A 144,179-nucleotide genomic window follows, 5' to 3' on the forward strand; every position below is an offset into this window, starting at 1 on the left:
TTGTTAGTTCCTGGTTCAGACAATCCAGTGTTTCTGGGCAAATGCCTAAAATACCCATCCCACACATTAATAATTGTACCCAAGAATCAATTGATTCCATTCTTGCAGATTTCATACCTGTATTTTCAAAACATGTGGGTAGGATTCAAGGTTTTGAGCACAAGATTAGATTAGTCCCCAGTGCACAACCTGTCGCATACAAGGTTTGCCCTGTCCCTTTGAGCGCCAGAGAAGAGTTGGAAAACAATCTTGATGAGTTGGTCAACCAAGGAATTATACAAACCAATGATTCCTCTCAGTGGGTGGCTCCCATAGTCCTTGTACGCAAAAGGACTGGCAATATCAGATTATGTGCCGACTTGCGCGCACTCAACAAAAATATTATAGGGGATTGCCACCCATTGCCTTACATACAAGAGTTACTGGCCAGCATATTGACGGTCTGTTTGTTTTCCACCATTGACCTGAGGTTGACATATCACCAAGTTGCACTATACCCTGAGTCGCAAGAGCTAACTACTTTTGTTATCCTTTACGGAGTATACAAATATCTCAGACTTCCCTTTGGCTTGGCATCTGCTGCCAGCGTGTTCCAAAAGCGAATGGACATCGTGTTTGGGAACATAGCTGGTGAGCAGGCGTATTAAGACGATATTTTAGCTTTGCCCAAAGATCTCGATGAACACAAAAAAATCCACAGACAGGTATTGGTCACTTTATTTGATAAAGGAATGACTGTAAAATTAGAAAAGTGCAAGTTTGCCAACAACGAATTGGAGTACTTAGGACACACCATTTCTAGTGAAAGAAAGAAAACTATGCATGTTTTGTTTCTGGTTATGCACAATCAGTTGAGCCACTTCGACTATTAATAAGGAAAGGACAAAAATGTGTTTGGACGGAAGTCCAAGATACAGCATTTGAATTCGTTAAAAAACGTATTGTTACAGTGAAGATCATACATCAATCATTACTTTGGATGCCAGTGCGCATGGCTTAGGCGCTGTGCTCAGTCAGAAAATTAATGGTACTGAAAAAAAGTGGCATTTGCATCCAGGTCACTCAAATTGTATGACTGTACCATAGAAAGGGAGGCTCTTGCCTGTGTTTGGGCTGATCTTAAATTCAAGACATACATTTGGGGTACAAAATTTGAATTGCTTACTGATCATAAACCGTTGATGCATATTTTCTTGAGGGATGGAAATGGTAATATGTCAGTCAGGCTGACCAGGTTAGTCTCAAAATTGCAAGAATATAATCTCACCATTAGTCACATCCCAGGTGGGAAGAATGTTTGCGTAGATTGCTTGTCACGCATGCTGCTTGAGTGTAAGGAGGAGGATGTATCTTTGTTAGATGAGGTGGAATGTGTGGCTTTGGTTGATGCCATTTCTGACTACAATTCAGTAGTAAGCGAGCAAGACTGGGTCAAGGCTTTTGAGGAAGACACTATTTTGATTAAAGTTATAGAATACACAGTCAAGGGATGGCCTGAGATTAGGAATCTTCAAGGGGAGTTGAAAACATTTGCTCAGGTCGCTGATGAACTGTCCCTGGAAAACACATTTTACTTAAAGGAGATCTTTTTGTACCACCTTCAAAGCTACATACCATCATTTTGGCTCAAGCTCATGATGGCCATTTAGGATGTATCAAGAAAAGCACGAAAAACAAACAACATTATTGGTGGCCATCTTTGGATGCCCATGTTTAGTCTTTGATTGACCGCTGCCCTGAATGTTTGTCGCCTGAGAAGCACTGGAAAAACATGCGTGTTCTATTGTTTCCCACTCCATTTTTAGATCAAGCTTGGGAAAAAGTAGGACTCCATTTTTCAGGTCCTTTTTTAGCCTGGCTGAAGAGGGGTGTTACCCTGAAACCGGTCATAGGATGCTTGTTTCCGGTTCAGGGAAGACCTGGCTTGGCAGTTCGGGCTGGACTGTTCCCATGAGGCACAGGGCCAAGACTGATTTGCATATAGCTGGGTCTAAACTGAGGTGGCGAAGTGAGTTAAAGAACGATGATGGATTTAACCCAGATCTGTGACTGGGAGTGAGTGTTTGAAAAGTTACAGCACTCCGTCCATCATCTCTATGTGTTTGCCTTTTTCCTCATTACCAGAATCCATACGATAGTACTTACTTTATCACTCTAAATGGATTAATCATGGTTTTGTTTCAACAATAAATACACAAACAGTATGACATTTTCTTGAATGGGTTTTTGTATTGAAGGGAGTTCCCAAATTTTTAGTAACTGACAACGGTACCCATTTTAATTCTGAATGCATGAAAACTTTTTTTTACTGAGCATGGATATGAAACACCTCAAAGTGGCATTGTATGCACCATCTTCAAATGGTTTAGTTGAACGAGCAAACAGAATAATTAAGGAAGGGGTGCAGACAGCACTCTGAAATAAGTACAATGGATGGCAGGTAAGATACAGAAGAGACGTAGTTTATTATACGGTTCCACCCACAGCATGAAGCGGCCTCCTGGCCCGGTGATCGGACGGCAACTGACACAAAGCCATTCGAACCCTGGCCAGTGACCCCTCAATGCGCAAGACACATTCAAAGCATAAGATGAATAAACAGGTCTCGCACACAGCTGTGCGTGAGACATACATTCTATACCAACACTACAATACCTTCCCCCTTATAAAACGAACAGAAATATGGAAACTTACACATTTTTTTTTTATATCTAACAAAGTCATCAAATCTTTTAGGTGCCCTTATGACACGACCACTACTCAAACCCCTTGAACAACAGACGATGGGTTTGCGACTAGGCTCAGCCTCTGATACTCCCCCCAACTGTAACCAATCTCCCCAATCACGATCATCCACGTACCTCTTATTTTGCCGCATTATATCAGCTTGCTCAGTAGACACTCTCAGTTGCTTTGGCACCCGGCACGCTGCACTTTTTCTAAACTGGATTTGATACAACCTGACATCTCACTCAACCAAGACAGGAACAGTGGAGTATGTACCTACCTGCCCCTTAACATTGCAAAAGAGATCACCACCGTAGTGCAGTGAGGGGAAGTATTATAGTTCCAAACTTTCTGTCCAACAAACACTCATGTCCAAACCTTGCACATTTTCTCCGACACGAAATGTGTGCCGTTGTCTGTTACTACAACCTTGAGTGCACCTTTCAATTCAATTTCAACTTTATTCGATCATTCTTAGGCATGATCATAAAAATACAGAAACAACAATAAATTAAAAAGGTAAAACAACTCTCATAGATAAAATATGGTAGCCATTTCACCAGGATTCTTATAGGAAGAATTTAAAAATCTTACAAAGATTCAGTTTATAAGTACTAAAATCTGCCATATCAAATATAAGTTAAAATGCAGAATATAAATAGTTAAATAAATTTACCTAAAAAGTTTTATAATCCCAAGATCTTCCGCCTTTTCCTACAAGCCCATAGAAATGGGGCTAGGGAGAAGCACACTAGATGGTCTGGTAATGATTTTAAAAAGAATAGTACAACCCTACATTGGACAAAATGATGGCTCTTTAAAATCGGTATAATATACTTTTCCTTTCTTTAAGATAGCGACCACAGAAAAACAGTATATGAAGATCTGTTTGGGCGGAGGACTTGTCACCCCCGTAGTGCAGTGAGGGGAAGTATTATAGTTCCAAACGTTCTGTCCAACAAACTCTCACGTCCAAACCAGACGCCAAGGCGGTCTGGATCCCCTCTTTCACAACTTTATTCCCCCTCTCCACTAAACCATTAGACGCTGGGGAGTACAATGCTACTCTAAGATGTTTTATGTCCTTGCAGTTTAAGAACTTGCACATTTTCTCCAACACGAAATGTGTGCCGTTGTCTGTTACTACAACCTTGAGTGCACCCTTCAAAAATAATATTTTGCTGAGAAATGCAATAATTCACTCAGTATGTAGTGCTTCTACAAAACTGAAATACATCAATTTCGAAAAATAATCGACAGCCAAAATTACGTACCTCATTTCATGAAAAAATACCAAATATGGCCCCGAAAAGTTCAGACCAAGCTTTTCCCATGCTGCATTGGGGAACTGCGTTGGATGCAATGGGGCTTGCATCGTTCACCAATGCTTATCAGAAAGGAGACACTCTGGACATATGTAAATCAGTTTGTTACCCTGGCTATCCATAGAAGGCCACCAATAGTTTTTGTTTTATTTTCATCCCAGTATTTGTGGAACCGAGATGACCAAGGTGAGTTTTGTTTATAATCACCTTCCGTAACTCAGCAGCTGGAACAAACCTGTCCCCCCGCCGTAGTATGCCATTTTCCACCCATAAATCTTCAGCTACCTGTGCGAAAATCTTCAAATCCCCATTAAGACATCTTGGCTCAGGCCAGCTATGAGTGACATATTCAACCACCTTGCTCAAAATTTGATGTCTTGCAAGCCATCTTCCAGCCATCCTCTGTTATAACCGATTCGTACTCAGACACTGTGTCCACAACAACCACACACTGAATGTCATCCACTATTGAATCGTCCTCGTCATCCTTTTCCATAAGCATCCTGGACAGACAATCCGCACGGAAATTCCTACCACCTGAAATGTGCTTAACAATAAAATTGTATTCTTGTAACTTTGATACAAGTCTCATGAGTCTGGCAAACATTCTATTGTTAACTTTGTTGAAAATGTAGACTAAAGGTTTATGATCAGTATACAATTCAAAATTGTGGCCCCAAATATACATTTCAAACTTTTGGACCGCCCACATACACACCAGAGCCTCCCGTTCGATCGTGCTGTATTGACGTTCAAATTGTTTGAGTAACCTTGACGCAAACGCTACAGTCTGTTCGCATTTGTCTACCCTTTGGCTAAGTATGGCGCAGTTATGAGAGAAGTACAATCATTGCGAAATACATGTAGCGCTTGAGCTGTGACAATCAACTCTTTCACTTTACCGAACACTTTATCTAATTCCTCTGACCATTTGAAACCTTGGCCCGTCCCAAGCAACATCCTCAAAGGTTCCACCGTTTGTGCATAACTAGGCACAAACATGGCGTAATATTCAGCCAGCCTGAGGAAAGAACGTAAAGAATCTTTGTCCGTGGGTGCTCTGGCTTTCTCAATTACGTTTACCACTGAAAATGTTGGTTTTATCCCAGTACTCGACAAGATGTGGCCCAGATACTCTAACTCCTGCACAGCAAATTTACACTTGTCATCTCTGACCGTCATCTCTTTAGACTTAAAAATAGACAACACGCTCCTTAAAATTGCATTATGTTCCTCCAAAGTATTTGCTTATATCAGGATATCATTCAAGTATGCTTGTACCCTTTTTGTGCCCTGGAATAATGTGTCTATAAGTTTCTGAAACACGCTACCTGCCGATGCTAAACCAAAAGGTAGCCTTAAAACCTTATAGGCACCAAAAGGGGTCACGAATGTAGTCAACTCCTGAGACTCGTTAGACAAAGCCGCTTGGTGATACACTGATCTTAGGTTGATAAGAGAAAATGATTTGGCTCCCCCTAGATTCACCAGTAATACCTGGATTCTAGGCAGCGGGTGACAGTCAACGATAATGATTTTATTAGGTGCGTGTATGTCCGCGCAAAACCTGATCTCCCCTGACTTTTTGCATGCAATCACTATGGACGCCACCCACTGTGAAGAATCCGTAGGCTGTATGATTTCTTGAGAACATAAGTTTTGCAAAGTACTTTTCAGTTCCTCCCTGACACTCATTGGAACGGAACGCACTTTATGAGCTACGGGTTGGGCGTTAGGCATTAATCTTATGCGAAGTTCCATACCCTTTACCAACCCAACACGGTCATTAAATACAGATTGGAAATCAGATAGCATACCTTTCAAAAATCTCCCGTGGCCTCTCCTCCTGGGCACTCTACATGACACACCGGCAACTGCCCCACTTTAATCGAGTTCTCATCTCCTGAAACCAGGTACAGATCCATCTGTGCTGTCTTTCCACCCAATAATATTTTTCCCTTTTTTCTGCCATGTAAATCTGTGTTTCTATCTTTCTGCTTAAACATTGCACAATGCCCATAAAGTACCCAATCATTTTGATGTATTTTTCACCAAATGCTTGAGGATTCACATCTGACTGTAACAGAGAAACCTTTTTCCGGCAATGTTCATCAAATATGGTGTCTCAGAATGGTTATTGGAGAACCAGAGTCCGCCATGACCTGCAAAGAAATGTCGTTAATAGATGCTATACACAAAGGGCCCTTGATCATCACTGGATCTTCCTTGAAATCTAGTGTCAATAAAAGATTACTGTGAGGTTGGGTACTGGCCCGTGATTGGACCAAAGAGGGACAGAGTCCGTATCGAGGGGTATGGTCTATCTTTAATGGTCAAGTACAGTACACAATACAGGTTGGAATAGGTCCCGGTCTCCTTCCCCTGGTCCGGCGTTCTTCTTTCTCTCCTTCCCCTGGGGTTCTGGGTCCGGCGTTGGGGCTCCGAGGGGCATGAAAGGAAGAGAGACCACACTTTAGACCTACTGCTCTCTTTGTCTCATAGAAAGTGTAGGGGAAAGGGAGTGAGGAGTCACCGGGGTCCGCCACCAAAAAGTACGCTTGGCCGTGAATCAGGGAGACTGTGGTTGGACGTAACCCCCCCCCCACAACAAAAAAATATACCTGATTCGTACCCCGTGACCTCCCCAACAATAACCAAAAGAAAGCTACCTCCCTCCCCGTGTAGAAACAAAGCCCAGGACCCGGTCCCGTACCTTTCCCAGCCACGCTCCTCCTGGCGCGTGGCGGGGCGTGAAGCCGTGTAGTTGGCCTCCTGGCCCTCCGACTCTCCCGTCGCTGATTCTTCCTTCTCCTCCTCTTCGGGTCTCCACAATTCGTTCTCCGTCTACTTCGCTCTCCGTCTCCGTCCTCGATCCCTCCCTGACTCCTTCTCCTCCGTGGGCTTTCGCTCTTCCCTCGCCGCTGGCGTCCTCTTTACGTGGGATCTCCGCAGCCGATTGGTGCTCTGATGGTGACGTCAGAGCAGGACTCCCAGCCTCCGAGGCGAGCCAGGCCACATTAAAGGGGCCGCCTGCGTCCTGTAGATGGGCGGAAAGGTATAATCAACGAGGGTCCTTTCCTGTTCCTCCTCCTCTCCTGAGCCTATGCGACAATTACTAAAAGAATTTGTGCATGGATCAACTTCAACCTCCAAACTTTCCACACTTACTAGTTTCCTATTGCTTCTGCACAAATTCTGAAAATGACCTACTTTTTAGCATTATATACTACGTTTGCTAATAGCTGGACACCCCACAAAATTACTAATGTGGCTTTTAGAGCCGCATCTGAAACAAAAAACTGTATGTTTCTTTTGGGTGAATTTTTGCAATTTCCCTTTCACATTAACTGAACATAAAGAGTTCTCCAGGTCTCGCTCAGGAGAAGATACCACATTGACGCTAGAGCTGGAGTCTCCGTGCATGAATTTACTTGAGATAGCTTAACGTTTGATGCTCAGGGCTAAGTCAATCACTTCGGTCAAAGGTCGGTTTTTGCAGCCCAAATTCTTTCTTTAATTTTGCAAGAGGCGCAGCTGAAGACAAACTGATCCCTAATGTAATTGTCTGCTATGGGGCCAAAACCACACATGGTTACCAACACTCTTTGAGTGCTGAAATGTACTCTCCCACTTTCTCCTTCTCCATTTTAAGTATACGTTCTTTTGGCTACCACCAGATCAAGCTTGTTGGCGGTGGGATTGGTGCGATACTATCAAAAAGTATCTGAGCCACTTGACCCAAGCTCCCGAATAAACAATGCAAACTTCCGTGCGGGACTGTAACCCACAGCGTCAATTGCCACAAGATGATTTTGAATGACCTGAACCATTATGACCATATTATGACAGTCTCCCAGGTTTACGAAGGAAAGGCGGTGGTTGGGTGATACGGTGTGAGTTAGCCATGTCCAGAAATAGATTCTCTAACCACTACTCCTGAAGTGCGCACCAAAATATGAAGAGCTCAACTAACTGTGGACTAACTTTGTCAGTTCAGAGAGGAGACCCAAAGTATGTGTATAGATAATCTGAGTCACAGCGGAGGTGAAGGTGTAAAACCAATTAAATGTGTAAGTCTTAAATGTCTACACACAAAACATAAATGCAGCAACCGCCCAATGAAAAAAATCCTCCCAACTAGATCGGATTGATACTCCTCACCTCCAAGCTTGAACTAACGGGTCTTTAGGATTAACTGTGGGCTGCAGGAATCAAGCCGATACTTTTACTCTGGACAGCCGATGTGTTATGATGTGGCTGTCACACACACCACGCCGACATGTTACGTAAAACGTCACACAGCGTGTGATCAGAAACAAGCCCTTCGCGTCGTACTCTGGTTGTTGCTAGGTAACAAGAACGCTCGCGAGAGGAAACTCGACGTGGCACTCGAGGGCTCTCAAGGAAGAATGGTCGCGCTGCTCAATTCCGCCTCTGCTCCTCAGGGAATTTAAGAAAATGAGCTTTTGAGGATAGGGTGCCCCCGGTAGAAATGATCCTCCACCGCAGTACCAGTTGGTACTTCCGCTCACAAGCTGGAAAATCTCCACCAGCATACACCAGGAGTCTGCCGCTGGCTCTTGTTCCACGTGGGTGAAGACAGTGGGTGGAAACCAGTTTCCTGGTCGACGCCAGATGAAAGAAATACAACGGATGGCAGGTAAGATGCAGAAGAGACGTGGTTTATTATACGATTCCACCCACAGCATTAAGCGACCTCCTCGCCCGGTGATCGGACGGCAACTGACACGAAGCCATTCGAACCCTGGCCAGTGACCACTCCATGCGTGGGACACATTCAAAGCATAACATGAATAAACAGTTCTCACACACAGCCGTGCACCAGACATACATTCTATACAAACACTAAAACACTCACGTCAGGATTGGATGTGTTGAAATTTGTTGAACAAAACGTCAGGGCTTATAATACGTCTCCCCATTGCACCACTGGTGTTACCCTGTTTTCTTTACTAAGAGGTCGCAATGTTCACCCTACATTATATCTCAGATGGTTGAGTGAGAAAAAACATAATGTTGTTGACATGATGCCCAGTAAGAGGAGTGTATCTGATAGGGTTGTTGCACAACAAACTCGGATGAAGAACAGATTTGATAGTAAATACATACATTTTCATGCAGATCTACACACCGGTGATTGGGTGTTGATTAAAAATACAATCAGAACGAAAAAAGATTCTAAATATTCGGCTCCCATCCAAGTGGATAGGGTGAGCAAAGGTTCTGCACTCATCTTGGGTAAGGGCTGGTGGGATATGAGACAGCTGGTTAGACTTACTCCTGATCAAGTAGGCATTATATTTAAGACAAGCATTGAAAATGCAATAGTCTCGCCTTTGAGTAAGTTAAAGCCATTTACTTTGCTAATGGTATTGAATTGTAGCTTTGCATTATTTAGTGTATATTTGTGATATGTGCATATATTTGCTCTTCCTTCGCCCCTTTTGTGTGCCTTTTGCTATTGTAATCCTCACTATACGAAATTAACACACATACTATTCTTCTATTCATTCACCTCCCAAATCTGAAACACTGCTCTTTTCCTACTAACGCTATGCTTTAAACTACTACACAGCTAATTAAACAATTTAAACTACATACAACTACATCATATCCCAAATATACACTAAATAATGCAAAGCTAGAATACAATACCATTAGCAAAGCAAATGGCTTTAAACTTAATCAAAAGCGAGACCTATTGCATTTTCAATGCTTGTTTATTAAGGTAGCTGCCCCCAACCAGTTCTCTGCTGCTTCACCTTTACCGCCCAACTAGAATGTTAAGATCCACTGATCTCAACCTAGCTGCTATTCTACGCTTCAAGCTGGCTAGACAGGGAGGTAGGTAATGCCGCATCTTGGCTCCCAGACTCTGGAGTAATGTTCCCATATACCTAAGCAACGTCTCTAATCATCTTAGTTTCAGAAAACAGTTAAAGTCTTGGCTGCTCTAGGCGGGAGAACCTGTTTTAGTGACTGATGCTTCTGATGAGCTGGGAAGCACTTGCCTGGGCAGACATGAGCAGTGTAAATTATTATAGCATAACATAATTGTCTGTCTGCAACTGTGCTGGCAAGCCACACCATAAAAACACCCCAATGTCATGGCAGAAATTCAATAAAATATGTTATGGAAAGAAAAAAACACCCCAATACTAATACCCATTCAAGTCTGTTTTTGCATTTGATTGCTACTTTTGCTGGAAACAATTAGGAGTAAAGTCGGCAAAGGTTTTTTGGGTATTTTTGGACACAGGCACAGCTCTACTCTTCATGATTGCATGTCAGCATGTCACTGAGGGGAAAATTGTCTGACATTATATCCTAAATATGGTGTACAGAAATATTGTCCCACTGGGTGTAGATTTTCTATTAATTCAAATGGGGTGAGATTTTGGTAAATTATATTTGGAACCCAATATTAATGACAAATAATATTCTGACAATATTGTTTGACCAGACCCCCTTCACACAGATTACCATGCTGTATCCCGTAGGTGGGTCTTGCAGCAATGGCCTTCACAGAAATTGTGAGAGAGTGACAATCAAACCAGATGCGTAGCTGGGGGGAGGAGGGGCAGACCACCAAGAGCGGCACTTTTTGGGGGGGCGGCGGCGGGTTCAAGGTAAGTTTTCTTTTTTTTGATATTTTATTCTGTCTCGTCGTCTGTCGCCTCCCCCCGCTCATCGTCCTCTGTCAACCCTCCCCCACTCTCTTACCTGCACAGCCGTCATAAGCAGCCAACTGAGAGATCGACCCGGCGGCGAAAGCTCTAGCTACCCCACCAAATCGAACTGTGCTCAAAGTGCAAAACTGGGCACAAAAATATTTACGCTCATCAATTCTCTATGCATCAATTTCACAATGAGGCAATAAGCCCACAAAATAGGCAATAAACCCACAAAATAAGTGAAAATCCCTGCAAAATTCTAGGCCTGGAAATTTAAAATGTCTTCTCTCAAAAAGACAATTGAAGTTCTTCAAAGATTAAGCAAATGTGAATACAAACAAGAGACAACAGAAAGAGAGAAGAAGGCGAACAAAAGAGAGAGCAAGGCAGAAAGGACAAAATACGCAGCAATAAGGAGAGGGATCGGAATGTTATAAAGAGATCCAGAGAGACGGCGAGAAACCTGCAAAGCGTGAGGTGGGGAGGCGAGTAGCTGCAGAGACAGCGAATGTTTATTTATAGGCAGCACTTTTACCCAGAGGTCTCAAGGGATGTGAACCTGGAGAATAAATACAGCTGCATCTACACAGTAGGAGACACCGCGGGAGCAGAGGCTAACCAAGGTGCGGAAAATACCGCAATTGTTAACTGCGAAAGGAAGCCAAGGAAGGGATAGAGAGGGCAGGGAGGGCCGGGTGAGGGAGGGTGGACGGATGGAGAAAGAGGGGGAAGGAGAGGAAGAGTTGGAGCGAGAGGTTGGCAGATAAAAAGGAGGTGGCATGGGGAGACAGGAATTTGGTTTGAGGGATAAATGTAGGGAAAACGAATGAAGAGGTAGGGAGAAAGATTGGCAGATGATGACATATGAACAAATGGGAAGAGAGCGGGAGAGTCATGGATAGATGTAACGAGGTAGACATGGAGAGAGATGCGTGAGACAAGGAAAGCGAGAGAAAGACGAGGGAAAGGGTAGAAAGAAAACAAGATATACAGTTTTCTTAAAGTGGCACGAAAATCTGCTTTGGAATTAACACAACACTCCACCACACACTTCATTGGGAGGGAGGAGCGGGGGGGGGGGAAGCAGACCACGGACCCAGGATTGTGTGAAAAAGGCCGCTTTTAATGGAACATGTGCACATTACAAATTAACAACCTTGGCAAAAGCCTTCCAAAACTAAACCTCACTAAATAAACAGTACACCTAACCCCGCCACCCCGCCCCCTCCCCTAAATTTCTTCGAACCCGCCCGTACATTACAGCATTTAAAACAATACCAAACATTACATTACCATATACCCCACAAAACCTATAAATACAAACCTTCCGTTAAACAAACTCCCCTGCCTGCCCCTTTACAGCTATCACTCCCCCAACCTGTGTAACCGAACTAAAATAACCAACCTATCCTTTCCCTGTCGATAACCCAACTTCACAATTAATCAACCAACCTCAGCCAAAAACTGTCCAAATACAACTAACCCCCGCACTGCACCTGCTCCAAGCGACAAATACAGCCAAAAACCCCTGAGCACCTGTCCCACAAAAAACGCCAAACGAAAGAAAAAGACCAAACAAAAGATAAAAAAGGATATTAACTTGAAAATTGCAAAAAATTGCAAAAATTTTGGGGGAGGGGACAAAATTTTTCCAGCTAAGCTCCCAGCCACCAGGTGACCAAAAAACCTATAATGGTGGCTGGGAGCAGGAGCCCAAAGCATAAATACTTGGGCTCCTTTTGGGCTACAAACTAAAGAAGCCCAAAATACAAAACGTCCGGCGCGAGGCCAGCCTCCCCCTCGCAAGCCCCTCCCAAACCGCCCGGGGGGGACCTCCCAGCGGTCGGCTGCCCCCCCCCAAGCCCCCCTTGGGAGGGAGGAGCGGGGGGAAGCAGACCACGGACCCAGGATTGTGTGAAAAAGGCCGCTTTTATTGGAACAGGTGCACATTACAAATTAACAACCTTGGCAAAAGCCTTCCAAAACTAAACCTCACTAAATAAACAGTACACCTAACCCCGCCACCCCGCCCCCTCCCCTAAATTTCTTCGAACCCGCCCCCGCCCGTACATTACAGCATTTAAAACAATACCAAACATTACATTACCATATACCCCACAAAACCTATAAATACAAACCTTCCGTTAAACAAACTCCCCTGCCTGCCCCTTTACAGCTATCACTCCCCCAACCTGTGTAACCGAACTAAAATAACCAACCTATCCTTTCCCTGTCGATAACCCAACTTCACAATTAATCAACCAACCTCAGCCAAAAACTGTCCAAATACAACTAACCCCCGCCACCCAGAAAGGAGGGGGGGGGCTGAGAACTACCCACCCCCCTTTCTGCCTCCCTCATAAACATTAAACTCCCTGACCATGCTCTTGAACGTTCACGCATCTGGACAAAACTTCCCTCATTTCAAGCAGATATAAATCCATCCCCAGCTTAGATAAATGCACTCCATCTCCTCGAAAAAATTCAACTGCCTCAAAACGGATGTCTTTGTGCGTCACTCTCCCAAACCTCAAACTTCGGCAAAACCTAGAAATCTCCGCATTCACCTTCTTCCGTGGCCTATCAATAGCTCTGGGATTCACAGCCCCTCTCCAGACTCTCCGCGGGACCAACTCAGTCCACAAAACATGGCATCCCGACCAGCGCTCCTTTAATAAGGCTAAATCCCTCTTCATTGCCCGTAGTAAGACCACACCTTTAACTCCACAGAGATCATTTTCCCCCAAATGTATCAACAAAATATCCAGGCACTGTCCCCTCACCATGGCATTATTCAAACACGGAATAAGGTCCTTCCACACCATACCCCCTTTCCCCTTCCACAAAATTTTGAAAAAATGCTCATTAAACCCCAACATTTTCACGAAATAACTTTGGGACGCCTGAACCTGGGCCCATTTGATGAACGAATGCCCTACAATCCACACTGTCAACTCCTTCGAATGGGGCCCAGCCACAGAACCTGAAAAGAGAAAAACAGAATGAGACTCATAAAAGGGGGGTTGACGCGTGCGCCTGCCCCGCATTAACTCTCACATATTTTTGAAAACAGTCTGACGACCAGCGCCCCAGTCGCATAATGTCTCCTTGAGACCAACCCCTATTATGCGCCTCAGTCGCTGCCCATATCCTAAAAGAATGAGTCCCAAACTGAGCCCCGTCCAACCCAATCCTCTGCAACCCCTTACGCAAAACCATACGCAGCTGGTAATCAGTTACCCGGGAGCCATTGATATGTCTGAAAACCAAGTTGCTCCCAGACCCTCCTGACAATGTCTTCCACTGCCTTGCCAAACGCAACGGACACGTAACACTGGGAGATTCTGCCTCCAACCACACCCCTTTACCTATGCCCCTCTGATCGGTTTTCGAGTTGGCCAGCCAGATGTTCAGGCCCTTGTCTGCAAAAAACACATCTTGCCAGCAAATGCCCCGCCTACACTTGGTCCCTAAGAGCTCCGAAACTCGAAAAGCCCCAAAAAACATGAATGCCACAAGGGTGGCAAACAAAGAAGACTCAAAATCATCCCTGCAAACCACAGGTAAAACATCCAACAAACGGGCCAACGTCTGCCAAGAAAGAGGTGAGCGAGCCAATGTAACCCCTCCCCGCTCCCTAGCCCAACCCTCAAGCATCCTCCTACCCACTTCACCAGCAGAAGGGGAATAACCCCAAAGGAGTTTCCCCATGAAAGAAATTCCTGCCAATTTCCCAGCAATCGTGACCTTGGACAAGCCTCTCTCAATGAGGTCCAATATAAACTAAATAACATCTTCAGATCGGCGCCAAGACTCCTTCCTCCTGAAAGCTCCAGATGCCAAAAATTCCTTCCAGGCCAGTGCATATGCCGCCCGCGTGGACGCAGACAAGGAACCTACCACCAATTGAAATACCCTACGTTGCCTACATACCAGAGGTGCTCCGGCATCGGGGTCGGTGTCCTGTCCGCCCCCTTGGCCAGCCCATGGAATCTCCCCCACTGTGAACGAGACAAAGCATCCGCTATGTCATTGTCCACACCCGGAACATGCAAGGCCCTGAATGAAATATCATAACGCAGACAGCCCAGCACAAACACCCTCAACAACTTCAAGATCTGTTCCTCCCTGGCTGACTGCCTGTTGACAATTTTCACCACTGCCATGTTATCCACCCGGAAGAGCACCTTTTTATGCTCCAAGTCCTTCCCCCAGATGGTCAAAGCCACGAGTAACGGGAATAGTTCCAAGAAAGTAATGCTCCTCCCTCCATTCCTCCAGTCCTGCGGCCACTTCTCTGCGCACCACTTACCCTGCCAGTAAATGCCAAAACCATCACTGCCTGCCGCATCCGAAAACATTTGATCATCCCACTGTACATCCTCCCCTCTAGCCAGGGGCACACCGTTAAAGGAGTGCAAGAAAACCGACCACATGCGCAAGTCCTCCTTCACCCCTGCTGACAAGCGCACATGATGGTGTGGTAAATGCTGACCTGCCAATGCGCGGCCTAGCCGCCTACAAAACATCCTGCCCGCCCTGACCACTCTGCAAGCAAAATTGAGGTGCCCCAGTAACACTTGAATGTCCCTCACCTTCACCTTCGTTTTAGACAACATTCTGTCCAACAAATCCAGCATTTTGAGTTTTTCGTCATCAGGCAGTCGAGCTTGCATTGCAATGGAATCCATTTCAATACCCAAAAATGATAAGGATGTAGCAGGCCTACTGTCTTTTCAGGCGCCAACGGCACCCCCAGTTCCTCCATGAGCTCATGGAAAGTGTCCAGAGCAATCTGCCACTCCGCGGAGCCCGGGAAACCAACAAAAAAGAAATCATCCCAATAATGTGTGACCAAAACATGCCCGGTGCGCTGCGTAAAATACCATTGAAGGAAGGTGCTGAAACATTCAAATAGAGCACATGACACAGAGCAACCCATCGGTAATGCCTTATCCACGTACCACTTGCCCTCAAACTGGATCCCCAAAAGAGGCCAATCGTCAGGATGGACTGGAAGCAACCGAAAGGCCGACTTGATGTCACACTTTGCCATTTCTGCAGTTGCGCCCGCGGTCACCACTAGGGACATAGCCACGTCAACTGAGGAATAGGACACTGAAGCTGTATCTTCGTCAATAAAATCATTTACTGACGACCCCTCTGGCCATGACAAATGCTGAATCAGCCTGAACTGCCCCTCTTCCTTTTTAGGCACCACCCCAATAGGGGATATGATCAAATTCTGGACCGGCCAATCATCAAAAGGGCCTGCCATCCTCCCTTCACGCACTTCTTTAATCAGTTTCTCCTGCACCACTGTGCTATGTTCTGCCACAGATTTCAAATTATCTGCCCATCTTTTGAGCCGCGGCCCTTGGTAACCCAAATGGAATCCCCACTGAAACCCTTCCAACAGTGTCTGTTTCGCCCCCACATCCTCGTACCCCCGCAAAGCCTCCCCTAGCTGAGCCAACTTAATTGGCGTAGGAGCCCTTTGGCCCAGTACCTTGTGCACCCCTGCCCCCCCCCTTCCCCCCTGGTGTTGCTGCAGTGTGCCCGATGTACCTGCAGCTGACTGCTGCCCTTGCTGCCCGCCTGGCGGCCTAATGCCCCAACAGTTAACAAGGGGATGTTTCTTTCCGCACTTAGAGCACTCATGGCGGTACTTGCAATACTCCCGTGTGCATAAGCCTTTATTGAAGTCCCAACATGCTCCGATACCAGTTTGTGTCACAGCCGCGCTTCCCACCCCACCACGGGTGGGCTTCCCCTGAAAGGGCCGGTAGACTAAAGGCAAGCCGATGGCTGTAAAAATGGTCTTGCCCCCAGGAGCAGCCCCCATTGTATGCTGCCACAAATCATTGTCTAACTCCCCCCATTTTGCTTCAGAATCCCATGCCATTCGCGCCCGAAACTCTTCGTCATACTGAAACCCTTCCAACAGTGTCTGTTTCGCCCCCACATCCTCGTACCCCCGCAAAGCCTCCCCTAGCTGAGCCAACTTAATTGGCGTAGGAGCCCTTTGGCCCAGTACCTTGTGCACCCCTGCCCCCCCCCCCTTCCCCCCTGGTGTTGCTGCAGTGTGCCCGATGTACCTGCAGCTGACTGCTGCCCTTGCTGCCCGCCTGGCGGCCTAATGCCTAATGCCTACACACCGGTGATTGGGTGTTGATTAAAAATACAATCAGAACGAAAAAAGATTCTAAATATTCGGCTCCCATCCAAGTGGATAGGGTGAGCAAAGGTTCTGCACTCATCTTGGGTAAGGGCTGGAGGGATATGAGACAGCTGGTTAGACTTACTCCTGATCAAGTAGGCATCATATTTAAGACAAGCATTGAAAATGCAATAGTCTCGCCTTTGAGTAAGTTAAAGCCATTTACTTTGCTAATGGTATTGAATTGTAGCTTTGCATTATTTCGTGTATATTTGTGATATGTGCATATATTTGCTCTTCCTTCGCCCCTTTTGTGTGCCTTTTGCTATTGTAATCCTCACTATACGAAATTAACACACATACTATTCTTCTATTCATTCACCTCCCAAATCTGAAACACTGCTCTTTTCCTACTAACGCTATGCTTTAAACTACTACACAGCTAATTAAACAATTTAAACTACATACAACTACATCATATCATAAATATACACTAAATAATGCAAAGCTAGAATACAATACCATTAGCAAAGCAAATGGCTTTAAACTTAATCAAAAGCGAGACCTATTGCATTTTTAATGCTTGTTTATTAAGGTAGCTGCCCCAACCAGTTCTCTGCTGCTTCACCTTTACCGCCCAACTAGAATGATAAGATCTGCTGATCTCAACCTAGCTGCTATTCTACGCTTCAAGCTGGCTAGACAGGGAGGTAGGTAATGCCGCGTCTTGGCTCCCAGACTCTGGAATAAAGTTCCCATATACCTAAGCAACGTTTCTCATATCATCTTAGTTTCAGAAAACAGTTAAAGTCTTGGCTGCTCTAGGCGGGAGAACCTGTTTTAGTGACTGATGCTTCTGATGCGCTGGGAAGCACTTGCCTGGGCAGACATGAGCAGTGTAAATTATTATAGCATAACATAATTGTCTGTCTGCAACTGTGCTGGCAAGCCACACCATAAAAACACCCCAATGTCATGGCAGAAATTCAATAAAATATGTTATGGAAAGAAACAAACACCCCAATACTAATACCCGTTCAAGTCTGTTTTTGCATTTGATTGCTACTTTTGCTGGAAACAATTAGGAGTAAAGTCGGCAAAGGTTTTTTGGGCATTTTTGGACACAGGCACAGCTCTACTCTTCATGATTGCATGTCAGCATGTCACTGAGGGGAAAATTGTCTGACATTATATCCTAAATATGGTGTACAGAATTATTGTCCCACTGGGTGTAGATTTTCTATTAATTCAAATGGGGTGAGATTTTGGTAAATTATATTTGGAACCCAATATTAATGACAGATAATATTCTGACAATATTGTTTGACCAGACCCCTTTCACACAGATTAGCATGCTGTATCCCGTAGGTGGGTCTTGCAGCAATGGCCTTCACAGAAATTGTGAGAGAGTGACAATCAAACCAGACGCGTAGCTGGGGGGAGGAGGGGCAGACCACCAAGAGCGGCACTTTTGGGGGGGCGGCGGCGGGTTCAAGGTAAGTTTTCTTTTTTTTGATATTTTATTCTGTCTCGTCGTCTGTCGCCTCCCCCCGCTCATCGTCCTCTGTCAACCCTCCCCCACTCTCTTACCTGCACAGCCGTCATAAGCAGCCAACTGAGAGATCGACCCGACGGCAAAAGCTCTAGCTACCCCACCAAATCGAACTGTGCTCAAAGTGCAAAACTGGGCACAAAAATATTTACGCTCATCAATTCTCTATGCATCAATTTCACAATGAGGCAATAAGCCCACAAACTAGGCAATAAACCCACAAAATAAGTGAAAATCCTTGCAAAATTCTAGGCCTGGAAATTTAAAATGTCTTCTCTCAAAAAGACAATTGAAGTTCTTCAAAGATTAAGCAAATGTGAATACAAACAAGAGACAACAGAAAGAGAGAAGAAGGCGAACAAAAGAGAGAGCAAGGCAGAAAGGACAAAATACGCAGCAATAAGGAGAGGGATCGGAATGTTATAAAGAGATCTAGAGAGATGGCGAGAAACCTGCAAAGCGTGAGGCGGGGAGGCGAGGGGCTGCAGAGACAGCGAATGTTTATTTATAGGCAGCACTTTTACCCAGAGGTCTCAAGGGATGTGAACCTGGAGAATAAATACAGCTGCATCTACACAGTAGGAGACACCGCGGGAGCAGAGGCTAACCAAGGTGCGGAAAATACCGCAATTGTTAACTGCGAAAGGAAGCCAAGGAAGGGATAGAGAGGGCAGGGAGGGCCGGGTGAGGGAGGGTGGACGGATGGAGAAAGAGGGGGAAGGAGAGGAAGAGTTGGGGCGAGAGGTTGGCAGATAAAAAGGAGGTGGCATGGGGAGACAGGAATTTGGTTTGAGGGATAAATGTAGGGAAAACGAATGAAGAGGTAGGGAGAAAGATTGGCAGATGATGACATATGAACAAATGGGAAGAGAGCGGGAGAGTCATGGATAGATGTAACGAGGTAGACATGGAGAGAGATGCGTGAGACAAGGAAAGCGAGAGAAAGACGAGGGAAAGGGGAGAAAGAAAACAAGATATACAGTTTTCTTAAAGTGGCACGAAAATCTGCTTTGGAATTAACACAACACTCCACCACACACTTCATTGGGAGGGAGGAGCGGGGGGGGGGAAGCAGACCACGGACCCAGGATTGTGTGAAAAAGGCCGCTTTTACTGGAACATGTGCACATTACAAATTAACAACCTTGGCAAAAGCCTTCCAAAACTAAACCTCACTAAATAAACAGTACACCTAACCCCGCCACCCCGCCCCTCCCCTAAATTTCTTCGAACCCGCCCGTACATTACAGCATTTAAAACAATACCAAACATTACATTACCATATACCCCACAAAACCTATAAATACAAACCTTCCGTTAAACAAACTCCCCTGCCTGCCCCTTTACAGCTATCACTCCCCCAACCTGTGTAACCGAACTAAAATAACCAACCTATCCTTTCCCTGTCGATAACCCAACTTCACAATTAATCAACCAACCTCAGCCAAAAACTGTCCAAATACAACTAACCCCCGCACTGCACCTGCTCCAAGCGACAAATACAGCCAAAAACCCCTGAGCACCTGTCCCACAAAAAACGCCAAACGAAAGAAAAAGACCAAACAAAAGATAAAAAAGGATATTAACTTGAAAATTGCAAAAAATGTCAAACATATTGGGGGGTTGGGGGGGGACAAAAATTTACCAGCTAAGCTCCCAGCCACCAGGTCACCAAAAAACCTAAAATGGTGGCTGGGAGCAGGAGCCCAAAGCATAAATACTTGGGCTCCTTTTGGGCTACAAACTAAAGAAGCCCAAAATACAAAATGGCCGGCGCGAGGCCAGCCTCCCCCCCACAAGCCCCTCCCAAACCGCCCGGGGGGGGACCTCCCTGCGGTCGGCTGCCTCCCCCAAGCCCCCATTGGGAGGGAGGAGTGGGGGGGGGAAGCAGACCACGGACCCAGGATTGTGTGAAAAAGGCCGCTTTTAGTGGAACAGGTGCACATTACAAATTAACAACCTTGGCAAAAGCCTTCCAAAACTAAACCTTACTAAATAAACAGTACACCTAACCCCGCCCCCTCCCCTAAATTTCTTCGAACCCGCCCCCGCCCGTACATTACAGCATTTAAAACAATACCAAACATTACATTACCATATACCCCACAAAACCTATAAATACAAACCTTCCGTTAAACAAACTCCCCTGCCTGCCCCTTTACAGCTATCACTTCCCCAACCTGTGTAACCGAACTAAAATAACCAACCTATCCTTTCCCTGTCGATAACCCAACTTCACAATTAATCAACCAACCTCAGCCAAAATACAACTAACCCCCGCCACCCAGAAAGGAGGGGGGGGTGAGAACTACCCACCCCCCTTTCTGCCCCCTCATAAACATTAAACTCCCTGACCATGCTCTTGAACGTTCACGCATCTGGACAAAACTTCCCTCATTTCAAGCAGATATAAATCCATCCCCAGCTTAGATAAATGCACTCCATCTCCTCGAAAAAATTCAACTGCCTCAAAACGGATGTCTTTGTGCGTCACTCTCCCAAACCTCAAACTTCGGCAAAACCTAGAAATCTCCGCATTTACCTTCCTCCGTGCCCTATCAATAGCTCTGGGATTCACAGCCTCTCTCCAGACTCTCCGCGGGACCAACTCAGTCCACAAAAGATGGTATCCCGACCAGCGCTCCTTTAATAAGGCAAAATCCCTCTTCATTGCCCGTAGTAAGACCACACCTTTAACTCCACAGAGATAATTTTCCACCAAATGTATCAACAAAATATCCGGGCACTGTCCCGTCACCATGGCATCATTCAAACACGGAATAAGGTCCTTCCACAACATACCCCCTTTCCTCTTCCACAAAATTTTGAAAAAATGCCCATTAAACCCCAACATTTTCCCGAAATAACTTTGGGACGCCTGAACCTGGGCCCATTTGATGAACGAATGCCCTACAATCCACACCGTCAACTCCTTCGAATGGGGCACAGCCACAGAACCTGAAAAGAGAAAAACAGAATGAGACTCATAAAAGGGGGGTTGACGCGTGCGCCTCCCCCGCATTAACTCTCACATATTTTTGAAAACAGTCTGACAACCAGCTCCCCAGTCGCATAATGTCCCCTTGAGACCAACCCCTATTATGCGCCTCAGTCGCTGCCCCTATCCTAAAAGAATGAGTCCCAAATTGAGCACCGTCCAACCCAATCCTCTGCAACCCCTTACGCAAAACCATACGCAGCTGCTAATCAGTTACCCGAGAGCCATTGATATGTCTGAAAACCAAGTCGCTCCCAGACCCTCCTGACAATGTCTTCCACTGCCTTGCCAAACGCAACGGACACGTAACACTGGGAGATTCTGCCTCCAACCACACCCCTTTACCTATGCGCCTCTGATCGGTTTTCGAGTTGGCCAGCCAGATGTTCAGGCCCTTGTCTGCAAAAAACACATCTTGCCAGCAGATGCCCTGCCTACACTTGGTCCCTAAGAGCTCCGAAACTCGAAAAGCCCCAAAAAACATGAATGCCATAAGGGTGGCAAACAAAGAAGACTCAAAATCATCCCTGCAAACCACAGGTAAACATCTAACAAACGGGCCAACGTCTGCCAAGAAAGAGGTGAGCGAGCCAATGTAACCCCTCCCCGCTCCCTAGCCCAACCCTCAAGCATCCTCCTACCCACTTCACTAGCAGAAGGGGAATAACCCCAAAGAAGTTTCCCCATGAAAGAAATTCCTGCCAATTTCCCAGCAATCGTGACCTTGGACAAGCCTCTCTCAATGAGGTCCAATATAAACTGAATAACATCTTCAGATCGGCGCCAAGACTCCTTCCTCCTGAAAGCTCCAGATGCCAAAAATTCCTTCCAGGCCAGTGCATATGCCGTCCGCGTGGACGCAGACAAGGAACCTACCACCAATTGAAATACCCTACGTTGCCTACATACCAGAGGTGCTCCGGCATCGGGGTCGGTGTCCTGTCCGCCTCCTTGGCCAGCCCATGGAATCTCCCCCACTGCGAACGAGACAAAGTATCCGCTTTGTCTTTGTCCACACCCGGAACATGCAAGGCCCTGAATGAAATATCATAACGCAGACAGCCCAGCACAAACACCCTCAACAACTTCAAGATCTGTTCCTCCCTGGCTGACTGCCTGTTGACAATTTCCACCACTGCCATGTTATCCACCCGGAAGAGCACCTTTTTATGCTCCAAGTCCTTCCCCCAGATGGTCAAAGCCACGAGTAACGGGAATAGTTCCAAGAAAGTAATGCTCCTCCCTCCATTCCTCCAGTCCTGCGGCCACTTCTCTGCGCACCACTTACCCTGCCAGTAAATGCCAAAACCATCACTGCCTGCCGCATCCGAAAACATTTGAACATCCCACTGTACATCCTCCCCTCTAGCCAGGGGCACACCATTAAAGGAGTGCAAGAAAACCGACCACATGCGCAAGTCCTCCTTCACCCCTGCTGACAAGCGCACATGATGGTGCGGTAAATGCTGACCTGCCAATGCGCGGCCTAGCTGCCTACAAAACGTCCTGCCCGCCCTGACCACTCTGCAAGCAAAATTGAGGTGCCCCAGTAACAATTGAATGTCCCTCACCTTCACCTTCGTTTTAGACAACATTCTGTCCAACAAATCCAGCATTTTGAGTTTTTTGTCATCAGGCAAGCGAGCTTGCATTGCAATGGAATCAATTTCAATACCCAAAAAGGATAAGGATGTAGCAGGCCCTACAGTCTTTTCAGGCGCCAACGGCACCCCAGTTACTCCATGAGCTCATGGAAAGTGTCCAGAGCAATCTGACACTCCGCGGAGCCCGGGGAACCAACAAAAAAGAAATCATCCCAATAATGTGTGACCAAAACATGCCCGGTGCGCTGCGTAAAATACCATTGAAGGAAGGTGTTGAAACGTTCAAATAGAGCACATGACACAGAGCAACCCATCGGTAATGCCTTATCCACGTACCACTTGCCCTCAAACTGGATCCCCAAAAGAGGCCAATCGTCAGGATGGACTGGAAGCAACCGAAAGGCCGACTTGATGTCCCACTTTGCCATTTCTGCAGTTGCGCCCGCGGTCAGCACTAGGGACATAGCCACGTCAACTGAGGAATAGGACACTGAAGCTGTATCTTCGTCAATATAATATTTTACTGACGACCCCTCTGGCCATGACAAATGCTGAATCAGCCTGAACTGCCCCTCTTCCTTTTTAGGCACCACCCCAATAGGGGATATGATCAAATTCTGGACCGGCCAATCATCAAAAGGGCCTGCCATCCTCCCTTCACGCACTTCTTTAATCAGTTTCTCCTGCACCACTGTGCTATGTTCTGCCGCTGATTTCAAATTATCTGCCCATCTTCTGAGCCGCGGCCCTTGGTAACCCAAATGGAATCCCCACTGAAACCCTTCCAACAGTGTCTGGTTCGCCCCCACATCCTCGTACCCCCGCAAAGCCTCCCCTAGCTGAGCCAACTTAATTGGCGTAGGAGCCCTTTGGCCCAGTACCTTGTGCACCCCTGCCCCCCCTTCACCCCTGGTGTTGCTGCAATGTGCCCGATGTACCTGCAGCTGACTGCTGCTCTTGCTGCCCGCCTGGCGGCCTAATGCCCCAACAGTTAAAAAGGGGATGTTTCTTTCCGCACTTAGAGCACTCATGGCGGTACTTGCAATACTCCCGTGTGCATAAGCCTTTATTGAAGTCCCAACATGCTCCGATACCAGTTTGTGTCGCAGCCGTGCTTCCCACCCCACCACGGGTGGGCTTCCCCTGAAAGGGCCGGTAGACTAAAGGCAAGCCGCTGGCTGTAAAAATGGTCTTGCCCCCAGGAGCAGTCCCCATTGTATGCTGCCACAAATCATTGTCTAACTCCCCCCATTTTGCTTCAGAATCCCATGGCATTCGCGCCTGAAACTCTTCGTCATACTGTGCCCACGCATAACCACTACCCGTAATTTGGGCTTTCCGTATGACGTCCATATACTTAAATATAGCCACGCAGCGCTCAGGGTATTTCTCGCAATAAAGGCTGGCGTAAATCAAAAATGCCGCCGTCCAATTCTCAATTGTCAACGGCACCTTAGGACGTTTTGCTAATTCATACTCTTCCTCTTTAGAGCCCTCCTTAGACCGCACCTCCCTATGAAGGAGCTTCAAAATCTCCACATATTCCCCTTTCCATATGCGCTCCTTCGTGGCCAGCATTAGATGCGCACCCAAAGGCTTTGTCACACCCATGTAAGGGACTTTTTTAATTTTCAATTCCTTACTTAACACAGGCTCTTTCCCACCTGCCGTGTCCGTATTAGTCCCACTCTCCATCTTGGCGCCCAGCACTAATCCCCCATCCTCCGTGCCTACCCCTGTATCTGTAACATATTTTCCTTTGTACAATCTCCCTTCCGTCACCTCCCCACTCCCACCCCCCCCGTCCCCACAGACACCATTTTAGGTTTGGCCTGTGTTGCAGCGGATTCACCTGGCTCTAAAGAGGATGCTCGGGCGGACTCCGACCGCCGCGTCAACCTCTCATATAAATCACCCGTCCCATGCGCCCACACCGATGGGCCGCGCTCTCTTTTGGGTCTGACCACCACTGGCTGTTTCCGGGGTACACATGAGAGGGCCCCCCCTCACCATCCCGCAATTCCCCTTCCTCGGGGCTGTCCTCATCATAATCCAGCAGAAGTGGCTCCTCCACTTGCAAAACATCTTTATCAAATTCCACAGTACGGGCCTTACCGGACCCTGCATGACAACTGGCCCCAACGGCCCCTGATGGACTACCTATCGGGGGGGCGACTGTACACGCCGGTGATCCCCCCTCCGTTGACTCTCCTGAAAATCCATTTCTCGTGTGAAAGCTGACCACCGTGACCTGCCTGACGTTGGGGCCAACGAAGTCGCGCCGGACCTTCGTGTGTTGGCCGCGACGAGATCGCCATGCGTAGAAGCTGACCAACGTAACCTGCCTGATGTTGGGGCCAACGAAGTCGCGCTGGACCTTCGTGCGTTGGCCGCGACGGGATCCCCCGCCGGTACGGGATGTGCCGCGCAAGGCCTCACCCTCCCTTCTCCTCGGCGCCACCGGGCCGCACCACACCCTAACGAGTCTGCTGCGCTGGAACTTCTCCTAACCTGTGAAGAAACATTTTGGACTGGTGTGCTGGGTCCCTGCAAACCGGCCGCTGCCCGCTGAACCATACCGACTCGAGGCGTAGAAACCACCCCTTCCTCATCCTCACTCCAATCCAACATTGTCTGAACCACCGCCGACGCAGAACCCGAAGTCTGACCCCCCCATGGACCAATTGACCTTCAAAACCCACACTCTAGCATCCTCCAGACCCAACTTCTGCAAATGACCTCTGACCAAAACCCTCCTCACGCCTCCTGACCTGAAACGCCTCCCATGCCTCCCCTTCCCCGAGACCCCGAACCCCCTCCGCCCATTAAGGAAAAATATCCAAACCCTCCCAGTCCTGCCCCCACCCGCAGGCTCTAACACACTAACATCCCCACTTTCCTCTCCAAAACCAGCCCCTCCAGCCGCTACAAATACAGTACCTTCCCTACCCCTTACAGGGGAAACATAACCCCTTGAACGCGACAAAACTGGAGTCCCAAAAGTCTCAAAGTCACCATAATAAACCCCCTTTTGCTGAGAACTCCATCCCCCACCTGAGCCCACTCACCCTCTCCCAACGAACTTCCCCCCACAGACTCTGGCTCAACTCCCCCCGAAGGGGGGGGGGGGGAGAAAACAATAAGGTGCTATCCAGCCCCACATCCTCCTGACACCCTACCCCCTTTCCAACTAGCTCAACCCCCATGCCCTGCTTCGAGCCCACAAACTCCAGGGGGAGCCTCCCCAATTCAAAACTTCCTGCCACACGAGAAACACCCCCATGCCCTGTGCTTCCCATACTCTTATTTGTAGGAAGAGCGAGCTCCGCGCGTGATGAAACTTCCTCACTCGCGCTCAATATGCCCCCAGAGGCCACACGACTTGCCCCTGCCGCTCCCCGCCTGCTCCGCTTCGCATTCCCCTCCCGAGGGAAGCGAGGCAGCACGCCTCTTAATGGCTCGCCCTCCCCCGCGCTTGCCTCTCGCAGCGGGGGAGGAATAAGAGCGCCCTCCAAAACCTGGCGAAAAGGCTCCCGCCCCATCGCGCCACACATCGCCCTCAACAGCTGCCTCCCCCGGCGCTCCCAAAGCACAAGGCCGTAATAAACGAGCCGGGGCTGCCTTTTTAAAGCGCGGGCGGCCCCGCTCACTCACCAGAACCGGTCGTGAACGCTTCGGGAAAGTACAAGCAGCCACCGCTGCCGCCACACCCGCGGAAGCCTGCCGGGTAGGTCGCGACGGCCCCGCGAGCTCCCCTATGACAAGGTCCATCCGGTCCGCCTCACTCAGGAGCCGGAGGGCCTCTAAGACACGATAGTCTTCCGCCGCCATAGTCGTCCTGCAGATTTACCACAAAAACGACTTATAACTCTAACAAATTCCTCCAAACAAAAATTTACCAGCTAAGCTCCCAGCCACCTGGTCACCAAAAAACCTAAAATGGTGGCTGGGAGCAGGAGCCCAAAGCATAAATACTTGGGCTCCTTTTGGGCTACAAACTAAAGAAGCCCAAAATACAAAATGGCCGGCGCGAGGCCAGCCTCCCCCCCACAAGCCCCTCCCAAACCGCCCGGGGGGGGACCTCCCTGCGGTCGGCTGCCCCCCCCAAACCCTCCTTTTCATGCACATACATTCGGGCCCCTCCCCGGTATAGAAACTCACTGCACAAACACCGGGGGCCATTATGTATACGAAACATTAGACATCATCCTACTGGAACTTAAACCATGGTGCGTTCACTGTTGGTAGGACACGCAACGTGGAACAGTTAAAACATCTCACCTGCTGCTTTTCTGAACTTTTTCCCTGCTAAAAGTTGTTGACTTTCACGTTGGCAGCTCAACCTTGCATGCCTCGAAGATCAGCGCTCGGGCTCAAGCTACGCGCAGTACTATGCTGAAACCAGTTCTGAGCACCGCAAGACCCCCATTGTCCTGAACAGCCACATGAGTGCCGCAGCTATTCGACCTACGCAACAGACTGGAGTTAGAGCGAACACAGGAACGAACACGAGGATGGAAGAGATTAACGCGCGCACCGTGGCCCCACCGAGTGCAAGTACACCAGGCGGGAGTTCAAGGAAATGGAACAAGCATTTGCAATGCAATAGGTCTCGCATTTGTGAGAGTTTGAGCTATTGGCATTGTAAATGACAATGCCTCATATTTATGCGTTTGAAAACCTGCAAGCTGTGTGTAAACAAGCACTTTGTACTTATAGCCCTTGCTTATGAGAAGCAAAGCTGGCAGTATCTTTTACTGACAGCCTTGCTTCTCGTAAGGACTATACGTACAAAGTACGTGTTTATGCACCGCTTGCAGGTTTTCAAAATAAATTAATAAAAGGCACTCTCATTTACAATGCCAATAGCTCCAACTCTTGCAAATACGAGACCTATTGCACTGCAAATGCTTGTTTTATTTACTGAACCAAGTTGCACTGGTAAATAAAGAAAAATAAAGCAGTGCCAACGTTTTTTTTTTTTTAAGGCGGGTGGAGGGAAATAACGAAAGCAGGGCTCAGAAGCAACACGGAGAGTACTGGTGCGGGAAAGATCACAGAGGATGGGGTCAGAAGCAACACGGATGGTGGCTGGACAAGAAGGGCGAGAGAGAGCAACGTGGAGCACGTGAGAACAGAAGCACACAGGAGAAAGAGAGCAACGTGGAACGGGTAGAAGCACACATGGAAAAAAGCAATACATGGGAGGTGAAACACACAAGGGCAAGCACAACACTGAGGGAGCGGGGGAGTAACATGGAGCGCGATGGAGTGGCGATGGATAAAGAGGAACCCCCCCATTAAAAAAAAATAAGATGCTATTATGCAGTCACAGCAGTGGTGTCATTTTGTAGGTAAAAGCACACCACATGAAAGCACCTACAGCGTGCGTGTGAAGTTTTTAAATTTTTTTTACTTACTGATCCAAGTTGTACTGGTAAATAAAGCAGTGCCAAAGCTTTTTTTTTTTTTTAAAGGCAGGTGGAGGGAAATAACGAAAGCAGGGCTCAGAAGCAATAAGGAGAGTACTGGTGCGGGAAAGATCACAGAGGATGGGGTCAGAAGCAACACAGATGGCGGCTGGACAAGAAAGGCGAGAGAGAGCAATGTGAAGCATGTGAGAACAGACGCACACGGGATAAAGAGAGTAACGTGGAACGGGTAGAAGCACACAGGAAAAAACTATAGTACAGTACTACAACAGTAGTGCTAGGCCCTGAACTGGCATGCCAAGCAGAACGAACATGCAGGACTTACTCACGAACATATTGTGACTATTCACAGCAGTGTTTCGGTACTCCACGAGACAGCAGTGAAGGTGTTCAGATTAGATTAAAACGTAGATGTCTTGTAACTTTGCATGCTGAAGCAGCACAAGGCGTGAAAGTCACCGCATTCCAGCCATTAGAGGTGGCAGCATAGCACTGAGAAGTATGTTAATACCGGCATGAAGAGAGGATAAAGACAAAGAAGGACATTGATGGTTACTTAAAGCAGCTAATAAATGGGCAGGAGTGCTTTAACTGATCAGATAAGTACCAGTGGCAGAAGAGTAATAGACAGAGGTAAGATTGTTCAAAGTGGAAAGACTACAGTAGTGCTAGGCCCTGAACTGGCATGCCAAGCAGAGGAACATGCAAGACTTACTCATGAACATATTGTGACTATTCACAGCAGTGTTTTGGTACTCTTTTTTTTTATTTATTTTTTATTGAGCAGAGCAGAGCAACGACATAGCATCCATATACAGAATACAATTTATGATGACAAGATGTGATAAATACAAAAATACAATAATTGAAACCTCTAAAAAGTGTTATATAGTCTTCCCAACTAAGTTCTTTCCTTTATGTTACTAAAAGTTATAATCAGAGATCTCATCCATATTAAGGAAGTGACATAATATACTAAACAGCAAACAATAAAGTGCTATAGGGAGAGATATAATATCCGTAATTCGTGAGCAGCAATTGTATATAGAAAAGTGCTAGTGCTTCTCAAGTATAGTCATTTGGAGACAAAAAAAGTGTGAGTGCATCCATTTATAAAATATAGGATAGCCTTCCCAAGCAAGTTCCTTCATTCCTTCCCTTATATTACTAAAAAATAATGATCTAAGATCTCGACCATGTTTGGGAAGGAACTCACTATACCAAACAACAGCAGTAAGGTGCTATAGGAAAAGACGTGATATCTATCATTGTAGCAGCAATTGCATAAAGGAAAGTGCAAGTGCTTTTCAAGTATAGATTGTATCAATCTACAGGGGCTACTATACTTTATAACAAAATACAATTCAATTTCCTAAACTTTGCCCCTAAAAAAAACAAAACACAGAAATATTAATAGATTCGATTGAGGAAGTGCAAAAAATCGCAAAGAAAAACATTTGATTGTAGAAACTGCTACAATTATTTCCAACATGACCCAGACATTGTTCAGTTTCCTTTATCTTTTTCCAGATCACTAAAATACTTCCAGTTTTTCTCAAATTTCTTAATGGCACCCACCCGGATTGCATATGCTCTTTCAAAATTACAGGTTCTTCTCATTTTCATCCACCATTTCAAGTGAGAGGGAGCATCGGTGGACTTCCAATTCTGTAGAATTAAGGAACGGGCAACCATGCAAGAAATAAATATAAAGGTCTCCTCAGCCCTACTAGTTATCGTTCTATTTTTAACGATGCCGAACAATGCCAATTCGGCCTCTGGCTGAATACTTTTCCCAATTGCCCTTCCAAGATCAACAAAAATTGTATTCCAGAATACTTCTAATTTCGGGCAAGAGAAGAAAATATGATGCCAGCCACCCTGACCATTGGCAAGACATCTAAAACACTTATTTTCGACTTCCGGGTATCTTTTCCCCAAGGCCTCCGGTGTCAAATAGGCTAACCAACGTGATAGAAAGGCCATCCTTTTAAAGTTAGCCGCTCTTAATGCATTATTGCCTAAACGACAAATCGTCTCCCAGTCCTTACATTGAAGAGTGCATTGTGTCACGTGGTCTATTTTTCTTAGGTGGCTTTCAACCAGTGGCGTTTGATTCTGTTGAAGTTGCAGCCTATACCAATTCCCTATACCCATTATTTTGGCCCCGTATAGGGCTACCGCTAGTAAGGATGGAGAATTAATAATGCCATGTATTTTCCTTATAAAATATACAATCTGTATATATTCGAAAAAAATAGGTCTATTCGGGCTGTTAGCTCTAGTCATTACCTCTTGCCACGAAATCATTCGATTGAGGATAAAAAAGTGTTTTAATTCTTTTAGCCCACACTTTTCCCATTTAATTAAATGATTTTTGTTCAATTGGAGCCCGAGATCTAAACATTCCCTCAAACTCAAGAACTGCATGCCGGAGGAGTCTTTTTTTTTTTAAAAACACTGAAGTCTAAAATAATATTCCCTTAAGGTCTTATAGCGGGTTTTTTTGGGATATTTGGAAGTTTTTAGTAACACTTGTAGGTTGGAGCTATTTTCCTGTAGCATTTTATCCAAAAAGAAGCTATCTTGCTTGGATGTCGATCCCATCAGTCCCGCCACTATATCTAAAAAGGCGGCCTCATAATATGTTTTCATAACTGGTAGGGCTAGACCGCCCTGTGAGGTAGATAGTTGTACTATTGGCAATTTAACCCTAGAAATATTTTTCCCCCATATGAAACTTCTGAACATAGTCTCTATTTCTTTAAAAAAGGAGCACTTAATTTTTATAGGGATATTGCTAAATAAAAATATGAGCAACGAAAGTATTGACATTTTGATAAGAGATACCCTGCCCACAATTGAGAGTGGTAATAAAAGCCACTGGTCAAAAAGCTTCTTGATTTTATCGTTCATCCTGATGTAATTTAATTCATAGAGCTGGTGGTAATAAGAGTTAATATAAATTCCTAAATACCTAATCGGATCTTTATTGGCTGCTTGGGTTCTTAAGTCCGATGGAAGATAATTAGGATCAGTATTTAAAGGTAGTATTTCTGTTTTATTGGAATTTATTTTATAACCACCAATTAGTTCAAATTCTCTAAATTCTGTTAACACACTCTCAATATTTTCTTTATCGGGCCTCAGATATAAAATAATGTCGTCGGCAAATAATTTTATTTTGGGCATTCGGAAAACCGGAGATCGAATAGCCGCATTATTTCTAATCTTGATTGCTAAGGGTTCAATGAAAAAGGTAAATAGCAACGGTGAAAGAGGGCATCCCTGCCTGGTCCCTCTATTAATTTTTATCGAGCCGGCTGTTTTCATGTTAATAAAAATCTGGGCCGAGGCATCTTGATAAATGTTACGTAACATATTAACAATCTGGGCTGAAAATCCAAATTGTCTTAGGGTAAAAAACAGGGTGCTCCAATTGACTAAGTCGAAAGCTTTTTCCGCGTCTACCATGACGATACATGCCGGAGTCAAGTTGGTATTAAAATAGTCTAAAGCTTGAATTAGGAATTCGGTGTTGGCTGCCATGGATCTACCGGCTATGAATCCGGTCTGGTCACTACTAATCACCTCTTGAGCCGCAAATGTGAAACGTTTAGCCCATATTTTCATTAAAATTTTGTAGTCAGAATTTAAAAGACTTATGGGCCGGTAGGAATTAATATTTTCGGGGTTTTTGTCTTTCTCACGAATGACACAATTGTCGCCTCCTTGAATGTTGCCGGTATGCGACCTCCCTCTTTAATGTTACTAAATAATTGTTTCAGAGGGGTCAGCAGTTCTTTTAAGAATAGTTTATAAAATTCGATGGGAAATCCATCTGGCCCACATGCTTTTCCCCCGGCTGTTTCTTTTATAGAGGTTGATATTTCTAGTGTTTTGGTACTCCACGAGACAGCAGTGAAGGTGTTCAGATTAGGCAAGACCACAGTGCAGCTTAGCCTACAGCATTCGTGAAGAGCTGACATACTGTAGTAAATCCCAACAAGACCGGCGGCCGCAAGACACTTATAAGGTCCCAAAGGCAAGACCTATTGGCAATGCCAATGCTTGTTTTTAAATTCTTTTGTTCTGATAAATCCCTTATGTCTAGTGGACTTCCTTCACACCTGAGAGGCAAATAGGGGGTAAACACCACCTATCTTTCCCCAGAGAGGACAGAAAGACTGTTGTTCCCAGTGGGGATCACTTGCCCATGCCCAGGGGGGCAGCTCTCCCTCCCCAGCAAAGAATTTTCCATGGTGACTAGTTGGTTAATCCCTGCTTGGCGATTGCAGTCCCAAAGTAATCCCAAAGCAAGGATCTGCTCGGTAGAGACACCACTGGTAAGGGACATTATTCTCTTTCCAGCTGAACCTCTCCATTCTCGCTAGTACTTGCTATGTGCAAATCACAGAGTCAGGATGGATAGTGCAAACTAGACAAACATGCAACATACCAGTAGAGAAAAGTCTGGACAGAAAACCAAGAGCACATTCTATAAGCAAGCAAGCATTGGCAAAGGCAGCAGGACTTGCCTTTTAGCTACCAACGAAGACCTGTCTGTTTCGATGAGGCTGCCAATGTGTGTTAATGCCTGAGTGTTTATCTGGATATTTTTCTTCTGTATTTGTATGCCCTCTTTATGTGTCTGTTTGTCTGTCCGATTATTTATATGGTGTGGTTGTGCATCTGTATTGGTTTCTTTTTTTACTATGTCTGTGTGTGCCTGTATGTGCTTGAATCAGTCTGTGTTTGTGTAGCCATTGTTATAAGTGTCTGCGTTGGTCTGTGTATGCCTCTGAGTGCCTCCATGTGTCTCTGTTAGTAATTGGGTGTGTGTGTTTGTATCCGGGTTGTACTGGTGTCTATGTCCGCATGCATCTGGGTGTCTGCCCTTTTCCTGGTCTGTCTGTCTGTCTGTGTGTTTATGTGTCTGAGTGTAAGGGTCTTTGTATGGTGAGTCTGTTCGTGGGCTTGTACATGGGTTTGTGTACTTGTCTGTATTTGTATGGGTGTGCTGAACTTTATTCTAGCTTTGTGTAGTGGTTTCCTCTTAGTATGCCTATGTGTGTCAGAGTGCATTGATGTTACAGTATGTATGTATGTGTGTATGTTGCTGCGTGCATCTGCATTTCTGTGTAGGAGTCTTTGTGTTTATGTGTGTATCTGTTAGGTGTTTATCTGTATGTGTGGCAAGCCCAAAAGCCAAGAAAGAGCTGACCAGTTCTTGCAATAAAGGATGGTTGTCTTGGCAGGCTGTAAAAGAGCGACAACCTCTTGAAGGGTGTGTGTGGTCTTTAACCCACACGTATAGCTCGAATTGGATGGTTGATAAGAGCAGTGACTTACTCCTTGATGCACGTTCCTTGCCCTAACATTCTGCAGCAATCACACTTTTTGAAAAAAAGGGTGTGGCTGCCTTTCATTAATATGCGCAAAGAAGTAATATCAAACATTGACTCAGCCAATAGGTCTTGCCTTTGGGACCTATTGGCTTTGGGAATTGCTTTTGGGGGACCATACAGCATCAGGACACACACTTGGCAGCAGCTTTGACAAAGCCTACAGCTGTCACGTAGGCAAGACCTATTGGCTTTGCCAATGTTTGTTGTGCACAGCAAGCCCGGTCCTCAGAGTATTGCTCTAGAAGGGTGAAAATACCTTCCAGACCTGCCAGATTCACAGCCATTTCCTGTAGGCTGAATGCAGATTTCAGCAACAGATGCATTCACCCACTGAGCTATCCCACAGTCACACTACCTGTAGAGAATAAAGAAAAGTGTGCCTGCTCATTCAGTTATGTCGAGTGATCCAGGTGTAACTCTTTTACAAAGCTTACACAGCGAAAGGTAAATAAAAAGCATGTGACCGTCGCTGCTGCCAGCGGCTGTACATTGGCAATAATAAACACGACCCTCTTTAAGAACATGAGCACACATTGGAGAAGCCTGCAAGCTTTGAAGTACTTGGCTCCGGGCACCCTGCTGCTATGCACTAAAGAGGCGACTGCCCGGTGTGTGCAGCAACAAGCCATAGCATATCTTGATGTAGCGCCTTCATGTAGTACAGTACCCGTGACGGAGACATATGGCGGCTGCGCGCGTTCACGCGCACATGCACGCAGGCTTTAGGCCAGCGGCTGCAGCACTTTGAAAATCCCCTTACAAAAATTCGAGCAACAGCGCATGCGCTTTCTAGGCTCGACCTAAAAATTCGAGCAACAGCGCATGCGCTGTTCTAGGCTCGACCTAATAAAAAACCTGAACTGGAGCAGTATATCATGCATAGACCGGGGAAACTTGATGGCTATGTGGAAGTCAAATTCAGAGCATTGTCGTTCTAGAGTTTTTTGGCAGTAGTACTAGGCCTGAGACTGAGGACAGGAACTGAACAACAAAAAAGTGATATTTGCTACTGAAAAAGAGGCAGTGGTGAGTGACGTTAAGCTTTCAGTCGTTGAGGGCTGGTACCTAAGGCTCCTGGGGGAGTCATTGTTCAAATACATGTCAGTTGCTCATTGAGTTATGAGCTGGGCCACTGGAATTATGAAATTGTGCAGGCCACCTACTCTGCAGATTTTTTAAAAAAATTGTTTCTAGCTCGAACGGTTCAAAAGTTACTAAAAATGCAGTGACACGTGTTGCGGCAGCATGGCTGGCCATTTGCAAAGCTGGACTGGTCAACTTTCTGTTGCTTATTGATATATTTGGGTGTTAAACAGGTACTAATGAGGTGCAATGAATACTCAGACAGTATTAACAAGTTTAAAAATGATGAAAAAATGAAGTAATACTGTTACACATTATGCGGCATAATTTGCCTTTTCTTGCTGCATAATTTACTCAACCCTGCCACATAATTATGCTTTCTCATGCCGCATAATTCCAGTGGCCCTGGTTATGAGCGAGACACATTCCAGATGTGGTGAACAAAGTGGAAGATTCATTGTCTGGTTTTCAGTGATGGAGATTCCACAGAATGAGGACCGACGAGGAGAGACAGCCTCGGAGGAATGTGGAACTCTGGACAGGGAAGGCTCTGAAGTTAATGAAGGGACGCCTGCTCTGTCCTACTGGCAACAATTAGTTATTGGCGGGTGTGGGCGACCTTGCTACAAGTGGGCAGATATGGGGAAACAGTGTTGGAGAAGCATCAATGTTAAGGAGATGGGAATCCATACATTTTGTGATGTCAATAACAGAAAAATAAATGAGTCTCCGTTAACTATTACATAAAACAGCTTCTTATGGAAAAAATTGGGGATATGAAGTGAACGGGTGAATATGTAAAACAAGTGGCAGAAGAATGGGCTGGAAAAAGGGGAATAACAGGAAGACGCAAAGAATGAAGGTGGAGATACTGGACTGTGAAACGAGGCAGGTGAGGACTGTTCTTGGCATATCTTGATGTAGTGCCTTCATGAAGTACAGTACCCGTGACGGAGACATATGGCGGCTGCGCGCGTTCACGCGCACATGCATGCAGGCTTTAGGCCAGCGGCTGCAGCACTTTGAAAATCCCCTTACAAAAATTCGAGCAACAGCGCATGCGCTGTTCTAGGCTCGACCTAAAAAGGATGTGCCAGATGTTTGATGGTCTGTTACTGCGGGGACTTCAAGGCACTGAAGGCCACCTTTGCTTCCCTGTCGTCTACGAGGTTACAGTCCTGCTCTTGCGTTCACGACAACAAACCATCACTGACTCCAGCGCGGATTCCAGTGACGGACTGCTGAGGTAGTGACAAGCTACACGTCTTGCAAAAACAGGGATCCGAATGTGAAGAAAAAAGTGCGTACCACCTAATGAGGGAGAAAGTGTCACACCGCCGGTAAAAGAAGAAATCCTGGTGGGCGTGGCCAAAAAGAGACAAGGCGGCAACAAGGAGGGACTAAGAAGCCTCCTTTACAATCACAAGCCAGCGTTTTGCATTAAAGATGACGCTGGCCAATTAAAAAGATGGGCGGGGATTCAACTCCGCCTCCGAGAGCTTCGGAATCTGTATTAATTCCAAGAAGCTCTTGAATGGCAAGAGCAGCGCATGCGCTGCTTTCGACAGCCGAGACCTAAAAACCTCATGCTGCACCCTTTATAAGGCCCAGATCGTAGGGATGCGTAGAATCCGCATTTTATCCAGAAGTGAATATCGTTTACTGCTAAGGCAATGGAGAGTGTAGAGCGCGCTGTACACAATTATTAATACTTTGACATGCCCTAATCTCCCGAGCTCTTAACGGCTCATGTTTTGTTGTGACCCTAGCTGCTCCCTTCACCCTAATGGAGATGCTTGATTAAGTCAGATGCCTTTGCAGGTACGCAGACTGTCGAAGAGGCCTAGTCAGCTTTCCATCCTCCTGAGGTCGGTAAAATGAGTACCATTAAATTGGTGAACATTAACACCCGCAATTAAGAGGGGCAAAATTTTACATCGAAATCCAACATGTTTACAGTGAAAACAAGGCAGGCCCATCCGGGCACCAATGCCCCTGCCGGCTTTTATTACGAACACTCCTCCCTCGTTAAATTAGGCTGCGCAACAAATTAACAGTCGAGCCACATAATTTAATTAGGAACGGGCAGATTAAGTGCTTTGCCCAGAATCACAGGATGTTGAGCGTCCCTGCCGAGACTCGAACCTGGTTCCCCAGCTTCGAGATCAACCGCTTTGGCCGTTATGCCACATCCTCTCCCTTTAAATTATTACTTCAGGTGCACCTGTCCAGTCGTTTAATGCGGCGCAAACCGTGCCCATAGCTCCTGGGGTGCCGTGTGCGGGCTGGACAAACTGGCTCCTGTCGACATATAAGCCTGGCATCCCGAGCTGGCAGTGTTTAATGCCACTCTCGCACTGACCGCCCCAGAGTCTCGTGCACCTACTTAATGTGCTGCTGACCTGTGCGCTCGTCCTCCAGGCGCTGTGCAAGCTCCTATTACATGCCCAGTCTGTTAATGCTGGAAGGGGGTTGGTGAAGCTGCGCCATAGAGGGGTGCCTGACACTCATGAGTGTGGCGTGACCCGAGGTTTGGTATTTGGGAACCCATGTGAGTCGAGAGAGGTAATTAGAATGAGTTAATGCCCAAGGCAGGCCCGTCCGGGCACCAATGCCCCTGCCGGCTTTTATTACGAACACTCCTCCCTCGTTAAATTAGGCTGCGCAACAAAATAACAGTCGAGCCACATAATTTTATTAGAAACGGGGAGATTAAGTGCTTTGCCCAGAATCACAGGATGTTGAGCCTCCCTGCCGAGACTAGAACCTGGTTCCCCAGCTTCGAGCTCGACCACTCTGGCCGTTATGCCACATCATCTCCCTGTAAATTATTACTTCAGGTGCACCTGTCCAGTCGTTTAATTTGGAGCAAACTGTGCCCATAGCTCCTGGGGTGCCGTGTGCTGGCTGGACAAACTGGCTCATGTCGACATACAACCCTGGCATCCCGAGCTGGCAGTGTTTAATGCCACTCTCATACTTACCGCCCCAGAGTCTTGTGCACCTACTTAATGTGCTGCTGACCTGTGCGCTCGTCCTCCAGGCGCTGTGCAAGCTCCTATTACATTCCCAGTCTGTTAATGCTGGAAGGGGGTTGGTGAAGCTGCGCCATAGAGGGGTGCCCGTCACACATGAGTGTGGCGTGACCCGAGGTTTGGTATTTGGGAACCCATGCGAGTCGAGAGAGGTAATTAGAATGAGTTAATGACCAAGGCAGGCCCGTCCGGGCACCAATGCCCCTGCCGGCTTTTATTACGAACACTCGTCCCTCGTTAAATTAGGCTGCGCAACAAATTAACAGTCGAGCCACATAATATTATTAGGAACGGGAAGATTAAGTGCTTTGCCCAGAATCACAGGATGTTAAGCGTCCCTGTCGAGACTCGAACCTGGTACCCCAGCTTCGAGCTCGACCGCTCTGGCCGTTATGCCACATCCTCTCCCTGTAAATAATTACTTCAGGTGCACCTGTCCAGTCGTTTAATTCGGAGCAAACAATGTCCATAGCTCCTGGGGTGCTGTGTGCGGGCTGGACAAACCGGCTCCTGTCGACATACAAGCCTGGCATCCCGAGCTGACAGTGTTTAATGCCACTCTCGCACTGACCGCCCCAGAGTCTTGTGCGCCTACTTATTGTGCTGCTGAACTGTGCGCTCGTCCTCCAGGCGCTGTGCAAGCTCCTATTACATGCCCAGTCTGTTAATGCTGGTAGGGGGTTGGTGAAGCTGCGCCATAGAGGGGTGCCCGTCACTCATGAGTGTGGCGTGACCCGAGGTCTGGTATTTGGGAACCCATGCGAGTCGAGAGACCCCACCCAACCCTGGCCTGATCTCCCTCTGAGACTGTGTCCCCTGTCCCAAAAGACCCTTTGCTGCTGCAAAAGTGCCCCTTCCGCATTGTCGCCTAGCCCTGAGAGAGACTGTAAAGGGTCCTCGGCATGTCTCATGCGGCCAGCTAGCGAGCTCGGCCACAAGCTCAGGCACTCCAACATACAAGTCAGAAGATATGGCGCGGGGCATAGTCAATAATTATTGGAAACTCTCAGCATTACTTACTCTGGTTTATGGCCCTCTTTTCTTGTAGTCTGAGTGGCACTGACATCTGCACCTCAGATTTCACTTCACTGTACTCGGCCGTTCCGCCCGGGGTAGGTTCTTCCCTGTTATGCGCAGCAGGTCAGCTGCGAAAGGGTCGTTGGGCAAGGGTTCGTTTGGGATTCCAGGTAATCGCGGCAGCAGCCGTGGGAGGTAGCATCGGAGTCGGGCCCTGGGGGCAGAGGGAACAGCTGCGAGACCATGAGGAGACGTGGAAGTCCATGGGAGAGGAGTGCCACGGAGATGAGAGGAAGATATTTTCTGCGCAGCCTAAACGGGAGGATTCTATTCAGCCCCAGCTCTTAGAAGAGGTGGGGAAACTCTACAAACCTATGATCCACGAAAAAAGTAGTAGAGGACCCCCCCAGGAAGGAACAGAGTATACAAACGCCTAGGAACTCAAACGCATTAGGAACAAGCTACACGTCTTGCAAAAACAGGGTTCCGAATGTGAAGAAAAAAGTGCGTACCACCTAATGAGGGAGAGAGTGTCACGCGCCGGTAAAAGATCAAATCCCGGTGGGCGTGGCCAAAAGGAGACAAGGCGGCAACAAGGAGGGACTAAGAAGCCTCCTTTACAATCACAAGCCAGCGTTTTGCATTAAAGATGACGCTGGCCAATTAAAAAGATGGGCGGGGCTTCAACTCCGCCTCCGAGAGCTTTGGAATCTGTATTGATTCCAAGAAGCTCTCGAATGCCGAGAGCAGCGCATGCGCTGCTTTCGACAGCCGTGACCTAAAAAGGAGACAGGCACTCATTGGGTGTACTGGCTTGCTATAATTCCCAATCAAGTGACACTCAGTTATGGTCACAAGCGGAGCTTACTAGTAATATGCCTACACTTTTGAATGACACAGTTCAGGATAGCACATGCATGAAATCGCTGGGTACTCGTATCAGAAGAGCTCCCAAAATTTCTGATGATTACGTATGTCACTAAAAGCTTGTTTTTATGTATAATCTTCTTTGGTTTCATTTGTATCCTGTTTCTTGGATAACAAGCATTGGCATAGCCAATAGGTCTCGCCTTTGGGACCTTATAAGTGTTTAACCATGCAACAGTTATTGTTGGTGTACCAAGCATATTGTGCTGCATAACTAAATACTTATAAGGTCCCAAAAGGGAGATCTATTGGCTATGCCAATGCTTGTTTGTCATGTTGTACTGCGGTGTGGCTACTGTGCAACATGGCTGATAGTAAAAAAAAAAAAAGATGCTACACTGTTGTACAAAATGGCAAAAAAACAACAACAAAGCCAAATAGCTCAACTGTTTGACTTTGCCAATGTTTTTTAGGCCTGCTTCTGCTTTGTTGCTTGTCCTGTTTCATCCCACCAGGAATGCACTGCAAAGCCAATAGATCTTGTCTATGAGGGATCTACTTGCTTTGTCATGTTTTTTAGCCATGTTGTACAGCAGAGTGAATGGTGTGCAGCATGGCTGAAAGTAAAAAAAACTATGACACATCCAAAGTTGGCCACGACATCGTACTTTAAAAAAAACTTTCAACCCTGCTGCACAACAGCCACACTGCACTGCAACATGACCAAAAAATTGACAAAGCTGCGGCTGCTGTGCAGCATGGATAAAAAACTTGCTAACAAAGCCAATAGATCGTGTACAGGTGAGACCTATTGGCTTTTCAATGCTTGTTTTTTCTGGTGGGAGGAGACAAGCAACAAAAAGAGGTGGGGAGGGCAATCAAGAATGCGGGAGGGGGCTAGTTGGGTGGCAAGCAAGAACGCAGGAGGAGGGGGATGGGCTAACAAGGAGGTGGCAAGCAATGAGGGGGCAACAGCAAACGGGCAACATTGACAGGGTAAGCAGCCACAGTGCAACAACAACAAAGGGGTAAGAAAGACAGGGCAAGCAACAAGAATGGGGCAAAAAACAACAGGGCAGGGAACGACAGGGCAACAATAATAGAGCAAGTAATAACTAACGAGCAACAACAAGATGGAGTGGGTGCGGGGAGACAGCCTGCAAACACATGCATTACGGAACCCTACCACTAAAAATTTGTAAAAGTACCACGCTTAAGCGCACGAGCAGTGGAAACACACTTGACACTGAAAGGAAGTAGTACTTGGGTCATGCTCTACGGAAGGAACAAACACATGAAGAGGAAGTGAAGCCGGCATGCGCTGAGCAAAGAGAATCAAGGAAATGAAAGTGTCAATGAAGCCAACCAAAATATGAAATAGGCGGCCTCTAAGCCCCTTGTATATAAATAAAATAGCTTGCAAATTACAGCACATATGCCGCCTTAGGAAACACCTAAAAATGAGTTTAGCTATCAGAGATTCAACCACATTCATTGGTGTCTACCAAAAGTGGAAAGTACGAGTGTACATGTCATATAAGTGGGCTCTATAACATCTACATCTCACATCATAGCCCTAAATTAACAGTACTTAATTTGAGCCGCTGGTTGAATGTGGGGCTGCAGGTGGTTTCCACCGGCATTCATTTTTGGGGACCAGAACCACTAATTTTCCCCAATAGGCCTTTAACAAGAGCAAAAGGGAGAAAAACACAAAAGGGAGAAATAAGGAAGAACAGAAAAGATGGAAAAACAGTGGCAAAGAAAGAAAGCATGGGTGAAAGAGAATGTGAAAGGGTAAGATAAAGGGGCAGGGAGTGTTCAGGCTTCTGAACAAAACTGTGGTCCTCGGCGCTTAATCGTTCACAAATTAAGCAATGCTAATGAATAACCTTGGCCCTGAGCATGGTACGAGATGTATCGTATGTACATATCTCAGACCATTGCCCCTTGCCTTGCATCGATTATAGAATTGATACACATCCTTAAGGTCTTAGGTTCGAATTCTGACAGAACACTCAGTCTTTTATCCTTCCGAGATTGATAAAATGAGTGCCAATGATTTGGGTAGTAAATAACAGTGGTGATCAAATTCAAAAGTATTTACTAAGTTTAATAAAATTTCGCAATAATGTGAACAAACGAATCACATAAAGCGGTTCAATGTAATACAAATATGACTCAAAGTAAGTAACCAATATGAAATGGTTTATTTATTAGGAGCAAGACTGTAAAGATATAAAACTTTTTTATAAACTGAGACATTCTCAAAATAATTTTTACAGCTGCACACTTTCTCCCAAAATTCCGTACCCAAGAGGAGCAAATCCTAAACTGTGCTGTGTAAATGTAGCAATTTCAATCACTCTCTGACCATAATCCAAAGTAGGACTGTCTCAGTTGTCTGTGGAGTTTCTGCCGCTTGGAGGTTTTAAAGAAAAGTCCTCCTTACTTGCTAGAAACAGCACATTATTCTAATGCAGGCCTGATGAGCTCTCACCTGGATTATGCAAATTGCCTTTTTCTTGTTTTCCCTTCTTGTGCTCTACATCGCTTACATTTGGATCAGAATTGTGCAGCTCACGCTCTCCTTGGCCTACCATGTAAAGTCATCTTTTATGTACTTTTAGGTTCTTTATAGTGGATGTTGGTAGAAAAAGGTTATTATCTTTAAAGGCCTTTGTATTTTGGGTCAGGGCGTTAGGACGTGACCATACACTCATCTCTGGTCTATCTTCTTGAATCCTAAAATAAAGAAGGCCCTCCAAGGGGCTGTTCCTTTGCATACCAAGAAGCAACTAAATTGAATCCTCTTCTTCTGACCATGAAAAGCAGGACTTCTTAAAACGTTGTTATTTTCACAGGAAAATTGACTTGCATTTTAATTTTGTCCTTCTGGCAATCTTCCACTTTAGAAATACAAATGCAAATGTAAGAGTCGAAAGTCCAGCATCTTGATGTTCTGCTATAATTCCAATCTGTACAAGGATGGTCCATTATCAGCCTGCAGAATAGTTGCAAACTGATAGTATTAAAAATATCATCTAGCCTTTGGAGCACCTGCTAGAAGGCTGTTAATTGCACTATCTCGACAACAAAGAATATTGTGCATTAGTACATCAGGACCAGTAAGTTTCTCCTGTCTCGGAGTAGACTGACGTCCGTCCATGTTTTAGTGCATGCTTCCTCCATTTTTACTGGAGTGGGCCGTTCTGTACTCCCTGATGCTAGGCTCCACTGTCATTCCTTCACCCTCTGGTCTACTAGGGTGAGTATGCCAGGGAACCATACACCTTCCCTAAATTTAGCCTTGGTTTTAGCAACCCACTGGTTGACCATGTGGTGTGTTAGTGAATGTGGAATGATGCTCTTGTTCTTGGAGGTGCTGATTTCACTGTACACTCTCTATATCGCCTGAAGGTAGAGTCCACTCTCATCATCTCTTCCATTGGTGTGGGATAGAAATGTTTCCACTTTACTGCCTCTTCTCCCTTCTGGAGACATTCATTCGGAGATATTTTCAGTTCAGTGTCTTTGAGCAATAGAGGTTTAGAGCAAGCCACATGAACAACATGGCTTACTTGTTTCTATGAATTGTCTCTTGGGAGGTGGTGGGTTGCCATTCCTTTCCGCGGATGTCTTAAGCGGTAGTCAGAATGTTGCAGCCAGACTTGTATGACATGCTGAAGCTCTAATAACTGAAGGGATTCTTGATTCAGTGAGGAGGATGGAGTAGATGCTGTGCCTTACCTGCAGAGATGGACAGGAGGGACTTGTGACCAGCGACCACAAATCATGCAGGAGTGAGTCCTTGATGGCCTGGGGTGCTTTCTGTTGAGAAATGCCCCATTGCTATCGGGTTCTTTTTTTGGTCAGACTCCTCAAGGGCTCGTATATCATAGCGGGGGCTCGACGGCCTTTACGGAGCTGATGGGCCTCTATTACCTCCCTTTTACGAAAGGGACGGAGGTGTTATTCCCAGTCTCCATCTGGGCAGGCCCATTAATGAATGTAGATTGAGACGGAGCAGGTGGTCTGAGAAGAAGGGGCCTCACCTATAATCAGGTGTGGTTCACCATTGTAATCTAATCCTTACACAATTAGTCCTGGCAACATTTGCATTTATTATCTCAGTGAAGTTAAGAAAACATGCGTCTTTAAAGAGCTCCTCCCCCTCACCTTCTTTTCATTATAACTAAAACACTGAAGCAGTGTATTGCGGAAAGGTGTAATCCGCAAATGTGGGCCTCTTTTTCAAAGGTATTTTTGATCCAAATCCAACCCTGAGACACACCCTCAGAGCTCCCATAATGCACCTCTATCCTGACTCACAGTACACACTAGTGTGGTATTAGACACCCCCTCAGGGCTCCCATAATGCACCTCTAACCTGACTCACAGTACACACTAGTGTGGTATTAGACACACCCTCAGGGCTCCCAGAATGCAACTCTACCCTGACTCACAGTACACACTAGTGTGGTATTAGACACACACTCAGAGCTCCCATAATGCACCTCTATCCTGACTCACAGTACACACTAGTGTGGTATTAGACACACCCTCAGGGCTTCCATAATGCACCTCTATCCTGACTCACAGTACACACTAGTGTGGTATTAGACACCCTCAGAGCTCCCATAATGCACCTCTATCCTGACTCACAGTACACACTAGTGTGGTATTAGACACACCCTCAGCGCTCTCATAATGCACCTCTATCCTAACTCACAGTACACACTAGTGTGGTATTAGACACACCCTCAGCGCTCTCATAATGCACCTCCATCCTGACTCACAGTACACACTAGTGTGGTATTAGAGACACCCTCAGAGCTCTCATAATGCACCTCTATCCTGACTCACAGTACGCACTAGTGTGGTATTAGACACACCCTCAGGGCTCCCATAATACACCTCTATCTTGATTTTCAGTGTGCACTGGAATCTCAATACTGAAACAGTCACAGAATTCTCAGAACGTACCCCTATATCGACTTGTACTTTGCAAGTGAACCTCTGTGCCAAGGCGATATTAAAAATTGTATTTGTCTCCAAGCATTTCACCATGGTACTGGAAGAAGTCCCTCTTTCCGGTATAGCAGTCCATGGGGTCAATGCACCTGCATAACCCACGGGTTCAAATTCAAAGCCAGAACCAAAGAACTAAGCAAGAAGAACAAGTCATGGACAGCCTGGGGATGGTTTGCGTCAGTGTGTGATTCGAGTCTTCCCTCCGGGGTCTTTGCACACGGCCAAGAGATGTTGTTAAATACCTGGAGCGAATGGATAGAACTAGAGACGCCATTCAACCCTATGACAGCAGGAGGAGCCAGCAAACCAGGGGTCCAGGATGTAGACGCAGCGCACCGTGGCGGCTCCCTAGATTAGATTCTGCTTCAGTGATGCACGTGTGTGTATAAACCTTCACATAATGGCAACTCGTGCCAATAAAATGTCTCGATTGGATGATGCACCTGCTACAGAGCAACTGAGGTTAAGTGACGTTCACCGTTTTCGATCCCAGCAAGTTCTCTTAGGGGTTAAAATCTCACCTACTGGTCACAACATCCTTTACCCATAACAGTGCTCTGTGCGCTCATGTACTGGCTGCATGTACACATGTGTGTAAACACCATAAAACACATACACACAATAAGAATGTTCAGAGTACTAACGCAGACATATGTGTATCATGTTATGTTATGTTATGTTAAAAGATATTTATTCAGAGCACTTTCACCAGACGGTTTCTTGGCACAGACATATGTGTATCATGCATAACGCAAACATGCATTCCCAGTTAGAGCTTAGGGAGTTGATATACGACTTGCAGGGGTGTTCTCTACCACGCATGATACAGGTTCCAGGTACCACCCCTGTAGGGTAACTACCCTGGTTTGTGTACCTGATGCGGAGATCTGTGTAAACTTTCGGTCACAAGTTCCAATAGCCCAGTGCCTTTAAAATACTTGTTACAGTCATCTGTTTGTAACCTGCACACTACTAATCTGAACGCCAGTATGACCACAGCAGCCATTTTAACCTCAGAAAATAAACAAGGAGAGTTCATTTGGATTGAGTAACCGCATTAGCTAATATAAATTGCTTGGTTGAGCTTTTATTATTGAATAAACAAAAGCAAATTTGTAACACCATTTTGTACCCACAATTGCCTATTTTTCGAATTGTGATGTAACATACCATGCATATTTAACCTCTTCCTCAGCCCATCACTACGTGCCCCACCAAACTCAAACTCTCAAATACGTATTTAAGAGTTAAATATAACAAGCGCTCGCCATCGTCGTACACTTTTCTCTTTTAGAGCCGTCCCAGTTGGACTGGCTCGCCTGACTTCCTTTTGTGCTAAAAGGTTTCTTATCTTTATGGGGCCATGTGTTTGGCCCCATAAAGATAAGAAACCTTTTACCACAAACGTAAACTAAGCGAGCCAGTCCAACTGGGATGGCTCTAAAAGAGAAAACTGTACGTCACTGGAAGCTCTTTTCCAATGGCTGGCCACCGTTTAGCATAAACAGTGACGCCAGTCAATGGAAAAGAGGGGCGGGGCTTAAACGCCGCACTAGTGAAATCTACCCTAACTCATTCAATCTCGCCAGCGAGACTGCGCATGTCTGTGCAGCCTACGCTAGCCGAGACCTAAAAAGGGGGAAATGCTATACTGATTAAAATGGGGGAAATGTTTTAATATAGGCATTGCATGTTAAATGCCACGTGAAGTATGCTCGGGCTGAGCAGGCTCGCTCGGCACGCCTGTTGATGTATATACATGTTAGTATTTGATTATACACCATATTCGTGGCACGTGTTCTTATGGATTCCCGTTTAAGCAGTTGCCTGGTTGGGATCCAGTTGAACAGGACGTGCCGGGTCGTGGGTCAGTTGATTCTTCAATAAATCATTTTTCAATCCTCATAAGGCTCTGGAGATCTTCTATCAACCTGAAATGGAGCCTCTACTACTTGCTGCACATGTACAGAAACACACCACACTGCACTAATCAGTGTGCTATCATCCCTGTGATGCTGGGAAGGCTGCTCAGGGATAGCATTCCGATAGGGTCTGGCAATTTCAACCGCATTGGCACTTAAGGGCGTAGGAAGAAAACCAATGAATCAGCTAGGCTAGGAGGGCCAAAGGTTTTGACATAGCAGTTGGGGACCAAGGGCCAGATGTACGTTCATTGGCAATTGCGACTCGCAAATTGCGCCAAATTACGAGTCGCAATTGCCAATGTGCAACAGTGTCTGGGACAGTGTTTGCGATTAGTAAAGGGGTCGCAAATTGCATGCCTCATGCATATTAATGAGGCTGTCACAATTTGCGACCCCATTGGGAATGGCTGGTACTCCCAGAGATGGTGGCCTGCTGGGCTCAGAAGACCTCCATGTCTGGGACTGCTTTTAAATAAAGCAGGTTTTCTTTTTTTAAATGCAGGCCGTTTTTCTTAAAAGAAAACGAAATGCATTTTTTTTTAAAAAATGAAACGCTTTTGTTTCATTAGGTCTCGCCTAGCGAACGCAACGCATGCGCCGCTTCGCCTTGGCGAGACTATTGTTGTCGGTTTGGTGCGCGAAGGGAGACAAACCATGTGCGCGCATGGACAGGCGATGTGCATGCGCATGGCGTCTCCTCTCTGGCATCTCCTCTGAAGGGGGACAGGAGATGGCACGCGTACGGACAGGAGATGTGCACTCCGTACGCGTGCACATCTCCTGTCCCCGCGTGAACACAGCGTGTGCATTCTTCCTGCTCAATGATGTGCGAAGCTTGGCAACGCCATGGCGGCTCACGGCTTTGTGTCGTTAAGTAACCCTGTCAGTACTGCTGACGAGCCGGGCTGCCCCATTGTAAGCCGCCATTCTTCTCGTGAGGTGGGAGACTTCATGCATTATTGAGGCGCCGTGTAAACAGCTCTCACTGTCTGTTTCTACAAAGCGCACTACAATGGCGCTGAACACTGTGTATTATCTTTCACCTACACCGGTTCAAGAACAGCTTTAAAGCACCTGTTTTATGACTAATCCACTTTACAGTACGCCATTGTACTGTTGGGAAATGCTGCACGATAGATGGTCGCATAGCCTGCCAATTACAGGCTCAGCTTTCGTAGTGTCAGCAGCTATCTGCTACACGAGACGCAGTTTAACAAGACCTCGGAGAATCGCCCTCTGCGGGATTCCGTAATCACCTTAAAAGGCGATTGCACTGTTTGGACGCATTCACAACCATCAAGTTTAAAAGAAACCACGAGCAGGGAGGGAAAACACGGGGATGAAAAAACTTATATTGAGGCTTCATTTTAGCAAACGCAATGAGAACTGGATCTGCAGAAGAGAGACGGCCAAAGACCAAAGGGTGCGTGACTTGAGGAAGGCATAACACACAAACACACACACACTCTCTCTTGTATGCTGAATCAGATTTAAGACATGAAAAGTCATCGTACGTACAAGGCCACAAGAACTATGAGATTTTGCGGCTGCAGCTTTTTGCTCATACTCATGGATTTGCCGCATTTTCCACATAATCCATCATCTGTTGCTTAATCTGCGGCTTTGTGTTTGTGAGCAGTGGAAGGCCCTCGCACAGGTTAACTGGTCATCTTCCATTTGCTTATTAGGTCTCGCCTGACCCAGCGCATGCTCTGGTCTGGCATGACTTTTTGAGAGGGCTCCAAAAAGTGCTACCAGGCCAGCCTAGAGCTACAGTGCATGTGCGCGGGCGCCGCGCTTGACCGCAATTACTTTCACTTTCGTGGCCGCACGTCCGCTTTGATGTTTGATCGCGATTGCGATCACTTTCGCGGCCGCCCGGCCGCTTGGCATAGCCAATAGGTCTCTCTTTTGGGACCTTATAAGTATTTAGTTATGCAACTGTTGCATGGCTAAACACTTATAAGGTCCCAAAGGGGAGACCTATTGGCTATGCCAATGCTTTTTTATTTAATTATAATGTTGGTATGCGCTGTACTTAACTGCACTGTACTTAGCTGCTAGCGGCCCGCTGTAGTTTTAAATGTTGGTATGCGCTGTAATTAACTGCACTGTACTTAGCTGCTGGTGGCCCGCTGTAGTTTTTATTATAATTTGTCTTCTGTTTGTATGCGCTGTACTTTCGGGCAGTGTTGGCAAAAACTTCCAGCACCACACACCACGCATAAAGGCTCCTCTGGTGCGCGTTTCACAAGAGAGACGTTTCTTTTCAGTGAGAGGCACTTTGCCTTCCATTTCAGCAGAGGGCTTATTTTGAAGACTCTACCTTTTCTCGGTGACTACCCGCCTCAGGCAATGATATGGCGCTGTCCGGCATAATAAGGAGCTTGAAACCGCTTGCCGTGCACGGGAACAGATGGTAAATGCCACATTGCTGGACACCGGATTGTTTTTACAACTGCGGATCAAGTCCGAAGATTATCTGCCCTCGGGTCAGCATTTGCGCATCAGTCAGAACTGGCTTTATAATTTGGAAGAGGCGACTGTGGCACTGTGCTGTTTACACATGTAATTGATTTTATCCGTTTTACAGTACCCTCCGGCAGAACCCCATTAGCTCTGGTGCACTAAAAACACAGTTTGCCAACAGTTACAAAACTGTCCAGCTTGTCTCCGGTTGCAAAATTATATTTGTATATTCCGCGGCTTTAAAAAAACTAAAGGCAGTGAGTGCTTTGTTTGCATAAATAATGTGTTTTTCACATCAGAAATCCCCCATTGTTTCAAAGCTTACTCCCATCCCTACCGTCCCCGCATGTTTAAAACATGGACTCTATTATGTTTTTCAATACATTGTCATGGCATCCTGCTGAAATGTGTGTCATTTCCCTCACCACCCTCTCCCCCATGCACACTTTCTTGTCCTACTTCATCAAAAAGCCTTAACTGACAAAATGTAGGAGAGTCAATTGATGGAGGCCGGAAACCCTTTCTACTTTACTAAATGGGAAGGTTAATCAGTCCGGCCTGTATACTTCTGCACGCTAGCTCCATTAATATTAGACAAGCAGGCCTTGCTAATGCACTCCCTGGTTTCTCTCTAGAACGGCCCTTTAAACCTGAAAAGGTTGCTCACCACTACGACCTCTTTCTTATCTGCTAAGGTGCCTCGTCTTAAAACCCCAAAAGAAAGAACACTAGCTTCAGGAAGCTGAACATGGATCCGTTGTGAAAACACTAGATGCTGCTCTTATCTGATGTCCTTCCCATTGTAAATATCCGCTCGCAATCCGAAGATTACAATTTTGCATTTTGGGTGGGAAAATCAGCTTTTCACCCTTTTAAGGTCGATACAATCATTTGAGTTGGGGGGACATTAATACCTGTTTTCAGAGAGCAGGGCACATTGTAGTGTATGTTATACACATGTAGTACTTGTACATGTCACCACTCTCCATGAATGATGGTCGAAGATGGGGTAAGTGGCTATTTTTTTGTCACCATGTCACTACATAGCACACTAGTTTTCTTTGCGCTGGTGTTTTCTGATATGAACCAAGTTGCACTCAGCAGACCTTTATTGTATGATTATTTAAAATCTTTTACAAAAGAAACAACAAAAGTGCAAGTTAAAAGCATAAGCTCTGATTAAAACGACATGTATAAAAAGCAGAAATACTATACACTGACTAAAAACAGTCCATTTAGTGGCAGCATATGCAGAATTTGAAATGTGGAGTGAGCAAAGTACAAATATCGGGGGTGCTGGGACATGGATTATTCAGCTGACTCTTCTCTGGCTGTTCGTATGAGCATTTCAGCTGCCGCGTAAAACTTCCCGATTAGTGCCAGTTCCATCGGGGCAATGGTGGTGTAAATATGCCTTAAGGCCTCCTTACATGATCTCACGCTGTGATGTATGAACATGGTTCTTAGATACAAGCGCCTTGGAGAAAGCAAGACTGGGCAACAACAAATGACATGCTCTGCGGATTCTGTGTGATATTGACACAGGCAGCAGCCGGAGCCACTTGATGACCAGTTTTTCCAGTGGGCTCTGTAGTCTTGTATTGGCAGGGTTAAGAGCCTCACTCTCATAACATTTTGTAGGGCTTTTCTTCCAAGGCCGGCTTTTAAATAAAGCTGGCATGTGGTGCTTTCATGTGAGTTGGTGAGGCCTTCTGCACCATGGACCAATCTGATCCGTTCAAGGTCCTGTTGCCTCGAGATATTCTTTCCACACTTTTTTGGCAGGATCTTTACTCTACTCTTTGTTAATGATATATTTGTAGAAGGTTCGATTGATGGACCCAGTGTTTGTTTGGCACTCAAGAGATACCTCGCCCAACGACTGTTGTTGTCTGTGAAGACCACCTGTAGCGCTGCCCTGATAGAGCCCAGACATGCATTGGTCACGTTGTGTTGGAGTTTGACTATATCTTTTTTACATTCAATGTCCATTGCTGTGAACCAAGTTGTTCTCAAATATAAAGCTCTAGATTACTGTTTGCCACAAAAGCACGGTGTAAAATTACCATATGTAAAGTATGATATATTGTTATGTGTGCTCAACGCGGTTAATCATTAGACTAGAATTAGCTTTAATGGGAGCAGGCACAGCTGCTCTCTAGGATGATTTCGGTATGTTATGCATGCTGCTGGTCCACCTCTTGGGCTATTGGCCTTTGCTGAACGGACAAACCTGATGGGACAATATCTGTCAATATGGTTATCTTGGCACATAGCCAGTGACGAATAATGCAAACCTGATGGGGCAGTATGATGCTTGCATTTTCAAAATTATGTACATCGAAGCCATCACTGTTGCATATTTATCTTATGCAACTAACAACCATTGACAAAGCCAATAGTCCTGGCTTGTAGTAGATGTAATGTTACTTGTTGTATATGGATGGAATGACGAAACAGTAAAATACCAGTGGGGCGACGCACTATGCCGAGCAAGGATTTTCAGTTTTGGTTTTTAAGTCACGTCCTTCATTTCATCGACCACGCCCCTCTGGGAGCCCCCACAAGTTTTTTCATTCCCCTTGATGCACTTCCTCCGGTATAGTGACTTCCTGCTGAACAGGGATAACAAGTTCACTCAGGCCATCATACCTGCCAACTTGAACAACCTGCATTGGCAAAAGTAATAGCTTTCGCCATAATGAAATCTATTGGGTTTGGCTATTTTTTTTGCATATTGCATAGCCGTTGAATTCCTGTAAACAATGACGATTAATGCAAACCGGATGGGGCAGCATGATGCTTGCATTTTCAAAATTATGTACATTGAAGCCATAGTTGTTGCTTATTTATCTTATGCAACTAACAACCATTGACAAAGCCAGTAGTCCTGGCTTGTTTTAGGTGTAATGTTACTTGTTGAATATGGATGTAATGACGAAGCAGCAAAATACCCGTGGGGTGACACACTATGCTAAGCATGGATTTTTAGTTTGTGTTTTTAAGCCACTCCCTTCATTACATCGACCACGCCCCTTTGAGAGCAACCCCCAAGTTTTTTCATTCCACTTAAAGCCCTTGCTCCGGTATAGTGGCTTCCTGCTGAACAGGGAGAACAAGTTCACTCACACCATCATACCTGCCAACTTGCTAATAGGTTTCACCAAAATGAAATCTATTGGGTTTAGCAATTTTTTTATTTTTACATATTGCATAGCAGTTGGGTTTCTGTGAAACATGGCCTAATGTAAAACAAAAAAAGTGCTATGAAGGCTTAACCTGCTGGCTTTGCCAGTGCTTGTTGTCGGTGTTTGGAAGGGGGCAAGAGTGAGCAGCCTGGTCAGGACGCAGCTGCAGCTCATTTAAAATAAGCATTTGCTTTGCAATAGGTCTTCCATTACTGAAAGTTTGAGTTATTGGTGTTGCAGCATTATTTGCAACGCCAATAGCTCAATAGCTCAAACCTTCATTAATGCGAGACCTATTGCAGTGCAAATGCTTGTTTTTGTATCTGGTTGTTCAACTAGTACTAATGAGGTAAAATATTTGCCCAGACAATATTAACATGTGTAAAAGTTACAAAATGAAGAAGTAATACTATAGGAAATTGTACCACATTTTGCAACATAATTTGCCTTTTCTTGTTGCATAATTTATCAACCCTGCTGCAAAATTTGCTGCTCCCTTGATGCATAATTCCAGGGGGTCTGCGTGCAAGGCAATTAATGGTGTTAAAATATAAAATGAATAGACACTCAACAAAGTGACATGATGTAGTGGACAGGAACTGCGGGTTCTCTTTTAGGTCTTGATGAAAGACATCTGTACCTGTTTTTGATTGACTAACCAACATGTACCTGTTTTCACTTGCAAAACCTATTGTATCTAATAATTTGACTTACAGTTAGATTTGGCTTTGGGCCAGCCAGTTCAAACCATTTGCTTTGTCTATAGTTTCTCTTTCAGCCATTAGCTTGAGACATTTACAATTACATCCTAGGTCAGCCCACAGGCAACTGGCTTTTTTACATCATTCTATCAGCTGTTTCTGTGTCCTTCCCCCTCTTATGTGTCTTCGCATTCCGACACAAGAGTGACTATTTTCTCTCTTTCCATTCCCTCTCTCTGGTGCCAGATGCTCTTTCTGACACCTCTGAACTCTCTCGCTATACTTGCTTCACCCTGTCTCCCTGCCACCCCTTCACTATCTCTTCCCGTTTTACTACCCCTTGCTCATGTGGTGTCCTTTATTCATTCTCCCCAAATGATACCACTCCACGCCTGCCTAAACCCGCTTTGCCAATGCTTGTTTACTTACATTGGTAAAGCCAATATCAGCAGGTGGCCATCTTTGATTTGGATTTTTTTCATGAAAACCATTCATAGATGGCCGTTGTTGCGGTTGTATGACTTTACAACGCATTCCGTAGTAACGCATGCCTTTACCACGCATGCGTTACAACGCGAATGCCTTCACCACACATATCCTTTACCACGAAAATGCCTTTTACATGCATAATTTTACAGCGATTTTCGTTGTTAAATTATGCATGTTCATGGCATTTTCATGTTAAAGGATATCACACTAATTACATACCCTTTAAATTTACCCCTGTGCGACACCACCCCCTCATTCCCCCTTACCTCTCCTCTCCTCGATCTTCCTTCGTGACATTGCACGTCGTTAAGAGGAAGCGGAAGTGTCCTTCCGTTTCCCCTATCGACGCTTATTGCCTCCACATCTCTTTCTTTAAATGATGTAAACATGTGCGTGTTTTTTATATTTTATTTAGGGGGGTGCCTCCCAAGCCCGCTTTTTTAATCCCACGCTTTTTTGGGGGGGAGATCCCCCCAACCCCTCCCTATTTTTTCTTTTAACTTTAGCACACATGCCTTTACTACAAATCTCGTAGTAAAGGTATGCGTGATGAAGGCTTTTCGTTTTTAACCACGCATGCGTTGTAATGCATGCATGGTTATGGTCATGCATGGAAACTGCTGCGTTGTAGTGGCCGTTTCCCCGTTGTTGCGTGCACATGGGTGGTCATATTTGTAAGCTTTATGCTAAGTCCTTTCAATACTTTCATCATATTAAGTGTGTACTGGTTTTGTTTATGATTTTAGACCTGTGTACCCACTGGCGTAATTAAACTTCAGGGGAACCCCGTGCAAGGTATGTGGAGGGCCACCCTCCAGACTCAATCGGGAGCTCTCCATCCAGAGTACTGTGCTGATAGGGCCCCCTGGAGCTTGGTGCGGGGGGGGGGGGGGAGCACACATCGGGGGCTGTGGGGGCCTATGTTATGCCACTGTGTGTACCCTGGAATCCAATATTGCTGGTTTCTCATTTGAGCCGTAGAATTGGAAGGTTATGGCCCTTTTAGCTTGCCAATTGTCATTTACAATACCTATAGCTTCAACTCACGTAAATGCGAGACCTGTTGCATTGCAAATGCTTGTTTTTTAAAGGCAGGCAACGGTCCCTGGGACAACTGCCTACTCTGAAAAAATATTTGCGCACCCATTCGCAATAGAGGTCGCAAAACATTCTTACATAGGGTTCAGACTTGCTATTAGGAAGGGACGCCCCTTCCTATTAGCGATTTCTAACCATATTTTGCGAGTCACTATTTAATTACCGACTCGCACAATAAGGTTAGTACAAGGGCCACAGGTTTTTTTCAAGCGCAAACGGGTCTAAAACCCATTTTCGCATGCAAAAATCCGTCTGACATCTGGCCCCAAGTCCTAATCAGGGACAGATATCCTGGATGGAAATTCCCAACACCATATGCGAGGGGGGAAATGGTCAGTGAGTGAGGTCCGTTTAGGAACTCTGGAATCTGCCCACCGAGGAGAAGAGACAGTCACTCGAAATATCTTGTGGTTCAGAAAAGTGGCCGCCTGACAGCCCAGTCAGTGGTGGAGGAAAGGGAGACGCTCATGCCAGGGAACCCAAAGGGAAGAGGGGGGTATTCCTGACGCCGATCCCCGGGATCGGCCTAATCCTAGTCCCGGATCATCATTGCTAAAAGCCAGGGCACTGACCTGAGACTCTCCTAAAATGAACGAACCCTTGGGGGCCGCCTAGAGTTAGCACTAACCTGAGGCGCAATCGGCCTCCCCAATGAAAGACTTTGGGATAATGCATATTCGGTACGACGTACGAGCAGCTCATTTTCTATAAGTGGGAAGGGATGTTGTGAGCCACTCGGTCTCTACTATATGCGTAGTGACACGGCCTGGCGCGTCCAGGGGATAGGATAAATAACCGAAAGCTGATCCGCTCTAAGCCAGTCCCAGTAGTGATGTTGATTGTGTTTAAGGTGTGCACCTGCAGAAGCAAGCAGTTAGGGTAGCTCGCTCACCATCACAGTAGCAGCTCCCTATACATGCCTAAAGACCAGATTCAGGCGGAAGATTCCAGAATTTTTAGCTCACAAATGACTTTAAAAAAAAAAAAAAAAAATCCTCTATTTCAAGAAATGTCTATTCCCAGTTTTTGGTTTCAAAACCTCCTACTTTTAAAATGAATTGTGAGCATGCATGGTCCCTATTTCCACACTCGACTTCGACTGTTCGTGCAAAATGTAACTTTTGTGGTAAAATCGCTTTTTTGATTACTTTTACCTTGCCTTTGAAGCGGTACAATTGCATCAAAAGACGGAAGCTATAAATTAATCAGTTCGAAACACTGCCCTCGAAGTTCCCGTCTTAAATTATGCTAAAGAGTGGTAATTTCATTATTTGAAGCTCTTTACACCAGACCCAAGATGGCTGCGACGTTTGTCATAACAGTTGCTAAACGCACCATCCCTTTAAGAGTTAAAGGGGCGGCCTATGTTTGGGGGGATGGGCGGCTGAATATGGCTGCCCCTATGTAGAGGATCTGCACTGAGTTATCTCAAAGTTGTCAGGAGACTAGCCGCGTGGATCCGGGAGGAGACACCGGGGCGGACCCGGTGTTGCACCAAGACCGGTGAGGCAGGGAGCGATGGCCCGAAGGTGCGGGGGGGGAGGCAGATACCGCATGCATGTCATTGAAGAATCATGACAAAGGCGAAGGCGCTTTTCCTACAATTAGAATGATGTTAAGTGGCGTTTTGCGCTAAGATCCCCTTCAGGGCATGCCGTGGTAATAATCAAATGGGAACTCCTTTTAATTTTTGGAATGACCTCGTTACAAATGTAACTGGTGAAATGCAACGTGCATGGAGCGGATTGCGGTATACTAGATATGTCTGAATGGCTCTCTGTGCAGGGTGTAGGGGAAAGAGTGTACGCTGGGCGTTTGTGTGTGTGTTGAGGGAAACGTGTCTGGATTTGGTGAACTGGTGGGTTGCGTGTAGGTTTGAAATGTAGCGTAGATAAGGACGGTGTTCTGGTAAAGTGTTGGGGAGGGGCTAGGGATTGTCAGATGTGAGAGGGAGAAGCGGGTATTGCCTTTGGAGCAGATTATCTCGAGTGAAGCAGTTTACAACGAAACAACCGGAAAACGTTTATAAAACCTCTTCTTTTCATATTGTAGAAAATGTCAAGACAACGAAGATAAGTGATGCAGCTAAACCCCTCCTCTGTTGATTCTTCCCTTCCACGGTTTGAGGCAAATTGCTGATTACCATCGTTATTTTTCTAGATCCGGAGCTTTTGGATATACCTATTCACCGCTCTTAAAAATACGTTAATAGGGTTCAAAGTTATATATGTCAGTTTACTTTTCGGAAGGGTTGGAGTTATACAAGTCACGGCCGCGAACCTGGAATCGCCAGTATTACGTTCAAGCAAGAACAAGTTACATATTGACTGTTTATAGACTTTACTTGTACAGGCAATATCAAGTAGGCCTCATGGAAATCCATGTACTATTTTAGGTTTTGAAAGACGACTAAGCGTAGAGCCTTTTGCTTTTGCGTTAAAACTGGCCAAGTAGAATGTTATCTAATGGCTGACATGTAGTCAACTAAATTGTGTGATCCTAATCAAATCCGTTTTCTTCATTTTACTTGACTTCCAAATTTCGGAATACATAGTAATAATTCATATCTGTGTGTGACCTATGCAAAAACAAAATATTTGCCCCATTTGACATCTGTGGGATAAAGTACTCTCTGTTGTAAATTATAAAGATGTTACAAGTCAACAAAGAGCCTCATGACCGTATGGAGAAAGGAGCCCAAAGGCAGACTTACTTTCTAAGTTTACGGAACGCTGAGATGGCTTTCAGTATCCTTGCAAACGGCGGGGGTACTTTATTCCTTATAATATGTGATCACTGAATCACCTTTCCCACAAACCTCTTAAATCCTTTGTGCGTAGGAGCTCTTTCATATGAATGAGAGAGCATGTTTGCAAACATAAAAATGAAATCTCTAGTGCAAAATTACACACATCAAAAAAGCAGTTAGATATTTGTTGCAAAAAAATATTATAATCCAGGCTCCCTGTAGTCCGTTTACTGATTTTTACAGATAAATACAGACAGAAAACAATCTGTTTTCTGTCTGCATTTATTTTTAAAAATGGATAAATACAGAAAATTGTGCTGTTTTCAAGTGACTCTCCATACTATCTTTCATAATTTGTAGCCCAACAGCTGAGCAGATGGACAGCATGAGAAATAAAAAAACAGGATGAAATTTCTTTAAATAATGGCATGTACATACATTTGTTGTAATATTTGGCAGCTTAAATAGCTACATCACGACAGATTAAAGGATGAGTACGCGTCTATCAGTCAAATGTGCAGTTTTACAACTTCATTCATACACAAAATAAATATGGCTAAGTACAGATAAAATGGCCCAAAAATAAATATGGATAAATTCAGACGGAAATGTTAAAAAAATAAATACCATAAAACAGGGAGCCCTAATTATAATCCGTTTCATGCAAGTAATTTTAAAAAAAAGGCGCGTTTGAAAGATGACTATTCCATAATTACCTAAGGAGTGCAAAAAATAACATGTTGCCATAAATATCTCCTTTCTGCTTATCACTACCGCCAGAAACGATTAAAGCCATGCTTCCTTTTTAGGTCTCGCGCCTAGCGTTGCAGTGCGCAGCAGTGCTTGCGCAGCGAGAGACCTCTTGTACGGGGTTTCAAAATCGCCTTGGAATCGCACATGCGTGTGCTTTTCCATTTGGGCCACGCTATTGGCCTTTGTGTGCGTCTTTTAATTAAAGACCGCACGTAATTGGCCAAAGGTGGGCGCATTGCTCCGCCCATGGCCTATTGGTGGCTATTACGCACACCGCCGACCATGTGGTTTCAATTATCGTGCCCAGACACGGACAGGTTAATTGAAACCACATGGCTCGCTGTGGCGCGTGCGCACCACTCGCGGGCGTGTTGGTTTTCCCATAGCGATCGCTTTCACTTTCGCAATCGCTCCCCCTGTTGTTTGTTATTATTGCGGCTCTTAGTTAATTGCTTGTTTGTGTATGCCAGTGTAGTTAATGGATGCCAACAATGGAATTCTTGAACAAGGGTGGGGTGTGGCTTAATGGCCAGAGCGGCCGACTTTGACGCACGGAACCAGGTTCGAGTCTGGCAGGAGGCTCAAGCATCTGGGCAAATCACTTAATCTCCCCATGCCTAAAAAAAGAATGTGTCCGTCTCTAATGCATCTGGTGCACACGTAAAGCGCTCTGATACCCTCGGGTCGAGTTCATGCTATATAAAACTGTTAACTGCATCTTTCAAAATTTACGAGCGGATTTAAAACTGCTGCAAAGGTGTTTCTTCGGCTGTAAACAAGCTTCAGGGTGCAATTTATGTACACAGGACACTGCTGTTATCGGCATCGTATTACAGAAAATGGAATTTGCTCGCCAGCACATGTTGAGATGATACTTGTTCAGTCCAAAAACAACTTGTTTTGAATCATTCTGAATAGCGTACCAGTTCTAAAGTTTACAATCTTTTGGACAGAATCTATACAAAATATCCCGATTTAACTGTTATTTTTTTCTATTTTTTGTGTATACCAGTGTAGTTAATGAATGCCAACAATGGAAATCTTGAACGAGGGGGGAGGTGTGGCTTAATGGCCAGAGCGGCAGACTTTGACGCATGGAACCAGGTTCGAGTCTGGAGGCAGGCTCAAGCATCTGGGCAAATCACTTAATCTCCCCATGCCTAAAAAAAAAATGTGTCCGTCTAATGCATCCGGTGCACACGTAAAGCGCTATGATACCCTCGGGTCGAGTTCGTGCTATATGAAACTGCTAAACAAAACAAAAAATTGATAAGGCCTCAACAGAGACAATTCAAGTAATTGCAGGAATGTCTTAATGTATAATTTACGTGCTGTCTGGATTCTACACATTCTGTTTTTTGTTTAAATACATAGTACAGTAAGTGATAGTTAATGTAGATTTTCCTAATAATTTATGACGGAAAGTCTTAATTTTATTAAAGACACGGAGGCGAGTATTATGCTTTCTTTTCTTGCTTTATTCCAATAGCAGCAAGATAAAACTACTGTACCCAGAAGGCTTGGAGAAACAACTACCAGCCAATGGGAAACAAAGAAGCAAATACTGACCAATCACATCATGGATAATAGTATAAGGTGTATCGTGACTGCAAACAGCCCTCTTTTCTTATGCGAGCAATCATGGAGTATGGAAAAATAAAGGAGAAACAGAGAACAAAATGCAAAAAGTCAAAGTCCACGTAAAAAGTTATTTTCCGAAGACCACCGGAGGAGAGTCGGAGAGAAGATCCAGTCCAAGGACAGAAGGTGCCGTATCAGAAGGAATGATCTTGATAGAATCCCTGAGGACCTCAGGATGATGCCGGTGGCAGCGCTGGAGTTCCTGTGGGGAGGGAGAACACCAGTTAGAAGTGTTGTGGCGGGATAATACTCGCCTCCGTGTCTTTAATAAAATTAAGACTTTCCGTCATAAATTATTAGGAAAATCTACATTTTATGGCAAGACCGGAGGCTCCTATTATGCTTGTTTAAAGCATATCAACCACCATAGAAGAAGCAGTAAGAACAGGTTTGCAATAAAAAGTACGGAACACTGAATCATTAGACCAATCTGCTGACTTCAGGATATCCTCCAGACGGGAGCCAGCCCAAAAGGCTTTAGAAGCCATGGCTCCTCTAGTGGAATGAGCTCCGAAAACGGAGACGTCAATACCGGCCAGGGACATGACCCAACGAACCCAACGGGCCAAGGTAGCAGCAGAAACAGGATGAAAGGGTTTACGAAAAGAAATAAGGAGTTGGGAGCTGGAGGAAGTCCTGAGAGCAGAGGTCTTACTTTCATAAACTTTTAAACATTGACCTACACACAATTTGGGATTGGAGGGAAAATAGGGATAGAACACAGACTGTAAATTGGTCTTGGTACGTTTATGAATATGAAACATTACACCAGTAGGAGTAAACTGTCTAGAAGAAACCTCTAAGGCTTTCACATCAGATACGCGTTTAATGGAAATTAAACATAATAACATAGTAAGTTTAGCTGAAATCATTTTTAATGAAAGAGCCGAGTTATCAGGCCATGTAGAAAACAACTGTAAAACCAAATTGACATCCCATAAACTAGAATACTTAGCCAAAGGCGGTTTTGAAAAACGAATTCCTCTTAATAGTCTGCATACCAAGGGATGCGCCCCCGCAGGTTTTCCATCAATGTGGGTATGATTGAGTGAAATGGCAGATCTATATAGGTTGATGGTACGATAGGATTTACCCGAGCTAGCCTCAGAGGCTAAGAAGTTAACCATAAAATTTAAAGAGGCTGAAACGGGATCGACAGATTTCTGCAGACACCAGCTTGACCAAAGAGACCAGGCGGACTTGTAAGCCTTGGAGGTGCCAGGGGCCCATGCTCGACTAATAAAGACTGAAGCTTCCTGTGAAATGACGAAATCAGAAGGGGAAGGCTGGAAATTTTCCAGGCGGACAACGTCAGAGACTGGTTGACCATTAAAGGATGGGGATTGCCCTGAGGATCCGAGAGAAGATTGGGGAAAGGAGAGAGAAGGACGGGAAAGTCTACCGCCAATTCCAGGAGAGACGGGAACCAAATCTGGGACTGCCAAAAGGGAGCTACTATTACCAGAGATGTCATCTGGCGACGTACCTGCGATAAGACCCTGTTGATCAACAGAAAAGGAGGAAAGGCATAATTGAGGTGAAGGGACCAATCTTGGAGGAAAGGCATCGGTCGCCAGAGCCAAAGGATCCGGACGCCAACTGAAAAAATGAGGCAACTGGGAATTGAGACGGGAAGCAAAGAGGTCTATTGAGAAAGGACCCCACAACTGAGAGAGGGAGAGAAACACGGAGGGAAGAAGCTTCCAGTCGCTGGAATCCCGGAGGAAGCGAGAATGCCAATCGGCCACAGCGTTGAGATCTCCTGGGAGGTATTCCGCGGAGAGCGATAGTCTGTTAGAAAGGCAAAATTCCCAAAGGCTTTTTGCTAGATCTGCCAGAGCCTTTGATTTTGTGCCACCGAGATGGTTTATATAACGAACCGCAGAAACATTGTCCATGCGTAGAAGGATGGTACAACTTACTCTGTCTTTTGCTAGACTCTGGATTGCAAAGGAACCTGCAAGCATCTCTAAACAGTTGATGTGCAATTTGGACTCCTCTTTTGACCATGTACCGCCAGTCGATATTGGTCCACAACGGGCGCCCCAACCCGTCAGACTTGCATCGGATTCTAATACAAGATCTGGGGCGGAAGCGAAGATGGTTCGGCCGTTCCAGGCCTCCAAATGGTTTAACCACCATTGCAGTTCCAGGTGAGATTCGAGATCTAATTCTATTTGATCGGAATAAGCGAGACCTTGCCGAAGATCTTTAGGCGCTGAAGAGCGCGATAATGGAGGGGACCTGGGAAGATAGCCTGAATGGAGGCCGATAAAAGGCCGACTATTCTCGCCAGAGTTCTGAGAGAAATGAGTGGACGGCGCAGAGCCTGGGAAATATCCGTTTGAATCGTGGAGATCTTGGATTGAGGAAGAAACAGGGAAGCCAGGGGGGAGTCTACACGGAAGCCCAGAAACTCCATGCTCTGAGTCGGGATGAGAGAAGACTTTTCTAGATTGAGGAGAAAACCTAATTCGAGAAGAAAACCTAATTCGAGAAGAAGAGGACGTGTAGTGTTGAGATCGTTCAATAATGCCGATTTGTCTAGATTCATGAGGAGAATGTCGTCGAGATAAATGATGAGTCTGATCCCCAGAGATCGTAGATAAGCTACGACAGGTCTCATTACCTTTGTGAAGCACCAGGGTGCTGAAGAAAGTCCGAAGGGCAGAGATTGAAAACGATAAGTGACGTTTTGCCATTGAAATTGGAGGAACTTTGTGTGCGATTCGTGAATAGGAATAGATAGATAAGCATCTTGGAGATCTATGCGGACCATCCAATCGTTTAGACGCAAAGTGTCTCGTAAGTGAAGGATCGTCTCCATTTTGAAGTGACGATAAACCACGAACTGATTGAAGAATCTGAGATTGATCACCGGTCTCATCTTCTTGTTCTTCTTTTGAACGAGAAAAAGCGTGCTGAGGAAGCCTGAGGGATCGAAGGGGGAAACTAGAATAGCTCTTTTGGAGAGAAGTGCCTGTATTTCCGAGGTGACTAGCAGGGACATTTCGGTTGAGAACACTAGAGGAGAAGGAAGAACATGTTGAAAAGGAGGAGCGTAAAGCTCGATACGATAACCTTGGACGGTGTCGAGAACCCATGGATCTGCAGTGAGAGACTGCCATCTGTGCAGGAAAAGGGCTAGACGACCCCCCACAGGAATAACTGCACTCACCTTGTTGGGAATTGTTGTTGTTGTGGCGGAAGCCACGTTGGCCCCTGCCTCTGTAACCTCGACCTCTTTGGGGGTAAAATTGGGGCTTGAAATCCTGCTGGTTGGAGTTGAAGGCACCACGGGAGCCTTGGGACTGGAAACCACGGCCGGTAGAGCGGCTCCTGCCTCTTCCGGCCCTGCCAAAAACCCGAGAAGGAAAGACCTTCTTGATGGATTGCTGCGCCTTGTCCAAGGAGGCAAAGGTGGTGACGAACCGATTTAAGTCTTTTACTAACGAGTCTCCAAAGAGAAGACCATCAGCCTTGACACCAGGATCAAGGGGGGCAAGGTTGGCAAGCTTGGGATCTAACTTTATTAAGAGACCTTTGCGGCGCTCATGAGTCAAGGCCGCATTAGTATTGCCCAGGAGACAAAAGGCGTGTTGGACCCACAGCGAAATCTCCTCTGGATTAAGGTCCGTGCCATCCAGGCGAGCTGTTTCAGCTAAATCAAATATGCGGGCCAGTGGGCCCACCAAATCAAGCAGTTTGTCTTGGCAGGAAGACCAAGCTTTGTCCACGCCTTTGCGCGGATCCTTGCCAAACTTCGAGAAGAAAGTGAGGAGGGGTTGATCAATGGCAGGGGTAGAAGTTATGTGAGAAGGGAGAGAGGGCTTGGGACACTCGGACTTTAATTTAGCCCGGACAGTTTTGTCCAAAGGGAGACGAAGTCTGGAGGTTATATACTCTCCGACATGGTCAATAGGGAACCATTCGGTAGAATTAGGATGCCTGATAGAAGCAGGGTCAAAAAGAGGGGTACCCTCAGGATCCAGCACCGGCTCCGATGCAAAAGCGTCCAGTTTTAATTTCTTAGGAGGGGAAGAAGGATTTACAATATCAAAAATATCATCAAGGTCAGTGGCGTCACCCATATCATCATCTGTGTCGTAAATTGTTGAAATGACCAATTTCTGTGGTACCTCCGGGTTGTTGGACTTAGCCTTACGTTTACCAGCTACACTTTTTAACCCCTCCTGAATAGGAGGCCTGGGAGGAACCACGTCCTCTGTCATATGTGAGGAAGACTCACCAACCACTTTTGACGCCAAAGAAGAAACCTTGGAGTGTACCACTGTAAGTTTTCTGCTATCCCCCGCAGATTGGGCCATTGCTTTGGTCATGACACTTAAGAGAGAGTTCTCCATAGTCTTAGAAAACCGCTTCATAGAAGCTTCGACAGCAGTCTCCACTGAGGAATTAATAAAAGAGCTCAAATCCTCTTTGAACTCGTCCCCTTCATTGTCATGAGGCTCATTAGAAACCTGCATTGTGAGCAAAAACTGGGAACCTGCTCAAAACCTGACAAGAAAGGGTTAATGTGAGGAAAAAAGGAGTGGGCGTATGAAAAAGAAGAAACCCCTCCCCTTAGGGGGCGTGTGAAATATGCCTGAGGGAATGAAGAACAAAGCGTGAAGAGGAGCCGGTAACAGCGCGTCGAGCTGAGGAGCCGGTCTGGAGTGCTGCGCCACAGTTGAGGCAGGGACCGGTGAGAGAGGCGCGCGAGGGGCAGGCAAAGCGTGCAGGGCGCGGGGGGAGCGAAAACTGAAAGATTTATACGCGTGTGAGAGCGCGAAGAAACGGGAGCAACGAAGTTGCGCTACACAGGCCAGTAATACAGTTTAAACCGAACAATACCAAAAGTACTTCAAATTAATGCATATAACAGAAAAAGGTACTTATCTTGACTGCGAGCAGCAAGAAAAGAGGGCTGTTTGCAGTCACGATACACCTTATACTATTATCCATGATGTGATTGGTCAGTATTTGCTTCTTTGTTTCCCATTGGCTGGTAGTTGTTTCTCCAAGCCTTCTGGGTACAGTAGTTTTATCTTGCTGCTATTGGAATAAAGCAAGAAAAGAAAGCATAATAGGAGCCTCCGGTCTTGCCATAAAATTTAGGTTTTGCCTGCTACAGAGGCCCTAATTAATCAGAGTTTAAGGTCCCATTCATAAAAACTGATTGCATGGTTGCATTGATTCTTCCACGTAATAAAGCACAGCATTTACTAATGGCCAGTGGCCACAGAACAGGTCACTTTCACCAATGCTGGCAAGACCGCAGAGAAAACATCCTGTTTGCACTTTAACAAAGGCGGCCGCGCTTCAGACATCTGCAAACTGTTCTGACGTGATCTCCTCTGCCAGCGTGCTGCTCATTAGGCTGATTTTCGCTTAAAAGTTTCTAGTATCAGCCGTCTCTAATGGAATTAGTAATGCGTGGATCCGTGTACCAAACAATTGTTTTTAAAATCAGCGCGACGCGATTCCCGTTTAACAATGGCAGCAGCGTTGGCTCCTTCATATGTGACAAAGTGAGCAGGGCTCTCTCCCCTCCCCACATCCAGCATCTTTATAAGTTTTGTCTTCTAAAGACACTCTCTACCCGCTTTACCGTCGCGCAGCGAGCTGTGCTTTCTGGGACCTGATCATAAGGTTTGATTTTTCTTTTTTTTGTTTTGTTTCTATTTACAGTCTGCACTTTGCGTAATTTCTTCCTCGTGTTTTAGTCCCTTTGAAATGGCTCCCGTAGAAAAAGAGCGTGTATAGCATTAAATCGGGTGATGTTTCCTGAGCGTGCAAGTCTTTTCAGCATTCCAGGTATTTAAAGATGTAGACTCGCGTAAACATAGGTTCTACTCGCACTGACCCACATGTTAATGCACTGCACATAGAGTATACAGCCTAGTGCTCACCCTGAAAAAGGTAACTGTCGCCAATAGCTCTGCATTTAACTAATGCAAGACCTATTGCATTGCAAATGCTTGTTTCTTTTAACAGCTGCTTTAATTCTGTTCCAACACCTGACCTGACCTTCCTTCTTAGCTGCTGGTTCTGGCAGCAGGTATTGTGATGTCAGAACTCAACTGATAATGTTATTACAGTTGAGCGGTTATGTTCTTTCTTGATAATAAGTGATTGGGTGTGTCACAAGTCACCTATTATAAAAGGAATTGGAGACAGGTTTTTATACAAGATTGCAGAATCCATATATTAAAATGAAAATAATGTAACTACATAGATATTAATAATAGTAAACGTTTATACAGTGTGTTTTGTTAACTGAATGGATCATCCGTGGTCTTCTGGGCATGTTCTTTCTGAATTTCTGTAAGTGAACAATTATTTTTCATAAATGCTTGTGTCATGCCAGACCCCTGCTTGCTTTGGCTCGGCTGTACCCATTTATTTGCTGACAAGCCCACTTCTCATGGCCCCCTACCTAATGACAAATCCATAATCCAATCAGTGCTATGTGGCTTAGGTTGGGGAGGAAGAAACATACCTATTTTAAATCCATTCTGCATTCTCAGTCACATTATTTCTGTCTTTTGAGGAGTATCATATTGTATGCAGCTCAGAGTTGGAGGAGTCTTAAAGTGGATTGGCATCCTTCACTGAGGCTATTAACTTTGACGTTTGCTCCTATGCCTGTATTCTAACATTGCTTATGTCTCTGAACTGCAGCTGTTGATTTTGCAGCTGGAAGATTTGTTTATTGTAACAGCCTTTGTTCCTCCTTTCAAGATCTTGCTAGGTTATGGAAGGATGACCACTAAGGTCAATAATCATGAGTCTGCACTTCGTTTTTTCAAGAAGGGCATGTGTAAGTGGGCTTGGGACAATGCCCTTAGCCCAGGATGCCCACAAAAGTTGGAAACAATTGTTTTGTTCCTGATATTGAAGCTGCCTCTAACCTAACATTACGTTTTAGTGCTGGTCTCCTCATACCCTACTCTTCTATGATTTTTAAAGGTACTGTCGACTGCGGTAAAGAGAGTAGAGGAACTATGAAGGCTTTGGTTTGTTGACCATGAGTTGCAGGTTTTTGCAATGTTGGCTTTGACCACAGAAAGAGGTACTCTTGGATTGTTTTTATTGTTGCCACTACGTTTAGACAGTCCTTACAAAATCTTCCTTATATAGATCAATGCCTTAATTAAAAATTTGTAAAATAACAAAAGACCAACATCTAACAAAGGTCTCTCGACTCTTCCAACGGACAAACGCGTCTTACTGAGGATGGTGTACATAACCTATAAAACCCGACACTATAACGGCCCAACCTAACTAGTACAGAAACAGAACATCCTAGTACAAAACTGAAATCTCAGGGACAAACAACTTGTGCTGGAAATCCCAAAATACAAGAAAGGAATTAAATAATTCTTTATGCAACTGATAGAATTTCACTATAAACTCGCACTGCAGTGCTGATTTGCCACTGCTGAGATCTTTAAATCCATAGGCCTTGCTCAAAAATTACCCAATCTTTTCCTAGTAAATTACCATATGCTAATGAGTTTAATTCATCCAACCCCTTCACCAGGGAAGCCCATCATTGTCTCTATGAAAACACTTGTATCTGATTCACATAGTTATTTTTTGTCAGTGTTTATACCAACTTGACTAGATAAATGTGTTTTTAAATTGCATCTATGGGTTTCTCACAAAAGTTCATAATTGTCAATCAAATGTAAAGTGCGTTGATGGCAACTTGAATGTGTCCGCTGTATATAACATTTCAAATGAATAAATAAATATTCACTGTAAGGAAATCTGGATTTTTATAGCGTTGCTAATCACCCGATAGGGTATATAGCACTTGCAGGTCCCGAAAGCTTTATTCGAACAGCCAGGTCTTGAGGGCTTCTTGGAATTCCAGAATTGGAAGTGATGGTCCAGAGCTGCTTGGGGAGGCTATTCCAGAAATTTGATGTGATGTAGGAGAAGGAGCATCTTCCACTTCTGCATCGGCTGAATGCCGGGCGTGTGGGCAAGTGATAGGGAGGCGGAAGGTAAGCTTCTTGATGGTTGGTTGAAGTTCAGGCAGTGGTTAATGTAGGCGGGTCTTGGTTGTGTAGAGTCGTGTGTGCATGGGCCAGCAGCTTGAATTGACCTCTCCTTTACATGGAGCCAGTGGAGTTGCCTGAGGTGGGGTGTGATGTGGGTTCATCGGGGGAGGTAGAGGATGAGACTGGCTGCGGCGTTCTGTATAGTTTGAAGTCTCTGTAAGAGGTGTGCAGTGATTCCTACATAGTGGACGTTGCCATAGTCCAGTCAGGAGGTGTTGAGGGCCCGTGTCACGGTCTTGTGTGCAGGAGTAGTCCTTTTAAGATCTTCCTAAGCATGCGCAGAGTGAGGAAGCGGGCAGAGGAGACTGTGTTGAACAGTGATTTCATGATCAGCTTATCAGTGATGATTCTGAAGTTTCTGGGTGCAGGTACCAGATCTGGGTGCCTCCAGGAGTTGTTCCTTGGGTTGCTGTTGTTGCCGAAGATCAGTTTTCCGTCTTGTCTGTGTTCAGCTTCAAGCAGTTGTTCTTCACCCAGTCGGCGACACTTGTCATGCATCTGTGGAAGTTGATCCTGGTGATGATAGGATCATCGGTGAGTGAGAGGATGAGTTGGGGTTGTCTGGGTAGGATTTTATGTTGAGACCATTGGATCTGACGATGTTGGCCAGTGGGGCCATTTTTGCGTTGAAGAGCTTAGGATTGAGGGAAGAGCCCCGGGGGACACCACAGACTATATCCTTGGGTTCGAAGGTGGTAGGTGACCCTCTGCCTCCTTCCATTGAGGAAGGAGATGATCCATCTGAGTGCATTATCTTGGATGCAGATGTGGTGGAGTCTTTTGATCAGCGTGTGGTGGGATACGGTGTCAAAGGCTGCGGAGAGGTCAAGGGGGATCATAGCTACTGTGTCTCCTTGGTCGAGGAGGGTTCGGATGTCATCAGTGGCTGTGATCAGGGCAGTCTTGGTTCTGTGATTGCTAAGGAAACCGGTTTTGGAGGCGTCAAGTAGCTGTTTTTGTTCCACGTGTGTCGTGAGTTGGTGTGTGGGAGCTCCTGAATGGATGGATTTCTTGATGGAAGCGGTGTCCTGGGTGGAGAGCTGGTTCCAAGTGGTCAGTCTGTGGTTCGTGTCTGTTGCAGTGAGGACGTGACAGTCAAGGAAGTTCATGGGTGTAGGTTGGGGTTCAAAGTTTCTGTATATGGTTGTGATCTTGTCATCGAAGAAGTCAGCGAGGTTGTCGCAGAGCTCTTGTGAGTGTGTGATGTTGTTTATGCTGCCAGCTGGGTTAGACAACTCCTTCACAATGTTGAAAAGTTCCTTCCTGTTCTTGGTGCTGGTTTCGAAGCATGCGGCTAGGGCTGTCTTCTTGATTTCCCTCAGCAAGTGGTGGTAGATGTTGAAGGAGGCCTTTAAGACTGCCTTGTCAGGGGTGTTCTTGCTGGTGCGTCATCTCTCCAGCTGTTTGCTGTCATGTTTTGCTGTTCTGAGTTCTTGGGTGTGCCAGCTGGCCATTTTAAAGGATCTTCTGTTTTTTATTGCACTTGATGGGGGCAAAGCTGTCTGCGCAGTTGGTGATCCAGGCATTGAAGTTATTAATTTCCTGTTCTAGGCTGGTGGCGATGGCTGGGTTGGAGGTGTTGAAGGTATCCGTCCAGCGGGTCTCATAAACTTTGCTCCAGCTGCGGTGGGGGAGCGCCGGCCATCTTTTTGCTGATTGTGCAAAGGCTGGAGATGTTAAAGTGGATGATGGATTGGTCGGTCCATGTGAGTTTTGTGACATGTTTGTATTTGATACAAGTACTGGAGGTGAATATGGGGTCCAGCAGGTGTCCTCGTGCGTAGGGTCGAGTACAATTTTGGTCAGTCCTAGGCTGCTGTTAATGTCGAGGAGGTAGGTGATAGTGTTGTCGTCCGGCTGGAAGTTGAGGTCGCTGAGAAAGATGTAGTCCTTGGAGTCCAGGGCGAGGGGTGCAATGAAGTCTGCGATGGTGTTGCAGAAGCTAGAGCGTGGGCCCGGGGGTTGATGTGCGAGGGTGCCTCTGATGGTTGTCATGTTGCCTGTATGGAGCTTGAAGTTGAGGTGTTCCATGGGGGTGGTGGTGCACTTTATGGTCTCTTTGTGGATAATAGGTATTCCTCCTCCCGACTTGGTGGTGCAGTCCTGGTGAGTGATTTTATATCTGTCAGGTATCGCTGTAGCGATGTCTGGGGTGGATGCAGAGCTGAGCCAGGTCTCGGTGAGGAAGATGATGTCTGTGCAAGGATAGGGATGAGGACCCATAACTCAGTGGTGTGCTTGCAAATATAGTGTGTATTGAGGAGTAGGCAATGTAGTCAGTGGGTCGCTTCTGGTGTTGTGTGGTAAGAGGTTGGTGTGGTGCTCTGCGACATGACAATGGTCTTGCTGGTGCAGGAGAACGTGCATCTGGTACAGGAAAATGCTCCATCCATAGAGTGCAGTGCGGCATGACAGCAGTGTTTGCTGGGGCGCCCGGTGTTCAGGGTGCGGAGAACAGAGTTGTCTTATCTGAGGGTGGGCCAGGGGTTCTGGTACTGGGCGGGTTCCAGGCGCTGATGGGCTTGCCTTTGGCGCACCTGTGGGGTAGCCGCGCTGTGGCCTCCTTTAAGTACCTCCTGGGAGGAGGGAGGGGTGGTGAGTGGGGCTTGGTAGGAAGCAGGAGAAATGGGCCGTAACGATCGGGAGAAGATCAGGAGGGAAAAACAATAGCAACAAGCGAAATAAAAAAATAGCAAAGAGAAAACAGGAGAAATGGGGGTCAGCAGGAGAGAAGCACAATCAAAGTGATGAACAAATGAGGGGAACAAGTAGAGAGGAGAAAAGCACAAACCAAGCACAAAGAGATGAAGCAGCGTCCGGGCTGGCAGCACAAATGAGAGTTGTGTGGGTAAGCCATGTGTGATGAGATGTCCCAGGTGTTTTTCCCATGCTTACATCTGCTGTTGTCACAGGCATCCATAGATGATGGACCACCATGCAGAGTTCTTGCACTGAGAAAAAAGGGTAAACAACTAAGAAGTGTTTGATTACTTGGTCCTCTTGAGGCACCATCCCTCCAATCCCCTTCAACCATAATATGCAAATAGTCAGGAAAGCTGATGCATGTTCACCTGAAGAATAAATTGACGTTAATTTCGGTAGTGGAGGTTTTAGTTGTAATTCAAGGTGGAGTTGAATGTTTATTTTAAAGGCTGCTGTAACTGAGATCATAGTTGATGTTTTTGAGAAATGGCTGGGAGAAGAGGAATCCTTTAAAACGAAGAAATCTAAACCAGACGGAAGGTTTCACTAGGAACCTCTGGGTTCTAAGAGGGATTCCCCTCACCAATGACTATTGAATGTTTCATGTATGAAAGTGGAATGCTTGGGCTAGATTTTAATATTACGTTTTGTGGTCTAGAAGTCTTGAATCGGTCATTATGGAATCACGTTTGGTACAATAAAAAGAATCATGCAATACAAGTCCCCTGTGCTGTAGATAAGAGTAAAGTAGGATACTATATTATTTTGTAAGCTGCATGTTTATTAAACACCTTTTTCTATTCTCTTTCTGTTGAAACCAGATGTAGCAGAGAACAGATTGTCACTCTGTAAGGCGCTCTAGAGGCTGGAGTGGACGCAGAGTGATTGCATCAACTCGGTTTGCTATGTTCGCCCACAGTACCGTGGAAGAAAAGGAGACTAAGTTAGAGCTTTGTCCTGTTAGCCTCCCTAAGCACGTGCTGCGTCTGCCAAGACACGAAAAATATGGGATGCACCAAGGGCTAAGTTTACAATATGAAAATAAAGCATCAACTAATTTCCATGAAAAAGTGGAAGCGCATGATATCAAGATGGTGAAGGTCAAAGAGGAGTTAGAAGAATCTGTTGTCCAACCAGTGTCTCCTGTATTGGATGGTGATCTCCAGTGCCCTGTCTGCTTGGAGACATTTCAGTATGTTTCTGAACTGATGTTCCATGAGCACATGCATGGAACCAAGAGCCGCTTCCAGTGCCAGATTTGCAGCCGTCAGTTTCAATGTACATCTAATCTAAAGGACCATTACAATGTCCATACTGGGGAACGGCCGTACAGGTGTGACTACTGTGACAAGTCTTTTACTCAGTCATCCTCCCTAGTCACTCACAAACGCACTCACACGGGTGAAACACCGTACAAATGTGACATATGTGATATATCCTTCAATGATGCTTCCATCTTCCTCAAGCATAGGCAGCTTCACGGACGGAAGGAGCATAGTGGTGATGTAACAGACTGCAAAATGGAAATCAAGACTGAGGATGAGGACCAGTGTGGGTCTGACAAGCCATACACATGTTCTTTCTGTGCAAAATGTTTCAAACGCGGCTCTGATCTGCGGGACCATGAGCGGATCCACACCGGTGTGCGTCCCTATGTGTGTGGGATTTGTGGGAAGAGCTTCACTCAGTCCTCTGTGCTGACAGGCCACATGCGCATCCATACCGGCGAACGCCCCTTCCGCTGCGAAACATGTGGCAAGAGCTTTAACAACTCTTCCAACTTCAAGAAGCACCAGCGTATCCACGTGTTTAAAAACGTTTTGGAAAACACGTTTGTGGAGGCAAGGGTACCAGTTCCACAGACGCAACCTCTGAGGTATATAAACGGAATTGAACTGCCCACAGAACAGACTACACGTTTAGGAGGCCAGGAGGGTGCGCAGAACAGTGTTGACCTACTGCTAAAAAGTGAGAGAGTTGAAGAAGTAGGGGACTTGGTGGTAGGAAAAAAGGCCACCCTTGATGCATCTAATGTAGACCATGCCTCCTTCATGGACCACACAAACACAACCCACCTAATGAATGCTGTTGAAGAACAACTTGATGCTTTAGGATCAGAAGGGAAGCCACTGGTGTTCTTAAGAAAACCTATTGAATCTCAAAGAGATGCTGGATACCATCAACCTCAAGTGGATTACAAACTAGTACCTTATGGTGCAAAGGAACACAGCCTAAGCCTTGTTATCCCTAACACAAGTAAAGAGATTTTGTTAAAGCAAAAACCTATTGATTCTCTTGGACTGAAAAACATAGATGGTATTAATGCAAGACAACTAAGAAAGAAGAATTTGAGTACTTGGGATGGCCCAAAAATGCAAAACAGAAGCTGCAAACCTACAAATCAGCCAGCAGTGAACAGAACAATGCATTCAACAGTTGACAATAGGCAGTCATTGAAATGCCCTTCCTTACGTCAGGAAAATGTACCAGCCACAGATGATGGCAGAGCTGCAGAGTTGTCAGACATGAGAGATTGCAGTTTACAAGGGGTGCTCATAGGACTTTATGGAGAAGTTGTAGCAAGTGCTTGCAGAGGAAACTACCAGGCAGATACTACCTGTACTCTGAAAAATATTCAAGAGTCTTTAGTTACTAAAGAAAGTAGCTCTGTACCCAAAAGGACAGTGGCTGTTTCTGGGCAGGAAAGAATAGCCAACCAAACATTTGAATGTTTGAAACAGAATGAAATGCCTCCAAATAAATTGTGCCTTGTTGTTCCCCCAAAAGCCACTGCAGAATGTAAACCGTACATTTGCTTTGTCTGCCCAAAGCGTTTCAAGAGGGCAACTGACTTGAAAGAACACTTGCGGGTCCACACAGGGGAGCGGCCCTTTGTCTGCAGGGTGTGTGGCAAGGCTTTCACTCAGTCTTCAGCCCTGTCCACCCACCAGCGTATCCACACTGGTGAGAAGCCCTTCCAATGTGAAGTATGCCAGAAACGATTCAATAACTCCTCCAACTTCTCCAAACACAAACGTGTTCACTTCAGAGAGCGGCCTCACAAATGTACCCTATGTGGGAAGACCTTTCTGGAAAAACGCAGGGTGGGCCGGCACATGAAGGCTGTTCATCAACTTCTCGGATAAAGAAGGTCCCTTAATCCGTAACAGGGGTAGGTTGGTCAGCTACTAAAACTTATCAACCTGTTAGTTGCATCTTTTTGTGAGTGGACGTAAGGTGGTTTTATTACATGATTGTACCCGTTGAGAGCAGCTGCCCTCTTCTGGTTAATTTCTACATATGATATGGTCTGGCAGTGACCAGCTGTAGTGATCAGACGAGCTGAATGTAGAGTTATGCATGTTTGTAGTGGAGCATTTGTGTATCCATTTAATTTTAGAATCCCTTTCTAACTTTTGTTTACATTCTACTCTTGGCCTTGTTCTGGGAACAGCTATATCGATGTTTAGTGCAGAAGTGCGAAAGTTGATCCAATCTCACTATGGTTTTGAACAAGAAATTAAGTTCAAGTCATTTATGACAAAGACTTGGTAACTGGGATCATTCTGACAAATTAAATGTTTTTCAGAGAATGTATTTACAGAGGTGAACATATTACAGTAGCCTGAAACTTTATACGTCATTGAAACCACTGAATATCTCTCTGCTAGTTGAATGAAATGAAAGTAGCATTTATAAAGCGCGTGCTCACCCGTAGGCATCCCAGCGCTAGCGGCAGCAACTTATCACTTGGGCAGTCATCAAGGGAAAAGATAGGTTTTTACTTTCTTTCGAAAGGTCAGATAATCAGCCTCTAGTTGTATATGAACAGGCAAAAGGTTCCAAAGCTTTGCCACATTATAGGAGAAGAGTCGGCCCCCACTTCGAACTCTTCTAATTTTCGGGACTGTGACCAATTGCTTATTTTCAGATCTCAGCGCTCTATATGGGTAGTAGGACTGGATGAGAGAATGCATCAAAGCTTTACCAGTAAGTGCTTTATGAGCGATGCATAAAGCCTTAAACTGAACTCGTGAGTTAACGGGGAGCCAGTGGAGGGAGGCAAGAGCAGGTTTGGCTGACATATGCCTAGGAGTATTCATCAACAGGCAGGCTGCGCAATTCTGCACAGTATGCAGTCTTCTAATCGTGGAGAGCGGGGCTCCAAGATATAAAGCGTTGGAGTAATCTAACCGCGAAAGAATTAATGCCTGGACCAGCAGCCTATTAGCACCAAAAGGTAGTAGAGGAGAGATCTTTCTGATCAGCCTCAGCATTCCATAGCAGCTAGCCGCAGCCTTTCGAACTTGTTCTTTAAGGTCTAGGTTATGGTCCAGCCACACACCAAGGCTCTTAATGTGTTCTTTGGGGTTAGGGGCTGGACCCAGACAAATGGGCCAGAGATGATCTATGTTCAGGGGAGCTGAGTTGCCCAGTAGCATAAGCTCTGTCTTGGCCCCATTAAGCTTTAGGTATGATTCATCCATCCACTTGGAGACGGCTCCAAGACATGAGGCTAAGCCTGGTGAGAAACTATCTTGCTGGTAGATAGAAACCACCAGCTGGGTGTAGTCAGCATAGGTAATTATTTGTACCCCAAATGGCAATACTATTTCAGCCAAAGGGCCCAAATAAATATTAAATAAGGTGGGGCTTAGGGAGGACCCCTGATAACCTGATAAATTATAAACAAATGTACTTCAGAAGCTACAATCCCATATTAGATGTTGTGTATCCAGACAATGCTGTTCCCTATAGGAACTCTTTGTCAATCGGGAACTTCTTCAATAGGATACTTTAACACAGCACATCTAAAACTACACAGACCGTGCCGAACACCATCAAGGTTGTTATAAATATATGCTAACGATGCTAATAATGTGATTTGTTCGGACGGCAGGTTGCAAACCTTGAATATGTTTCCTGCACCAGACCTTTAGGTAATTGCCTTACCCAACTTACTGTATGTCTTTTATGACTTAATTACGCTGCCTACCAGCAGTGGATAAAGGCATACTCATGTAACTTATAACACAGGTTCCATTAAATTGTGAATTCCTCTTTGCTTATGCTTCGACATTCAAATAGATATTCTGTGTGATGGCAAATGCATCACAACCACAGTGTTCAAGTTCAATGTGCAGGTACTCTGAACTTCTAGTAGTCTACCGCTTTGATCTCACATAATACGGTAAAACGGGTATTTTCATTATTTGTGAATATCTGTTAAAGGAAATAGCAAATCCATAAGTTTCAGAAGATTTGAAGATGGGAAGGTGTTTGCCTTTTCTGAAGGTGATGAACTTAGGTTTGAGTGACAAACGTCTACCAATAGATGCCAACAACCAGATATGTGGTGGTTTAGATATCTAAAAAGGGCAGAGCTCTGCTTAGAAGAGCCGGGAGGTGTTGGCATATGATTACACCCTAACAATAGTAGTAGATTGCTCTGTAACTGTGTCTCTGTGTCCTTTGCCTTCCCTTTTTCCCATTTTCTACTCCTTCAAAACACATGCCTTGGAGTCAGAAGGTAAGGCGTTGTGACTACCAGTAATGCATAACTTCTTCCAACAAGACAGTTTTTCAGGGGAAGAGCACTCCAAACATATTGCTATCATGTCTATTCCTTTCCCCTCTGGTTCCTCTCTGTACCACCATACATTTGACTTTGTGTTGAGGGTATTAGAAGAGATGGCAAAGTACTATTGTTTAGGTAATACAACTGCCTCTTTGCAACATCCAGTCATGCGTGATGCCTTCCGCCAGAGAGACAAGTAATATTTGTTTTAAAAGAAGAGTCTCGTTTAAAACAGTATTACATATACTGTTTCTTTATGCACCTAAGTGAAAACATTTTAGACTCTTAATCCATAAATGGCTTCTGTGTAGCATCAATATTCTAGTATTTAGAACAGTTCCCTTTCTTGCTATTGTTAGACCGCTTCCAAGTTAGACATCGTCCAATTGTTATACAATGACCGGCGCAGGGTTCCCTTGAAAATATGAGTGGTCCAGTGTAAGTCAATTCATGTTTTATTATATTTTGGTTACAGTGCCCTATGCCCTGCCCACCTGTCTGACACTTAGGGGCACAACTTTGCCGTTCTTGCAGGGGATAGTGTATATGCTTAGAAAATGTAACAAAGAGGTGGATGGTATCCTTTGTCCTGTGGGATAATAATAGGTATTTGTGTCATAAATAATTATTCAACATTTACAAGAAGTACTTTGTACACTGCACTATGATATCAAGACAAACATCCCAGTTTTGTTAAATTTGCACAACCTCTAAATGATTCCTGAGGTGTGTGCTTATATACTGATCACAAAGCTTATTCCATTATGAGTTGCATCCATTGTCTGATCTTGACCTCTTATGTTTCACAACTCGCCCAGATCCAAACACTATTACTGTATCTTATAATCCAACCACCCATCTTAAATAGATAATTTATACAACAGACAAGAAAAAAATGATCAAAAAAGGGGCCTCAAAATACATTGCATCAATTTAGGTAATCAAGTTTTGAAATTTTTTATTCAAAAAGGTGTTTCGACCATTAAGTATAATTGTGCGTTGGCCTTCATGAGGACGTTAGTAAGTCCCATAGTTCCAAAAGCATTTGTAACAAAAATGCCAACCTTCATATAACAACACAATCAGGCCAAAAATACAGCAGTTATGATAACAGTTACTCTAGCTCGTTTGTGAGTGGTTACTATTGCTGTGTGGGCAAGGTTTGTGAACACTTTTAAAAATCCCATCGAAATTGCATGTGGGAAATTAAACGTCATCAAACGTTATTTGAATGCGGCTGGAGTCACTCAGTCTTCTTCCAATGGTATAATCCTTAAAATATTTCTGTATTGGAGTTAACAGTTCTAATGATGTGGCATCCAGTTCCACTGCAGTTACTAGCCCTAAACCGACCAACTCTATCTAAATAATGTATTCTCTGTAAAGATTCCAAACTCATTCCCAATGTGGAGACCAAAAACCATTATGCTGTCTTTATAATATATATTCTAAAGCAATCCCATCAGGTTTGAGGTAGCACCTCTTGTTACGGCGTGTCAAAGTAACTTTAAACCAGGTCAGACATTTGCTGTGATGAGTTTAGATGTAAGGGGTTGGGAACCTGTAAAACTATACCATTGGCATTCGTAGAAGTGCTGTCTTACTTCCAATGGAATTTTCTATCTTTAATGAGAAAGTTTTAAGGATGTTCATCTCATAGAATGTAAAAGAGGTTCCATTGCTACAAATCATAACCATAGTTGGAAATGCACTTCCAATGACCTGGTGGGAGCATAAGATTTTGGTTTCCTGATAAACAGTTACTGCAAAAAGTTCTACCACTCCCCCAGCATGATCACACTGCCTTTATTCAGAGGAAACGGCCAGTCCATTGTCTTCCGAAGCATGCTGCGGAACAATGCTACACTTGTTTCTCTTGATTCTCTTGATGGTCACTGATTCTGGATCTTTGGTTGGAGTGTATTTTAAAGCATTCCAATGATGGCAGGAAGTGATCTGTGAACATGTTGCACTTTGTGTTTGCATTTATCAACCACGTGTGCTTATGCACAAGAACCATGGTGATTTATGCACCTTATCACCCGAAAGACAGTTCATAATGAAATTAGATCAGTTTCCACCTTTTGAAGGGGAGACAAATTTTCTATACTGTTGCCAAGTGCAAACCTTTTATAAACTAAACCTCTATAATCATTCCAAGATATTCCTTTCTTAATTTGTGAGTTTTGGAAGATTGTTCTATGTAAGGTATAAACTTGTTTCCAAATGCAATAATATTAAAACACTTGGAGAACTGAAAAGCCAACAAGACTTAAACTAGAAGTGATCATCGCTCTACTTTTAAGCCTCATATTCTGGGCTTCATGCTTTGCTGCCAATACTATGTTCAATTTTTTTTATTTTTTAGAACAATGGTGAGGTACCTTTTTTCCAGTTTCTAGGCTTAGGTTTAACCCCACGTTAGGGTACGCTATCTTATGTTGTGTGTTATGCTCCTTGCATCTTTTTAAATTCATTTCCCACCCTCTCATTTCCCAAGAATATGTATTTTTTTTCTTTTATGTAACTGTGTTCCTGGCTGCAACAGGTCCACCTGCTATCTTTAGCCATAAACTTCTTTTTAGTCTTGTTCAAGCTTCTACCCATCTGTTTCAGGAGGGCCAGTCTGTGAAAATAGTTTGTGTACTTGAAATAAGTCTTGACAACTTTTGGTGTTCTCACTTTACCATGATATTTAACTCTTCACGTGATGGTGTAATCCTCTTCTTTTTTGACATCGTAGAACCTGGCAATGTGGGACTGATGCACTTTGATCTAAAATTTGTTTGTTCATTCCTCCTAGAGAATCTGGGAACGCAGCTTTTTTAAGTTAAAACTCCTTCTTCAACTAGTCCATTGTCTGTCCTTGCCCGTTTCCTTTATCATTGCCTTCAGCTCATATTCAAACTTTGCCAGTTTAAGGTTCATGAGTAACCCCTTTTTGTGTCAAATTTGTACACTTTGGCTTCCAGGGTGGCCAATGTGTGTGTACACCGTTGTTAATTTATCAGGATGAGAGATAAGATTGTTGTATTTTGCCCAAAACCCCCAACCGGTGTCCCAGAGAAGTGATGAATGTCTCAATGGGTTTTGATTTGTTAGGGATTGCTTTCCATGCATGCTCCTTGGGGTGAACAAGGTAATGTTTATGGTCTTTTCCCTTCTATTTGTTCTTACCGGGCTGTTTGTCGGAGCTGCACACTTCTGTTATCACTGAATGGCCCTAATGTGCAAGGGCAGCTTCATCTGTGAAGGCATCTTCCTTATTCCCAATCTTTTAATGATCTTGCTACCCACACATTTCCAACATCTTCCCATATTTCGTGTATTTTTGTTATTGGCTTGGCTGAGCTATGAATATTAGTATTGCATCACTCACTGCTGAGAAGCTCTCATTTACCTCTCGTATATGACTTACTCATGTACTGCAGTTACTTGCTGCCATTCCTGTTTCCAGCTCGCAGTCACAACCCTCTTTCAGTGTGAATCTGAACTGGAAGCTAATGCAGCTACTGATGCAGTGAACATGGCTGATGTGGAAAAGGCTGATTTATTCAAACTGGTGTGTATCGCATGTTACAAAAAAAAATCTGGCCCCAAACTGGACAGACTATGGAAGGGATTGGAGGCAATGTATACAAACGCCACCTAATGTTTTGGGGTTTTACGCTAGCCAAACGCGACATTGCACACCACTGGAAGGCCCCCCTTAGCAGCATGGAATAATGGCTTGGACTTCAGTATGGGCCTGGAACTTCCGATTTTCAAGGGCAGGGTATGTACACGTAAGCACACAAAGATATGGAGGCGGTGGGCTGAATATAGAGGTCTTCCGTTAGAACCCACCTCACTTGGTATTGACACACACTGAAGATGATATTTTGTAATGTAGTTCAGGAGTAGCTCGGCTTAGCCGGGGTAGTCTTCTTTTCTCCTTTTTGCTTTTTACTGTGAGGGATGAGCAGCAACTGGTGGGGGAGGGCATATTGATAGTGCATCAGGTGGGGTGGGGGGAGGGGGGTTATTACTCTTTTTTTTGTTTTGTTATTTTGTGTTGTCTTATAATTTGCATATCATAAACGTCGATGCTCTTACTGTATCATATATGTGGCAGAAGTTCTCTGGGTTACAGAGCTCTGCAGAATATTCGTTGTTTGACACAATAAAATCTGTTAAAAAAAAAAAAACTGGACACTATATACAACCTCTTTTAAATAGATAGTATTACTTACTAAAAGTACCACCCTTATGTCCCATGAAGCTTCTAGTGTAACGTAATGCAGTTTAAAACTTCCCATCCCATAACTGCAATCAGACTTTACCTCTCTTGGCTCTCTGATCCTTTTTGCAATTTCTGCACTTTTTAAAATCTGATCCCGTTCAACTAAAATCCGTCAAACTCCTTACCCGCATCAAGTTAATCCACCCATTCGCTCAGTAGTGAGAGCCAAGGTGGTGAACACCAAAACCTGCCACTCAAAGTCCTCTTCTGAGGTGTTCCCCGCCCCCCCACCTACTAGCAAATCCCTCTCCACTTTCCTTTCACTGAACATCAAACTTCTCCCTTAAGCAACACAACTTCTTTCTTTCCTTAAGTTCCAACAAATAAAGTTAGATTCCCAAAAAAGATGCACACAGTCTACCTAGAAATACTGAACATGTCAAAAAGCAGCTTCTAATGCCTGATCCTTTAAATCCCCTCCTTCTCTGCTATATCCCCTCATTTACGTATTTATGTTACGGTTGGCCTTATCGATGGACTAAGCGTGCGTCCCTCAGGCTAAGTAAGCCCTGCAAGGTGTTTGCTCTGCCCAACTATGGTCATGTTGGCTCACGAAAGTTTCACCTCTCTGTATCTGTCTGCTGCAACAGTATAGCCCCCTATAACTGAACAAGATAATTCTTAGCAAGATGAATCGCTAAGGTGTCAGGGCACTCTCTCTTCCTTTTAAATATATCTGTTAACATCAGGAGAAGGAGTCCCTATCTCCCCACCCACCCCCTCCTCATTATGCTTGAACCAGAGAATCTGCAAAACTCAAGTTCTTCTCAAAAGGGCACAGCTCCGCCTGTCTGACAGCCTATTTAACAACTGATTGGCTGCAAATCCAGACCTTAGTGAACTACTTGGCATGCATGCAACCTCTAATTAACCAGCAACAACTAGAAGCTAGGGAACACGCCAGTGTATGTCAAGCTCCCATTCTGGTCTGATATCTCTTGAGCCAGCCCCACTCCACCTGCCCAGCCTTTTTAGCTGCTCTGCTGAGAACCCGGCCATCTCCAGTTCTGCTGCTGCCCAAATCCTAACTACGTATGCCAAACTGCTCCAATCCTACATAGATGTTCCAGCCTCCCACCAGCACACCCAACTTGGCAACACCCCAATGTAAAAACCCACAGAACCTGAAAACTTGATATTTGGGGTACCATTTGTATACAAACACACAGGTTTTTAAACCTAAAGCCATCTTCAAAAAACGGTGGCAGAACCTGACTGGACAAATCAAACCTATCCTACAGACTTGCAACGAAACCATGTGATCGGTTTGATTATTTGTATTTTTTTCTCTTCTCTCCAGCAACACCTCCGTTGCATCCCCTTTAACCACCACGTTTTGCCTCAATGGACTAATGCTATGCCTGTCCAAATAATGCTAAAACCCTGAATGCCACAGTGTACAGCTAAGACTGGCATAATGCGAAAAGCATATCTGCAGCAAAACGTATTTTAATGACCCAGTGATCATTATGAGCAGCAACATAGGATGTGGGGGCAGAGTCAAAGGTGAGACACCTGGTGACTGTTACCCGGCTTTCAAAAGTCTCTTCCCAATCTTGTCCACCAAAAGCTTCTAGCCTCAAAAGATCTTGCTGTTTAGCTATTTCTGTTTTCTTACCTGCTGTTATTATCATTGGAAAAACCTTTTCCGATCAATAATATGATGAAGGCAGCAAGATCAATAATATGATGAAGGCAGCAATCTCTTCCCTGCTCCTTTTCCAACTGCCCCCGGCTCACCATCCTTACCTTGCACAGCTAGCCATGAATTCCAGTAACGCTTGTCTATAACACCTTCTGCCACATGGTACCCACACATTTTCAATCTGCTGCATCCCCCTCATTCCCTGTTTCCCCGAGCTCCTGTGGAACAGCATCTTTAAAATGTCTGCTTCTGGAGCTGGCCCATGAAACGTCCGCACAGCGAATTGTTAACCTCTGACACATGATGCATGTGAAATATCCTATTGTATTGCAAGCAACCAAACTCAAAGAAACACATTAGCCGCAAAATTTGCACATCTCTGAGACTGCCTGTTTACAATTTCCACCACCACTGTCTGTCATATTATCAACATTAAAGAAGGCACATTTCTATGCTTGAAATACTTGTCACCAAGCCAACACTACCTGCAGTGGAAAAAAAATCCCCAAATGCATTGCTCTTCCTTCTTTGCTAAAGGCCTCTGTCCACTGCTCTGCACACCACTTTCCTTACTAGGCAGTTGCAAAACCAGATCATACATCCACATCTGGAAAAAAAATGCTCTTTCCATTCTGCTTCTTCTCTCAAATGTAACAGTCCTGCCATTGAAATGTTCAAAAAGGCCACTGATCCGCACACTCAAATATGCCGTTACCCCTGGTGAAAGCCTAACGTTTTGATTTGGTAGACATGTTCATGACAAAGTCTAACCCAGTGCCCTACAAAAAGCCCCTTCTCCTCTGACCAGACTAAATGCAAAATGTAGGTGACCCAACAGAATCTGCCTCAACGTTTGCGACCATTTCAAAGATCTTTATTTTGTTACAATGGCCATAAAAGTACATAAAAAATCATTACATAAAATCATGTAAAAGTGCAATCAGTCAAGGCATTTTAGTTCCCATAAGAATTTCTGGGTACAATCTTTCAAGACCTTAAAATTCCCTTGAAAATCTGTGAGCAATTGTGTGATAAGTTGGCCTGGTATATGGGGTTCACTAATTAAAGTAGGCACCTTGCACGAGTCCAAACAACGTTTATGGTAATTTAAGAGGTCAACGATAACCTTAGAAAGTCATCCAAGTGCTAGCTATGGAGAGCAGCCTTCAGGCTTAGTCTTGAAGGAATGTTAAGCAGCTGGTTTTACCAGAATGCAACCTTATAGTGTCGGTTAAATGAAAGGAGAACCAAACAGTAGTTATAAAAATATGTATTTATTGTAATAACACACTATAAATACCTCACAGTATCTGCTACACGCAGATCAACACAAAGCACACAATACTGTAGCACAGAAACAATCGTAAGTAGCACTTATACATAGTGGGCTCCCGGGGGAGACCAAACCATATACTAAAATAAAGGTATAAGAACCACGACTCGTGTCTAGACTGCGTCTAGATGATGTAGAATCACTGGGACCCCAAGGAACCACCCACGGTGAGTAAGGAGGGACCCCACGGAGGATGGGTGCAGTGTGTGAACACACAAGTGTGTTACGTACAATTCAATGGGAGAGTCGCGGTTGCAATTTTAAAGTTTAAGGACCCTTCCCAGTGTATTACAAGGAAACCCTTTGGAACATAGAAGGTTGGAGAGCCACCCCACCTGTGGATACCGAAGTACCAGAGTTACCTATCCCAGGGATGCCGGGTGCATAGGGCTGTAGTGGCGTCGGAAACCGCTGTCGTTCTCAGTGGGAGTCTTCAAAGAAATGCCACTGCTGGAAAGAAGAGAAGTGTTCTGTGGAACCCACAGGTGGATTCTTGATGGAAGGAACCTGAAAGCAGAGGAGGCAGTCTGGGTCACTCAGGAGTGACCAGGGCTCGGTAAACGAATGCCCACCGATGTCGGGTGCTTCAGGTGTGAAGATGGAGACCTTGACTCTACAGCTGCAGGCACCCAGAGACGTTGAGGACGACCTGGAGCCGGATACGAACTGTCCCACAAAGGATGTCGAGTTATGTGGGGTCGGTGTCTGGCGGGAGCACCAACAAGCCTTGGCAGCGGCAACCCACGAGGAAGGTCAAAGAAGGTTACGGTCTGGCCCCGTAAGGACTGGGGGACTCACCACAGCAAGGGGAGTCAGGGCAGGCCTGGAGCAACCAGGGGAGCCCAAGAAAAGCAGTGTTGTCCCGCAAGTAGACCCACAGGCCAAAGGCACAGGAGTCGTGAGGGGACCTCTAGCAGTTTCACAAAGTCGCAGCATGCAGGGCACAGAGTCTGAGGAGGCCGAAGTCCTTTGTACGACATGTGCCCGAGGTTGGGTCTATCGATAGCCCAATGCACTTAGATGGGGCAACGCCAACAAGCATATGCACTTGCAAAAGTATGCTGTGCACAGGGGTTCGGCTTATGCGGTCCCCACGAGGGATACTTGCCTCAAACTCGGTGAGAAGGCGGTTCGACCTCAAGGAACGTAGGAACCCACTTCCTGTGTTGCTGGAGCCTCCTGAGTCCGCAGAAGCTCAGGATCAGCAGACCGGTCAGTTGCGTTACGGTGCCTGCGAATGAAGGGGTGTGACTCCTTCACCCCAAGGGAGATACTTCAGTTTTGAGCTTGATGCTCCAGAGGTCCTGCGCGCACCCTGTATGGTGCCTTGGCAGAGACGATGCTTTGGACAGAGAGGGAGGCTAAGTCGGGCCCTGTCGAAGTCCAGAGTGTCCAGAAAGTCGAAGGTCAGTTGTTTCTTGATCAGAATCTTGTCCACGTCGAATCTAGGGTCCTACAGCCAGGTAAGCCCTTTTGTACCCATGGGAGAGGGTTGGACCGATTCAGGGGACCCTCCCAGGGGAGGGTCAGGACAGTGGGGAGGTTACTACCATGTCCTTTGTCCAGTTTCGCACCAGAGCAGGAGACCACGGCTCCCAGGACTGGCTTGAACTGGACTATACACCGGGACACCAAATGTGCCCCTCATGCAGACTTTCAGGCACTTTGGAAATTAACCCACCCAGCTCCAATACACTAAATCCTGTCTGGGAGGTGGTTACACCTCCCTGTGACAGGATGCCTATTGTGCTGCCTTCCTCTGCTCGAGCTTGGCTCAGCAGCGGGAGGGCAGAAATGTGTCTCTGGTCAGCAGCAACCATTTTGTGCTGCCGAGAAGGCTGGTATCTGCAAGACCAGGGACCCCATGAAGCTCGCTTCCAAAGGGTGGAATCATACCTCCCACACTGGTTACCGGTGTGGAGGTATGATTCCAAGGTGTTTGATACCAAACATGACTTATTTGTTGCAGCCGTTTTCGAGATAGAATTTTACGTGAGCATATAATGCACCTCTACGCCTGGCTGCATCACCGACAACCTGGGAGAATGGTCTCCAAGGGGTGCTTGGCTCATGCAGAGGCATTCTCTCACGTAAAACCTAGCACGCTGCCTTCCGGATTGACAAGGCCTGCTATTGGGGGGAATTATACGGTTAAGAGTAGTGACCTATAGATATAGTAAACCTATATCTAAAATAATTGGTGCATGCATCGACTTACACAGGCTGCAATGGCAGTTCTGTAGTTCCATTTTATATGGCCTCTCATGGGTGGCATATTACATGCTTCAGGCCATGGGAGGCCTCTGGGGTACCATATACTAGGGATTTACAAGTGTACCCCAGTATCCTCTGGGGTACCATATACTAGGGATTTACAAGTGTACCCCAGTATCCAATCTGGAGTATACCCAAGTATATGGCATAACCATTTAGGGAGGAAGCCGATAGACCTGGGTCCTGATTAGCAGGATCCCAGTTAGCCTAGTCAAAAACCAGAAAAACACCAGGCAAAAAGTGGGGGTAACCATGCAGTCAGATCCTACAAATTGACATAATTAAAACCAGTTCAAAATGGTGTAAAAATTCATATGAACCTTTAAGTTTGTGTCTTCTGAAACTCAGTCTATAAATATTAAAGCAAAAGATGAACATATTGCACATTGGATAAATCACCAGAGGCTTATTTCCCAGAGAAAACGCACATTTTTGCCTGACTCTCCACATTGCCATTAAGTATCGAGTTAGTGCAATAATAATCCGTTTACTAATATCTGTCCTCCTTGTGCTCCCTTACACCCAAGTTCAGACACCTCAGGATTATCCAGGACCGCCTACTGCTTGGGTAGGCGGGGCAGAAGAACATAGCATTCTCGAGGGTTTCTTTAGGGTCGCCACAAGATGAGCACCACCAATCCTCAACCTTGGGTGCTCGTGCCCATTTTGCAGTAAAAGACTGGAGGGGCAATGTTACGTACCGAAGCTGCAAATAAAGACCTCTGGCTAATGATGGCTCTATGTCATTCAGAAAGTCCTTTGAGAAGGAGCCCCTAACTGTGAGAAATGCATCAATTAGTGAGCTGAATTTCGTCTGAGCATGTAAAAGATGCTCTTTATTTTGCCAGTAGGCTGATGGGAATCGCCAAAGCCTCACCAGGGCATTCTACCAGCTCTCTTGCCAATCAGTGTGACTTTCACATATTTTAGCCAGGGTATATTACAAGAACCAGAGAGGCATATTATTTACTCTAAGCCCTGACAATTGTAACACAGCTCTGGGGTAGCTCAAATTCTCCTCCAGTATAGTATGGGGTGGAGACCAATCTTTTCAGAAAGCATTCTAAGCCCAAGGTCCAGCCTGAGTGAGAGCAGGGAGAAGCTTATAGGTGCATCTACCAACTGCCGCATACATCTATTTTCTACTGTGACTAGAGGAGTCGCATCCACGTGCCCCCACAGCTCTGCTGTCCCAAAGGTCTGATGACCGTAGATCTGTATTGCCAGCAGAATGGGTCAGAACTGTGAGCTTGGCAACAATTTAGTAATGCCTCCAACTGCTTGTTTCATTTTTAATCTACACTGGGTAATGTGGTTATGCCACCCAAGATGTTCCGTTAGCGTAATACCCAAATGCGAGAATTTGGGCGCATAGTCAAATGACATCCCACATTAATCTCCAAATTCCTCTGCTTGCATTAACATTCGAAATGATCCAGCAATTTAAAAAAAAAAACATTGGTCATTTAGAGAGTGTTAGAACCGGCGGTCTCTAGTTGGCAGAGGTATACACTTCTGACAAATAGGGACCAACCAACTCTAGTCAGGGAAAGGGGATTACACACTCAGATAACCCCTGCTACCCCCTTGGTAGCTTGGCAGAGCAGACAGGCTTATCTCAGAGGCAGTGTGTTAAGCATTTATGACCACATACAGTAATAAAGTGAATACACTACAGATGGACACGACACAGAAGTTATTATAAAAATAGTATTTTTATATAAGGCTTAGCACAAGACCAAATAACGACAAAAATATACCACAGTCTTAATAAATACTCTTTGGAAGGAAAAATAATAGTTCAAATAAGGTTTCTTCTTGGCAAATAGTTCTTTAGCAAAGTATTCTTCTGAGCACAGTTCTTCGGCAACAATGTAACCCCCACAGGAGTCACACGACGTCGAGTCTACAAGATTCCCAAGGTTCGGCGTCGACCGCGAGGAGCGCTACGTCAAGCCTGGAGTCGCAACAGACCCCACAAGTACAGTACCTTGAGAAACGAAGAAAACGATGATCCACGGCGTCGAGATGTCGGCGTCGAGGTCGGCGTCGATCGTGCCTCGGAGTCGGGCCAATCCGCAGCGGCGTCGAGGGATGTCGGGCCGGAGCAGCGCTCACGGCGTCGAGAAGGGCGTCGAGTCGATGCGATCAGCAGCGGCGTCGGGACGGGGTCGCTTGGAGGTAGAGCCGATACTCACTCCTCACTGGCGTCGATACCGGCGTCGAGACGGGGTCACTTGGAGCCGGGGCCGATACCCACTGCTCACTGGCGTTGCTGCTGGCGTCGAGACTGCAGATTTTCCCTTGTGTACTGGAAACAACACTTTCCAGCAATTCAGCAATTCAGTAGATGGTGAAGTCCTTTGGCCCTGTGACTTCAACAGGAGACTGGCACTCTTCCAGTCCTTGGAGATTTTCTAGCAAGTGTTCAGAGAGTACACACCAAGTTCCTCTCTCCTTGTTCCTTGGCAAAAATAAAGAAGCAGCTTTCAGGTTCCTCCACAGCAAAACAGCACTCTGGCAGAAAGGGGAGGCAAGTCCTTAGATCAGCAGGCTTCTTGTCCTTGGTACAGGTTTCCTTGTCAGAAGTGATCTGAGTTCTTGGTTCAGGGGTCCTTCTCTTATACCCCTTTTTCCCTTTGTTCCCTTTGTCCAAGCAGGGAGATTCCCACCATCTCAGGTTTGTTGTGGGTGTTGCCAGGCAGAGGCACCTGGCCTATTCACTGGGCAGGGCAGAGTCCTCAGCCGCCCAGCAGGAGGCGGAGCCAGTATTGTCACTGGTAGGAGCAGGGCTATCAGTCGCCCAGCAGGAGGCGGGGCCAGTATTGTGTCAGGCAGGGCAGGCTACTCTTCCCTCACTCTACGTGTAAACGCCCCATTCACCCCACACTGACTCACTCAGACCTCTGGAGCCACCCAGCCCCTGACACACACACCAAACCAGCAGAGACCGGTAGATAGTTGGACAAGAAAATAGCCACTTTCTAAAAGTGCTATTTTCAAACATAGAATTTAAAAACCATCCATCCTAAAGGGTGTGTTATTAAATTCTGAGTTCAGGGATACTAAACTCGACTTGCTACCATGCTCCCTGAGTCAGATAGATTATAATGGAGTTAATAATCAGTCTGCCCAGTCTGGCCTATTGGAGGCAGGTAGCCCTTCAATAGTGAAAAACGAAAATGGCTGTAATTCACTATTAGGTCATGCCACACACATCAGGGCATGACCTACCTTTTACCAACAATGCACCCTGCCCTAGGGCCTACCATAGAGGTGTCTGAAATGTGGCAAAGTGAAGGTTTAGAGACTGGTAAGTAGGTTTCCTTACCAAGTCGACATGGCAGTCAGGGACTGCACGCAGGCGCTGCGGTGGCAGGCCTGAGACACATTTTACACGCTGCTTCTGTGGGTGGCACAACCAGTGCTGCAAGCCCACCAGCAGCAGTTAACTTACACGCCCTTGGCACACGCAGTGCACTAGACTAGGGTCTGAACAGTAAGTCAACCAAGCCAATCATGGTAACACCAATCAATGTAACAATTTAACATAGGGAGCACTTGCACTGTGGCACTGATCAGCAGTGGCACAGTGCCCAAAGCAATAATCCAGCAAAAACATCGTAAACGGAGGAGGCAAACAGAAAAAAATGGAGGAGAGACTCATGCCAATGATGCCAGGTCTAACACGTGTCCCCTCCAGCTGAAATGTGGGGAGAACTACCCTTCACCCAGGGAGTCCTCATCACTAAGGCGGAAAAATCTGGACAGACCATCAGCATTGGCGTGATCTGTACCAGGGCGGTGTTCCACCGTAAAGTCCATCCCATGTAGGGAAATGGACCACCTCAACAGCTTTGGGTTCTCACCCCTCATCTGCATTAACCATCTGAGGGGCCTGTGGTCTGTCTGAACCCGGAAGTGAGTCCCAAACAGGTAGGGTCTTAGCTTCTTCAGCGCCCAGACCACAGCAAATGCCTCACGCTCTATCGCACTCCACCTTTGTTCCCTGGGAAGTAACCTCCGGCTGATGAAGGCTACAGGTAAGTCTCGGCCCTCCTCATTCATCTGTGCTAGAACAGCCCCCACACCATGCTCTGAAGCGTCTGTCTGGACAATGAATTCTTTTGAAAAGTCGGGTGCCTGGAGGACCGGTGCTGTACACATTGCAGTTTTCAGGGTGTCAAAGGCGTTCTGACAGGCGTCAGTCCAGATCACAAGTCTCGGCTGCTTCCTGGAAGTCAGCGAGGTCAAGGGGTGCACAATGTTGCCATACCCCTTGACAAACCTCCTGTAGTAACCCGTGAGACCCAAGAAGGCTCTCACCTGAGTCTGGGTTTTGGGCGGTTCCCAAGCCAGGATGGTATCTATCTTGGGTTGCAGGGGGGCCACCTTGCCGCTCCCTACTTGGTGCCCCAAGTACACCACTGAACCCTGCCCAATCTGGCACTTACTAGCCTTGATTGTGAGGCCTGCTCTGCGCAGGGCCAACAACACTTCCTGGAGGTGGCGCAAGTGTTCCTCCCAGCTGGCGCTGAACACTGCTATATCGTCCAGGTAGGCGGCGCTGAAATCTTCCAGCCCGGCCAGTACCTGGTTAACCAACCTCTGGAATGTGGCAGGGGCATTCTTCATCCCAAAGGGCATCACACGGAACTGGTAGTGCCCATCTGGTGTGGAGAATGCAGACCTCTCTTTTGCCCCATCAGTCAAGGCGATCTGCCAGTACCCAGACGTTAGATCAAACGTACTAAGGTACCGGGCAGCCCCCAACCGATCGATGAGCTCATCAGCTCTGGGGATGGGGTGCGCGTCAGTCTTGGTGACCGAATTGAGTCCTCGGTAATCCACACAGAACCGAAGTTCTGGTGAAGCACCGGGCGCTGCAGCCTTTGGGACCAAGACCACTGGGCTGGCCCAAGGACTGCTAGAGGACTCAACCACCCCTAAGGCAAACATCTTGGAGACCTCCTCCTTGATATATGCTCTGACCTTTTCAGTCACCCTGTAGGCCTTGTGCCTCACAGGAGTGCTGTCCCCAGTGTCCACATCATGGACACACCACTGAGTGACACCAGGGATTAAGGAGAACAGATCAGGGAATTGTACCAACAGATGGCGACAATCTTGCTGCTGCTCAGGGGTCAGTGTGTCAGAGAGGACAACACCATCCACTGACCCATCTTTTTCTTTTGCACACAGGAGGTCAGGAAGAGGCTCACTCTCCTCCTCCATTCCAGCATCTGTGGCAAGGAGCATGCCCACTTCGGACCTTTCTAAGTGGGGCTTTAACCGGTTGACATGCAGGACCCTTAAGGGGTTCCTGGGAGACTTCAAGTCCACCAAGTAGGTGACATCGCTCTTTTTCTCCACAACCTCAAATGGTCCAGTCCACCTGTCCTTGAGCGCACAAGGTTCCACAGGGGCCATGACCCAAACTTTCTGACCAGGTTGAAGCTCAACCAGAGTGGCATTCTGATCGTACCACCGCTTCATCTCTTCCTGGCTGGCCTCCAGATTTGCCTGAGCAAGATCTCTGAAGCGCCGAGTCTGGTTCCTAAAGGCCAGCATGTAACTATATACATCCTGGGGAGGTTTCCTGGGAGATTGCTCCCAGCCTTCTTTGACCAGACTCAAAGGTCCTCTTACCGGGTGACCATACAAAAGCTCAAAGGGGCTGAACCCTAGAGACTTCTGTGGCACCTCACGGTAAGCAAACAGCAGGCATGGCAAGAGGACGTCCCATTTACGCCTCATTGGTTCTTCAAGACCCATGATCATGCCTTTTAGGGTCCGGTTGAATCTCTCAACCAGCCCATTACCTTGAGGGTGGTAAGGAGTGGTAAACTTGTAGGTTACCCCACACTCCTTCCACAGAGACTTCATATAATTCGAAATGAAGTTGGTGCCCCGGTCTGACACCACCTCTCTGGGGAACCCCATGCGGGAGAAAACACCCATCAGTGCCCGTCCCACCACGGGGGCCGTCACTGTTCGGAGAGGGATGGCTTCCGGGTACCGGGTGGCATGGTCCACCAAGACCAGGATAAACCTGTTGCCCATGGCTGTCTTGGGGTCCAGGGGCCCCACAATGTCAATTCCCACTCGCTCAAAGGGGGTACTGACGACGGGAAAAGGTTGGAGGGGAGCCTTCTGCTTCCGCCCACTTTTCCCACTTGCCTGGCAAGTTTGACAGGTCCTACAATGGATATCTGAATCCCTTCTCATCTGAGGCCAATAAAAATGGGTGACAAGCCTGTCATAGGTCTTGTCCTGCCCCAGATGTCCAGCTAACGGAACGTCATGAGCCAACCCCAGTAGGAAGGCTCTGAAGCGCTGGGGTACCACCAGCACACGGGCTGACCCAGGCTCAGCAGCCTTAGGCTCGCTATACAGGAGGTCGTTCTCCCAGTAGACCCAATGTGATCCTGACTGATCACCTGTCGTTTGGGCTGAGGCCTGCTGCCTCATACCCACAAGAGAAGGGCACACTTTCTGTTCAGCACAAAATTCCTCCCTGGAGGGACCACCATCCTGCTGCCAATGGGTCAGCTCGGGCAGGTCTCCCAGTTCGGCCACTTGTTCTCCTGTCGGTTCCAGGGCATCCCCCTCAGGGTCTGCTCCCTCCTGGACCGCGGGAACGATGGGGGACGGTTTCCCGCGCCCCCTGCCTCTTCTCTTCACGGTTGGGACCTGGGCCATACTTTCAGGCTCCAGGGCCCCATCAACACCCTTACTGACTGACATGGACCGGGTGGTCGCACACACCCACTCAGGCAGACCCAACATTTCCAGATGCGATTTTCTCTCCACCTTAGCCCAAGGGGAGTCCTCCAAATCATTGCCCAAGAGACAATCAACAGGCATGGCGGGCCTCACAGCAACCTGAAGAGTACCTGAGACCCCCCCCCACTCAAAGGGAACTTGAGCTACCTCACACTGACTCTGTGAGTTGTCAGCAGCTACAACGGGGTAGAATGCATGAGGGACCACCTGCTCTCTGGACACCAAGTGACACTTGACAGCTGTCACACTCGCTCCGGTGTCTCTGAGAGCTTCCACCCTATGGCCATTAATGGTCACCCACTGCCTATATTTCCTAGTGTTACTAGGCAGAGGGGTTGGAGGGACCATTTCCACGTCTCCTAAAGAGACCAGGGACATTTCTGCGGGACCCCACCCACCGGGGGCACCCATCTCATCCCCTCCCAGGGCTACACTCGCTACCTGACGAGGGGGTGCACGCGGCGGTGCATTCGAATCCTTCATGGGACACTGGGGATCATAATAACGGTGTCCCACCTGCTTACAGGCATAGCAGGTCATGGGGCCCCTGTGAACAGGTTTACCTGTCGGGGCCTCTGGCTTCTTTACAGGGGGAGGCTGGGAACCCTTCCCTTGGTTCCCTTGGGGACTACTTTGGGGCCCTTTCTGAAACTCCCTCTGTTTACCCCTGTCCCCCCCACTCTTCTGCTGGGGACCCTGCCCACCTTTGGCTGAGTCTCCCACTGGACCCTTGTGGACCCTGGTACTGACCCAGCGGTCCGCCTCCTCAGCAAGTTTTCTAGGGTTAGATAGCTTGCTGTCAACAAGGTGCTGGCGTAGCTCTGGAAAACAGTTATTAGACAAGTGCTCCCAAGCAAACAAATCATAAAGAGCATCATAACTATCAACCTTGCTACCCTTTATCCAACCATCCATGGTTCTGCAGAAAAAAGACACATATTCAACCCACGTAGTACCAGGCAACTTCTTACATTCTCTAAAGGTTTGTCTGTACTTTTCTGGGGTTAAGCCATATCTCAGCATTAAAGCATCTTTCATATGAGTATAAGACATCCTATCCTCAGCAGGAAGGCTCAACAAGGTATCTCTCCCCTCGTTTGTAAAGCGGCTCCACAACCCCGTTCCCCAATCCTTCTCAGGGACCCGGTGGGCCAACAATGCTAACTCATATGCTTTAAACCATTGGCTAATATCTTCATTCTTACTGTAATCTTTGATCACATCCTTAGGAAAATAAAACCTACTTTCTGCAGGCACGGATGGAGTGCTGCCACCAGAGGGATTCAACTCTAAACTCTTAGTTTTAAGCTCCATCTCCCTCACCATCTTCTCACGTTCAAACGCTAATTTCTCTCTCTCAAAATCTAATCTTTTGCTCTCCATTTCCGCTTCTCTCTTGCTTCTCGCATTCTCTAATTCCAACTGCCCTCCTAATTTAAGTTTTGCCATTTCTAACTTGTACCCCCTCTCCTTCTCCCTGTCTTCTAATTCTTCGGGGGAAAGGCTCCTAGAGGACGCACTACTGCCTGGAGATGACACTGGCCCACCTGTGGGCTCTTCCTCTTCCTCTTCTTCTTCCTCTTCCGGTACCACCACCGGATCAGAGGGATTTCTGGCCTCTAACCAGGCCTTCAGCGCTTTGAGGAAGCCCTCTTTCTTTGAGACACCTGTGGTAGGAACTTTAAACTGCTTGCAAAATCCTTTTAGATCTTTTAGCGTGTAGGAATCTATCTTCTCCTTATCAAATTCCCCCACAACAATCTCCACAGGTGTAGCAGCTCTGGCATTCTCCATGGTCAAAACTGGCAGTGTTTAAGAAAATAAGCTCCAGGAAAGCGGAGAACAAAAATAGGCAATCCTACCAAAACAGATTGTGGCTGCGTTATGGTCTGCTTTCACTATGTAGCGTACACTAGTCACTGCACATGAGTCATAAATGCAAAGTTCAAATCCCACCGCTGACCACCAATGTTAGAACCGGCGGTCTCTAGTTGGCAGAGGTATACACTTCTGACAAATAGGGACCAACCAACTCTAGTCAGGGAAAGGGGATTACACACTCAGATAACCCCTGCTACCCCCTTGGTAGCTTGGCAGAGCAGACAGGCTTATCTCAGAGGCAGTGTGTTAAGCATTTATGACCACATACAGTAATAAAGTGAATACACTACAGATGGACACGACACAGAAGTTATTATAAAAATAGTATTTTTATATAAGGCTTAGCACAAGACCAAATAACGACAAAAATATACCACAGTCTTAATAAATACTCTTTGGAAGGAAAAATAATAGTTCAAATAAGGTTTCTTCTTGGCAAATAGTTCTTTAGCAAAGTATTCTTCTGAGCACAGTTCTTCGGCAACAATGTAACCCCCACAGGAGTCACACGACGTCGAGTCTACAAGATTCCCAAGGTTCGGCGTCGACCGCGAGGAGCGCTACGTCAAGCCTGGAGTCGCAACAGACCCCACAAGTACAGTACCTTGAGAAACGAAGAAAACGATGATCCACGGCGTCGAGATGTCGGCGTCGAGGTCGGCGTCGATCGTGCCTCGGAGTCGGGCCAATCCGCAGCGGCGTCGAGGGATGTCGGGCCGGAGCAGCGCTCACGGCGTCGAGAAGGGCGTCGAGTCGATGCGATCAGCAGCGGCGTCGGGACGGGGTCGCTTGGAGGTAGAGCCGATACTCACTCCTCACTGGCGTCGATACCGGCGTCGAGACGGGGTCACTTGGAGCCGGGGCCGATACCCACTGCTCACTGGCGTTGCTGCTGGCGTCGAGACTGCAGATTTTCCCTTGTGTACTGGAAACAACACTTTCCAGCAATTCAGCAATTCAGTAGATGGTGAAGTCCTTTGGCCCTGTGACTTCAACAGGAGACTGGCACTCTTCCAGTCCTTGGAGATTTTCTAGCAAGTGTTCAGAGAGTACACACCAAGTTCCTCTCTCCTTGTTCCTTGGCAAAAATAAAGAAGCAGCTTTCAGGTTCCTCCACAGCAAAACAGCACTCTGGCAGAAAGGGGAGGCAAGTCCTTAGATCAGCAGGCTTCTTGTCCTTGGTACAGGTTTCCTTGTCAGAAGTGATCTGAGTTCTTGGTTCAGGGGTCCTTCTCTTATACCCCTTTTTCCCTTTGTTCCCTTTGTCCAAGCAGGGAGATTCCCACCATCTCAGGTTTGTTGTGGGTGTTGCCAGGCAGAGGCACCTGGCCTATTCACTGGGCAGGGCAGAGTCCTCAGCCGCCCAGCAGGAGGCGGAGCCAGTATTGTCACTGGTAGGAGCAGGGCTATCAGTCGCCCAGCAGGAGGCGGGGCCAGTATTGTGTCAGGCAGGGCAGGCTACTCTTCCCTCACTCTACGTGTAAACGCCCCATTCACCCCACACTGACTCACTCAGACCTCTGGAGCCACCCAGCCCCTGACACACACACCAAACCAGCAGAGACCGGTAGATAGTTGGACAAGAAAATAGCCACTTTCTAAAAGTGCTATTTTCAAACATAGAATTTAAAAACCATCCATCCTAAAGGGTGTGTTATTAAATTCTGAGTTCAGGGATACTAAACTCGACTTGCTACCATGCTCCCTGAGTCAGATAGATTATAATGGAGTTAATAATCAGTCTGCCCAGTCTGGCCTATTGGAGGCAGGTAGCCCTTCAATAGTGAAAAACGAAAATGGCTGTAATTCACTATTAGGTCATGCCACACACATCAGGGCATGACCTACCTTTTACCAACAATGCACCCTGCCCTAGGGCCTACCATAGAGGTGTCTGAAATGTGGCAAAGTGAAGGTTTAGAGACTGGTAAGTAGGTTTCCTTACCAAGTCGACATGGCAGTCAGGGACTGCACGCAGGCGCTGCGGTGGCAGGCCTGAGACACATTTTACACGCTGCTTCTGTGGGTGGCACAACCAGTGCTGCAAGCCCACCAGCAGCAGTTAACTTACACGCCCTTGGCACACGCAGTGCACTAGACTAGGGTCTGAACAGTAAGTCAACCAAGCCAATCATGGTAACACCAATCAATGTAACAATTTAACATAGGGAGCACTTGCACTGTGGCACTGATCAGCAGTGGCACAGTGCCCAAAGCAATAATCCAGCAAAAACATCGTAAACGGAGGAGGCAAACAGAAAAAAATGGAGGAGAGACTCATGCCAATGATGCCAGGTCTAACAGAGAGGAGTAGATTATTGTTTGCAAACATGAGGGCAGGAACCCTCCTGTTAGTCAGCCTGGGTGCATCATTATCACACTGGCCTAGAAAAGTTGTTAGGCCATTAATATATAGTGTGAATAATGTGGGGGCTTTCACTTTCTTGCACACCAATAAATCTTCCAAAACTATCATCTCAGCTTTCTATTTTTGGCAACATCACTTCCAATCCAACCGTATCCATCTCAGTTCCACAAAATGTTGTAGTCCGATCCACAGTCTGTTCAGGAATCATGGGAATCCCTAATTCTGGAATCAAAAACTAAAATGCCTTTAAACCCCCCAGGAGACTCCATACTTGTACTAGTAAAAAGAATCATCCAAGTAATGTGTAATTGTTGTGAAACCAGTTGCAAATGTGAACACCCATTGCAAGAATATGCTAAACTCAAACAATGAACAGGAATTCATATCACCCACAGGCACATCTTTGTGCATATAAATCTGCTCCTGAAACTGCAAACCCAACAACTGATGATTCTAGTGCACGATTGACAAAGGCAAGGCGGATTTGAGATTCCGCTTAGCCATCCAGGTCCCTTGCTCTGAAAACCTGATGATTGCCACTGCACCATCCACTGTAGGAAAGTGCACAAGACTCAACTTCTCAGAAGTTGAATCATTAACTGACTGGCCTTTCGGCCATGACAAATACTGAATCCGATCAAACTCCCCCTTTTCATTTTTTGTGATCACACCTATTGGAGAAATTATTACATTCTCAAAGGTCCGCATTCAAAAGGGCCTTCCATTTTCCCTTCTTCAACCTCCTTTGCGCAACTTCCTACCAACAGATTTGGGTGTACCTCAGCTGATCCTAAATTCTCTCCCTCTTCTCGATGTTCAGATTAAACTCACCCAGTACTGCGGTCAAGCTCTTCCCATTTTCTCTCTGAGTCTCTGGTAACCTGACTCAACCGCCTCCTTATAACATGCCCAAGTCATACCCCAGAATATAATCTGTGACGAAAAAGGGTGATATATTTAAACAATTCCACACCTCTTTGTAGAAATATCTCACAGTACACTCTAGCATATATCAAAGATGCTGCAGTCCAAATGCCAATCTTAACGGGCACCTGGGTAAACCCTCTTCATAAACCCTTCCTTTCTCCTCACTTCCCTGTGCAACAGCTTAATGACCTCCATATGTTCCTCTTAATAAATCCTCTTTCGTCACTGCACTGTACCAAATAAATTGGTAACCAGCGTATGTGGCAACTTCTTGAGCTTATCCAAACGTTTCCCTCTGCCTTCTCTCTTCACCATTCTTATTGCCATCACTACCTTTGTCAATAACATACTCTTCCACTTTTTTCTTATCGTTATTGCCCACTGACCCATGTCCAAAACCCACCTATCTATCCAACATATACTTGCCACCTTTAAAATGCCCCTCTACCTCAAATACCACCAGACCTCTCCTAACACCTTTGCTTCTCCCCATGCCCCCATCTCCACAAAAATCATAGATTGTTTCAGTGTACGCTCTTTCTGTGATCCAATTTGCAGCTGCCTTTGTGTATCTCTTCATAACTTCCTCTCTTTGAATTAAACCTCTGTCTCTTGAAACCTGTAATACAATAGACTCCTTGCTGGCTCCTTGCATCCCCTTCAATTCAGACAAATTTTGTACCTACCTTTTGTCACTATCATGTGATGGCCTTCCTCCTGTCCTCCACTTAAAGTCAGCTACAAAATCTCTACAGAGAGCACCTTCCCACCCAATGCAGTCTTCAACGAGTGTCCCGGCCTGCCACTGTAACTGCCTCATATCCTACCAAGTACCACCATCCTGCCCAGTGGATGCCATCTAAGCCACTAGGCTGCTAGCAGATATGCCCCGAATATCGATCCCCCTTAGCCTTAACTGAAGGGGTCAACACAGCTACCTCACCACCCAGTTTACTTCCACACAAGGTGGTTACCTGTCTTTTAACTTGGACATCCTTTAGCCATCAGTAAATATTGTTCTCCTCCCCCATTTCTCCTTCCCCCAACATTCCTCACAGTTCATGCATTCAACATCCTCTGCTAGCATTACTGCCTGTCACATCATGCTTGATAAATCTTCTCTCTCCTTACTCCCCTTCATAAATTGCTTCTGACACATCCCCACCCTCTGTTAGCAAAAATGAACATTAAAGGTCTTCCTTTGCTGTTGCAGCAGTTGCACACTTCTCAACTTTGGCACCACTTGTTGGCCATCCCTACGAACTAGAACTTGTGCTTGCTGCCACAACTCCCCTCAGCAAAGACCCAACAGCAGGTAAAACCTCACCAGCCTCTGGCCTGGTGTCCTGCCCAGCCCCTGTTCTAGTCTGCTGCTATGCAGCCTTCTAACCACTCTTTTCATCTCCCCTCCTGAACCACCCAATGAGTCCTCACTTGTTTTTCTTACTTCACACTGTAAGGGGTCTGGGTGGGGCGAGCATGTTATCACAGGTGCTTCTAGTACCTTAGCAGGCCTCACGGGTGTCCTATTGCAATTCTGAATACAAGACTGCTTGAACACACCAGGCTTTATCAAATCTTCCAGCACCACGTTTGTAAGAGGGCACCCACCATATTATTTTTGCTTTTACCTATCATCCTACCACTATATATACCTCACTATGTCAATTGAACCACCTAAAAAATCTAACATTCTTTTACCCTATCTGAGCAACCCACAGCAAAAAGCCTGGCAACCCACAACAAAAGGAGGCATTGGGGTCACCATATGTCACCCTAACCATTCTAAGCAACACCCTGAGGTGACTCTATACAAATCCCCACCAGGTGCCCTCATGGAGCTCAACACTGAGGTAACTTGACCTGATACAGAAATAGCTAAAGCGAGGCTGGCAAAGCGTGCCACCTAGATATGGTCTGAGCCCTAAACCGCATTAAAGGCACAAAAGGAGGACTCGGCTAGAGTGCACATACTTACACTATATGTTTAAAGTAAAATACACCCAGGCCAGTATGAGGTCAGGTGGCGCTGCTTAAAGCAGAGTAAACCTTTCCGTCAACGCATATATATTTCGGGGACCCGTCCGACATTTTCAGTTACTTGAAGAAGACAAGAGCAGACCGGTATTGTGCTGATTATTTTATTTTAGCAATTACCATGTCGCCATGACGCGTTTCAGCCGATCGACTGCCTTGATCACATGTCAGCGCCCTGGGGTGGAGATTCCCCTTTTAGAGTGCTAGTGCATACTATTAGTAGCAATGGACATAGTAAAAACACTTCACTGTTTTCATTAATAACTGCTTAAATGCATTATTTCACAAATATAATTAGTTTTCCTTCACATACTAGGATGTACAATGGTAATTTCATCTTGGATAAAATCCAGGTTATTAAGGAAAAATATATATATCATTTATTATTATTTTTTAATTTTTTATCCACATTGACACCAAAATACCTACTGAAGACATATCAATAAAAAAGTACACATCTCTCATGTGAGGGGCACCATAGCAGATTTTGTGGATCACTGTTGACTATGTAATTGATTTCCAAATAGTTCATTGTGATTTTTTTTTAATGCTATTTGCATAGTGCACAACTTACCCCGGAGGGAATCCTAGAGCTGAAGGAGGCACTATATAAGCTGAACCCTGGTTGGGGCTAGATGAAGAGACAGGTTTTCAGTATTTTGCGAAATCCCAACAACTGAAGAGGGGAGTCTCAGATGTTCAGGGCAGGTCATTCCAGGTTTTGGGTGTGAGGTAGAAGTCATGACTGCCGGATCTCTGTCTGTTTTTCTGTCTGTGTGGGAGAGTCAGTAGGAGTCCAGTTGAGCAGAGGTGTCTAGTACATTTGTTGAAGTTTATGCAAATGTTGAGGTACTTGGGGGCCAATGTTGTCTAAGGCTTTTCTATGTGTGCGTGTTTTAAGAATGCTTGTTTGTCGGGGGATGTAAATGAGGGGTGAGAGGTTGAGTGAGACCCTGGCCACAGAGTTTTGTATGGTCTGGAGTCTTTTTGTCAGCTGAACGTAGATTACAGCATAGTTTGTTGTTGCAGTCCAGCTTGCTAGTGATGAGTTGTGCAAGTGTTGATGGGGAGCCATTTAAAGATCTTCTTGAGTGTGGGGAAGCAGGAAATGGAAACTACATTTGCTTGGCTGATCATGGTGAGTTGGTTGTCTATCCCAAGGTTCTATTCTACTATTCCGAGGTTCTGCGTGTGGGTTGCTGGGAGGGGTGTGGTCCGTGTTCGGTAGGCCACCAAGTGGAGTCTTTTCTGTGTTGAGATGGAGGCAGTTGGTTGTCATCCATCTAGTGACTTTGATTATGGAGGTGCAGAAATTGGTCCAGGTGTTTGGTGTCTTGTTGGAAGGGGAAAGTATGAGCTGGGTGTCTTCAGCATATGATACAATATGGATTTCTTGGGCGATTATTATGCTGGTGAGTTAGGTTGTGTAGGTGTTAAACAGAGTGGAGCTAAGCGAGAGTCCTTGTGAAACTGCAGATTACATTTATGGCATCTGAAGTGAAGGGGGCCAGACTGACCGACTGGGTGCGGTCTATCAGAAAGGAGCAAATCCAGCAAAGTGCTGTACCTTGGATGCCAGCTTCGTGCAGTTGTTAGATAGGAGACGGTGTAGAAGGATGTGGAAATATCTGCGGGCTGCGGTACTCTCCCTGGCCATGATCATCCCAGTGTCGTTTTTGGGGGCAAGGATGGTGGTTTCTTTACAGTGGTTGTGCCTATACCTGAATTGGTTGGTGTCAAGGAGGTGGGTGACAAGGGATTTATCATCTCTTCCATGACCTTTGCCCAGTACGATAGCAGGGAGATAGACCAGTAGTTGGCTAGGGTCTTTGGCTCTGCTGAGGGTTTCTGGAGGGGGTGGAGGTAAGTACAGTGGCAATGTTATGTGGATAACCTGAAAATATGACCTGAATCTAGCACCCATGGACCTTTGTTATACCCGGTCTTCACACCTGGGCAGTTGGCCTTCTCTGACCAGCTTTTATAGGTAGTCTGTAATATGGGTGTCGGCGTAAAACACTTTAGTGTGAAAACATTACCTCTGTGTTAGAGATGCAGAGCCTCTCTGCCATTGACAGTAGCCTATAGTGAGTTGTGACTAATAATACAGATAAGCATACTTTGTCGGGCTTAGCAGAATTGTAATGGCAGATTAGAATTAATAATAGAGGTGCTTGTCCAATAGTTCTGGGACAGAGTCTGGCCTCTGACGCAAAACAGTGTGCTAGGAGACCAGGTTTAGGTACAACCACTGTTCTGTTGGAATTCATTTAAATATGGTGGTGCCGAGGCAAAAGCTGGAGGGACATTTAACTGAACCTTTTCCATGGATTCTCACCAGTAAATGAGCCAAATTTTCATTTTGCTCATCCGTCCTCTAAACTGGCTAATAATAAAACCTGTTATTTACAATGCTTGGAAAAAGCAAAAGTGTGGTATGAAGAACCATACACAAACACGTCATCGTAATCATTAGCAAAAGGAACATGTTATCAGGAGCCTGTTTGTGGAAAGCATTACAATATGACTCTTCTTCAGTAAACACTTACCAACCATGATCAGTGCAAAAGCCAGCCTCAGTCAACGATTACAATCAATCAATCAGTGTTGTAAAAGCGCTTCTCCTCCCTGAGGGTATCTGGGTGCTGAGGTATGGGTGGCCTAATTCGAAAAGCCAGGTCTTGAGTTCTCGTCTGAGTTTCGCCAGCGATGGAGATGTTCGTTGGTGAAAGGGCAGGTTGTTCCAGACTTTCGTGGTGAGGAAGGAGATGGCGCGGCCTCCGCTGCGAGGTGGAGCGCAGGTGTTTGGTGGAATTTCATGCGGTGGTTGATGTAGGCTGGTTACTGGTTGTGTAGAGCTCGGTAGGCGTGTGTTAGGAGCTTGAACTGACATCTCCTCTGGGTGGGGAGCCAGTGGAGGTTCTGTTGGTGGGGTGTGTGATGTGGGTGCGTTTGGGGAGTTTGAGGAGGAGTCTAGCTGCTGTGTTCTGTATGGCCCGGAGTCTCTTGAGGAGTTGGGTGGTGATTCCGACATAGTGTTCCTGTAGTCGAGACTGCTATTGACCAGGGCTTGGGTGATGATTTTCCTGGTGTCGTCTGGGATGTATTTGAAGATTTTCCAGAGCATGCGAAGGGTGTGGAAGCACAAGGAGGTGACTGCGTTGATTTGGCGCTTCCTGGTGAGTTAGGTGTCGAAGATTATGCATGGTTGCGGGCGTGGTGTGGGGGGCGGGTCCGGGCTTGGAGGGCCACAACCTGCTGTCCCACTGGGAGGTGTTCTTTCAGTAAGGCACTACTGTTGCTATCACGTACCATGTAACTTGTTTGTGGTGTTTAAATTATTCATTCTGTGTCCCTGCTATCTATAGGCTACCCTCTTCAATGACGTCTTTTGACCTAATCAAGGCATGGTGCCTTTTATAAGGTTTTACTATTTAACATTCAGCATTAGACTCTAATCCTCCATAACTGCAGAGTAAGAACTTACTATTTCTAAAGTGTTAACTCTTTCAGCTATTTTCCAAGTGCACTAGAAGTGTTGGTTCACCTGATCCATGCAGCAACACCTTATTTGCCTTCCACCAGCAATAGCCCATTCACTTGAAATATGGCATGTTGTTCGTCATATTTATGTAGTCCAATGACCAGCGCATATCCATTCCATGTCCTCTGAGGTGCAATTGGAAAGGTTCTGTTTCTGAATTACAAAGAATGTGTGGGGTTAACCGGGGGGCTTGAAGTCCGTGCATGTTGGGTAATTATTTGCCTTTGATATTTTGTACCTACTCACTGGGACAGTTTGGAAACCAAAATCAGCCATTGAAAAAAATTCAAACCAGCTTCCTTTCCCTTCTATTTGTTTTTCCTGTCTATCTCTATTTATTTTGCCCCTCTTTATCTGCTGCCATAATCCCCCAGGAGCTGAAGATAGAGGTGGGAGCCATCAACCTTTAAAACTAGGCTTCCAATTGCTCCAGCCCCTATTCATCCCTGCTACCAATGGGAATGTGCACCATGAGATAAATGACTATTCCCAGTTGTTGTTTACTTTGCAGTCTTACTCTTTGTTTTTGTGATGTCTCCACAGAATCTGCATTATTGATGCCAAAACACCCAACCCAAAGGAGTGGAAGACTGTTGCTTTACCAGGGTGTCTGTGGAGACTACAATACTTTCTGAAATTGATAATGCACCGACCGTTTAAGCGACAAGATCTCAGGAATGCCTGGTGGCTGAGCTGTTTACGTGTCCAGTGAATGTTTTTGAATAAATACATTATTAAAACCTTGTAGGTCTTTCGTGTATTCTTTTTTTCAGTATTGAACTCTAGAAAACACAATTGAAGGTCGGTTGGGATTTATAGGGTTGGATCAGTTTTAAAAGGGAACAGCAGTCCCTATCAATATTTTTCATTTAAAACAATTTTGTTTTTACTATCACTTGTTTATCTGACATGACACTAAGCAAATAAAAGCCCCAGTCGGCAGTTTACGCTGGCATCATTTAGGGTCCAGATCCAGTACACAGTGAGCTTCAGAAATAATAAGCACATTTGTAAAGCGCCTGGTTACACTCTGCCAGTGTGTCCCCGCGCTGCGGTGCAAAAAACTGCCTCGGTACTACACCCTATCCTATCCAGGCATGTCTATCCAGGGGGGAAAAGATAAGTTTTCAGATTTTTCCGGAAGCTACCCTCCGAGCCCTCCAACCGGAGGCTCATGGGAAGCTGTTCCATTGCTGTGCCGCAAAAAAGCGGAAGGAGCGGCCACCCATCCTAGCTCTCTTAATAGCAGGGACACACACCTGGCCCGTCCCCCATGATCTTAGTTGGCGTGTTGGGGAGTAGAGAGTAAGTAAATCAAACAGATAGGATGGGACTGTCCCCTGAATGATACGGTGGCATACGCACCCTTATCGGCAGCCAGTGGAGGGAAACCAACGCCATCTTCGAGGAGGCCCTCCTCGGAAGCATAAGAACCAGCCGAGCTGCTGCGTTCTATATGACTTGGAGTCTATGCATGCATTTAGCCGTGGCACCCAGATACAGTATATTACTATAATCCAGGCGCGATGACACCAGGGCATGCACCATGGTCTTCCTGGCTGCAGTAGGCAGCATGTCCAGAGTTTTCCGAAGGCCCCTCAAGACTCCAAAACAGGCCCCTGTTACCCGCCTGGTATGGTACTCAAAGAAGAGCTTAGTATCCAACCAAACCCCCAGGTTCTTAGCCTGGGCGTGGGGGTGGGTCCCAGACTCTGGGGCCAACATGCCGAGGACCACACCGACGGGGCCTTCCCTACCACAAGCACCTCTGTCTTATTGCCATTCAACTTCAGGCAGTTGTTAGCCATCCATGATGCAAGATCTTGCATGCATGCCACAAAGTTGGAGGCTGACGTATCCTGTGCTTGTGTCAGGTAAACCACCAGTTGAGTGTCATCAGCATAGGACACAACCCTGATCCCAAACCAGTCAGCAATCTCCGCTAACGGCGTGACATAGAGATTGAACAGGGTCGGGCTCCGGGTCGATCCCTGCGGCACCCCTTGTTTCAGTTTGATGACTTTGGAATAATGAGAACCCTGCCTCACCTGAGAACTGCGCTCAGACAAGAAGGATTTCATCCAGCTCAATGCACTGCCAGACACCCCTCCTTTCTTCTGCAACATGGTATGATGGGCAACAGTGTCAAAGGCGGCACTTAAATCCAGCATGATTAAGGCCGCTGTCTGTCCCTAGTCTACATATTTCCTAATGGTTTCAGTGGCGAGTAGCAGGGCTGATTCCGTCGAGTGGAGGTCCTGAAAACACGACTGAGTGGGATGCATTAGATTGTATTTCCCAATATGCCCAGTAAGTTGCGTGTTTACCACTTTCTCCGCAACCTTTGCGAAGTAAGGGAGTAAGGAGATTGGACGCAGATTTTCCAGTTGATCTGGGCTGATGTGCGGTTTCTTGGGTAGCGGAAGGACCACTGCTTCCTTCCATCTAGCTGGCACTATTCCTGTCCTAAAAGATAACTCCAAGAGGTGTCTAATACATGGCTCAAGAGTTGCGATGCTCCTGCCCAGCACTTTAGGGGAAGCAGGGTCTCTTGGAGAGCCCGATTTGACACTAATACAGATTTTAGTTAACCGTTCTGGAGGGGGAACGGTAAATCTATCCATGCATTCTATCTCTAGAACGTTCCCTGCTTCCCCCGCGGTCTGATGGCCAACTCGAGCAGAGTCTGGGAAGCAGGAGTAAATTTTCTCCACCTTATCTGCAAAGAAATCCGCCACACGGAGCATATTAATATTTGCCTGGTATGTGGATAGGTTCTTGCAGAGTATTTCCCTTATCCTGTTCTTGGGTCAGAATTCACAGTTCTGAAAGTGACTTGATCTAGTTTTAAGTGTCCCATGCAAAACAATGTGTTTTGTGCTTTTTAGATGTATTAATGTTTGTGTAGCTTTTCCCATACTCCTAAATTGTTTTCTTGTTGGTCAGTTTCTGGCACTTTTAACCATTGAAAGGGCTAATTAGATAGATCAGGCATGTACGACTCCCAACGGATGATGCCTCTATGCATTAAATCGTTCGTTAACATCAAAATGCAGAAAACTATCTAAATGCAAATACATTGGCATTAGCACAGGGTAATAGTGACTGAGCCTAATTCTAGTTAAATGGCTAAGACCAGATAGTCTAGTACAAAGCAAAATAATGCATTAGCAAGAAAGACGTGAGGTCTGTACAACTTAAAAGCAATGGCAAGTCCTGTAAAATACATAAGTGTAGTACAATGAGCAGTGGGTCATAGAGAATTGCTCAATAGAAGGCCTTACATATAAATTTAGTAAGAAGACCAGCATGAAGGCTGCCTTCAAAGACAGCACAGAAAAAAACCTGCCTCACATCTCAAATACATCATGTTTTATACCTTTAACAAATGGAGGAATTGTGCTCTTACCATGGTGTGAAACAAAAGGTACATCCCAACATCCATTAGTAAAACAGAAATCACATCACATGGAAAATACGAACACCATCCTGCATTAATAATTATAACAGTAACCTTTAACCTAAAAACAAGTAAATAGCAAACAAAGGCACTTGTGAAATGAAACATGCAATGTACTCCCTCGGAACTAAAGAGGCACCCCCCTTTCAGAAGGGGCCTTTATAGAAATAATATTGATTACTTTTTCTTAGATCCTTATTCTTGGTCCGCACTGATTGACATGAGGGTTGAGATAAGATATGCGAGTGACCACTTCCCCTTGCTTTTAACTATTGGAGGCAGTCTTACACAGGTAAACCTGGCCAAAGATTCGGTCACAGGGGCCTTGGTTGTCTTTAACAATAGGAGAAATGTCAAATGAGATGTTATTGTTTCAAACCCCGATGCCCTAAGTAAGTTATACACGCACTTAGGGCCTTTTCTAACTCAACTGAGTGATTATGATCTCACCCCCGCGGACGCAGTAAAGCTTCATGATGACTGTTCTCAAGAACACATGCTTCACTAAAACGAGGACACAGTAACCACACACATTCTAATAACCACACCTGGTGTAACAAAGGATGCAGGGAAGCTAAAACCTCCCTAGTTAAATCCATAAAAAATGGCCAGCAACCATTAATACAAGAAACAAGCCCTACTTATAAAGTAACCCTTCAAAACAGTAAAAAAAAAAAAAGTGGGACTCTTTAATTTGAGAGGATGCCCTAGAAGCCATAAGGACCAAAAAAGACTTGAAATAAACATTTTGCCCGTGGTCCGTTTTGAATCCCTTTATACCAAGGGTAAACCAACCTTCTCCGAGTGGGACTCGCCCACCCAAGAGCCCTTTCCTAACCAAACCAAACACAGGCCTTGATCCATCTGGGTCCTGGCTAGAACTCGCAAACTAATCTATAGTTTTCGCATTGAGAGAAACTCAACAGGCCATCCATTTCTATGTCTCTATGCTGTCAAGGTCAACCACCGCAGTTTTGCCCTCATCCTACTGTGAAACGCCTGTGGTACAAAATGGATGCGGACCATTTTAGCGACCTTTTGCTGGCACAAAAGCCCCAGCTGCCACCCCAACAGAGGCAGCGAATGATCTCTTTCAGGCTTGGCATACACACGCCCTTGATAGCTGCATCCCTGCTAAGCTTCCCCACAGGAAAAGAACTCAGACCAACCCCTGGTCTAATGAGTTGCTGACCCTTGCGAAAAAAAACTGCAAGATGTTAGAACATACTTGCAGACGCTCCTATGATCCAGATGTAAAAAGACAGTATTGAACATCCATCAAAGCTTATCACAAGCTAATACGGAATTCCATGGCTGATTATTTTTCATCTAAAATCAAAGATTGCAGCAACCCCACGAAGACCATCTTCTCCCTTCTTAAGGACCTAAAGAATCCCAACTTGGTAGCCGAACCTTCATTCAACTCAAATCTCAACCATGTGGGGCAGCTTAAGTTGTAAAGAAGGGACGAGCACCACGGTTCCCTCATTACTCTCCTTCCCTTCATTATCTGAGGCAGTGGTATGTACCCTCTGCAATAAAATTCAATCTGGCTCCCCAGCTGAGCCTATGAAACCTAACCAGTTTTGAAAATTCCAAGAACACCTTCTGTCGGTGTGTTGTGAGCTGATGGAGAGGAGTTGGCCTAACGGCTAGGGTGGTCAAACACGAATCTGGAGAATTGGGTTCGAGTCTCTGCAATGACGCTGAACATCCTGTGATTCTGGGCGAATCACTTAATCTCCCCATGCCTAACAAAAATAAATGTACCGTCATGTAATGCAACTGGTGTTGGGTAAAGCGCTCTAAAACCCGATTTGGGTCAAGTTCACGCTATGTAAAACTCTGTAAAAAGAAAATAATCTATCTCTGGCTTTGGCTACAGTTCCTGTAGCATGCCAAAGTCGCCCCGCTGTTGAAGAGACCTTCTCTGGACGTATGTAAATCTGAAAATTATCGCCCCATCTCTCAGCTCCCGTTCCTGGCTAAGGTCAGCGAATCCTATGTTAATGCCATCCTAACGAAATACGTAGAGCCCAACCAGATACAGGACTCCTCACATAATGGTTTCAGATCGCACCATAGCAGTGAATCCGCCCTGTTGGCAGTTACGGAGCTCTTTAGATTAGGGTAACACCTCAGCCCTGATCCTACTCTACCTCAGCGCCGCTTTTGACATGGTGTCTCACGAGATCCTACTGCTGTGCTTGCAGGAGATAAGTATTGGAGCCGCTGTACTAGCCTGGATCACATCATTTTTGGATGGCAGAACATTTCAGGTTACTGCACCCCCTTACTTCACTCAGGAATATGATGTCTATCATGGACTACTGCAGGGATTGTCGGACACTGCTAGGTGCCCTAGAGTACGGGGATTCATGTCGTCTCAAGCGCCATGCACCTCCCGTCCACAACCAGATCACACTACGTTCGTACATCCAGTCATGGCTAAAATCGCACACCCTAAGAATGTAGAAGAGGCGCTTGCAGCCGCGGCACACATCATAGAGGGGGCAGTGTAACATTGAGCCAGGTGGGAGCTGTCTCATACGCCAAGCGGTACAATATAACCCTATCCCAGTTCTTACTCCCCTGTTTATCAATGCATGATCACGTGTGATACGCATTGTGCGGCACACAAACCAAATGGCATACATGTCCTCGCTATGTAGGTCAACGGTACTTTGTTTTTCTTATGCAGTGTGTACATACATGTGACGTGTGAAGATGCTTTTTAAATTGTACCAAATTTAAAAATACGATAAACAAATTTAAACAAAGATGGAGTACCGGAGGGATCGATTCTGAGCCCGACTTTTTAAAATACCTATATACAACCCCTTGCGGTGGTGACAACAAAACTGAGGACTGTTATTAGTATCTTATGCTGACAATACTCAGCTGGTAATTTCCTTCTCCAAAAATTCTAACCAGAACTTTATCAAATTTCATGAGGATATGCTGGGTGTAGTGCACTGGATGACGGCAAATTGCCTGCAGCATAATGCCAGCAAATCCGAAATTCTGTTGTTAGGAAAAGACACTCATTTATGGGCATTCCAGTGGTGGCCCAATGTGGGGGGATCCACCCCCTTGCCCACGGAGGCTGCAAAAAAACTGGCTGTATGGGTTGAGAGCCCCTTGTCCTTTGAAGCTCAAACAAAAGCGGTGGCAGGGGTGTGTTTTGGGCTTCTGCGCAGACTTGAGCCGTTGTTAGGGTTCTTTTACCCACAAAAACGCCAGATTATTATCCAATCTACAATTTTGTCAAGATTGGGTTATTGCAATTCCCTGTATCTGGGTGCTAACAGATCTTGGATACAGTGTTTGCAGAGGGTTCCAAATGGGGCAGCACGTACTCTCTTCACTTCCCTAAGCGCCTCTAATCTGATCTTTTCTCGCTGTATATACCCGCTGTATGCTACGCTTCGTGGACCTGTACCTAGCATGTGTCCCCCGAGTCAAAAGAGCAAGAGCTATCCGGCGAGCTCACGCGGCCATTGCCACCATCCAGGGTAGAGTAGTGCAGGCTGCCCTTTTGCTGGCAGACATGGACAGGGCGTTCAACTTCCTTAGTTGGATGTACTTGTTCCCGCTCCTAGACCGCCTCAACATAGGGCCGCGCTTCCTGTCCTACTTAGTTGTTATATACGGATCTCACGGCGTCATTGCGGATTGTGTGATCCACCTCCTTTACGTTTTCCATTGGTAGGGGCACCCGGCAGGGGTGTCCCCTCTCGCCATATCTTTTTGTTCTAGCGATGGAGCCCTTGGCGGCATGGGTGCAGTTTGATTTGTGTGGGCTCATGGGCTCTCGGACCGCATTGCACTATATGCGGACGATGTCCTATTCTTCCTGACGGACATAAATAAGACTGGACCAAGGCTGCTTCCCGTATGCAAATCTTCGGGGAATCATCTTGCCTTTTTATGAATCTGCGTAAGTCCACTCTGTGGGTACTGGGGGCCCACGGATGGCTTGGGGCCGTGGGCATCGGCGGTGTAAGTGACGACGGAGGGAGTGTAATACCTGGGTGTCTTTCTGTCGAATATGTCGAGGGTGGCTTGGGACAGAAATATCATTCCGGTATGGGCACGGGACTGCGAGGAGATGAAAATGTGGTCACATATGCCCCTCTCAATCTATGGTAGATCGGCAATTTTTAAAATGGTGTTGTTGCCGTGCCTCCTTTACCAGTTGCATAATTACACATACCCTGACGTGGTTTCACCAGGTTAGCGCGGTACTGGGCCAGTTTGTGGGCAGGGGGGCGTCCAGTGTAGCACTGCGGACGTGCTGGCAGTCCACATACAGCGGGGCTTTGGCCACATCGGATGTCCAATCGTATTATATGGCATCACATCTCTTGGTAATGAATGGTGGTATGGTGATAGGATGGACCCGGCTTATGCAGTGGAGCGAAGGTGTATGGGTGAGTCCACCTTGCATACTATATTGTACTCCGCGCTGCTGCGCACCTCCCTTCCGCCGGCCACTCGGGTGGTGTTTCAGGTATGGAAACAGTCTCTCCGCAAGATGGGATGGTGGAATAAGCCGACGGGGGAAACCCATTTTGAGGCAAAACGGCCGCTTGCCACAGCTGGCTTCAGTGTCCAGAATTCGAGAGTGGAATAACATAGGAATCTCAACTTTGGGGGACGTGAGGCGGGGCTCCGTTTTGAAATCATTCCAAGATCTCCTACAGGTGAACCGGTTGCCTAAAGCTCAGTTCTATAGATACCTCCAATTTCGGCATGCCATCTGTCCTAGCATTTCATACTTAGAGGCTCTCCCCGAATTCAGTCCAATAAAGGCCAAGGTATTTAGGGGTGATCTGCGAGATTATAAAATCTCGAAAATTTACCAGTCACTAGTGAACAATAGTTCCACATCATTGGATAAACTTAGTGCGGCATGGGTGAGTGAACTTGGCCCAATAGATGAAGATGATGGCTGCACTGGCCTCCCCAGGGAGAGCAGCGATAGCAAAACATTTGCTTCTCATTCAATTTAGTTACTTCCACCAGGTTTACTAAACAAGACTTAGATTATGGAGAACGGGCCTAGTGTCATCCCCGATCTGCCTGCGGTGTGGTCGGGTGGAGGGGTCCTTGATACATACGATCTGGCATTGCACAGCACTCGCAAGATTTTGGCGGGGGTTCTGGTCTGTCTTGCAGACGTGCTGGGGTGGGTGCTGCATCCTCCCCAAGATTAGCAAGTCTGCCTATAATGGACGGTATTGGAGGCAATATCTATAAGAGAACCTGTTACTGTTGGGGCTGACATTGGCTAAGAGGGACATCGCAAAGCTGTGGAAGGTACGGGCCCCACCGTCTCTTTCGGCATGGAAAAAGGGGCTTGACATCTGCATGGGGTTGGAGATTCCAGTATTTTAGTCCAGGGGTTGCCTGCAAAAGCACCCCAAGATCTGGAAAAGATGGGCAGATTATCGAGGTATCGACTTAGATCCGGTGGATGCATCCATGACTGGGTTGTTGTGTGGGCCTCTTGGGTAGGAGATTGTTTGTCTGGCGGTGGACACTATCTGCGGGGGTCGGCGAAGTGGTGGCTAATAAGTCTTAGTGATGAAAAAGTGCAACGGGGGAGATTCATTGTGTTTACATTGTGGTGTTCAACTTCACTACGATAATTGTATTGTATAAACTACTTGGTAATGCCAATTTGCAATGTCTAATCTGGCAGATGTCTCTGCACTGTACTCGACCATTGACATAATAAAATCTGCTTTAAAAATAAAAGGAGCAAAAGCTGAGTGGGGCGCTCTTTTGGGGGTGATGGCGCCAGCCCTTTGGAACACCCTCCCTGTGATCATCGGGAGCATTCAGAATCACATGGCTTTTAGAAAGGCCATAAAAACCTGGCACTTCCCGGTCTAGCTGCTGCCCCAGTCTCCACTCTACAATGTTGCTTCTGGGCCTAGCGCTGGGATGCCCCCGTTGCTGGGGCAGCCATGCACTTTACAAATCCATTAACATAACGTAACCAGAATTAAAAGCTGGTAAGGCTCCTGAGCCAGATGGAATTCCTTTGGTCTTGTTTAAATCTGTACCTGAAATCTGGGCACCATATTTAAACCGCATTTGTAATTCCAACGCAGCCGGTGCATCCATCCCGACTCCTGGAAGGTAGCAATAATAGTCCCTATATACAAGAAAGGTGCGAGAGTGGCCCCGGCTAACTACTGGCCAATATGCCTGATGGATATAGCCCAGAAGATCTTTTGCAAACAAGCCCTGAACCACCTTAACATGTGGCTGGAGAACAATAACATTCTGTCCCCATTCTAGACTGGGTTACACATAGATCAGGTCGTTAGGTTCTTGATGCTGAGGTGGAAAACGGTAGACCTTAATGGAGGGAGCCTTGACGTAGCATTTGTAGACTTCAAGGCTGCCTTCGATATGGTTCCAAGAGACAAACTTTGGGCTGCCTTTGAGGGACATGGGAATCTCTCTTGCACTACTGGGAATAATAGTGAGACTGCACTCTGGGAATTATGCCCAAATGAGATGGTGCCAAGAGGGTCAATTAAATGATCGTATTTCTGTAGATAAGGGTGTAAGGTAAGGATGCGTCCTTGCTCCAACACTTTTTCTTCTTTTTATTAACAGATGTGTTGAATTTCTAATGAGGTTTGTAAACGACTACCCGGTCTTGGGTGGGGTTAAAATCCCAGTGTTACTATTAGCTGATGACACCCTTCTGGTGTCAAAATTCCCCAAAGGCCTGGAATTATTGCTAGAAAGATTCAGTTTAATTTGCACCACCAATAGGCTAGCAGTAAATGCTGATAAAACCAAATGTGTGGCTATCCACCCACATAGACAATTTCAAGGAACAGTTAGACTGGGGGGGGGGGGGTATATGCCTCTCCAACACCAGCTCTTGGAACAGCCAGGTCGCCAAGATTACTTCTTAACCAGTAGGAAGCAGCCATATTGAATTTTGCTAGGAACACATCTTTTCATCCTATGTCCCAGCTGTTGGAAATCTGACGAGCCGAAGCCATGGCTGCGGCTACGTGTGGCTCTGAACTATGGGGCTATAGCAATGTTATCCCATTGGGTATTGCTGAAAACAAGTTTCTGAGAACAGCACTTAAAAGACTCCCACAAGGCACACTCTGGGTTTTTTATAGAGTGGATTTAAACATACACCCTATTGATGCTATAGTGAGACTGAAACCAATTTTATACTGGCTGGGATTATGGTTGGTCCTAGAGCTGGAAGGTTTTAGAAATGGATTGAAGGATACTCTTTTAACTCCAAGGTGTGCCAATATTTTGCCGTAGCTCAGCTACATCCGGGAATAGCTCAATGCACTCGGGGCCCTGACCTTTGGCAATGCCCAGAGGGCATCTTGGATTCCTCTGTAAAGGGGGATCAGGGAGGCCTTTTAGACAAACGAATGGAGGAAGGTAGTAGAAACTGTAGTGCTGTCTGCTTGGTACGTGGCACAGCACAGGAGACAGATGCCCACTTACCAAACAGCGAAGACGCTGGATTGTTCCCTTGTGCAGACGCCTTGGAACAAGTCTATACAAACAAGCATTGAGCATCTGCAGGTCAGATGCAGGGTCTTGTGTGGTTTTCTCAATAGCTAAAGTCTTAGAATCCGTCTTGCCCATTCGCACTAGGATACTAATGCCAACGCCAGAATTTAACCTCTGCGCACAAAAGTTGACTGTAATAATGATCTTTTAGCTACAGTTGCACACCATCACTCGAAGAACCACTAAACATTATAATCCAAGAATAGATTTACCTTTAACAATTTTATTTTCTACAGCATCACCCTCCAACGTATGTTTTAAAGTGCAAAAGTTTTTATCCAGATTTTATATACACCTAAAAATGAAATATTTTATATTATGGCTTTGTCCCTTTGGAAAATCTTAGCTTTGAATTTATTTACTGAATTGTTTTTGTTAATCCAATGTGAGTTTTATTCTTATGCTGCTTTTATGGTCGTTGACTGAAATAAAGTATTCACTGGACGTATGCAACCTCTGTTAGCCAGAGGAAGTGGCCTTTTAAAGAGAGTCGAGCTCTGCTTCTTCTTTCAGGAACATCACGAACAAAGAAAAAGAACACAATTCATATCACAACAGAATGGAACTGTAATCTGATTGAACCAAGAACATTTCCACAAAACGCTGAGGGACCCATTTCATTCAAGCTGCACAGAGGGAGAAACCATGAATATGCAGTGTATGACAAATGTGTGGATTTGAGGCCTAGTTTTGTCAATTTTAAAGCGTTCTTAAGTGAAATACTGTACATTTACATTGATTGTGACTTTTTCATGTTGAACACACTTAATTTGTTAAATCCCCTTCTTCAATCTGGTCATGAAGTGTTCCGATTTCCATTGGATTGTTGCGCACACCATTGGATAGTATGGTTTAAAAGGTATTTTCCGTTTGTCCGATATGGGACATGGTGTGTAAAGTTTGAATGGTGTGGTGGAACATGGTATGCCTAATATTGCAGCAGAAGAGACTGTGAAAATGGTAAGCCTTCACACGTGCAGCTACTTAATAGCTTTAGGCTGATAAGGTGAGGTAAAGGTGGCATGGTCTGTTGTACATGAGTTGAGTATGAAGTATCAAATGATGGAGATGCGTGTGCGCGCAAAACAAGATGGCGCCTCCCTGTGAGCACCATGACAGAGGGCCCGTTTTTATTGCCGAACACCGCATTTCCAGTCAGAAACTACAGGAAATTAGTGTAACAGTCCTGTAAAGGTGTACCTGTTGCGATGTTGGTTTGAATTTTCTGATGTGGGAAAGGTGTTTTTTTTTCTTCTTCCTGCTCCAGCCTCGAGCTCTACATCAAGGTAATGCCCAGTTTTCCTGTCAGGAGTGTGGAGCTTCCACTCAGGAAAGGGCTTGGCTTTGGCCTAACCACCTCCACAGTCTCTTTTAACTGCTGCACCAGTTTGCTTGTACATTATATTTAATCACTCCTATTCATTTTTATTATATGAAAATTGAGAATAAAAATGTACAAAATCCCAATAATAAGAGGAAAAATCAGATTTCTCCTCCTCCTATAAAGTAGTGGAATCTAATGAGCCTTCCCTCGCTTTAATTCTTGATGAGCTTCATGCATTGCATGCAAATACAGACCCCATTGTGTCAGAGATTAAAAACTTGTGCAAGGATATGGCCAGCATGTCGATGAAAATCTCTGATAATTCAATTAAAATACAAGACCATAAGGTTAAGATTGACGCTTTTTCACCACTTGTGGCAAAGATTTCCCCCATGTCTACTCTTCTTCTGGATATGGAAAATCGAAACAGGCAATACAATTTACGTATTTTTAATTTAACAGAGGAAGTAGAAGGCTCTAATTGTAGACTCTACTTGGAAAACTTGCTACCTGGCCTATTAAATATCAAATTTCCAGAGAAATTTGAAATTGATAAATAGGATTCCATCCCATCGCAATCCTCAACATACTAAGCTTAGACAAATAATTTTTAAGGTTCTGCGGCACCATCATTTAGTCATGATAAGAAAAGCAGCTAGGGAAATACCTTCTTTAACAGTTAATGGCAACAGAATTTTTATTCACCAAGACTTTACCAAGGAGACTGTCAAGATTCGTAAAGAGTTTACTGATTGTCGCCCTCAATTGAGAAGTCTTGGTTTTAAATATGGCCTATTTGAACCTTCAACAATGCGCATCTGGAAAGATAATTTTTCTACGTCCTTCCAATGTCCAGAAGATTTGAAAGTGTTTCTGGACCAACGTTCCCAGACCTCTATGGATACACACGAATTCATCACTTGAGCAATGCTTTAATATGTATATCTGTATTTATCTCAGTTCCTTGATTGTCCCGAAGGGTTAAAAGTGTTCCTGGACCAATGTTCGCAGCAATTTTATGGTTATGCATATTTTCTGTTATTTAACCACTGATTTAATTCTATATTTCTGACTGGATAATTTCATTAATTTTATTATAGATTTGTTGCTGGGCTCCGCCGGTTTGGTCATGCTTGTAAAGTGTGTGTGCGTTTCATTCTTGTTATTGATGTTTACTTGTATATGTTAGTTTGTCTATTCTTTTATCTCCTCTTTCTTTTTCACATGTTCTAGAGCTACTATTTTTTCATACTATTTCCTTAATTTTTACTGCACTCTTGATCTTTTTTCTCTTCTTTTATTATGGCTAAAGTTCATAAAATTTAAAGTAGTCTCATTAAATGTTAAAGGTTTACGTCATCCAGTTAAACGTACAACAATTTTAGATTTAAGTAGTTGCAAAGCAGATATTTGTTTTCTACAGGAAACCCATATTGATGACAAAATATTAGATTATATGAAAAAAAAGTGGGTTGATAATATTGTCTCTTCTCCTGCAAATGGCAAAAAAAAAATGGTGTGGCTATTCTTTTTGCAAAACTATTACATTGCCAAATTTTGAGTAAAATGTCAGATACTGAAGGGAGATATGTTATATTTAAAATTAAAGTTCATAACTGTCATATTTTTACTAAATGTTTATGGTCCTACTGCAGATGATCCTGTGTTTTGGTCTAATCTTACAACTGAAGTTCTAAAATTGGGTAAAGTTCCTTTAATTGTTGGAGGTTATTTTAATGTTATATTTGATCCGTTACTAGATAGATTATCTCTTACTAAATTTCGTCCTCCTAAAGTTTTTTATGCTTTCAAATCATTTATTCAAACCACAAAGTTAGTTGACATCTGGCGACTACACTTCCCCACAGAGAAAAGTTTTACATTCTTTTCAAATCCACATAATTCTCATTATACAATTGATTATTTGTCTCCAAGCAATTAATTAACTCAGTGAGTACACCTATGATTAGTAACATTGATATTTCAGATCACGCTTTGATTTCTTTGAATTTAAATTCAACTTTTACAAAGCAGTCTAGATGGCGAATGAATACTGACATTGTTCTTAATGAACTTTATAAATCTGAGCTCTTAAATGCCATTCAGGAATATTTCCTTCTTAATCCTGAAGGTTGTACTTCTATGGTTAATAGATGGGACGCTTTTAAAGCCTATATTAGAGGTGTAACTATTTCCCTTACGGCCCACGAAAATAAAACCTTTAATGCAAATATAAAAAAGTTAGAAAAGCACATTGTAAAATTTGAAAGACTTTTTATTACGTCTAATTATCTTCAATATAGAATTAAATTACAAAAACTTCGATATGAGTTAAACTCAATCCTTAGCAAAAGAGCTGACATTCAGATTTCTAATTCTAAAGCCAAATTCCGTTTTAATGCCAATAGATCTGGAAGACTTTTAGCTAATTATTTGCGTATAAAAAAAGATAAAACTCAAATAAATTCAGTTCAGGACTCTCATAGTAAAATTGCTTTATCCCACAACGATATAGTTAATGAATTTTTGAATTTTTATTCTAATCTTTATAACAAACCCAATTTTGATTATGTTTCTTTAATTGATTCTTTTTAACTAAATGTGGACTACCTAAGATTTCACAAATGGATAAAATGGGGCTTGACTCGCCCATTACTCAAGATGAAATTATATCAGCCATAAAACCTCTTGAAAAAAAAATAATCTCCTGGTCCCGATGGTATTCCTGCTGGGTTTTTACAAAGAATTTCAATTAAAACTTATTCCTTATTCCTTATTCATTTCAACTTTTTACCTTTTTTGGTTCTACAAGAATTACTTCAGGTTCTTTTACTGAGGCTTTAATTATTGTACTTCCCAAACCTGATAAAGATCCCACACGTGTATCAAATTATCGTCCTATCTCTTTAATTAATCAAGATTGTAAATTCTATGCTAAAATACTTGCTTCTAGATTATCCCCTGTGTTAGATTCTATTATTCATCCAGATCAATCTGGTTGTAGGAAGAACAGATATTCTGCCAACAATACAAGAACTTTGCTACATGTTATTGAACAAGGATCCACTTTAACTTTACCATCAGGAATTCTCGCATTAGATGCTGAGAAAGCTTTCGATAAAATTCACTGGTAATTTTTATTCCATATATTATTATCATTTAATTTTGGTGACACATTTATCCGCATGATTTCTGCTTTGTATTCTGCTCCAACTGCTCGCTTATTTATCAATGGCCAAGTTTCAACTCAATTCTCCCTTTTTAGAGGTACAAGGTTGCCCTCTTTCCCCGCTTTTGTTTCGTCTAGGTATTGAACCTTTACTTACTTCTATAAGAAAATGTGACAATATTATAGGAATCAATATTAAGGATGTTATTATTAAAACCGTAGCTTATGCTAATGATGTACTTTTGTTTATTAGTGATCCTTTATCCTCATTCCCTCCCCTTTTAGAGATTATTTCAAAATACTCCACAGTTTCTGGATATAAATTAAATACTAATAAAACTGATTTTTTTCCATTAAATATTTATTGTACTTCTGATGTGATACCTATGAATGAAATTGTTTGGCAAAAGGATAAATTGAAGTATCTTGTTATTCTGTTTGCTTCATCCATAAAATCAACAATAACATTGAACTGTGACTTTATATTAAATTACATTAAAGATAAAACATCCAAATGGTCTTCACTCCACCTTTCTTGGTGGGGAAGAATGGACTCTATTAAAATGACTATTGCTCCTAAGATCTTTTATACCCTTGCCATGATTCCTACACAGTTTTCATTAAAGTTTTACAAGGATGTTGACAAACTTTTTTTCAAATTTCTTTGGAATAACAAATAAAAATGCCCAAATGTAATGCAGGGTTTGGATTACCTGACTTTTTTCATTACCATAAAGCTTTTATTTTAAGTTCCTTATGGTTTAATCAATCCTTTTTAAATAATCCACCTATGTGGCTTCATATTGAGAAATCAATAGTGAAACCATTCCCACTGCCCACTTTGGTTACCATGTCTAACAGATCATCATTTTTTCATAATTCTGTTATTCTTAAATCCACTAAAATGATTTGTAATGCTTTAGATTAAATTTTTCAAACCCCCATGCTGAATATGGAAGATATGTCATTTTGGCATAGCTCAGTCATTAAATTAAATAGAAACGCGAGTTTCTGGTATTCTTGGATTAATGCTGGTATTTTCTATCTTAAAGATGTTTATTACAACAATGGTTTCATATCACTTGAAGCTCTACAAACAAAATTTAGTTTACCTCAGTCTGACCTTACCAAATATGAACATTTGTGTAATTCGATTTTAGATTCATTTCCACATGTTACTCCTTCTAATGTTAAAGCTGATTTATCAATTTATATTCAAACTGTCTCAACATCCTCCCATGGTGTTTCTATTTTATATACAAAATTATCTAATTCTCTAGGAAACAACTCTAATATGATTTCAGTATTTTGGAATAATGAACTTTCAATCTCCTTATCTAATGATACATGGAAAGATATCTGGCTTAACGGTATTTCTGGTTGTTACCGGTCTTGCTTTATCAAACTAACTCTTATATTTTATTCAACTGTTTATGGACTCCATTACGCTTATTTGAATCTAAACTCCTTCCATCTTCAATTTGTTGGCACTGTAAATTACATCCTGGTACGCTACAACATATGCTTTTTGATTGTCCTTTAGTTTAAAAATTTTGGACTGAAGTTTGGTATATTATAAAAAAGATATTTAATATTCATGATGAGGTTTCATTCAAATTGTTAATATGCAAATCTGCTGATCTTTCGCAAAACTTAAATGATTTAGAAGGTAAACTCTTTGATTTCCTAATATCAGCTGCTTTAAAATCTATTACATTCTGTTGGAAAGATGTTTCGCTATTATCAGTTCATGCTTGGTGGTCATGGGTTATATTTACAAGAAGAGGAGCTCAGTTGTCCTTGAATGGTATTATTTATAATTCTAACTCTTATCACTCTTTTTGGAAACCTGTTGATATTTATCTTCTTAATTATATATTTATGTCTAGTTCTGTTTTGAATTGCTATTATAACAGACCACATTTCTAAGATATAGTAGCTCTATATATAGTCAATGCATTAATTTTATATTTGTTTCCATTTCCTCCCCTATCATTTTTTCAAAGAATATATGCATTTTTGTCACCTTTTATAATTCATTTGATGTTTTTATATCTCTGAATTGTGATTAGGTATTCTCACTCAATGATATTTTTTCTGATTATCTTTGTTTTATGTTCAATATGAAAACTCAAAGTATTTTGAACTCGAAGTGCCAAATGAGCCAGGCTAATGGAGGTACTTTTACTCCACTAAGTCCACATAGGAGTGACCAGCCCGTTCGTGGCGCTCAGTAGCAAATCAGGAGGGGAGAATAAGGCAAACCTTTTGGCCTGGGACCTTTTTCGAGGCCCCAATGGGAAAGACACCCTTGACCTGGGTGCCCGGGCGGAGAGTTTAAATAGGTTTGGAGGAGGTGGTAGGGGCCCTAATGCCTATGCCTATGATGTAACAGGTTTCCCTCCAATGAAAAAGTGTAGGGTGTGGGAAGCAAAATTTCTGCCCGGAAGTTCTGCAAGAGTTTGCAGGGAAGGGAAAAATGCATGAAATTAACAAAAGCCCTGAAGGCTTTGCTGCTAGGAACACGAGCGTTGTCAAAGTCAATAGGTCTTGTCTAGAGCTATTAGCATCCTCAGTGACTTTTAAATCTATCCATGTACACATGGATGGATTTTTGTGTAAGGTGGAAGCAGGGCAACATGGACAAAGTGTGGGTGGAAATAAGCACTATGACGCAGCCATCGCTGGCCACGTCATGGCATATTTCATCATCATCTTTATTTACCATAAAAGCACAGAATGAGAAATACATAAAAGTGCAATAAAACGATTTAAAAACAAAGAAGAGTTTAAAACAGTTGTGAATAAAAAATTAAAATAAAGTATACACCCAGTAGCAGCATAGTTCATAAAGTGCATTTGATATAAAAAAAATCCAGACACATACAGCCTAATATAAAAAACGCATTTGACCAAGAATTCATACAGGTGGAAATCAACCAACACTTCATTCAAGAGATTATATTGTTTTGCTGAATCCGACACATGTTTGAGAGTAAACAGCAGACAGCAAAGAGACACATTTGTGATGTATCAGTTATTAGCAACCTTAGTGTAGACTTGTAGTCCCTAATTCCCAAATTGCGACATAAAGGCAAGATCCACTTCCTTCTAGATGCATGATGCAAAAAAATAAGGACATGCTGTAGATTCTAATGCTTCAGGGCAAAAGGAACAGAACAAATCTGGCTTGGATCCAGGTTGCTGCCATTTCACCAGGACTGTGCACAGTGGCAAGGTCCCAATTCAAAATTTCTCATCAAGTGACTTAGCCAGTGACAGCTCAATCTCATCCAAGTAGGCTTCCAATAACAGGCATTGGTAATACATAAGTTTCGCCTGTAATTAATAAACAGTGCTACACAATGGCTAGTTACCAAAACACACAAGTGATGACCACTTTACACCACATCAAAGCGTTGATGCTATTAACTAATGAAAAGCCTAATATGCTTTCATGAGCAGTGAGGACCTCCTTGTACTCCACGCCCCATCTGCTCATCCATTCACACAAACATGTTTAAAAGAATAGCTGGTCCCGAATTTAAGCGCAATTGTAATGCAAGCAGTAGAAAAAGTAGTGCTAAACTGCAAAAGGCATCTTACCTGTAGCGAACGTGAAAGCCAAGGTTTGTGCCACTGAACACACGAAATGAAAAATAAACTTTGAGGCTTTGCAGAGCGCGGGGCTCAGTGCTGAAAGCGAGGCTTGGAAAGCAAAAGATACACAATGGATGGACGGAGTTCAGAACAAATCAAAACATTCACCCTCAGTCAAGAGATCTGGGTTAAATCCATCATTCATTTGCTCACTATGCCACCCCAGTTTCGACCTGGCTATATGCAAATCAGTCTTGACCCTGTGCCTCATGGGAATAGTCCAGCCCGAACTGCCAAGCCAGGTCCACCCTGGACCAGAAACAAGCATCCTAGGACCGGTTTCGGGGTTTCACCGCTCATCAGCCAGGATAGCTGGAATCTAGTGGCACAGTATGCCCGGGACCCATGTCTGGGCATACCTTGTGAACTAATAATAAATTCTGAAAATAAAAACCGCTGCGCTCAGAGCTTTAAAGGGTTTCTCTCTGTACCCCATTTAAATAATTGCTGAAGGGTCAAATGCCTTCCTCTTTGTCACTGTGATTGCTCTGTGCCTGTCATTTCTGCTCGCCTCTGAAAGAGACGCACATTGTTCCACCACAGAAGGTGTTCAAAACCTAACCTCATCTATTGGGTGCGCGCTACACTTAGGCTAGAGGAAACGGCACACTTGACCAAAATTAAAGTTACATTGGGAGAGATCTTTTTTGCTTAAACGGTGCACAGACATCTGAGTGTCTCAATAAAGAATTCTGCACCACGGTGAGGAATTAGCTGTGATGAGGTGTTGCCTGCTTTTCTTTGGGAGAAAATGCATGAGATGGGGTAAATAATTTAATTATGTTATTCACAAGGGCTGACTGAGTGTAGAAAGGGAAACAAGTATCAAAGGAGAGGAGAGTATGTGGTGCAGTGGCCAGTGCTGCTGAATCGCGAACTGGGGATCCCGGTTTGAGTCTCGGCTGCGCAACATCCTGTGATTCTGGGCAAATCACTTAATCTCTCCATCAGTTGCTATAAAGAGGCAAAACTTTATTGAAAAATAGTCACACCAAAGCTGATGTTAACAGTATTTCGGCTGCATGAAACTGATAAAGAAGCAGACGAGGAACAAGCATTGGTAAATGCAGGAAAATATGCTGCAGCCAATAGAAATGTAGTAAAAGTAAGTGGCACACACAGGAACCAATGAAGTCATGAAAGAGAGGAGGCAGGATGTAAGCCCCTTTCAAGTTTATATTAAAACAGTAGATTTCACAAGCACAGTGCAAGCAAAACCTAAAAAAGTATCTTTAAACTCCAGAAAGGCTGTGGTGAGAGAGCCCACTCTCTGGTTTCTACATATCCCTTCGTCAATGAATTACCAATAAATTCCCTGCACAGGCGTTCTGTAGGGCAGACCATACATTTTCACAACCGATTTCAATGTGGCGTTGTTTAATATTCTAGAACCATGGAAACCTTTCAGTGCTCGGTAGATTCAGAATTTCTTCTAGACCCAACCGATAGCACAATAACTTTGGGGATGTTCATATCCGCCTCCAATACAACAGGGCGATACCAAAGGGGATGATGGACGGAGTGCTTGAGCAATTCAAACACTCACCCCAGTCAACTGATCTGGGTTTAATCCATCATCATTCTTTAGCTCACTCCACCACCCCAGTTCAGACATGGCCATATACAAATCAGTCTGACCCTTTGCCTCATGGGAACAGCCCAGCCCGAACTGCCAAGCCAGGTCTTCCCTGGACGGGAAACAAGCATCCTGGGACCAGTTTCGGGTTCATAACCCTCATCAGCCAGGCAATCTTGAATCCAGTGGCAAAGTGAGCAAGGGCCCCACGTCTGGGCATACCCTACCAACTTAGGGCGAACAAAGCGATACCAAAGGGGATGATGGTCGGAGCGCTTGAGCAAATCAGACACTCACCCCCAGTAAACAGATCTGGGTTTAATCCATCATCATTCTTTAGCTCACTCCACCACCCCAGTTCAGACATGGCCATATGCAAATCAGTCTGACCCTGTGCCTCATGGGAACAGTCCAGCCCGGACTGCCAAGCCAGGTCTTCCCTGCATGCCCGGGTATGCTCAGACGTGAGTCCCGTGCTCTCCATGCCACTGGAAACGAGCTATCCTGGCTGATGAGGGCTGAAAGCCCGAAACCGGTCCTAGGATGCTTGTTTCCAGTCCAGGGAGGACCTGGCCTGGCAGTTTGGGCTGGACTGTTCCCATTGGGCACAGGGTCAAGACTGATTTGCATATGGCTGGGTCCAAACTGGAATGGCATGGCGAACAAAAAAACAATGGATTTAGGCCCAGATCTCTGTACTGGGGTGAATGTATGACATTGTTCTGCATTCTGTACATCAATTGTTCTTTATCCAATACAACAGGGGTCTCAGGCCAACTTTGTGGGCAAAAGATCTATGATCCATCTCTAGCCGTAACGGAACAAGTGGGGTGCTAACTGGGAGGTTAATTAGGGAGCGAAGGAACCTGTTCTCCACAAATTCCAACTCCCCAACATTAGCATTGCCCCAGAATCCTCCCCCCCCCCCCCCCCCCCCCATGTAGTGGTGCTCCAAGGGCCTGCAAGTTATAAATTTGCAAAACGGGGAAAATAGGATGTAGGGAAAAAACTCGAATGGCCCTCGCTATACCCCAGTATACTACTCCAGTTTCAATCTATTCTATTGGATCTGCAACATCCAGCCAAATTGCTGTGTGAGCAAAAACCCAAGATATTCAAACTTGTGGACTCTCGCCAAGGGAACACCATCTAGCACAGGATGGGAACGAGCTGACGGGCAAAGATTGAATATCATATACTTGGTTTTGCAGAGGTTAATTTCCAAGCCTCTCAGCCTCTCTGCCTACAGAACACATTAAACTGATTTAACAGATTTTGGATAACTATAGGAGATTTAGAAACCAATAGGGTATCATCGAGAAACAGAAGCGCTGGAACCTTCCTGTTAGCCAAGCTAGGGGCATCAAGGTAACATAGCTCTAGATGGGCCACCAAGCCATTTACATATAACAAAAACAGAGTCTGAGCAAGGACACATCCTTGTCTGACACCCGTATAATGGGAATAGGAAAAGTTAGTTCCACAAGGGAGCCACACCTGACCTTCGCATAGTTTAAGTGGAGCCTCTGATGACATCTATAAGATACTTGGGCACTCCCAGTTCATTCATGACTTACCACAGGGAATCCCTGGACACAAGGTCAAAAGCACATCAGAGGTCCACAAAGACCACGTAAGTTGTGGCACTAGTCCACACCCTAAACCCTGCCTGCAAGAGGTTCAACAATCCCATGTCATCCATCCAGGTTTGCTATTTACCTAACAAGATCCTGCTAAAGAGTTTCTGAAAAGAATCAATCAGGCTAATAGGCCGATAGTTGGAGGGTAACTATCGTAAGCCTTTCTTAAAAACCAGGATGATTTCTGCTCCAGCCCATGTGGGGTGGCATAGTAGACCCTCTCAATATTGCATTAGAGATCAGGGTAAAGTAGGTACTCCAAATTTCCTTATCAGCCTTAAATACTTCCTCTGGCACCTTGCCTAACCCAAGAGCAACAATCTCCACTGGCCCAGGGAATCAACATCTAATATCCTTGCCACCTGGATTATTCTTAGAAGGGCTATCTCTTCCCCTGAAGACAAAAGACCCCGCCACAACAGGGTTAGCATGTTCCTCAGCCACACTACCTGCATATAACTGTGTGAAGTGGCCAACCCAGGCAGTAGCAGAAATATTACAAGAGATCTCTGGCTGTCTCCCCTCCCTTATCAACAAATATTTGGCAGAACAATTGTTGGTCTTTGTTTCTAACTGCGGCTCATATCGATTCCCATTTAGCCAGTTCGCAACCTGTCTTGGCCCTTGTAGTGGCAGATTTATAAGACTGCTTAGCACTCTGTTTTTTTCTCCCCCCCCCCCCCCCCCCCCCCTATGGCATCTAAAAGGGCCCACCTAGCTATCCTGCAGGCTTTAGTATACCACAATAATATCTTGGGTTTGTTAAGAAAAGCCTTCGACTCAACTAAAAAATGTTTTTTAAGAGTGGACAATAGGGTGTTGTGAATGACAGCTAAGTCCGCCCAGGAGGAAGGGTCGTGGGGGATGGAGGGCGTACTCTCACTTCGTCCACAGCGACCGAGGCAGATATAAAAACCTCTTAAATCTGCGCCTAAGTGCCTTCGTTCTCATATACAATGCCCACTTAAGCCTGCACCCTTTATTAATAGGTAGTAGCATCCTATGAAAGGGTTCATTGTTATACCTCAGTAAACTGGCCCCCAATGATCTCAGCATGAGGTCCAAGTTGTGGTCACTGTTCTGTCTGGATACCACCTTCATATCGATCAAATGTTGCCACAATCTAACATCCAGCATGATATAATCTATCAGGCTGGAATTACCCTGCCGATTAAGGGTATGTTTCCCTCCCATATCAGAATAAGTTCTCCCGTTACAATCCCTCAGGCCATTATTCAAGGTGAAGGCATTAAGCTTGTGAGCAGCAGTAGGCCATTTCTGAATGGGGGGGGGAGTGTAAGTGCTGGAATAGCCCAAACCTCATATTCATTTTGCCCCTCACCAACGCCTGTAGTTCCCTTATCAAGGCCTAGAGGTTCAAAATTACGGTTGTAGTCACCTGCTATAATCCTAAAGTGACCAGCTGGGAGTGACAACAAGTGGGCATTAATCAAATCGATGGCTGGTAAACTAGCCTTTGAACCCACATTCCTATAATAAACATTATAGATGCTATAATAATCGCAAGAAGGAAAATGGAGAACAATACACATGACTTGGGGAGGCGAGGTCACTAACTTTGATCACAAGGTAGTTATGACCCAAATAGCTAGTCCCCCCAAGGGCCGACCTTTCCCAGAAGAATAAGCAGTACGGTCGAAACTAACATACCCAGAGTGAAAAAGGGGGTCAATGGCCAAAGTCTCCTGAAATAAACAAATATCAAAACGACCTATAAACTTGCCCCAGTCTGGGAATGAGAGCTTGTTCTTTAGTCTAGCCAGGTTCCATTAAACAATTTTAGTGTGAGAACTACCTAGAATCACAGGAGCTTTGGAATCGCCACAGTTAATTGGAGTGGTAGTTAGGGGCAACAAATGGCGGGAAACATCCACAATCAGTAACCTAGACTAATGGGAACTGGTGGCTCCTGTTTTCACGCCTTCTTCCACCAACATTGAATGTCAGTCATTTCCATCCAAGTCGCTAAGCAAGAAGAATATGTTTTGGCTTAAAGCCAGTGCTGGGTGTCTACAATTAATCACCACACAGTCGCCTTTGATTGAATTTGCCAGGCGGCCATTCTGTCACACTCTCCTTACTAGAAGAATGTCATTATATTTAGAGATGGAAAAATCCGCATTCCGAGCTAGCCAGTGATAAACTTTATTTTATAATTCAAGGTAGGACTCTTCCTTGCTGATAGACCGAGACGGTACACCAGCCAGAACAACCACATAAGGGCAACAGGCACGGGGTAATTTCAAACTGGGATGGTGATAATTGTGCTGAGTCGTGGCCTCTGGGGGACACGGAAGGGAAGCGCCACCGTCAGACCTCTCGCACCCTTGCTGACCGTGTCTGGCTTGGCCACGGTTTGGGATTGTCGTGCGCTCTACCGCCCCTACAGATTGCACCGAAACATTGGGAAGGGCATGAGTACCATGAGGGGGTGCTGAACTCTGATACAAGGAATGGGTTGACTCCTTGGAATTGGCCCAAGTATTAGTTGATACCTGGGCAAGTGATTGGATCGCTTCCGAAGATGTCAATGAAGAATTAAGTTTAAAGGAGAAGTCTGAGATCACACTCTCCAGGGCACTTAGCCTAGATGCCAATGGAGTAATTAGGGCAGTCACAACAGATTCAACCTTGGCCTGAACACTATCCCAGGTTGGATTTAGGTCTTCGTCTGTCAGATTGTTAGCAGTGCCCATTGGTGGATTTAACTGGTGCGAGCTTGAGCCCTTTAGTTTAGGTGAGCCATTAAGGTGTAAGGTTGTGTCCCCTCTTTTTTTAGTCAGACTGGGATCAGGACCTTGCTTAACTTTCCTCTTCTTCCTTACAGAGGATTAACTGCTACTATTGCTTGCGGGGTCATCAAAGTCAAGTGACCTACTTGGTGCAAGTAGTGAAAATTGCCCAGGGTCTGCTACGATGTACGGGCTTGAGGACTTAAGAGGGACCAGATAAGAACGAATGAATGGAGGGATTTCTAAAGTGCGTGGCTACTTTGAGGAGTTTCCGGTGCTGAAAAGGAAATAAGAGTTAAAACAATTAGGAAAGAACTCATTAGCGAGTGAAAAGCCAAGTCCTGAGTTGCTTTCTAAACGATTATTCACTTGGCGGAGTTCCACAGGCAATTTGTTCCAAGCTTGAGGGCCTAGAAGGGAAAAGGACCTGCCTTCTGATCTAGCTCGATTTACCCTCTGAATTTTGGCCAGATGGCCATGTGCAGAGTGCAGAAATCTAGAGGGAGAGTAGAATTGGGTTTTAAAAGATAGATAATCTGGGTCAGAATGGTGCAGCGCACTATGCTATCAAGGTCTTAAACAAGATCCCATTTCTGACAGGAAGCCAATGTAAGTTCTTCAGATGAGAAGTGATAGAGGCTCGCTTGGGTAGATGTAAGGCCAGGCGAGCAGCAGTGTTCTGAACAGTTTGTAGTTTCTGCATTAGATATTGTGGGAGTCCTGCATGTAGGGTATTAGCATAATCCAGTCGGAACCTCATCAGAGCCACAAGAACCGTGATCCTAACAGGCAAGGAGAAGATTGGCAGAAACATTTTGGCCGTGTGAAGCAAATCAAAACACGTTCCAACTGCCGAATTTATTTGGGTTTGTAAAGTCAGTCGTTTGTCAATTGTGACACTCAAATTCTTCACTACTTCAATTTGGGCACAAGGAGAGGGGGGGAAGTGTGTCCGAAGCTAAGAATCGCTGTTTTGTCAGTGTTGCCCTTGAGTTGATTAAAACCTAGCCACTGAAGGACCACAGATAAACCGGGTTTAATGGCGTCATTATTGATTGGGTCATCTTTCTTAACCCCTTCGCTGCTGCGGACATTCCGCTGCAGCGCTGGGGGGGGGGCAGGGGGGCAGCGCGGTGGGCCTGTGCTCATGACGGAGCCGCTCCGTCATGAGCCACAGTTGAGCTGTGCTCATGACGGAACGGTTCCGTCATGACTCCGCCCATTTGCGTTGTCCCCCCGCACAGGCGGGGAAACAGCGCCGCGTAGGCGGAGCGGCCGCCAACGGACGTGTCATGACGGAACCGTTCCGTCATGAGCACACGGCAACCGTGGCTCATGACGGAACGGTTCCGTCATGAGCGGGGAAGGGGTTAAAGGTGAAGAATAACCGGGTGTCAATGGCGTAATATACTATCTTGGCCCCAAAGGACACAATCAGGGTGGCCAAAGGTGTCAAATAGATGTTGAACATGGTTGGACCAAGAGCAGAGGCCTGGGGCACTCCCACCAAGACTTTACTCTTACTAGAGAAAAAAGGTGGCAGCCATATCTCTTGGTGTCTATCCTCGAGAAAGGAAAACGGCCATCTTAACACCATACACCTTAATGCCAGTGTCCGACAGCCAGAAAGTAGCTTGGAATGTGGGACTGTATCAAAAGCGGCCGAGAGATCTAATTAAACCAGGACTGCTTTGCCGCCATCATCTAAGGTGAAATTAATCTCTTGAGACACTTCCAAAAGGACAGACTCTGTGCTGGATTTGGGCCTGAACCCTGGCTGACTGGGTTGGAGGAGCCTATTTGTCTCAATGTTGTTTGAGAGCTGCCGATTAACAAACCTCTCCACAATTTTGAAGGAGCAGGCAGCAGAGAAATGGGTCTATAGTTGCTTGGAATGTTTGGAACTGTATTAATTATTTTTAGAAGTAGCAGATCTACAGATGCCAGATGGAGAGAACGATCCCAGATGCCAGGGATCTATTGAGAATGGAATTCAGCACAGGGTTCATGGCATTTTATAAATACAGACAGAGGGCCGGGGTCAGCTGGAGAGCCAGATCTAAGATTTCAAATGGAAAGTCGTGAGTCCTTGAGCAGCATTGGGTCAAAAAAGGAGAGCTCACAGTGACCAACATCTGGGGGAGGGCTAGAGTCGGGAGGATGAGCTGCCATAAAGCTACTTTGGATTTCTACAATTTTATTCTTAAAGAAAGAACCAAGTTGTTCACTCCATTTGGCCGAATGGCCTGTGCTATGGTGACATGTACAGGATTGAGGAATTGTTTTACAATCTTGATGATCTCAGTTGATTTATTATCTGCCTTATTGATCTTATCCTCGTAGAATTATTTTTTGAGTCATATTGATTAGGTTGGTATAGTTTTAAAGTGCTATCTTATACTTGATTTTATCCTCCGTCTTGTAATGGCTGTGCCATACTCTTTTGGCTTTCTTGCAGGTTTTTTTGGCTCCCTAAGAGGTTTATTAAACCAGGGGCTAGTTTCTTAGTCCTGGCTCCCACTCGACTTGGAGAGAGAGGCTAGCTGTACCACTGCAAATCGAACCCATTTATCAAAAACTTTGAGTGTCTAAGTCAAGTGGGCCAGCAAAGGTGGGTTTGTATTTTCCAGAGTGGTGGTAAACAAGCTGTCTTAAGAAATCCTAGAAATGAATCTGTACTTATCCATGGGGACCGACATTTTTTGATTTACATGAAAAGTTGCCGCCCATCCAAATTGGATTAAAAAGTGATCAGTCCAAGGGCGAGGGAGGGGATCAAGTATACTTAGACTTATGTTTGAGAAAACTAAGTCACTAGTATGGCCACCACTGTGCAAAGGGTTAATAACTGACTGGGGAAAGCCCAGCCGGGCCATAATTTCAATAAGACTGTGAGTGTCCTTATCAAAGGGGGAATGTCAATGGATATTCAAGTCCCCAAGTAGCAAACAAGAAAAGCATAATACAGCCTGAAATGCCACTTTAATACGGGACTTAAGAAAAAGGCCGGTACAGCCAGGGGACGATACATCAAGAGACTCCCAACTGACTATTGTGGATTAAAAGTTAGGCAGAAGCCAAAGGCTTCAGACTCTACAAGGTCCTTAGCCAAAAAGGTAGAGCAAAGAAACATGTCTTTTAAAATAATAGCTACAGCACCACCTCTAGAAGTGTCTAGTAGTGGTGACATAGGGCGGGATGGTGCAACACACGCCCCAGCTCCCAGATCAAGAGACAGTTGCCTCTTGGCCAAGTCTATCTCTTTGGCGATCACACCCACCACACTGGCATGGAAGGAATTGAGCGTGGTCCCAGTTTGTGGCTTGGTGGTAAAACCATCTTTTTCTCCTGCCAGTTTCCTCTTTCCCATGATTTCCTTTCACACTTGGAACGACCCTAGGCAATCAAAGATAATGCCAAATGGGTACAGAACCGCCAGACGCGGGCTGCCATGGGGGGTGGCCTCTTTGGGGTGATATTGGGGCACTGCAGGAAGCACAATGGGCATGGAAATGCTGCCAGAAGTCTCTAGGCCCGCCTCGAGCCTAATGCAGGCTGGGGGACAAAGTCCCACCCCATCCAAAAGCAATAAATACTGGTGAAAGGTGGCAGGCAGGGAACCGCTGAACTGTACACCCACGCTGCGGGAAGCCCAATGCACTTTATACCATTTCTGTTAGTCTCTAGGCCCACTCGGGCCTGGTGCAGTATGGGGGAAATTCTCAAACTTTATAGCGTGCCGGCAGGTATTCTTGCACGGCCCGCTCCCCTAGCAGTTTGCTGACAAGGTGATGAGTTTCTACCTGAGTTCAAAGTCAGCAGGCAAGTAGGTAAGCTAGCAGTAGGATTTGACCATATGGTCAAACAAGCATTTGCAATAGGTCTCGTATTTGTGCGAGTTTAAGCTATTGGCATTGTAAATGACAATGCCTTATATTTATGTTTAATAAACCAAAACATAAATAAAAGGCATTGTCATTTACAATGCCAATAGCTCAAACTCATGAAAATGCGAGACCTATTGCATTTCAAATGGTTTTTTTTGTTCAGATTTATATAGCGCTTTACTGGAGCACCAGTTGCATTACACAAGTACACATTTATTTTTTGATAGGCGCAGGGAGATTAAGTGATTTTCCCAGCATCACAGGATGTTGACCCGACGCCGAGGCTCGAATCGGTTCCCCAGCTCCAAAGTCAGCAGCTCTAGCAGTAAGGCTACATCCTCTCCCCTGGTAAGCCGGTGACACCCCACCCCCCAAAAAAGGTTCCGGCTTAAACTTTTCATTACGAGCAGCCCTGTAGTACTTTTACCCGACGTTTAGATCTGGCTTGATAGCCTAGCTGCGCTGTTGTCACTATTTGTAAATTGACTGATCTTTGGCCTGCATGAGGGGAGTATTTTACATCTGAAAAGTGCCCTCACATTGTCTCCTCTGTGCACTGTATAGGGAAAGGCATAGGGCCAGATGTACAACCAATTTTAGCATGCGCAAACGGGACCTGTTTGCGCATGCGAAAATTGGTATGGTCATGTACCAGCACAATTTTACGAGTCGCAAATGAATATTGAGTCGTAAAAAAGTGTTTAGAGACTCGCTATTTGGAAGGGGCGTTCCCTTCCAAATAGCAACTCTCTAACCCAGGGGTACTCATAGTACGGCCCGGCAAGCCTTTTTTGGCGGCCTGCGGACCTTGCAGACATCGTACCGGTGTTTTTTTTTTTTTTTTTTTTTTTTAACAGTGTCAGCAAACACAGACTCTGCTCTGTGGGGGCCCGGGCATTCAAGCGATAGTCAGAGTGGAGCTGCTGGGGCGCTAAGAGGTGAAATACAACAAAGCCTCGTTATCATGCAAATGGTCTCTTAAAGACCTGTGAAGTACTCGGGTGGGGCTGTGTGTGTGCCCTGGAAGGGAAGCTGCCTCAGCTGCCACACAAGCGAAGGAGGGGGGGGGGAGGCGGGGGGATAGGTGACAAAGAATGACAGGGGAACAGCAGGGTGTGAGTCGGGTAAGGGGACAGAGGGTGACAGAGGGCAGTAGGGAGTGACAGAGACAGATAGAGATAGAGACTAACAGAGACAGGGACAGACAGAGACAGATAGGCAGAGACAGGGACAGACAGATAGAGGCAGAGACAGACGGAGAGGGAGACGGAGAGGGAGGGCGACAGAGAGAGAGGGAGACTGGGAGACTGGGAGACGGGGAGAGAGAGGGAGACGGGGAGAGAGAGGGAGACGGGGAGAGAGAGGGAGACAGAGAGGGAGACGGGGAGAGAGAGGGAGACGGGGAGAGAGAGGGAGACGGGGAGAGAGAGGGAGACGGGGAGGGAGAGGGAGACAGAGGGAGTGAGACTGAGAGGGAGGGAGACAGAGAGGGAGGGAGACAGAGAGGGAGGGAGACAGAGAGGGAGGGAGACAGAGGGAGGGAGACAGAGGGAGGGAGACAGAGAGGAAGGGAGACAGAGAGGAAGGGAGACAGAGAGGGAGGGAGACTGAGAGGGAGGGAGACTGAGAGGGAGGGAGACTGAGAGGGAGGGAGACTGAGAGGGAGGGAGACTGAGAGGGAGGGAGACTGAGAGGGAGGGAGGGAGACTAAGAGGGAGGGAGGGAGACTAAGAGGGAGGGAGGGAGACAGAGGGAGGGAGACAGAGGGAGGGAGACAGAGGGAGGGAGACAGAGGGAGGGAGACAGAGGGAGGGAGACAGAGGGAGGGAGACAGAGGGAGGGAGACAGAGTGTGAGGGAGAGAGGGGAAGAGTGGGGGTGGGAGGGAGACGGAGAGGGAGGGAGAGAGAGAGGGGGGAGAGAGAGGGAGGGAGACTGAGGGAGGGAGACTGAGAGGGAGGGAGACAGAGGGAGGGAGACAGAGGGAGGGAGACAGAGGGAGGGAGACTGAGAGGGAGGGAGGGAGACTGAGAGGGAGGGAGACTGAGAGGGAGGGAGACAGAGGGAGGGAGACAGAGGGAGGGAGACAGAGGGAGGGAAATAGGGGGGGTGGGAGGGAGACGGAGAGGGAGGGAGAGAGAGAGGGGGGGAGAGAGGGAGGGAGACAGGGGGGGAGACAGAGGGGGAGACAGAGAGGGGTAGACAGAGAGGGGGGGAGAGGGGGAGAGAGAGGGAGGGAGACAGGGAGGGAGGGAGACTGTGGTAAATAAAATTCCTTTACCTGGACTTAATTTGATACAGAAACATAATAAAATAGCTCAGTAAAATGAGAGGCAGAATCCGTGGTATTAGAGGTTCGGAATGGGCTTTATTCCAGTGATCGATTATAATCGGTTGCTCCAAGTTCCATCACCACGGGGGTTCAGGAAGTGAAGTACATACTTTATTGACATGAAATGACTTTTATAGATCATACATTACAATGAAGCAAATGCAGTAGGCGTAACAATTGATAAGGAAAATGACGATTTATCTGCGTAACCAAAAATGGGTGTAATAAGGAGTAAAAAGGAGCATAATTGGTTATGATGTCACATATAGGTGGATCTATAAGATAATACTTGGCATAGATGCGCGCGCAGCAGCATGACGTGTAATTGACGTGTAACTAGGGGGTGAAGGGGACTTGACATTTAGCTCTACATGTGGAGACAAAAAGTCTGTGGGGTCAAGTCAACCTAATCCCAAATCATATCTAACATCCTATGTTTAAAGAACTATGTTATCCACAAAAGAAGGACTCTCGGACAGAATCTATTCTATACTGACTGTGCGTGCGTGTACAAGCGTCTAAGTGTCTACACTGAATGCGAGGGGGTAGGAATATTCCATGGTAATAGGGCTATGAATTACTTGCATGAGGACAGAGAAGCCGAGCCTTTTGCTCGGTAACTGGAAGAATGTTTACTTAACTACTAGGCAGGAATGCATCGGCTGAGGGGGAAGCAGATAATTCGAAGGTGAAATACAGTTCTTGGCAGAGAATAGGCTGATGTCAGGCTTCGTGAGCCGCGCAGAGAATGAGACAAAGTTCATGGTCACAGATGCAGGCTCAGACTGGAGTTTTCAGAGGCAGAAGGCAAGAGGAGTTTGATGACAGAATCAGGGCCTACTTGCCTGGACTGTAAAATGGCATAAGTGAACCATATAAAGCCGGTGGCCTTTCATATTTAGGAATGGAATATCCGGCCTATTCATGGCGGATCTGACAGAGGACATGTTGACGGTGGACGCACATGTATTTGCGTCTTCATAACTGGAACTGGAGGAAACATACATGTACTTGTAACATGCACATAGAATCGTTGGGGTCCAAGATAGGGGACATAACTGACCAGAAAAATCCATATTTCCACAAGACAGAGGAGGGAGGGAGATGGAGGAGGGAGGGAGACGGAGGATGGAGGGAGACAGAGAGGGGGAGACAGAGGAAGACGGAGAGGAAGACGGAGAGGGAGGGAGACGGAGAGGGAGGGAGACGGAGAGGGAGGGAGAGAGACAGAGAGGGAGGGAGAGAGACAGAGAGGGAGGGAGAGAGACAGAGTCAGAGGGAGAGAGACAGAGAGGGAGGGAGAGAGACAGAGAGGGAGGGAGAGAGAGAGAGGGAGGGAGAGAGACGGAGGAGGGAGGGAGACGGAGGACGGAGGGAGAGGTAGGGAGACGGAGAGGGAGAGAGGCAGGGAGAGGGAGAGAGGGGTAGGGGGAGAGAGGGGGAGGGAGACAGAGGGAGGGAGACAGAGGGAGACAGAGGAGGGACGGAGAGAGACGGAGAGGGAGAGAGACGGATAGAAGGAGAGAGGGAGGGAGACGGAGGAGGGAGGGAGACGGAGGAGGGAGGGAGATGGAGGGAGAGGGAGGGAGACGGAGGGAGAGGGAGGGAGACGGAGGGAGAGGGAGGGAGAGGGAGGACGGAGGGAGGGAGACGGAGGAGGGAGGGGCACGGAGGAGGGAGGGAGGGAGAAGGAGAGAGGGAGAGAGAGAGATATGTGTATGCCGGGTCCGGTGGCTCAGTGGACGAAGGCGTCCGCTGCAGGGACCTGTGTTCCACCTTATGGTCACAGTTTTTTTTTGTTGCTCTAGCCCCGCCCCTTCCCCCAATGACCCCGCCCCCAAGATGCGGCCCTCGGCCACAAACAACACTGTAAATTTGGCCGCCAAGAGAAAGTTTGTGAGTAACCCTGCTCTAACCCATGTATGAATGTTTTGCAACTGCAATTGCGGTCGCAAAACACTCGCAAATTACCACCCTCTTCAAGAGGGTGGTAATGCAGTCGCAATTTGGAAAGGGTCCCCAGGGGATCCCTTCCACTTTGTGACTGTCTCTAAAAAGATTTTCCCCAGGGACACTACCTACAGGTGTTCCCATGGACCACTACCTGCCCTTAAAAAATGAAACGAAAACGTTTCATTGTTTTTTTTAAATGCATCCCGTTTTCCTTTAAGGAAAACAGGATGCATTTTTGAAAAAAAACTGCTTTATTTAAAAGCAGTCCCAGACATGGTGGTCTGCTGAGTCCAGCAGGCCACCATACCTGGGAGGGCCTGTCATTCCCAATGGGCTCGCAAATTGCAAGAGGCTCATTAATATTAATGAGCCTCGCAATTTGCGACCACATTGGGAATCGCAAACAGTGTTAAACACACTGTTGTACATGGCAAATTGTGCCTCGCAAATTGCGACTAGCAAAAGAGTCGCAATTTGCAAGGCGCGATTTTGTTGGTCGTACATCTAGCCCATAGTTTTGTGCCACTTTTGCTCCCCGTTGCCGGTAAAACTAACAGGACTGGTGTTAAAGAGGAAGTGGTGTGGCACCGCAGCCATGACGACTGACTCCGGAATCTGGGGATCACAGTTCGATCCCCGGCACTGGCGGCAGATTAGCCCAGCACCATGCGACTCTGGGCAATAGCTTGCTTAATCTTCCCGACGGCCCCCAGCGCCTAGAGACCCTTACGGGTGATTGTTCGCGCTTTACAAATGTGGATTATTTTAATTTGATAAGCAGAATGTGTTCAAGCCTGTGATTACATGCCAGCTGTTCTCAGCCAGTTCTGGTTTTTAGCTTTCTAAAAGACTGATGACGACTGCCACAAGCCCGGCTTATTTTCTAGGCCAATGCTCCCTTTGTTTTTCTCCCCCCAACATAGAGGAGCTACATAAACTTACTACATGATGCGGTATCTGAATCCCCTCCCCCAGCGCACCCAAAGATACCTTACTCTCCCTTTAAATATAATACAGTTGGTTTGACACTCAATCCAATTTACAGAGCGAGGGTTTCTATATAATTTGCACATGACCTGCTCACATGCGGTGTATATCCCCTCTTCTGGGCATGCAACTGCCACCTACCCTGCCATCAGTGGAGTCAACATAGAGTCTAACAGGGCCACAATGAACAATGACCATATGGATCCTATTGAATCAATCAATGCACCATCTGATGCCCCCTGCTAGTGCACCGAAACTGCTGACTAGTGCACAACTTTCACCTTCTTTCTATCAAAGCATAAGTCATACTAAATGTTTAAACAAATATGTATCCACAAGCACTTTAGTAAGAACCGCTGCCACTTACGACATGCATCAAAAGCTTCCCATGAAGACTCCAGTAGTGAGACCAGGACCGGGCTGCCCCCCCTCCACCCCGCAGCCAGATAGCACTTGGGCTCCCAGCGCCCCCTGATGGTCAGGCCACCTCGCTCCGACGAGTCTGTGTCCTGCAGTGCTGCAAAAGGCAGATTGGACAACGGGAGGGAGGGCGGGGGGTAAAAAAGGCACAGACAACGGGAGGGAGGGCAGGGGGTAAGAAAGGCACGCACAATGGGAGGGAGGGCGGGCGGGAGGTTTTAAAGTAGTAGTCCCACCCCAGCAGGGCCTCCATAAATAAAGATGTGGCTGGGATCAGCAGGACGGTACCAGCCTGGAAAAGCTTGTGGAGCATATTTTTGTTTTATTTTTTGTGGGGTGGCAGGTATACAAAGAGGCAGGGAGGTGAATTCTCTGGGGCAACAGGGACACCGGACAGTGAGAGGGGTGAAGAACGCAAGCAACAACACACAACGGAAGGAGGGAGGGCTGGTGATAACAAGCAATAACAGGGATAACAATGAAGAGAGTGCAAGTAGGGTTAAGTAACAACATGGACAACAACTGATTGGGGTGAGTGAGCTTCAAATAACATGAAGAGAGTGCGGGCGGCAGAAAACAACACAGATGGAGGAGAGAGGTGGGAGAAGTACACGATGGCGCCAGCTGAAAAAGATGGACTCCGGTAAAGTGCTTAAATACAGTGAAAAGTAGCACCTAAACATAAAAAAACACGCATTTGCATTGCAATAGGTCTCGCATTACTGAAAGTTTGAGCTATTGGTGTTGCTAATAATAATGCAAAGCCAATAGCTTAAACTTTCAGTAATGCGAAACCAATTGCATTGGAATTGTTTTTCTATTTATTTACTTTTTAAGTAAACGCTTTACCCGTGCTTTACCTTTAGATGTTTAAAGCTAAAGCGTGGGTGCCGCAATTGTAACAAAAATAAATAGAAAAAAAGGCATGCAGCCACATTTTTTTCCTTCTATTTATTTTTTTATTTCAAATCATTTTTATTGAATTAAAAAAAAATACACAAATAAATAATGATCAAAACAATGATAATGATAAATACAACAGTAAGATGATAAGCAATGGCAAAAATGATAGAAAGCATACAGATCATAAGAAATACAAAGCATACAGATGACAGGAACTAGAAAGTAAATAGGAAACAACATAACAATAAATTACTCAAGTGCCTTACCATGGGAGTCGCAGTGAAGCTGAAGTGACATACAAGTGGATAATCAAGCGCAGTTTCACACAAGTAATAGTGGCGAATACAATTTAGTTCAGGGGTATCAAGCAAGTATGGTTTCACAGTAGTAATAGCAGAGAGTACAATATAGTGAGTGCAGGTGTAACACAGCGGATATGGTGTATAATAAGTATTACCTTGTAGAGGGTGTGAGTCGTTTTTCACGGAGGGTCGTATGAAAAGGAAAAGGTGTCAAGGGACTTCCAAAGCTTCCTGAGTGATTTGCGCCAGGGAGAGGCGTGAAGTGCAACGTTGTCAGCCCCTCTGAGGAAGGATAACCATTCTTGCCACATCCTAAAGGAGACTTCTTTGGAGTTTTTCCACTTATTCAGTACAATTTTACAGGCTAGAGTATGCATAAGATCTAATAAGTATCGGTCATTTACATCTTTGATCTTCGGGTCTAGGGTGCCTAGAAGGATATAGGAAAATTCCCTTGGGGGGACAATCTTGAAAGTATTGTATATACATTTGTAGATCTTATCCCAATATGTTTGTAGGATAGGTCAATGGAAGAGCATGTGGGCAAGGTTACCAACATGAGATTTACAATTCCAGCATGTAGGGCTTTCTCTGAGATTAAGTTTAAAGATCCTCTCAGGGGTCCATTATGTCCTATTTATTAACATAAGCTTTGTTTGCGATAGTATAAGGGAGATTTTATTCGAGAAGGGGGCAATATGTATCCTCTCCCAGTCGAATGGGATATTGCTAGAATTAGGTTCAGATTCCCATTTTACTTCACATTTCTTGTGAGATTTGCGAGGCTTAGGGGAGAGGAGTGTATACATTTTAGAGATGGTGTGACCTGACTTTAGCATCTGAAACAACTTTGAGAAAATCAAAGGATCGGTAGGTTTAATAGAGCGCAACATGAGAAGTGATTTTAGTTTTAGGAATATTATAAAAATCTATCGGGTGTAGCCAGTGTCGAAACTGAAGCACGGATAAAGGTAGGGGGAGGGTCCCTGTAAAAAGGTCTTTGACTAGATTTATGCCGCTTTTAGACCAATGTTCCCAATAGATCATCTCTCCATCAACCTTCAAGTTCGGGTTGTGCCAGCGAGAGGCCAGGTTCGATTTGTTAGTTTTTAGTGCGGAGAAGTGTTCCAGGCATAGTAGGGCTCTTTTGGTGTTGAGCAAAATATATTTTGAATGGGGGTTGGAAGATATATCCATAGTGAGGAGAGCAGTCAAAAGCATGTCATTGATGATTGATCTTTCTATGTCCAACCAGACTGGAGTGGAGTCCGCTTGGGGGAGTAGCCAGTTCGATCCCTGTTTACATAGAAACGCAGGTTGATAGCTCCTAAAGTTCGGAAGGCCCAGACCACCTTATTCTTTGGGCAATTGAAGTTTTTTAATGGATATTCTTGGTCTCTTACCTTGCCAAAGGAACATGTTAAATAGTTTATAGATCCTATTCAGGAAGTCATTTGAGAGCGTCATTGGTAGCATGCTGGCTAGATAGTTGACAAGAGTAATCATCATTTTTAATGTCTCAGCTCTTCCCCACCAAGATAAAAATGTACGTGACCAACCATCTAATAATGAAGAGATTTTATTGAAGAGAGCATTTTCATTGGTCTGAAGGGTGGTGATCAGATCTTTCATGAAGTCTAAGCCAAGGTATTTGAAGCAGTTAGGTTGCCATAAGAGACCCTAGTTGCCAATAATTTATTTTCCGCCAAGGTTGTCCAGGATTTTTACTTCAGTCTTGTCCTTATTTAATTTACATCCAGATACTGCAGAAAATTCTTCTATCGAGGACATAAGTGCAGGGATAGCAGTTTCCGCGTTCTCGGAAACAACTAGCACGTCATCCGCATAAGCAGTTATTTTGACCGTGCAGTTGTTGAAACGTATTCCTGTGATCTGTTTATTGTTCCTAAGTTGATAAAGGAAAGGTTCAATTGCAAGGAGAAATAGAGAAGGGGAAAGAGGACAGCCTTGCCTTGTTCCCTGTTCTAATTTAAAGGGAGATGAGAGGCACCCTCCCGCTCTGACTCTGGCCGAGGGGTTAAAATATAGAGTCATTACCATGTGCGTAAAATTCTCACCCAAATTACATTTATCAAGTATTGCTTTCAAGTAGTTCCAATCAACTTTGACGAAATCCTTTTCGCTTTCCAAAGTGATAGCAACTGTTGGTGAATCAGTAAGTTTGGCTTTCTCAAGGACATGTGCTAAAATACGAGTGTTATCGCTAGACAGTCTGTTTTTAAAAAAAACAACTTGTGAAGGGTGGATGAGTTTGGTTAAAAATGTTTGGAGGTGCTTAGCAAGGATCATTGCATACATTTTGCAATCTAAATTACTTAAATATATCAGCGTATAGTTTTTAGGGAGTGTTGGATCTTTCCCTTCCCTGGGAATTACAGCTATGATAGCTTATGCTGCCATTAATCTGGCCAGAGTCACTAAATTCATTGAACAAATTTAAAAGTGGGAGAATCAGTACCGAGGAGAAGCACTTGTAAAATTTAAACATTAAACCCATCAGGTCCCGGAGCCTTCCCCACCTTAAGGGCCTTTATCGTGTCTTCAATTTCTAGAGTGGAAATTGGACTGTTAATTTCAGTTTGTTCTTGTTCTGAGAGGGTCGGCAGAATACATTTATTTAGATAGTCCTGAGTTTTTGTGGTGTCTAGATCCTGGTTCTTACTATACAGAGCCCTATAGAAAGTCTCAAACATTTCTGCAATTTTATCAGGATCAGAGTGAGCTAAGCCTTTTTGGTCTATTAGATTCTTAATCGTGTTCTTCTGCAGCTTGAATTTTAGGTATGATGCTAAGCTCTTCCCTGCCTTGTTGGATTCACAAAGTTCAATGCTTTTTTGTTTGTTTATCCATATCCCTGCTCCGTCACTTACTATTTTATTATACTCGTATTTCTTTTTCACTATTTCGTTCATGACTGAGGTTTCCCTGGATATTACATGTTTTCCTTCTAGTATAGCAATCACTTTTTCTATCTTTTCAAGGTTATTATTGGAATCCCTATTCATGGCAGTTCTAATTTTAATGATCTCTCCTCTTATGGAACTGTTTAATGCCTCCCATCTTGTGAGTTCCGAGGTGTCACCCTTTTTATTAGTCATAAGGTAATTCTGTATCGCGTTCTCAATGATTTGTCTATGTGACTGTTTTTCTAAGACTTCATTATTAAGTCTCCAAAGAGGTTGTTTTTTAAGAGGTTTCGGGTCAGTTATAGACAAGATAATGCATGATTGGTCTGAGATCACCCATGGTTCGATCGAGGTTTGTTCAATTCTGGCTATGGCGTTACCTGAAATAAGTAGGTAGTCAATGCGTGAATAGGAGTTATGTGGGGATGAGTAAAAGGTATACTCCCTCCCAGTGGGATTTTGAAGCCTCCAGCTGTCTATTAAGTTTAAACTTGTACAAAGATTTATAAGGGCTTTGTGAGAGTTGTTGTTACGGAAAGGACAGCATGAATCCCTATCTAAGGCCGGGTCCGTGGGTAGGTTAAAATCACCTGCTAATATATGCATAGCGGTATCTGGGATTGTGTTAATTTGCTTGCTTAGATCTTTCCAGAAGTCCGAGTCATCCCTATTGGGGGCATAAATATTAGTAATGTAAAATTCCGTATTGTCTTTTGCCAGTTTTGTTATGACCCACCTCCCTTTAGTATCAGATGTGCATGTCACCAAGTCTATGTTTGATTTAATAGCTACCAAAGTCAGGACACCGTTTTTCTTCCCTACTACATCCGATCCAGCGACATCACTGTAAAACCTATTTCTAATTGAATTAAATTGTTTTGGGTCAATCTTCGTCTCCTGTAAAAGGAAAACATCACCTTTCTGTTTATGAAGATAATCAAGGATCTTTCTCCTTTTAATGGGGTGGTTTAAGCCTTTAACATTCAATGAGACAATCTTGAGATTGTTAGGCGCCATATGGGCCCTATTGCCTGGGGGAGTTTGCGACATCATAAGAGCGTTATAAACATTGACAGTGATTCTCTGGCTAAGGGGTTTTTTTTGTGCGGTATATACACTGTATGTGACTTTTGAAGCAATTGCGGCACCAGCGCTTCAGCTTTAAACATCTTAAGCTAAAGCGCGGGTGCAGCAATTGCTACAAAAGTAACCAAATGGAAAAAATGGCAGCAGCACACTTTGTTTTCTGTCTTTATTGACTTTTGAAACAACTGCTGCGCCCTCGCTTTTGATGTTTAAAGCTAAAGTGCGGGTGCCGCGATTGTAACAAAAGTAGAGAGATAGAACAAAAAACTGTTGTGCAGCAGCATTTTTTTCTTTCTATTTATTGTGCTTTAGCTTAAGTTGTTTAAAGCTAAAGCGCGGGTGTCGCCATTGCTACAAAAGTAAAGAAATTTTAAAAAAAAGACGTGGGGACACATTTTTTCTTCTATTTATTTACTTTTGAGGCAATCGTGGCACCCGCGCTTTAGCTTAAGATGTTTACAGCTTAAGTGGGGTGTGCCCCCAATAGTAAGAAAAGTAAAGAAATAGAGGGAGAATAAAAGGTGTGTGGCTGAGTTTGGCGAGCCGCAAATAAGAAATTAAAGGTTCGGTCACCATTTTTGGAGCAGAGACGTGCCGTGCTGGTTAAAAAAAAGTGTTGGAGGAGAGCATGCCCTGTCTGCAACAGCAGGCAAGAGTTAGTGATTTAAGAAAATAGTGCTCACAGGCTGTAATTAAAACATGCAGAGTAACAACACATGTAACTGGCTGTCCTCTTGGGAGGTTACAACAGGAGAAAAGGATGTACTAAGGAGGGACTACTGAGCGTATTGACAAATAAAAAAGTCATAATTTACAAAGGACATTAACAGGAGCCAATTGAAA

The 144,179-nt window shown here is 45.3% G+C and overlaps 2 protein-coding genes across 3 annotated transcripts; one reads left to right on the forward strand and one right to left on the reverse strand.

Annotated features, from left to right (window-relative positions):
- Nucleotides 1-4,856: 4,856 nt before the first annotated feature.
- Nucleotides 4,857-64,437, reverse strand: LOC146809735 (uncharacterized). The gene is made up of 4 exons (XM_085614885.1): nucleotides 63,129-64,437; nucleotides 21,262-21,417; nucleotides 13,531-13,730; nucleotides 4,857-5,243 (listed from the first exon to the last, which is right to left on the reverse strand). Exons 1-4 carry the CDS (start codon nucleotides 64,435-64,437, stop codon nucleotides 4,857-4,859), a joined length of 2,052 nt encoding a protein of 683 aa, XP_085471011.1.
- Nucleotides 55,627-104,124, forward strand: LOC146809736 (uncharacterized). 2 transcript variants are annotated; one of them, XM_085616588.1, is made up of 3 exons: nucleotides 55,627-56,310; nucleotides 71,547-73,897; nucleotides 103,924-104,124. In XM_085616588.1, the coding sequence occupies exon 2, from the start codon at nucleotides 71,631-71,633 to the stop codon at nucleotides 73,869-73,871; it is 2,241 nt and encodes a 746-aa protein (XP_085472714.1). In that variant the 5' UTR covers nucleotides 55,627-56,310; nucleotides 71,547-71,630; the 3' UTR covers nucleotides 73,872-73,897; nucleotides 103,924-104,124. The 2 variants fall into 2 exon arrangements, with proteins under 2 accessions (XP_085472714.1, XP_085472715.1); XM_085616589.1 differs by having other exon boundaries at nucleotides 56,163-56,336.
- Nucleotides 104,125-144,179: the final 40,055 nt, after the last annotated feature.

This window comes from Triturus cristatus, chromosome 7, assembly GCF_964204655.1.
Source record: "Triturus cristatus chromosome 7, aTriCri1.1, whole genome shotgun sequence".
Taxonomy (NCBI): domain Eukaryota; kingdom Metazoa; phylum Chordata; class Amphibia; order Caudata; family Salamandridae; genus Triturus; species Triturus cristatus.

Excerpts from the sequence above, each read along its gene's own strand:
- LOC146809735 (XM_085614885.1), bottom strand. The coding sequence starts at position 64,437 with ATGCAGGTTTCTAATGAGCCTCATGACAATGAAGGGGACGAGTTCAAA. Across the intron at positions 21,418-63,128 it reads CAACAACAATTCCCAACAAG|GTTCTGTGGCTGTGCCCCAT; the intron begins GTGAGTGCAGTT and ends TTCTCTTTTCAG. Across the intron at positions 5,244-13,530 it reads CGTGTTTGAATAATGCCATG|TCTAAAGAGATGACGGTCAG; the intron begins GTGAGGGGACAG and ends TCTATTTTTAAG.
- LOC146809736 (XM_085616588.1), top strand. The coding sequence starts at position 71,631 with ATGTTCGCCCACAGTACCGTGGAAGAAAAGGAGACTAAGTTAGAGCTT.